The sequence below is a fragment of the Bactrocera oleae genome, chromosome 6 (assembly GCF_042242935.1).
Source record: "Bactrocera oleae isolate idBacOlea1 chromosome 6, idBacOlea1, whole genome shotgun sequence".
NCBI classification, from domain to species: Eukaryota; Metazoa; Arthropoda; class Insecta; order Diptera; family Tephritidae; genus Bactrocera; species Bactrocera oleae.
In genome coordinates this window covers 48,839,673-48,983,851 of record NC_091540.1, presented here as the reverse complement: position 1 = coordinate 48,983,851, position 144,179 = coordinate 48,839,673, and the positions used below count along the sequence as shown (strand labels likewise).

Below are 144,179 nucleotides of genomic sequence, written 5' to 3'. Positions count from 1 at the left end.
AATTGTATTTGTCTGCAATTAGTGAAAGTGTTTTTTGTTGATTAGAAGCGAAATTAAGATTATCTAATTTTGTGCAAATCGATTTTATTCTTAGAAAAGGAAGCTGTAAAATGTCGTAAAAAGTTGTGCAGTGTTGAAAGTGTTTGTTGACTTAGATGGATACATAAAACAATTATGTGTGGTGGTACCTTTGTGATAACGTACATAAAGATGCAGCACTCTTATAATTTCACTTTCCTATTGCATCACTCGTTTTGCTGCAAAAACAAAAGAAAAAAATATTACTTTAGCATTACATGAATTAAGCACTAAATAATATTTAGGTTTATAGTAATATAAAAAAAATAAAATATAAATATATTTTTCTTTAAATGTATAAAATGAGGCACTGAAATATAACTGATAATATTTTATAAACACTAAATTAAATTTAAAGATATTTTTAAAGCAAAATACTATTTATAGTGGTACCTTTCGTTGAAGAAAAATGTCAGAATACTTTATAATATTTCAAACTGTGTCTGCCGCGTATATTAATGCTCGAATCTTAAAAAAAATGTTTATACAATCTTTATAAATTCTCATATGGCATCTTAACATCGAGCTTCATTTTGTATCCAAATTTAGCGCTTACAGGACCGTTGGACTAAAGGATTTTCATTATTTTATCGATATTTTCGACAATTGGCTTTCCATAGCATTTGATTTACTCATGCAGTATTACAGCTATAGACAATCTGGCATTTCCAAAGCGTTATTGCGTAAAACTTCTAAAATACGAATTACAGATTACTACAGTCATCTATTGGAAATAATTATATTTTTTTTTACTAGAGCTAATATAACCTACAAAATCTTTGTAACTGTATGGTAACGGTGGGAAGACTTTAGCAGAGCCTTCGATGGAGTAAACCTATTTCAAACTTTTGAAACCCAAAGCTCAACTGGAATTCAGTTTAGAGTCAAAAGATGCTCAGAGCTTAATATCAGCTGATACCAGCTACATTGTTATTGACGAAAGTTTATGAGCTTCAGTTGAAGGAATTTGTCTCTTTAGTGATCATATTTGTATTTGTAACTTGTGACACTGAAGTAATCAAGAAGTCAAGTTATAAAATTCTTTTTTTTTTTGCTTTTAAAAATGCTGAGAATAACAGATACAGGTCATTTGTCCTACTTTTTATGTAAAATATTCGAGAAAAGAAAGAGACGCCTTAGAAAAGTGGAGATTTACGAGATCACAATTTTGTATTAAACACTGAAGCATTGTAAAATCGAAGTTGGTTACTTGTTGAGTATTGAAGTAGCAAAGAATGTGGCTTTCTCCACCTCTGATTTTTAAGTTCCCATAAATTTAATACAAGGGATTTATTTTATTTCCGATAATTACGCAACGTCAACATTAACTGACAACGGGAAACACTTCAGGGCAACTTGAATTCGTGAAAATAGTGTAGGATTTATTTTTATAACTGTTTATATTTCCAATGGGGAATACAAACAGAGTCGCACAACAAATATGAAAGCTTAGAATCAGCAAAATTTAGGTGAATCTAACGGCAATGAAATATTTGTTTAGTCAATATTGACATAGCAAGCGGAAAGGTGACTGCTAGCTGGTTTATCCGTCGTTGTTGCTATAAGAGAAATAACAATATAGTTACTAAGCACATATTTGTTGGCAATAGACGGAAGGACTTTTGCGTGGAATATTTATGCGGTGGATAAGTGGAGTTGCAGTCATGCAGTTTGTGGAACAATGACAATGTTAAAATTTGTATACCATATAAAAATTGGTGGTAATATGCGAAAATATACTATCTTATGCTACAGTGAATTTGAATTAGATTTGAGACATAAGGATGATACGAAAAGCTTACATAGCATTAAGTGGCTAGATAATGACATTTTGAAGACTAACAACTTACTTCCATCCCATCACAGATAAAAACTCTTCACGAAGGCATTGTATGCCTACCGTCGATCAACTGGTCATCTGCTGACAATGAGCTTGAATGCAATTAGGCTCAACAGATGCAAGCGGCTTCTTCAGTGACACGTGGTCAACGGGCAAGAAAGTATACTTTTTTACAGATGAAATAATGTTCACTGTTGAAGAAGTTTTCAATAAGCAAAACGACAAAATCTGCGCAAAACTTTTTAAAGACACAAAAACTATAATTTCTAGAATTCAATGAGGTCTCAATACATTTGTTGTAATGGTTTGGTGTGGGCTCTCTGTACACCTCTTCACTTCTGTGAAAAGAGGGTTAAAAATAGATCCAAATTGTACCAACAGATTGCTTTAGAAACCACTGTAAAGCAGTTAAGCAATACTCTCTTCGATGGAGAGAACTGAATCTTCCAGCAAAATTCTGCTCCAGCACCCAAGACAAAACCCACCCAGCGGTAGCTGAAAAGCAATATTCTTGGTTCCATAGCGGCAGATGATTGGCCGTCTGGAAGTCCAGATTTGAACCTTTGAACTATATTTTGTTTTCAGAGTTGGAGAACATGACCTGCTGAATACCTCGCAGAAATTTGTAGAGTATCAAAAAATTGTTTCGGCCTGAAGTTATGGCAGGACATAGTACATAGTATCGAAGGCTTCGGCAAATGAGCTAGCTTTTGAATAGAAAAGGATGTGTGCACAGTTTATATATATTTTATAGAGTCTCCGACATCTCCTTCTGGGTGTTACAAACTTCGTGGCAAACTAAATGCGCTGTAGTTTAAAAAGAAAATGCTCTTTGAATAGAGAATAGAGGCGAGAGAGTTTTAGTCAATAACGATGTAGCTGAGATCAGAGGTACACCATGCTATGCAAAGCCAATTGTGGAAAATATCGATGAAAGAAAGAAAATCCTTTAGTCCAACGGTCATGTAAATGCTAAGTTTGGATACAAAAAGAAGCTCGATCAACAGAGTCGTAGAATCCCGGTGTTTCTCTGGCTTTGGGCAATAGGAAAGAAATTGTGTTCCATTGGGACAACACCACGTTACCATTATCAATAGTGAGTCGCCATAACCTCCGGTAGCTTAGCGCGGGGACTGCCGCGGTAAAGCTATTGCATAGCGTTTTTAATCAACTTATGCAATTATATTTATTTATTTATTTTTTATGCAGTATTTTTTTTTTTGATATTAATTCAAGTTACACTTTTTGAGCGTGGTGACCGATAAGAAAACAAATTGTTTTCTTTTATGGAATAAATGAGAAGTTAATATTGTTTAAAATATTTATATTATCATGTAGGTTATTCAAGAATTTTTATCATTGAAACTATAGGTTTATGGTAACTGAAATAAAAAATAGAGGTTTGAGAGTTGATATTCTATAAATATTTGGAAAATACCGCGTCAATGGTGGCCCCATATTATTTTGTGGATTCTTATCGATCGTTATTCATTTTCAAATTCATTTTTTTCAAAAGAAAAGTTGTCAATCGCTCTGATTATATCAACGAAGTTAGTGTTGAAATCGCCATCCAAGATAAGTGAAAATTTACTACCATTGATAATCCGATTTAAATACATAATTTCATTTGTATTGTTCAATTCAAACGACATACTTTGCCAAAAGGTGGGGTAGCTTTTTACCAAAATAATAATAATGTTACGAATATTAAATAATTTATTTTTTATTATTTAAATTTTTATTAAATTCTATATAATTATTTTCCATTAAAAAAATTTTATCTTAAATATTATTATTTCTGAATCACCCTGCTCTTCAATTAATTTGTTCCCCATGAGATATGTGAACTGTCCCCTCGCTCAAGGCCTTCGATAGAAGCTATGAATGACATATAACTGATTATATATGGATGCGGGTACATACGGACGAGTCTCTTCCAAAAATTTTACCCCTTATGCAACTATTATATATAAGCAAAAAAGCTATTAAATATTTTATGGCAATTTATTGAATTTATTATTTCTTTATCAAAAGAGTTCCAAAAATTTTATGAAAAATGTCCTAAATGCTGTAGTAATTCTGAATCGTATTATGTTTTGTTTAAATCAAAATTCGGTTTCAACATTCGAATTTAACGCATTTATTGTTGTTTGCTGATTTCGCGATATTCTCACATTGATTGCTTAGGTGCCTGCAGATACTTCACTCTCAAAGTGCTTTCATGGCAAGGCTTAGGTCGCATTATTGTTTGCACATGCTACAAAATATATATACTCGTTACATATGAGAACTGTGCTATGATACCGTTAGCTAATAGCAATAGCGACGCACATATTGAACAAATAATTTGGGATTAGCATTCAGTAAGATATTGAAGTCTTATTGGAATGACAATTGTACTGAGGAAATGAGAAATTGTAGGCTTGGAAAGCGCTTATTATGGATATTTAAGTGGTGGAAATAGAATTTTTGAAAGAGCATATAACAGAGTGATCAAGTTTGAAATCTATTGTAGCATTACCAAGATTTTTTACTCAAATCTGACAAATTTCCATCCACCTGTAAGTACCATAAGTGAAATTTAGATCGAACTGAGTTTAAAATAAAGTTGAAATCTGTCGATTTCTGTAATGAAATCATTGAACTTAAACTCCATTAGTTCGAGCATATGGCTCAAAACTTCGAGATTATTTTATGGATAACAAGGAATCATCTACCAAGCAAATAATACAAACTTAATTTTGTGAATTTATTAAATGGAATAAGGGGAGTATCTTCTAATAAGAACTTTACATTAACTTGAGTTTCACTCTTTCGGAACATTGCGTTAGAATGTTCTGCGGTAGTAACTCTACGGTAAACCAAAAATTTATTCAAATTGATATTAGTCGAGGTTTTTCTAGATCCGTACCTACGAGTTTTTGCATTCAATTGGAGGATGAAAATCAACCCTGAATCTTAACCTAAACAAATCTAGCCTTAATACACTAAAGATGTATCATGAAAATTTTTCATGATTTAATTCAATGCAGTATTTACCATATATGAAAATCCAGAAATGACAGCCGGCATTACAAAGGTACAATTTTTGGACTGAAGAATATGCGTATATAGGCCTGTCATATTTGTCACTGCCTCAGCCTCTGTCCTTGTAGATTCCTGTTCTAGTAAATTTGAGTTCGTACTTTTATGGAAAAAAGCTTAGAGCATATTCAATACTTACTACAGCTGTCTATCTTAGCATTTTGGTACAAAAAGCCGCTACAACTAATAAATGATCAATAACTGAATAAAAGAGATGAGAAGCAGCTACAAAAATGCAAAAAAACTATTTTGCCTACCAAAAATCTTCCATAACTCGCATATAACTATGTATTTAATATCCATTTACATTGCAGAAATAAAAAACCAAGCTATCAAAGTAGTCACCCAAAACAAGTCATTTAAATTCGCATTAAGTTATAAACGCATTTAAGGGCATTCAAAAATCTCACGCAATGGAATTGAAATTTATCAACGTCGAAAAAATTAAAATCGGCTAAACTCTTCGTTAAACTCGACGTAAGACTTTGTATTTTTGCAAGACCAAAAAGCCGTACATTAAATCAGAAATAATGAGCCGTCACTAACACCAGCGCACAGTCACCAACTCAGGCAGGACGTATGATGAACATTCAGTTGCGAACGAATGGCGAATACTCTACACAAATCACTCATACGTTTGTTTTCTGTTACTCGGAACTATTTACAGATTTTTTCATAGATATTTGCTATTAGTTAAAAAATCCAATGAATATGTGCCGGCGCACATATCAGAGGCTCATATTGGCTCCGTCGCCATCACTTGCGTTAGTATCTCAGGGGGCGTAAAACATAAAGCTGGCTTCTTTAATAATAGGCTAGTGCGGCTTTTTGAAACCTAACTATTGCTTTAGAAGAGAACGACATAAATTCTAATTATATTTTGATGAGCCACGTTATTATGTGTAATCACTGGCCCAAATGATTCTCTTGGCAACATACAGGACAAGTACTATATTTCAAATTAAAATAAAATGATTTAGAAAAAATTTCTTGAAGAAAGTTCCAAACCTCTATCAACCATTTAGAGTTACTATCTAACAACTAAAATAAACCATTATGATTATGATGGTTATTTCCGAGAAACAGATCGATTTAAATTATGGATAAATCCAAACCCAGGTATTGATTGTCATTTAATAGACTTTTCTTAGATATTAAATTAGCGTAACAAATATCATAAATTGTTATATATGTATGGTACATAAAAACTCCTAGGTTGATAGAACTGTCTATAATGACTCATATCGTTCGGCAACCACCGTACTCGCCTTGATGCCATTTTGACAATGGAGGTAAAAACCGAAGCGAAGAAGGCTTGATCACAGTAGTAATTCCTCGAAAATCTCACAATGTCTTGAGAATATTTTTTTATGATTTTCCTTAGACTAGGTTTCTTCTTTATACTTTGGCAAGTTAAAATTATAACAACTAGTGCTCCTGGAATGTGGAAAGGAAAGTAAGGAAAAGATAAGTTCGGTAATCTCGCAATTTGCAAGGATCAAAGCAAATTATTAACATACATTTGGCATTAAATTAAAGTATATCCAGTATTATATTGATCGATATATACGGTGTAAGTTCAACTGTATGTAGGTATATGTGGTATAGGGGTAATATTGATCCGAATTTATCCATTTTTCGCATCAAGACAATTTATTACGAGAAAATGATTCCTTATGAGTTTCATTACGAAACCTTACAGATTCACCAATTGAACCGGAAGTATGAAAATACTTATAAATATTAGGTATATTGGAGGCTCACCTGATTTCATCTATATCGAAAGACACGCTCTCTGAATTCTATTAATATAACTCACATATTGACTGCTATATACGATATACTTGTAAAGTCAACCGGTAGTTCGAAAATCTTTATATTAGATATTGGGGGTAAGCAAAGTATTGACGCGAGTTTACACATTTTTAACACTTGGGTATATTATTATCAGAAAAAAATTCTTTCCGAATTTAAATATGACATCTCACAGTTTGACCGATATTTTGGGTGAAATTTCCGCCTTATATACTAGATTTCCCATATTCGGTATATGGCGGCTTGAAACGTTAAGATCCGATTTTGACAATGTCCTGGCTTTAGATGGCATATTTTAAGGCAATATTTGTGCAAAGTTCTATTTCGATATATTCATTAGCGCTTCATTTGTACACATTAAGTAAAAGAATCAGACGAAGCATAAAATTAAGCCAAGACATAATCAAACTTGATTATCACTAAAGAAACCGAAAAATATACTTTCATTAGTCTTACTAAATTTCGGTATCAATAATCACTGGTGGGGTGAATAGCTTCATAAATTATCAATAAGAAATACAAATATCTGTCTTCATTCTGTGCTATAAATGAAATTACGTTTTATCACCATCAAAGTGGACTTTTGCTTTCTACAACATTTATGGTAAATGTATTATATTATATGTGCTTAATGACGCCATTTAGCGTCCCTGGAGACATGACAACGATGTCTAGACAAATGTAGCTCGCGCTTCTTTTTCTCATATCAAAACTTTATAATAAATTCCATATCACAAGAACCGGACTCCCACGGTATAAAAGTGAACAAAAGTACACAACCTACATAAAAGGAAGTTAAAAACATGTCACGTGGGTGCTTTAAGCGAAACTTTGTGTGAAATATGACCGATAAATGCTCACGAGCAACGATACGCGCAATGCCTCGTACACAAGCATCCCATTTGGAAATGCGTTGCACTAGTTTATAGGACTGTTTGTAATATACCACTGTAGGCCAAACCGTTTATAACTTAAATATTTTATATGTTTATGGTGTATAAAGTGTTTTATTAAGCTACCTGATTAAACCTTCGGATCTATTTCTATACGTACTCGTATCTACGGTTTGGCAGCTTGTTAGGTATGTACGATCAAAATTTTGATAATCCATGTTAGAAAAACTTCTATATACTTTATTATTATTTCTTCGAAACTACGACTACTATTTTCAAACTTTAATGTATCAAAAATGCAGTGTTCACCATATTTATACTCTCGCAACCTGTTGCTACAGAGTATAATAGTTTTGTTCACCTAACGGTTGTTTGTATCACCTAAAACTAATCGAGTTAGATATAGGGTTATATATATATAAATGATCAGGATGAAGAGACGAGTTGAAATCCGGGTGACTGTCTGTCCGTCCGTCCGTCCGTCCGTCCGTCTGTCCGTGCAAGCTCTAACTTGAGTAAAAAATTTAGATATCTTTATGAAACTTGGTAGACATGTTTCTTGGTACCGTGAGACGGTTGGTATTGCAGATGGGCGTAATCGGACCACTGCCACGCCCACAAAACGCCATTAATCAAAAACAAATAAATTGCCATAACTAAGCTCCGCAATAAGATACAAGACTGTTATTTGGTACACAGGATCACATTAGGGAGGGGCATCTGCAGTTAGAACTTTTTTTTAAAAAGTGGGCGTGGTCCCGCCTCTAATAGGTTTAATGTGCATATCTCCTAACCCGCTAATGCTATAATAACAAAATTCACTAGGAGCAAATGTTTTTAGCACTTCTATTGACGATGTGAAAATAGTTGAAATCGAGTGGTAACTCCGCCCACTCCCCATATAACGGTACTGTTAAAAACTACTAAAAGCGCGATAAATCAAACACTAAACACGCCAGAGACATTAAATTTTATCTCTGAGATGGTATAAATTGGCTTTATAGGAACCGCGTTCAAAATTAGTCAGTGGGCGTGGCACAGCCCACTTTTAGGTGAAAACCCATATCTTGAGATCTGCTCAACCGATTTCAACCAAATTCGGCGCATAACGTTCTTTTCCTGTTTCTATGTCAAAATGGGCGAAATCGGACTACAACCACGCTTACTTCCCATGTAACACCATTTTCTATTCCATCTGATTCTTTCACTTTCCACTATGCAAATCAGGTAACAATGACTGTATCGGGATAAAACTTTGCGTGAATAATGCGATTAAAGTATGCCACCTTGTGGCCAAAAATTGTCTGAATCGAACCAAAACTGTTCAAGCCCCTAAGTACTAAATATGTGGACCCCAGTGCCTATAGTTGACCTTCTACCGAAAATATCAGTCAATCCACAAAGAAATCTCAAACGAGTATACCATTTGACTTTGCGAGAGTATAAAATGTTCGGTTACATCCGAACTTAGCCCTTCCTTACTTGTTTTGTATTAGTTTTTGGAGCAAGAAAATTTGTTGGTAGTGGCGTACACTTTGTTTTTCCAATATCCGAACAAAAAATATAGGTAGTCAAATCTGAAAATCTGGCTGGCTAGTCAGTATCAACTCTTATTCGCCATCAAACGTTCAGAATATCATTCCATAGGTTTAGTTGACAATAAAATGTGAAAAGCTTGTTTCGAATTCCAAAATTCTGAATAATATTACTAAACAAACTCACCATGCTTATTTAACCATATAGCCTCAGGCACCCAGGTTTCAAATATTCAATCCTATTCATTATACAAGTATATAACCAAAAAACTACATTTCCTACCGGGTCTTTACGCATGCGACTAAAGAAAGAAAAAATTCAACCGCGCCTGCAATTTAACTGTCAGAAATTGCAAGAAAAAAACAGAAAAAAACTGAAAAAATAAACGAAAATAATAACGGGTTGAATAAAAGCGTGAAAAATGGAGCAGACGCGAAACTGAAATATATTTCCGAGCCAGAAATGGCGTCTGGGTGGAGTTTCAGAAGCCCTGAAACCAACGAACATTTCCAAAAGTAAAAACTGTTAGACACATACATGCGGATACGTGTATTTGCATGAATACATGTGCTTATCGTTGTGTGAGGCTGTACCGTTAACAGTTTACAGTTTACAAAGTTGTCGGAAGCCGCTGGCGCGTAATGATTTTCGCTTCGCCAGCAAGAAACTTACCTTAGCAAATGCGCATTTACGAGTACGTACTAACTTATATACAATATTATTAGGGTGGGTCAAAAAGCGAAATGCTAAATATAAAAATGATTTGTTTTCGCTTGGTACTCCGAAAAATTGGTTGGTAGACCTTTAATCGGATAGAAAGATTTATAACTCGCTTCCAACTACGAACTTACAATGAAGTGCTGATACTTCCAGAGCCTTTCTTAAGGGTGTCTAGCAATCAATTTTTCGGAATACCAAGCGCAAACAAATCATTCGGTTTTTTTACCCACCCTAATATATATTTTACATATACATATATAAAATTCGAGTACAATATGTATTGGCATGTACTCTTGTGCTTGTTTAAAAAATGTTAAAAAAAGGTTCCGTTAGCAGGATATTACAGCGAGCTTTCACATACCAAATCGCTTCTGCACTTGTTGTGCAATACTCTTTAAACATATTTAACCTTTGACATGCAAATTTAACCAAGTATAGATGTATGTAAGAGGAGTTTACCAAGAGTTCAACAAATCAACGTGCTTACAAATAAAAAATAATACCATAAATAGAACTTTAAATTATAGAGGACAATTTAAAAATTTAAAACGGCCTTAATGTTATATAGCAGTATCTCTTCTATGATTTTGAATTATTAGCTTGTTCAAATAGCAGATATGTTTCAATGTTTAGAGTCTCGACATCGAAAAATGCGACATAAGTACGGCTTTAGACCTTTTGAATTGAACATTAAAGTGATTATTCTACTGAAAATTTCACTACGCCATTAATTCTGCCTTTCGTAGTCAAAAAACAATCCATACTTGGATGACTCGACTTCAAGTTATATTTACTTGCATGATTCACTACGGCCCTGAAGCTTACTTATGATTCTAACCTAACAAATTTACCTTCGATTTAGACGTGGTACCGCTCACTTTTAGGTGAAACAGTTTATCTCAACTCAGTTTGAGGGCACAATTGTCGACATCGGACTATAACTTTCCAATGCCCTAAATACCGAATGTGGGGTCCTCATTGCCTAGGGCTGACTTTTTACCGAAAATATCGGTTAACATGTAAGATATACTAATGAAATTCATCGAGCATCTATTTCTGACAAAAATATGCCCTGGTGCCAATAATCTTATAACTATTATCAAGATTTTAAAACATCCGTTTGGTTTTATATCGTATAGCTATGTACATTGGTCAACATGTAATATACCTTCACAAAATTAAGAATACGTATACGAATTGCAAGAGTAAAAAATTTAACCAAACCTATTTCTCTTTGACATGTTTATTATATTTTTAGCCATCATTAGTTATTGGCATAAGTTTCGATTGATGTAGTTAAAGATTTACAAGAGTGATTCGTAGTAAACTTCATCCTAAAGTTAATCTTTTGGCATGTAAATTAAATGTACCAATTCGCATAGAAAGGAACAATTTCAGAAGGACAGAATTTCTGAAAACAGAAAAATAATTAATAACTCTCCTCTAGTTACTTTCAGACTAACAGCACTGTAAGGCATTCATAGAAACCAACCAAAAGAGGGCTTAGAGGAAATATAGCCTTAACAAGAAAAATTAATAACTTAGCGACTTTTTTCCCTTTCCACAAACCCAAAATCAAAGCATGGTACATGTGGATTACTCTCTAGAGCAGGAGTGCTCACGCCGTAGCTCACTTGACAAACTTTGATTGGTTTGTTGTTAGTTCAGTAGAAATATCATTCTCAGAATTTTGTTGTAATTTTTAAAATCTCGCGTGTCGCAGCAAAGTATAACTACAACGACATCTGCGGTTTAAAAGCTTTTTAAAAAGTGAGTGTGGCCCTGCACCTAATAAGCTTAATGTGCATATCCCACACACAATTAGAACTACGGGTATATGAACCAAACTTGAAAATAATTATCTTTAGCACATTCTCATACAGTGTAAAAATGGGTGAAACCATACACCGGTTATGTTGAAAATTATTCAAATTGCGTTAACTCTCTCAAAATGAGTTAGAAACATTAAATTTCACAGCAAGGAAAGCACGGCAGGGCCTCATATATATATTATATATTCCATATGAGTTTTTCACTTTACAGTACATAACTCAAGCTGCAATGAAGTTATCGGCATAGAACTTCGTCGCAGAAATAGTACCTTCAAGTTTTTCTATCTCTTACTTAAAAAATGGTCGAGACCAGACCATACCTTGTCAAGCCCGCATTTAAAGTATTCTTATAAACCACGGTGAATATGAAAACAAATTTAAAACTCCTTACTTGTTTAACATAAAATTTGTTCAACTTCGAAAACTATCCTTGGCTTTGATCTTTGGAAATTTCAAAGGTATATCGGTAATGCCCGAACTAAGACCTTGCAACAATAAGCTAAACAAAAATTATGAAAATATGCACTGCTAGCCATTGTAAAAGAAATAAAAATGATATCAAAACTAAAAATAAATAAATTTTTTTCTAAAACTAGAAAGCGTAATAAACAAAATAACGCAACTATGACGTCAATACGCACGGTATAATAAATTGCAAATGCCACACCCATACAAACACACATATACAATATATACATACAAATGTAAGTGCACATAACCTGAAGTAGGTGAATATTTTTATTCTTTTTATGCATATACTACATACATAAATATGTATTATTATTTATTTATAAATAAATGCTCAGTTAGGCATAGATATAAAGTATACATATGTATGTGTATAGTCACTGCTGCGGTAGCAGGCGCACAATTAAACGCTGACCCGCCAAATTCTTGACATTGTTTATAGTAGCTACCAGACAACTCTCATGAATATACATATCCACATAATTCATCAAATATACCCTGTAGGGAAAGGCATGCTAATTAGTCAAAAATAAGAATCATCTGAAAGAAGGTAATTTTCTTGACAATTTTTATAAGTTTATTTTCAATACTTATAATGCGATATATCGTCGTTTTTCCGACTTCATTTGGGTAGTATTCAACGCTTTTTTTAAAAACGCAACCATTTTGCAAATTTTTTTTTTTGGAACCGTAGGTTATTTTACGGATTACCGATAATTTCAGACTCACGCAACTAGCAAAGATCAAAGCCGGCTAAATAGATATAGGTGTTGCCAAAACTGTATCTTAAAAAATGGAGCGAAAGAGTTCATCTTCATTGTTCGATCAAATGAAGAATGGATTACAATTTTGAAGGTTAGAAACTCCCTTAGTTTTTTTACCATATTTTACTTCCCGTTAGCGAAAATTTCACTTAAATCATACTCGAAATTTATTATATTGGGGTTATAAGGTTTAGACCAAGACCATTTTCATTTACATTGAGGGGCAAACTATTAATATAATTTTATAACTTTTAAGAAAACTTAATATCATTAATATATAACACATTTTTCCAACTTAAACGGTTTGAAGTCAGGTAAAAAGTCGGAAATCATTATATGGGCGGCAGTAGGGGCAGAGAAATGGAAGGGCTGATTGCATATTTTTTTGACATTGCTATTATGATTAGAAACCTAACTCCCACATTAGCAAATAAATGTGGTACAAAGTCAACTGAAAGTTCGATAATCTTTATATTAGGTATATGGGGGCTAAGAGAAGTGTTGACCCTATTCAAGCCATTTTTATCATAAGTATACTATATTATTAGAAAGATATCTAACACATTTACCGATATTTTGGGCCAAAAGTAAGTCATACGCACTGGGGTCCACATTTTCGGTATGTGGGCTTGAATAGTTATGGTCTGATTTTGACAATTTTTAGACTCAAGATGGCATACCTTGCGCTTTAAGTAGTTTTTAACAAAACCGTTGTAAGGGGAGAGGACGGGGTTATAATCCGATTTCATCCATTTTCACACTGTCGGCGTTCTTATAGGAATTTTCCTAACCGAACTTGGTTATTGTTGCTTTAGTTGTTTAGGAGATATGTACATTAAACTAATTAGATGGCGGGGCCACGCCCATTTTTTCAAAATTTTTAATCTACTTTTGGCCCTTGCTACTGCAATCCCCTGCACTAAATTACAGTTTTACATTTCAACTTAGTGTGAAGTTATCGCATTTTATAGCATTTCGATTAATGGCGTTTTGTGGGCGTGGCAGTGTTCCAATTACGCCCATCTACGAATTCGTCCTCATTTTTTGCCAAGAAATACGTATACCTAGTTTAATTACGATATATTAGTTTTTACTCAAGTTATCGCTTGCACAGTCACTCGGATTTGAACTCGTCTCATCATCCTGATCATTTATATATACATAACTCTATATCTAACGCGATCGTTTTTAGGTGGTACAAACAACCGTTAGGTGAATAAAACGATTAACTCTTTAGCAACATGCAAAAATATTTTTGTATAGCATTTTAATTAACTTAGAACACTGTAAGGCGGAGAACCTCCCCTTTACAATTAAGAGCTCATACTTGGAAAGATTCTCGTAGATGTGCCTAAAAACATATTTTTCAAAGTACCAAGCGAAAAAAATGTTGGTTTGTTTAGACCCACACTAATGTATAACCTTAATATTTTACAACACTTACCTTAATAAACTAGAGAAGGTTTATCTTCCAGAACATCTGTATCCATTTGCTAATTACCTCAGTCGATGAAACCTCATCTCTCAAATATATATTTTGCGTTAAGTGGAATATAGGATTTAAAGTAAAAAATATGTACGTATGATATACTCAACATGCTCCAAAGATATTGAATAGCAAGGTTAAAAATGTTGATTATTTTATTTTGTTTTATTTCTAACATGTCAAGAAGTTTGTGGAAAACTGTTTGTACTCTAAAGCTCAAAAGTAAATATAAAATTATTTTGCTTATTTTTGTAATACAAATTACTTTGCTGTTATTTCTACCTGTTTTAAGTGTGCTTTAGAAAGTTGCATGCAACACAAACTCCACGCACGCATGCACAATTACATGTAAATACATATATATATATATATATTATAAATATATGGTTGTGTGTTTCCACATCGTTTTGTTGAATTATAATTAGACAGAGTATTTAATTGGGCTATTTTAGTACAAGCGAGTGTACATGCATATACCCAAAACTAAACAAGTGCCAACAAGTGGCGTAGACGAGACGTTCACCGTGTTGCATGCTGAAAATATGCCAAGAATATGCCGCAGAAGCCAAGAATGAAGTGAAAATACAGTGATAAGTACTTGTACTTATATACTTGAATATGTCCATATGTATGGATGAGTTGTATACATATATATGTAACATATGTATATATGTAAGTATATACAATACATATATAACTTTGATTGTGAAGAAATACAAGCAGAAGGGCCAAAGTCCAAAATTATATGCTTAGTTGGGCATTCCATTGGGAGACGACTATGTACATGCCTAAGTAATCATTGTTGCTCGTAATAAAAACTAAGCAAACGTTGAAATGTTTTAGCACGTTGCATAGGTTTTTCACTTTGCTTCATATCTGGTTTTGTGTGACTTACTTAAACCCCTTTCTTCTACATACAGGAGTCTTTCGTTCATTTCTAATTCTGCTCGGCTGATTAAACATTTCGATAGGCAGGCGAGTATGCAAATGAAGTGGATTAGTGTGAAAGTATGCTAATATTGTAAATATAACCAATTGGCACGCAATCCCATGTAATTGCCTATGGAACATCATCACTTACATTTGTACATGCCCATGTTTCAGAGAGTGTGTTTAGTTAGAGGAGTAGAGCGTTTGCTAACTAAAGGACAATAAAAAATAATAATTATTACAATAATTAGTAGAAAATCATTTACATATTTTTTTTTTGTGTTATTAATTTGTATATACTTCCGTTATGAATACTCACGTAATATATGTACAAAAGTTATTTCTTTAAGGATTTCATTGCTTCTTGGAATTATGGTTATTAAAAAAATGCCCTTAATAAACTTATTAACATATTATATGATGAAACTGCAAAATATAACTGAAGCTAGTCAGTTAAAATTGTGAATAGAACTAACCATGTTTAAATAAGGAAGGATTCGGAGCACACCTAGTGTGATTGCCTAAAAAGGATTTTTGGAATTTTTTTTTTACATAATTAAAGAGTATTCATAAATAAACTTATTTTTTAGCGAGTTATTTGCTATTTTCCAAAGCGCAATAGTAATACGACATTAAATCATACCTCAAATTGAGCAATTAAGTTAACCTTAAAGTTATTATCCGCTCGGTTGTAGAGAGGAGTCAAATATAATAATTAAACATAATTGAGTATGTTTAAACACCTTGTTAGATTTGTCAATTTATATTATAATAGTATAAGCTAATTAACATATATTATACCTATATATACATTTATCTTGTAATGCTGCCAAATCCAAGAACTTCAATTAAGTTATTCTATTTAAAGGTAACATACTAGAATTTAAAACAAGTAAGGAAGAGCTAAGTTCGGGTGTAACTGAACATTTTATACTCTTGCAACTTGCAAGGAGCAAAGCAGGGAAAATACCTTCAGGTTTTAGGAAAACTTTATATTAAAAAATGTTGCGAAAAAATGCAATATTCATTATTCGACAAAATTATAAATAGATTACAATCAAATTTGGTATTTTATTAAATTATATTATAGGTCACAGACTCATTTATATTATTTTAGTTCTAATAGTTAATTAGTTTATCTTTAACGGGGTTTTTCTCAAATTATATTATTCCCATTGGCTGCAGTTTTAACTCGTCGACAAACCATCCCATCACATTGTTTATTTTATTTATGTATATGCTTCTCTGTAAAATGGCCTTTAAGTTTTGGGGGGCCTTTAAGATTTCCAAATTTTATTTTTAAATTTTAAAATACATCATCTAGCCGTTTTCTTTTAAAAAACCCAAAATCTTATTTTTAGGCGGTAACACAACACCCTTAATGCCCTTTCTTTGTCACTTTTACCTTCAGCGATCAACTTTCAGCTGTCAAAATTCAAAATTTCTTCTGAACTTCGCTAACGCTACTTCAAACAATTAACTTTTCACTTAACAGCAAGGAAAAAGCAGATTGTGATTTACGAGAATGAACTTGTTCTCGAATGCGAGACTGTGTAAAACTACGTAACTGTTAATGTTGAATGTTGGTAGAAATTAAGCTTTCAACTACTTTTAAGCTCAATGGATGGTGTTACATGTGTTGTAGCGAATGAAACGAAGTACTTACTGTGTCAATAACAGATCAAGAAAAACTGTTACTTAAATCCAAACTGCTAAGGAATGACTAACAGATATGTATTAGTCGACCTCTGAAAGATTCCGCGAATGAAGTGCAGTCTTTAACTTCATGAATGAATTTGGTGCAAAACAAATCTCCAGTCTACCAAAATTAACAAGATACTTTACTGGCTATCAAATGACTGTTCAAATTTCCACGAACAATCATGAAAATCGCACATTCATCACTATCTCATAATTTGATTGAAATAGCGCCAAATAAATCCTGCTTAATGGCGGAAATTTTGCCATAACTTCATTAGTGGAATAAAACGCTTTAATACTAATACTTTTTCTCGCATTTCAGTCAAAAATCCTTAGTAAAGTTTAGTTTACAGTTTTACGAAAACGTGCAAAGTTGCCTAGCTAGTTAACTGCTCAAAATTCACAGCATAAAGTCTTACTTCCCAACTACAAGTGCAACTAACCCCTTGCATAATCAAATATTGCTTTCCTGAACTTATGGTATATCTGTTCTATGTATGAGTAGTATGTGTGTACATTGTAACATAAAATGCTACTCTACAGCAATTGGACTTTCAACAGTAAAAACTTATTGCAAAATTTTTCACAAATGTTTATACATATTTATGTTATAAACAAACTGCGAGGGTAGTTTTACAAATCTACTGAATTTTTGTTCAAAAAATAATTAGATTTACAAGAGATAGCTCTAGGAGAGACCCATGTTGAACCCTGGATCCAAAAATTCTTTGCTAATTCTTCTACTAGCTCCGATATGAACTTCCTGATTTTTCCGGTTCATAAATTATGTAATATAGCACCAAAAAATTTTAAAATCAATCCATATTTTTCTTAGGTCTCATATACTGAATTTATCAGTCAAAATATATAGTTTGTATGAGATAATTAATAGAAATGTGATTCGTACTAAAAATAGACGAAAACGGTACATATGTTCTGCTAGACCCCTATAACTTACATAATTATTATATATATTTATATACCAATGGGTTCAAAAAATAACGTTTTCGTTTTCCAAAGTGTAGGTACGTTACATTGGGAAAAGTGTTGAAATTATAGAAAATACATTGTTTTGTTAAAGCTAACATTTATTTAGCTTGACATCTTTGATGGCAACTTACAACAAAATTTTCCACATATCCCACAGGCAGCGATTTTCAGGTATGTTGGAGTGTCCGAATGGAATCTTTAGCTGACGTTAAATGTTTTCTTGATATTTTGGCATTCATTAAATCCCAAACATTCTTTATTGGATTGGCCTCTTGTGACCTGTTGAAATCCGGTTGACTGTCTATTCGTCCGTACGTCCGGTTGTTCGTCTGCGCAAGCGATAACTTGAGTAAAAATTAAAATATATTAATGAAACTTGGTACACTTGTTTTTTGACACCCAAGCAAAAACATATAAAGTTCCATAACTAAATGCTAAATAAACCAGGGAAGGGCTTTACAGAAGCAGTTATACAAGTTGGACAATAGGAGTGGCACTGCTCACCTTTTTGATGTGTGTAGTTACTCACAAATTTCTACCAACCTCGTCTACTTCCCTTATTACAAATTTACCCTTGCGCCAAAAATGGGTAAAATCGGGTGAATACCTCCCATAGTCCCCATATACTTAGTATATGTAAATATTTTCGAACTTTCTGTTGACTTTATACTGCATCTATGTATTGGTCAATTCGTAGGAAATCTTAATGATGTACAACAAAAATCTCTATCTTATAACAGTGTATCCTCTGCTTAAAATGCATGAGATCCTCTAGTCTTCATATAACAAATACTCAAATTTTCAAATATTTGCTTGACATTTTGCCTTAAAAGTATATTATATATTGGTCAAGCTGTAAGGTTTCTTAATTTGCAATTGCCAGAGTACAAAATGTTCGATTACACCCAAACTTGGCTTGTAATCTACGTTTCTGGCTTCTTCATAATGGTCGGATCACCTCTTCACAAATATACAACTCTTATTTAAATATTTTGCAGTATATGTAAGACCTTTGGGAAGTTTTATTAGAAAGGCTGCTTCAAAACGTTTCTTATGATGGAAATTGGACATAATTGTTAATTTTCAAAAATAAATTGAAACAGTTTGCCTCAAATTGCTCACGCAAAGGAAAATTGTTGTTTTTGAACACCAGATATACAGGCAATATGAAATATTGGATCGTTCACTAAGTAATTTCGTTTTTTTAGTTGTGTGAAACATTTTATGAAATCTACCAATGACTTTATTTTATCCACATCGGCTTCAAGAAGCCTTCCAGGACGTGGTGCATCTTCAAGAATGAAATTGCCGAAACAAAATTGCTAAATATATATATATAGGTTTTGGGTCTTCTAATTGACTTTATATCGTATATAAAAGTATAAGAGATACGTAATAAAATTGGGTCAGACTAAATCCCTTAACAATTAAAAAACTCCTAAATTTCCTTTTCACCGATCGCCTGATATTATCCCTAACACACATAAGTATGTGCAGTGATGAATTCGTGTTTCAAAATCTCACTGAATTATTGAACTGATCTCGTAAAATAGAACCTACTGCGAACACACATTCTGATATGTGTATATATAATATTGAAAAAGTACTTTTACTTTATTAAATTCGCTTCAAACTTTTTCCAAACTCATCAAATACAATTCCACTGTACGAGTACAACTGCACGAATGGGGATTTAAATTTTTTGAATTTTATCACTTTCAGCCAAGGGCCAAGTTCAGCAGTTTAGTCCCCAGTATGATAACTGCTAGTACAAAAAGGCAAAAGTGAACAAATATAAAGTAAATCTGAAAAACTTCTTTAGGCTGTGCTTAATTATTTTCATAACTTCCATATTTATATATGATTGAGAGTATGTGTGTGGTATACATTTCATAGGTCAGTCAGATAGACATGATTCAATGAGTTCGAGTGTAAATTATCGATTAATAAAAAATAAAATAATCGATTAATAAAAGTTAAAGTGCTTCAAAAGTTATCATTTAATTAACCTCTTTAAAGCCGTTAGCTTTACTTGGTATACAAGTCCTATGCTATAGACTACAAGGTGCAATTCAAAAGTTTCAGGACTTTTATTAAAAAATTAATATTATTTGTTTTTTTTTTCAAAAATTTATTGGTCGCCTTCAAAATAGTCTCCTTCCGCTTGAATACAACGTTTTGCACGTTCAAGAAGTTTATCGAATGACTTTTTTAGGTCATTTGTCGGTATAGCGTTGAGGATGGCGGTAGTCGCCTTTTGGATGGCATCAACGTCAGCATAGCGGTTTCCTTTCATGGCCAAATGTAGTTTTCCGAACAAATAAAAATAGCAGGGTGCCATATCAGGCGAATAGGGTGAATGGTGGATGATATGAATGCGATTTTTGGTCAAAAAATCTGTCGTGAGTGTCGAGGTGTGAGGTCTTTTTCGTGTTGTTTCAAAGTGTGCGGGACAAATCGAGCACAAACCTTTCTGAGGCCCAAATTTTCTGTCAAAATACGATAAATCAACGCTGCGGATATTGATAATTCCGATTCCATATATTTAAGCGATGATTTCGGCTCTTTTTTAATGAATTCACGCACAATTTCCGTGTTTTTTTCGTTCACAACATCTTTTGGCCGGCCCGAACGTTCGTCGTCTTCCAAGTTCTCCCGTCCCTCTTGAAAACGTTTAAACCACTCGTGAATACGGCTACGGGATAGACAATCATCGCCATAAACTTGTTTCATCATTTGATGAGTTTTGGTAAAAGTTTTACCAAGTTTAAAACAAAACTTAATGTTGGCATTAGATAATTGTATTAAACAAGCAGATCACTCCATTGTCCATCCCACTTGGGGGGGAGAGGACCTCATATAGACGATGAGATGTGAAGATCGAGCTTTTATATATACTACACGATCGATTAGTATGGAGCGAACACGACATTGAATCAGTCTTGAATATAAAGTAATTAATTTTGATAAGAATAAATACTAAGTTACAAATAACGACATTGAATCAGTCTTGAATCCAAAGTAATTAATTTTGATAAGAATAAATACTAAGTTACAAATAAAGAACATTTTAATTAATATTATTTTTTTAATAAAATACCACTTATTGTGACATTACTATAACAGTTAGACATGTGTATTGCGACATTTTTCGTAGATAATTATAGGTATGTGTTGCAAAATCGTTGTACATTGTTTTATTCTATATTCAATAGTATTCGCAGCGCACGTTATGTAAGGAATTTTTTAGCTAATTTTTTTACACCTTCGGTTACATTATTGGCGTTTTAGTAAGGATGTAAGGAAGGTCGCCTCCCAGCGGTGTATCATGGTTAACACTAATTGACCTGCGGTCTACACGGCCTGTGAAAACTCCTAACGGACCTGACCTCGGATCGACTCGGACTATGATTCCGTCATCTGAGTAGGTAAATGGCGAGACTGCCTCTATCCCGTTAAAACACTGGCAGGCCTCGGATTAAGTTCCTCTCTTGTCATCATTAAGTTGATGTGTTAGGTGTAAGTTGAATCGTTAATCGATACCCTATAAAATGCCATAATTACGCATTAATATATGATATAAGCCTGTAATTTGGTACAGGGAATTGCAGTAGCAAAGAGCAAGGGGGCCATTTGGATTTTTTTATAAAGTGAACGTGACCCCGCCCTCTAATAGGTTTAATATATTGTTTATATTTCTCCAATCATTCAATCAAATCGGCAAATAATCCGCCATATGCATTGGTGTTCACATATTTAGTGTGTGCGTCCTTTAAAAGTTATAGTCCGATTTCGACAGTTTTTGGGCGTAACATTAAATACCTTGAGGACACTATATGTGCAAAGTTTTACATTAATAAGCTCATTGATGTTTGATCTGTATACTGCAAAGTAAAAGAATCATAAGGAATTTGAAAGTTTGTTATATGAGAAGTAGGAGTGGTTGTCAACCAATTTCGTCCATTTCTATACAAATAATTGGATAACCTCACACACCAAATTTGGTTTAAATTAGTCTAGTAGTTCCTGAGATATAGGATTTTATCTACAATGGACGTAGTCCAACTTTTACACCGGCTACCATAAAGCCCTTCTCTGCCATCCTGGTTGGGAAATTTAATGCTTGTAACTCTTTTATTCAGTGAGTTATCGCACGTTTAGTAATTTTCAACATAGTCGCTCTAAGGTGAGTGGGCGTGGTTATTATTTGATTGTACCCATTTGCACAGAATATGAAGAAATGCTGAAAATACTTAATTAATTTAAGATATCTCAGACGGACGGACGAACGGACAGACAGTCACCCGAATTTCAGCTCGTCTCTTCATCCTGATCATTTCTCACGGTATTTCTACCATAAAAACACTTCTAATAAAAATCGATCGGTACTACGGAGAGAACTTACCATTACAAAATTCGTCGAAATTTAATATAATATTATATACAAGATGACTCTTATTTAACGACATGTACATAAGCGGAAATCATTATATATTGTACAGTTTGAAAGCCGTTAATCAGATTCTGAACAAATATCATTCCATTTAATTAAGTTGTCTCATATGTATATTAATATTTAGGCTAAAATATCATCTGAGGAATATAGTTCCTCATATTCGGTAAATGGGGAAGCAACGGCGTTTTTGCCAAAAACATTATATACGTACGTGATATGTGGTATTTTTTTTAAGATTTTTATAAAAATAAAATCATTTAGTAAATTAATATGATCAACACTTCTTCGATTTTATTCTTACAGTGATGCAAAAAAAATGGAATTAGTAAATAACGTCGTACAAAGATATATACCTACACAACAGCTACATACATAAGAATCCCTATTACATACATAGATGGCAAATATTCCAAGTGTTCAAATGAGCAAATCCGTTTACATCATTACCAATATGAAATATTCATAAAGGCAAATCCAAAACGTTCGACAACGCGGGAATTACCCGCTAAGAACACACGCGTGAAGATACAAACACCGCATTAGCGTATGTACTATGTATGTACTTATATGTGCATATGAGTAAGTGAAAGGCTGGGTAATGTCGCCGAGTGCGTGACTGTCGACAGCAATCATCATATCTAGTAGAAAATCTGCACCAACGTCAATCACGCCAATGTCAACAGTTCGTCTTCAACAAGTGCAACACATTCATCATCATTACCAAAAGGAGCAACAACAACGGGCACAGCAGCCCACCGGCCCAGCAGACAACAGCACAACGATCACCCAGAAGTAAATTTAAATAATGCTAGTAACTGACATTTTAATGCATTCTACGCCGATTTAAGTGAGTTCGCGTCACCAACACAGCCACTTAAGCAAGACGCTACCCGATACACACTCAAGCATAGAAACCTATTGCCATCGGCGAAGTGGGTGCGCAAACCTCAGTGGCACTCTTAAAATATTTGAACTACACATAGAGCAGGTATCCGAGAGGAAGGGGGAAGAAAAATGTTCGATACGAAATGGTTGCCTGCCGCCTGTGGCAGTTTGGCACCCGCTCTTATACCGCCCGCACACATGTTGGTGTTGGCCTATTTTTGGGAAAATTATTCGCGTTACGTTGATAAGCACTTTTGTACATGCTCCTGCTGGGACACCATATTCAAAGGGCCCTACGAGTCGGGTGTTGCCTCGTACAAGCATCTCTACTTCAATGCCACACAAAATTCATTCAAAATGTGGCTGCTCACTGTATTCGCTGTTATTGCGCTTTATGAATGCATTAAACAGTTGATTGCGTTGATATTGCAACAACGTTGTCGCTACTCGATGTTGTTGCTCTTCTCGCTGTCGATATTTTCACACTATTATGCCTGGTGGGCGTACATAAATTACTACAACGATGACTATTACCAGCAATGGAACCATCAGCTATTTTTTACGGTAAGTCCTGTACAGCTATGCATATGTATGTGGGCGTTTGTGTGTGCAAGTGTGTGTGTGTGTGCGAGTTTATTGCAGTAAGTAATAATAATCTCTGAAGGCAATGTCTGAACCAGTTTTAAGCTCTCGGAACCACTTTGAGCGCTTCCTCTCAAATGCTAAGTAAATATGTCACTGCAGGAGCTAAATGCGTCAATTTTCACTCGATTTGAGAAAATTTAATACTTAAACGGGAAGAGCGTGAAATTTTATTTTTTTTGCATATTGTTTTAAATTTAATATATACTAACATCCTATTGGGAAGCGGTGGAGTCTTTCACCAGGAGTTGTGCTTTGGCTTTGCGAAACCGTAATCAAGCCGGTATTGTTCTATAGTTTTTTTGTCTGGTGGGGGGCGCCAGGTAAAGCCACATTTGCTAAAGCAGCTCTCATTGGCAACAGTGGTACACTAATGTACAACACAGATGCATTGCTGCGAAGATTACTATCAGACTTCGGGAAAATTGACATATTAATCCTCTGTCACTTCGACTGCATCCCTGATAACTTGGATCACAGCGCCGCGGAACCTACTCCTAACAACATCTTCTCCTAGCACATAACTCCGAGAGATATGTAGGTAAGACGGAGTCGCTGAAGAAGAGGCGCAATGAGTTTTTTTACGGTTGGATTGAAGCTCAAAGGGACGGTTGAAGGGGGAGTATTCTATCAGGAGCTCTCAATCAACTCTTGTTTCAGACTGTCAGACCACTTTAGTGTCTTTCAAGCAGAAGAGGCGACCATATGAATAGCAGCAGATGAACTTCTTCGAAGTGTGGCTTTTTTTATGGAGGTATGCATCTACTCCGCTAGTAGAGCTGATATACAGGATTTCAGCTCGCTGCATACTCACGAGCAGCAGCATCAATCTTCTCGTATATTAAACTTGGCGGAATCATCAGAAATTGTGGCCGATGAACTTGCAAGAACCCAAATTTAATCAAGATGGGAACGAGCAGGTGTTTCCCTGTCTTCGTACATTCGGGCGTTAGATCTATGGGCGTCGCACGAGCTCAGCAAGCGTAGGTCAGCAACCAAAAATTTTGGAGGACGGAAACATCGCAATAAATTTGTGGCAGGCTCTAGGCGGTCTTTTTGATCTATACCTAGGAGTTCTGAGCATCACAACAGACAAGCGGTGCATCACAGTGCAAGTGGAATTATTTGTGACCTCACGAGTAATCGGTATATTTACCTGACCTAACCTATCATACAAAATACTTTAGTGGTCGTAAACGAGGTTACTTGTCGAGAAGGAAGTCATCATGTATCAAAATTAGCTGGACTAATGAGATTAAATTGGAAGCAAAATTAACTTAATGGGGGCTTAAGTGCAGTTGCTTGGAAATAGAAATATGGTAAATTGATGTTTGTCCTGCGGCCTAAAGTATATTGTGCACATCTACGGACTCATGTAAGCCCAGCACTCTAATGAATCCCAGGATCTTGCTTGGCGCTATTGGGGCAATGTCCATCTTATTAGGTGATATAGCTCCAAGGGCCTTATTCCTGCATCTGCAGATCCCCCAGTTTGCACAAAAGTCTATACCCACGTTGAAAAGATGCTTCTTGACCAGTGAGAATACCACTAACAATTGAAATTTGTCTCCGGGCTCATAATTTGTTATAATATAATGTTTTGAGGTTATAACCCTCCATTAGCAGTTCTGCCTGGCGCATGTCTGTAGATTGCTGCAAATATCACTATTCAATTCGCTGCAAGGCAGACAAGTTTGTCAGCAAGTTCGTTCCCAGCTACGCCTTCGTTCCCGGCACCCAAATAAGTGAACTCGGTTGGAGACTGACAACCGTTCTATGCGCTCCTGTACTCATAGCGATTTAATCCTATGAGATATTGCAATCGCTTGCGGTCAAGCTTTCTTTCGTACTCCTAAATAACCAATCAATCGGACTAAAACTAGGAAACAAGTTAATTAAATATTACTTAACGTTACGTAAAAAACTTACACATTTACTTACACACGATAGTGCTAGAGAAATGCTAGGTATATTGTAATGGTAAAAGTTCATTTCTTTGATGGAAGTTAACTTTAATGAGCCGGATCGTTTGATCAATTTTGACCCATACTTTTAACTTGTAAGAAACATTTGTAGACTAAAAAGTTAATATTTTATTTTTATTGTAGTATTCAATTCCTTTGTATCCTCTACCATAAAAACCAATAAACTGAAGTAAACTAAAGTTTAACCATTTTAAAACATTTGAATAAATTTATATATAAGAATTATACATTATATATATGTTCATCTTTTTCAGATATAATATTTAGGTAATTCATGTATAGTACTATGTATAACCCATTAATCACAGAACAACAAAGCATCTATTGTTCATTGCATTCGTACCTGTTAATTGGATCATAACTGTACACACGTTCCTCTACTTATGCGCAAAGTGGCTCGTTGAATGTAAACTAATTACACATATTTTCTACATAAACGATTTTCCAAAGGCTGATACATAAGTATGGCAGGTGTACGCCATTAACTGGCAAACAAACTCCCATCTGTGCATAGTTGCATAAGTGCATTATATTTCATTTACATATTTATACGAGTATAGATAGGTATGTATACATTACTACCATGGTTACCATTTCCATAAATAAGTGCTACAAATATTAAGTACTTAATTAGACGCTTACCTCACGGTGTTCTTGTATTCGACGATATTAATTAAAGTTAATAAAATGCATAGCCAAGGTAAAGAGCCAATAAAAATGACAATGAAATTTGTTTCTAGTATATCATAAATCTCACTTATCACTTTTAAATATATATATGTTAGGTAGTTGTATTATGGCTTCGATACATAAATATTTTTTGAAATTGCGTTTTGAAAAAATTTTATATATCGGTCATTGTAGAGCTTAGAATTTTATTAGTTCTATTTTTTTTCAAATTTAGATTTTAAATGCCTAAGATTGCACCACGGTAATCAAATAAAACGATGTGTCTCACTATTATTTTTGATCGACTTTGACGTCGTATTTTCGGTTTCGGCTAATTTTGGAACAGTTTCGACGTCATATTTATAAATTCTCATCTTATTACCTAAGTAATGATGCGTTTGATGAATATAGGGACCAAGAATCTCTTTTGCGACCTCTCTTCGACGTCGTTGTTGAAAAAAACTTAGGTCTTTTGGTACGAGTCTAGCATTGACACGTCTTATATGTAAAACATTATCCAAAATGTATTCAGTCGATCCATAAGAGATATTGAGCTCCTCGGATGCCAACAAGACTATTTTCAAGCACTGTTTTTTAACGTCATTATCAAAGGTGGATGGACATCAATAATTTCTCGACCGTTACTAAATGCTTTGTGCCAAAAAAATACATGGGTTCGAGGTAAAGTAGACTCCCCAAAACACTTCTGCAACATTTTTAACTATTCCGTAGCCGCGATTCCTTTGGAATTTGGAACAAAATTAAAGCAAACTCGTTGTTAATTTTTTTCCATTGTAAAAATCGCCAGAAATTCCTGTCGCTTCGTAAACAGACAGCTGCCAAACCCACACTAATTGACATATGGATATCAAACTTCACACGAACTTTAAAAATGTGGTATCAATCTAAAAAATAAATACTATTTCGCTTACGAGATTAGTTTAAATGGACCAGTCCTAATTCAAGTTTGACGTTGAGTATATAAATGTTTAAATCTATGGTAATACATATATGGTCGTTTTTTGGGATTCACAAAATATGATCTACATTGACTACTTGAAGATAATTTTGAGCGAAGACTATGTAGAGAAATATTATATATCTCCATTTCCCCAATTTTTTATTTTATTTTATAGGCTAGGAATTTATCGCTCCATCCTCTTTATATGTACATATTTGTGATTATAGTAGATAAGTACCATATTTCCAGTGAGTCCTTTTACATTTAGATAATATAATATTTCTCAATGTAGAAAATGTATTATTATGAAGCACTTTGGTGAAATCTAGTATTTTCGCATTTTCTAACATACCCACAAAAAGTTTTTGTATCCACATACTTTTGCATAGCAGAAAAAATTGTAAAAAAAAATCCAAACTTTTTAAAAGCCAAAGCTGCACATGACCAAACCTTTGGCGGAGCTGTATAACTCACCTGACTTACAAGCTTATGAACTGCTTATGCTTTTTTAGATAGAAAGTAGAACTTCAAGATTTGACGAAAAACGGCTAACTGAGTTATATTTTTTTATTTATAAATAACTATTTTTCGACTAGAGTGTTGGTGATTTGCTACATTTATATTAAAAGTTTAAACTTCTCTGCATTACAGGTACGTATTTATTGATTCAATTTAGAATATATTTTCACTGATTTATAGGATAAATATTTAGGAAAAGTTTTCCGAAATGTTTTCGCAAACTGCTCTTTTTGAAGTTTAGCTAACTAGTGAGGTAGAATTTTTTCTCTCTGATGTCTGGCTTTCTTCCGAATTGGTCCGGTAGCTGTCTATGCGAATTTGACAAGGTACACGACAACGCTGCAGTCGTTTCATCAATGCATAATTTGAAACACCAATTCAGATTTTTCTGTCACTATTATCTGATACCAAAATACCATATATAATCTAAAGCTGAAGAACTTATATTACTTCGAACGACTTAACGTTACCTAGCGTGAGATATTTCATTATATCCTCGCTCCAGCCTCGCTTCTCTATCTGGTTCAGAATAACCGATCAGTTAAAAAATTGTTAAATGTAGAGCAGTTAATTTCCTACAAAATGAACTAGAAAATGTAAGACGGAAGACCTTCCCGTTACAATTAAGGGCTCATACTCAGAGAGAATTTTTTAGAGATGTCTAAGAACCTATCGTTTCAAAGTACTAAACGAAAAAATATTCTAGTTTGGTGTTCATTGGAAGTTCAATATTGTGCTGAACAATATACATGTGTTAATTAAAATTTCGTCTGAGTTTTTAGGCAATTAGAAGGTTGACACATTCGTTATCTGAGGACTTGAGTAGTCTTGGTTCGATTTGGGTAAATTTTCGTCATAAGTTGGCACTCCTCAAAGGCACTATAAATTGTACTGTACCGTAGGTATGTATGTTAGAATAATTATTACCTACCGAATTTAGTTGAAATTGATCAAGTAGGTCCCGAGTTATGGGTTTTCACCTAAATGTGGACGGTGTCACGCCCATCGTTCAAATTTGACAACAGCTTCTATAAAACCTTTTTGCACCATCTCGGGTATAAAATTTTATGTCTCTGCGCGATTATGTATTGTATTTATAGATTTATCGCACTTATAGTAGTTTTTAACAAAACCGTTGTTAGTGAGTGGGTGGGCTTATTAACCGAATTTAATCATTATTACGGGGTGGATAGGGTGTATGTTATTATAGTTTGAATGGTTTAGGATATATGTACATTAAACTTATTATAGATTAAACTATTTATCACCCGGTCATCCGGATTTCAACTTGACTCGTCCTCCTGATCATTTATATATTTATATATAACTCCAACTTGATTAGTTTTAGGTGATACAAACAACCGTTAGGTGAATAAAACTATTATACTCTGTAGCAAAATGTTGCAGGAGTATAACAATGCTTTCATTAACTATAATTTAATTACTCACACATTATTCCAGGTAACCGAATTGATATCTTCCTTACTGGTCATGCATCTCGCGAACACCACCAACACTGTCACATCAAAGAAAGTATTCTGCATTGTTGGCATCGCCATACTCCACATCACAGCCAGCAGTTTCGATCAGTTCTTCATGAATGTGGTGCGTGGCGAAGGTTATGCGCATCAAATAGTACGAGATATCGGCTTTATGGTGCCAGATATACTGCAATTAATCATACCATTGTGGCTCTTCCGCAAGACGCGTAAGGAATCGTACACAACACGTCCCTTTTACCGAGACCGCAATCTGCACAAAGACATTGTGGCGATGTTATTCTTCGTGCTGGCGCTCTTTGTTGTCTGTACGATTTTGTGAGATAGAATTTTCCAATATCTACAGATGATGAATAGTGAGGAGGAAGCGCGTGCAACGAGACGTATGAATCTGATGGCTCGACTATACTTCAATGTGTAAGGTAAATAATGTATACACTATACATATATACGTCTGTCTGAGTTACAGCAACAACAACGAAGTGTTGAATTGAGCTGTAAACGCTTGATGGTTGATGCTGATAAAGAGTTCTGAGGTTGCGGCGACACACTTTTTGCTGAAACTTAACGTTGGCGTGTAAGTCTAGATGTAGTTAGTATTAGCAACAAATACAAATAAAATATATTAAATACGTACTTATTTACTTACATATATATATATACATATATACATATTTACTTATACTTAGACTAGTGTAGACCAAAAAAAAAAAGTTTTCCCCTCTCTAACCTTGTGATAACTGTGTTTCTTTGATATTCTTAGATTTTAACAAATTTAATCATATTTATTTAAATTTTTTTACCGTAGTGACTATTATTTAGGTTCCCTAGGAAAAAAATTAAATAAGCTATACAATATTAGAAGAGAGAGGGGGTTTAGCTGTCATTCACACACTTACATGCATTTTGTCAAATATTTTTAAACACTGAGTTGCATTTTTTGAAATTATACTAAAACTACGCTACGTTGTGCAATACCGTCTTTTTCCACCTTGATATGACTCAACTCCGCAGAAAGCAACGTTGGTAGATTATATTTAAGTCTAGTAAAAGTAAAGTAATTGTTTTTCCAATTGATGACTTTAGTAATCGGTATCGCACGTTGTATTCACTCCCAATTTCGTGCTATAAACACTTCTTAGACGGTTTCGTAATTGCTTGACTCAGTATATTTTGAACAAGGGTGAAATATGGTCACCAGGAAAGAGAAACTACGCCAAATTTTTGAGTTTTTTTCCTATGACGCTATGGAAGTCAATTGTCGAAAATATCGATTAATGAATGTAAACCCTTTAGTCCAACCGTGATGTAAGCATTGTTTCAAGTGCCCAGAAGTTAAACATTGTAAAAAAACAGTTTGAAACAATGTATAGGTGTCACACGAGTTCCGTTTATTAACCGTTAAATAGAACCAAATAACGGCCGGTTTTTTCATAAACTTCGGTTATAAGTTCTTCGTCTTTGAAGAAGAGTTGAAGTTTCGATACTAGACGAGTTCTTATGGTACTAATATGGAGGTAGTTTTCAAAGTTCTCCACTTAGTTGTATTCATAGGACAATTTATACATTGTCTCTAACGCTCATACTGCTACTAGCGCTAAATAAAATATCAGAGTGGACCGTAGACGGACGAAGGATATAAATACATACCACATATATGTATATATATAAGATCAGAGTGAATAATATTTATTAATACCGACAACTAAAGCAGTTTAAATTGTATAAAGCGCTAGAATAGAGTTGATCCAAAGGATTGTTACGATTACATAAAGTACACCAAAAACCATCCTCAGAGAGTCAGAGAAGTCACATGAATAAATATAAAAAACTAAGAAAAAACCAAAACTTTCAAAGTGGCACTAGGTAAATAATAATATATGAAGTTAACCGAGATTTTAAGGCAGCCCTATTTAACTAATTACAATATTATGGTCTGGAAACTTCCTCTCACAGCAAGGACTGCGTCAGCTACTACAGTGAGCGAAGCCTAACTATAACTCAATATATTTAAGAAAGACACAACCTTCTGCTAAACTTATTCAAAATATTATTTCACCAGCTAGATTTAGTACATTAACAAACATGCTCTGTGCTAATATTCAGATACTCAGTTTTTAATATATTTGACAGAATGATTTTAGTTGTGTAAGATATTGGATGAACTAGCTAACAAATATAATTAACGAAATCTACAATATTAGACTTATAACATTTATATTAAGAATACTTAGTTTCAAAAATTTTATAAATTTAGAGAACAAATATTAAAATGGAGTCATATCATAGCACAACTTTGTACACCGTAGATGACACTTAAAAAGTTCATAGCCCACGTACATGTATATATATATACTCGTTATGCATTAGTAAGTACATATGTAGTATTGCATATCAATATACTTATATATGTATAGTTACTAAATGTGTTAATAATTTAAGTTTAAAACAACTAGTTTAGCAGTTATTATTTCAGTATTCCAAAAGTTGAAGCCCATAAGGCCTTTCGGGCCATTGAGAACAGAGTTGCCCAACAGGGCTCAGGGATTGTGTCATCGTTTTAATTATTGCTCTTACGAAAATCCGGTGCTTGCGTTAATAGAATCAAATAGGGCAACAGTTATGTTTAAATTAATGAGATACATCTAGACTATGTGTTATGCACCCCTGATAATGACCAAAACGTCAGGTTCCAAAACTTAAGAAAATGTGGAGTTGTAAGTGATGTTTCATTATTATACACAGATTTTATTCTACAGTTCTCTTTTGTAAAATCAAAAGTTTTTTCTTTTCCTACTCCGGATATAGAAATTAACGGAGTTTCTTTCAATACATAATAAATTTTATTATTTATAGTGGTTTATGTAGCTGCTGAAACAAGATATACATATGTGAGAGACCTCAATCTTTTGGCGGGTTCTTGGTTTTTATTTCGTAGCTATTTGCCGATTTTCCACACAGCGGTATTAAATTAAGTATTATCATGCTATTTGGTCTGGAGAGTAGGAGAGTTTGACAAGAGAATAATACGAGTCTGTACCTCGCTTTATAGCTGATAAGCGTGATGCTGAAAATGAACGCGTTGAAACATCACCAGATTTTAAGTCATCGACTTTGACTATGTTTTAAAAGAAAATACCCTTATGCTTCTAGTAGAATATTTTCTATTTTCTGTGAAATTAAGGTTCAGAGCGGAAATCTATAAAATTTCTTGACATATTATTCTTTCAGCCATTAGCCATAACCTTACAAGTATTACCCGTTTGTTGAAGTGATCTAACTAAGAAATGCTGGGTATAAAGCTAAACACATAGTGAAGTCTATCACAAGATATCAAATAAGTTTGAAGAAACTTAAAAGTAAACCACACATAAAACTTATTATAGTATCATACATTACTACATGATTTTTTGAGTTTTACTTTTTATTTAATATTTATTATTAATATGTCTAAGCTAAGACTTACTAAAGTTTTAATTCGTTTCATATTGTATGAAGAATATATCCGCTTTCACTGTTGAGAAAAACTCAAATCCTTTTACTGTTACATTTATAATTTTTGTTACTGGTTAATATTGATTTTAGTAGCAAAACTTTATTAATTTAATAACCTCAACATCGCGTTACACACAAAGAAAACCAAACAGTATTGAAAACTCTCAGATAAACCAAATAATCTAAGAATTTGTACAACCTTGAGGAATCGTGTTGATGCAAATAATACAACTCGAACTAGAATATGAAAAAGTGAAATATTTTTTAGCAATCATATCATAATTTTATACAAATAATCTACAATAAAGTGTTGAATTAATTGAAACTTCGAATAAATAAATATAAAGTTACAAAAACCAATTCAAATTTAAGCTGACCAAATTTAAGAATTGAGCACATATCGAGATATCGCTACAAACATGCATATAAAGAATATCAAAACACATATGTACATATATAATTATCAATAAACAAATAAATAGCCAAATACCATTCTAAAAGCAAGAAGACATAAAATACTTTAAAAATAAAATATAAAAGCTAATTTCTATGTTTGAGAAAGTCTGATAGACGACTATATACTGTGCATGGGTACAACTGAGTATGAAGAACAATTCTTCTTCATAATACAAATTTTTGTGGAAATTTATTTTAAGATTGAAATAAAGAGCAATCGATTCTTTTCTAAATATGTTTCGTCATAAGATTCGTCTTTTGACTCCCATAAGTTTACCTCTCTATGGTTTTTACAATTAATTTTCATATTATTGTTTTTCGCGTATATATCTTCATAACTTTGGTAAAAATCATACCCAGAAATCGTTTACCAAATTTAGTCTGCCCAAGTCTAGTGATCATCTTATATGGCGATAACAATAACAGCGAAGCGATTGGAATTGAGGAAAATCCTGCTTTACTGAGACATTTTTGTATTTCTATTGCTTTTTATCCCCAATGAATGATAAAATAATTAATATAGCTCCGACTTTTTATAGAAATTCGACAACTCTAAGGCTTCATTTGTAATATTTTTAGGGCTAAGGTTATAGTTTTCAAATAGATACCTATAGATTATTATGTCATGCATATTGTAAAAATTATAATTAAAAACTCTATCCTCACGAAAACTTGAGTGGCATTTATAATTTTTATTTTATAACAAAGGGTAGTTTTCATACCTTTCATCTTACACCAGCTACCCATTCAACCTGCAGATTACTCATAAATTTTGTTAGTATTTCACCGAATAATACAATGGTATGAAGAAATATCCTTTCGAATAATTTTTCTCAGGTTCGAAAGTAAAGGTAATATTAAAACCCGTTTTATCAAGCTTCGATAAGGAGATCTCGAGGCAATGACTTTAACTAACTGAGAAATCAACATAGTACATCCCAGAATTGACACGTCAATTGTAAAAGAAGTGTCGAGGGTGCTAGCCTCCAGAAATTCCACGTCTTGCTTTAATAAATGTTGAAAAGACTCTTTTCACACAAATTTTATTAACCATCTTCTTAAAGTATGAAAATCTTTACAATTTCTTGGAATCGATCAAATTAGATATGCGCTTTCCAGGTTTAGATTTGTAAACAGTGATACATGTCTTTCTCTTTTTAGGGGAGCGTGAGCTCTGCAAAGTCTTTAGATGGTATTCAATTCATTAACTTTCCATTTCCATTTAGCTTCCATATTTTTTTAGTATGAAACTAATTGTGGGTGATTTATGAGCACACAATAAAATCGCCATGCACCTCATACATATACTACCAAATTGCATACTAGTATGTGTATATAAACTATCTAAAAACAAAAAGATATCACAAACTTAATAATGTATGGGTAAATATATACCAACTTACTGAGAAAATAATTTAATTTTGAAACAATAATTTACAGAAAATATTAACCTTTTCATAATCAAATAAAAAACAAATAAATTGGAATGTGTGCATTGATTGAAGGCCTCATGTGAATACAGACACATATATGATATACATAACTATATACAAACTTTTAATAACAAAAAAGTTTATCAAAGGAAAATGATGGTTTAGCCTTTCGAATTTGCGTATTTAATCACAGTGGAATTTAAAGAGTGGATTTTGCTAATTTTACGATATTTTTACATTTTTTATACAAACATATTAATAAATCGTGTATAACACACACAATGAGAAATATATAATATAAATAATTTAAATTTAAATATAAATAATAAAACTTATATCTCCAAGCATATGCATATATACTATACATATACAAATATACAAAGTATATATCTGTATGTATCAATAATAATAACTGGTTATACATAGTTAAATGCATATTAGAAGAGTCTTACCATGAAATACAAAATTTATACTCATAATTTATTTACTTAGATTTACATTGACACATGATGGTTAGCTCCCTAGGATTTAGAGAATCAAAATTAGTTTATATGTGTAGTAAAAACATTATATTCAAAAATTATATTTAGAAATAACCAAAAAAGTGCATACCTTCTAGGGTACATACAAACTACATATGTGTGCAAGAAAAACAAATTTTTATGTATAATATTGTTACATAATACAAATATTATAAATAATTAGCACAATAATTGACTATGAACAATATGAAAAAACAATAAACGTTAATACATAGATACTTACATATAAAAGTTAGAAATTTTAGACATAAATTTCGAAATAAATTTGGGTTTAATTGATCTGTAGCGAACGAGTTATGTTCTTATTAAATTTATTGAATAGTAAGTATACGAAGTTTTTAATAAAATTAGCTCCTAAATAGTCGCCATATGTAGACCGATTTTTTCAAACTCTCTTTTTGTGATATTAATTATTTTTGCGATTTTTTACGTTTGGGGTTTTACGATCTTATAGTGATTAAGAATTCAGTATTCTTGATTGAATTATAAAAGTTCATAAAAAAAATACCATTGGTTAATTAGGTAAGTAAACAAGAAAAAACGTTAACTCCGGTTGCACCGAAGCTATAATACCCTTCACAGATACAAAGGTTCCTTATAATAACTTGATTCAGATCGAATTTAGTGAATCGGCAATAGAAAATAAAATTTTTTTCCATGCAGGCACTTTAATCCGATCGTTCAGTTTATATGATAGCTATATCACATAGCGATCCGATCTAAACAATTTTTTTGGAGATTCCATTGTTGCCTTAAATAATAATCCATGCCAAATTTCGGAAAGATACCTTGTCAAATGAAAGAGTTTTCCATAGAAGCTCTTGATTCCGATCGTTCAGTTTGTATGGCAGCTATATGCTATAGTCATCCGATCAAAACAATTTCTCCATTGTTACCTTAGAAAATAACTCATTCCAAATTTCGTGAAGATATTACGTCAACCCTGTTCAGAGTATAAAAAGAACTAAAAAAAAAAAAGAAAATACCTTTACTTCGGCCGCCCCGAAACTATAATACATTTCACAGGTTCATTTCTTATAGCAACTATATGACTAAAACTGAAAACTTAACCAGTGGTTTGCACCCAACGAAAAACATATTCTAGTTCCTTCTAGCCACATTATTTGACATAAAAAACTATCAAGGCGATTTAACGTTATTTAATAAGAAAAAGATATCCTTTATGAAGATTTTTATCTCGATTTTAAACAATCAGTTTGAATTGCAGCTATGATGCAGTTTTGCAAATTTTATTCGAAGATTGTAGCGTTCTCTTGGCCAATAACACTGGTAAAAAAATTTAATTTTTTTGTTTTATGAAGTTTATAAACTGTTTCGTACTAATTTGACGTCGCTGATTTTAAATCTACCCTCAGTTTCTTTCTAGCAGCTTTAGTTTTAGTGTTACAGGTACTTCATGAAATATCGTGACTCGGCTTACTTGTATTAATTTTTAGGGCAAAAAATTACTAAATTTCATAAATAAACAGCTATGTCTACATTAATAAGAACTTGTTTAAATTATCTGAAAAGTTTTTGTGCTGTTTGTGGTGACTATATGTTTAGAGAATGCGTCTGAATCTATAAAAAGGTCTATTTGTTATGGTGAAAATGAAATGCATAGAGACCGCATTATATTACCCCCCTCTCATACGAGGTTTGTTCAAAAAGTATCACTCATATTCCTTACTTATGCTGTCAAGGTCGGCCATTTTGAACAGCTGTTTTGCTTGCACGCGTTTTGGTTCGTCTTCGATTTTTGTTTATTCCAAAAAATTGATCAAAGAATTTGTATAAATTTTTGTGTACAAAGATAGGTCTGATAAAACAGGTTGTGAAAGCTCTAAAAAAGGATAGGGAATGTTTTAAATATAATATATTAGTAAAATATTTCCGAAATTGAGCACAGCAAAAATTGAAGCCGGTATTTTTAACGGTCCTCAAATCAATGAACTAATAAAGGACCACCATTTTACTGATTGTATGACAGATAAGGAGAAATCTTGTATCTTGGATTGAATTTATTTGGGTTGTGCAAAATTTCTTAGGAAATAAAAGTCTCTAGACTACATTTAACACATTGAGCACCTCATGTTACACTTACTAGAGTGAAACATGAGCATCAAGATGCACTTCCTCGTCAGCCATTTAGACCGGTTCCCAGAAACTTTAGGCGACTTAAGAACATAGTGCGCTTTCATCAGGATATTCGCACTATGAGAGAGCGAGACCAGGGTCGTTGAAATGCAAATATAATGGCTGATTACTGTTGGATAATTTAAAACAATACTGATGTTTCTACTCGAGCAAGAAAAGCACACAAAAGAGAGCACTCGGGACTATTACGCGATACCTCTTAATGTCTCCTCAAGATCATATGAATAGTAAATCCGCAAACTCACAGTTAAGGAGCACAGCGAACTCCCCTCCACGCAGTTTCTGCTGGAATGTTTGCGCATAAGCCTATGTAGATCTTGAATTACCCTGAGAAACCAAGGAAAGCCTTCGGCAATTACTTTCTGGATTTTATAGTAGAAAAAATACTACTTATTGAGAGGTTTTTAGCAGCCACTATCCTTGTACGTCTTTTTATGTCAATCACTTCAAGCGAAAATAACAATAATTCTTTTACACAAATATTTCGAATTTTGTGCCTGAACAAGTGTTTTTCCTCGGAGTTCTTTTTCATTACTTTAATGTCCTCAACCGAAAATCATAGTTTGCATGATTTAAAAGTGATGGAGTTTGGCTTGGACGACGAGCTCACAAAATATATGGGAGTTCCTCAAGCAGCCTTTCAAAACGCTTAAAAGCAGCTGAATACATTCAAAAACAAGGAAATCGGGTGCCATATGAACTGAAGCCAAAAAACGTTGAAAGACGATTATCATGTCAGAAATGCCGCTTGAACGCTAAAAAAATAAGTCGTTTTTATTCTGTATTTGGTGAGATCAAAAGGGCGTGCTTATTAGCATCCAAAACTAGGGCAGGAATCGTGGCACTCGTTAACGAGAGAACTTTTTGTATTTTTTTGTTTTCGGATCGCGGTACATTTACGAAAATTTAATTTACAGTGCGGCGATCCGGTTACTCAGCACGTTACGAAATTTTACTCCATACGATTACTCGCTTGTTAACGAGTGCCACGATTCGAGCCCAAGTGAAACGATTACTGAGCAACGCCACCGACAACAAATCATCAAATTGAAGCGAGCAATTGCCGAAAAACGCCCGAAATTTAGTCGCGAAGGCTATTGAAAACAGCGGCTGGGAAATTTATCCTCATCCGCCTTGTAGCCCAGATCTTGCCCTTTCTAACTATCATTTGTTTCGGTAGATTTAGTACACCCTCACTGGAATGCGATTCGCATCAGAAGAGGGTATCTAAAAATAAGGTTTATTTATTCTTTACAGCCAAGACGGCAATGTTCTTTTGTGATAGAATTCACAAATTGTCAGAAATATGGAAAAATGTTATAGCTACAGATGGGAAATACTTTGAATATTACTATTGTTCACGTTTTTCTCAAATAAATCTTAAAAACCCGCACGAATATACTTATAGTATATAAAATTTTTGAAGAGATTTGGCAGTGTTTAGAAGGTTCAATTAAGATCGTCCACAGCACCCTTTCGTTTAAAATCCGGTGTTCGATATCCGTGTACATACATCAAGAGCGTGCCATTTAGATGTGTTTGAACCATCACATCTTCAAAACACCTTAACCTACGCCTTATTATATTTAAATAAAAGAAAAGTATTTATTGTGTGTGTATTAATGAAAATTTATTAAAAATTAATACCTATTTCATAACAGTATGATTTATGAACTTCTAATACGTTGTTGTTACTTTATCTGTTGCAATTTTTTTACAATCCACTTTTTGTGCCTTAATACGAGTACTTAGCTGAATTTCATATTTTATATGGTCGATAATTTTTTCGTTTCAAAAATGAACTACATAGACAATTTACACAATTTCTTAAGAACCCTAGCAATTTCAGAATACAACTTTTTAAAAAATAGATTTAAGTGTAGTAATATATATATATATATTCCAAATATTTATGCGCACAATTTTCTATGTGAACCGTTTGAGTTGTTTTATAATTTTAAAAAATTTGTACAAGTAATTATATTAGTGTAGCCATTTAAATTATTTGATTCACAATTGATTTCTTTTTCCTAGACAGAACCCGAATACAAATATTCTCTTATATAACAATGAATAGAAAAAGTTTGAAAAATATATTTAAAAGAAATGAAAGAGTTCGTTTTTTCTTCTTCGTATAAAGTATCAGTATTTTTTAAAGTATGTATGAATACTTATAACGTATGTCGATGTGAAAGTTGTTTATGATTTAATGGAATGTACGCGTATTACAACAATTCAAATCAAATGCACTTTACTTAATGGGTTTCATAAGTTGCCGTTACAAATGACGGTATCAATTTTACAACACACACAGCAAATGTCAATCGAAAATAGTGGAAAAGCACAAGTTAATTATTACTTTATTACTTAAAAGACATTTCTGAAATTAAATTTCTTACTTAAAGCACAAAAGCCTTTCGTTAAAAACCAAAAACATTTATATAAAAAAATATTTCAAAAGGCTTACATATAAAAATTGTAGAGTTTCGGTACACCTTCTTTACTTTTTGCTTTCTTGTTGTTGTTTGCTTAATCATATTTTTTCACGCAAATTAAATTTAAAAAAATTATATTACTATAAAAACTTAAAATAAAAAAAAATGGACGGTATAAAATTACGTTTGAGAGATGCCTATATTTTGAAAGTTTGTTTTCCAAAAACTAACATATAAAAGTTTTTTTAAAATAATTAAGAAATACGCAATGAAAACATAAAACCAAACGACGAACTTAAAGTCAGCAAGCGAGCACAATACAAAAAATTCAGCAAAAGAATGACCACAAAAAATACAATTATTCAAACATCCAGTTGGAAGAAAAAGTAAGTGGGTCTACATGTCTGGCAATATTTGTATATGGTATATGCCTTTTGTTTTTTGTTTCATTTTGTGTAGATAAGAACACTTGACTTTTTAGGAATACCGCGACGTCTAAGACCTTTCTGCGAATTGTACCACTTCCAACTGGTATTTTCTTATTTCAAAATTGGCAGTGTGACACGCAACGTCCAATGAGTAATGTTTACACTTTAGTTCCGCTTAATTTACTGTGCTTTGTTTTTTTTTATATATATATATATATATAGTTTTTTTTGATCGCCATATGTTGATTTTCGTGTTCAGTTAAAAGAATCGCTATTCACTTAATGAATACTGCCTTCATGTCAGCCAAATTTTTTTATGAACTGCTACAACTACATAGCTTCGTTTTCAATTTTCACACGCATTTCGTTATACTTCTCTATGGCTAAACGTCTGCGTCGCCGTTTGTCATGTCATGCTTAATATAATTACATAATTATTATGGGTACAATATGTTTTACGCTACTCTAATTCATCGATTTATTTTTGAAAACCCCATTCAACAGTTCCTCCTTTTTATACGTGTAAGTTTGTGTGGGTGTGTGTGTGTGTGAGTGCGTACGCACACGTGCGTTGTATAGTTGTGATTGCAAGGTTGCAGCAGGCTGTGTAGAGTTGTAGCTACCGCGTTGACTACGTGCTCCAATTGCCTATATGCTGCATACCAAACTATATGAACCACTCTTTCCGTTTTGTCACTTGATGGCCGGTTCTCGAGTGCAAAACGGCCTCGTCTTGGTCATCGGCGTTGTTGGCGCCCTCATCTTCGTGCGTCAGATAATCGCCTTTATGGCGGTGCACGTAACGGCCTATTAAGAAGATCATGAGCAGCAACAGCAGCAGCAGTATAACCAAAATGACTAAAACGAAAGCGATGTATATAAGTAAAAGTGGTTTTTAGAGACTTAACGTGTGTCAGCACTCACAGCCTAGTACGATAGAGAATCCGCCATAGGCCTTACGCAATTTATCCTCATCGACAAGGGGCGGTGGACGCGTTTCAATTTCAATGGGCGGATGTGTAACAGGTTCCACGCCACAAAAGTCTTCCGTTAATTGAGCTGCGTAGGAAATCAGAAATAATTATTTATGAAAATTCAATCGAAATGAGTTTATTAGCAACACTTACTGCCCAGTGATTTCACATTAGCTGGTGGATTCTGTTGGAACATTAGTTTCAGCGGATAGATATCATCGAATTGCACACGTGACACACAACCCACAAAACCGTCTGTCATCGATTCATTTTTGCCTATATACATATATTGTATGTTGTTGAATTGCGCATCAGCACTTGCTTTTATATCGAAATGATATTCGACTGGCTCGTAGTTGTCCACTGTAAGCACCACCGTTGAGCCGCCATTTTTACGAGAGAACCGCACATCATGGTATTGACCCAAACCGAAATGTTTCTTGGGGAAAATAATCTCCTGACGCTCAAAACCGAAATCGAAAACACAGCGCAAAAAACCTGCAAAGGAAAATTCTGTGTTTAGCATGCGAAAATCAATAAAAAGTATTGGCTTTTCGTAAAACCCGTTACACCCACCTGAATTCGATATTTGTATCGTTAAATATTCACCAGTCAAATTTGACGAGAAACCGAGCAGAAAACCTTTGGGTATTGTTGTTGTAAATCCAACGCGTATATTTTCAGCAATCGTCGAACGGAAGGAGCCCTCAAACTCATAGCGTATAATAGAGCTGGTGCGCAAGTTGACGCCAATTTCTAAGCAGACAAATAAACATGTTAAACAAGCGCTATTTACTATAAACAAGGTAAGTTTACCATCAGCACAAATCGGTCCTTTGAATGCGCTCCAACGGCAGTCGCAGGAGTAACCATCATAACGTTCTATGCACGTGCCATTATTTAGACAGGGGCTGGACTCGCAACGGCCTACACAGTCGGCGCTCACGCCGTACAGACCACGTAAGGCATACTGTTTTAGATCCACCATTTTACCGTTAAGCAACAAAGCGCGTATGCAACCCACATAGCCGTCACGATACTCCGTCGTAGCGCCAATCACCAAATCTGATGTGAGATGTAAGGCGCGTACTGGACCTGGTGGCTCACGTACCTCCGCCTTGATGGAGCCGTCAACGACGAGACGAGCTTCCTTGCTGTTAAGGAATTTCGCAAACATTTTAATGGAATTTTAGGTAAATTAAGGTAAAAAAAAATTAAATGGTACACACCGATTGCGCTCCACGCTCACTGTGTGCCAGTGATTATCGTTCAAATGATAGCTTGTGCCCACATTTACGCCAAGTGGTCCACTGCCCGCTTGATATTGGAACTGTAGTTTGTTGCCACCGTTTATGCTTAGCTTAATATAATCAGTCGGACCAGTTGCATGGAAGAGTACAGCATTTTCTTGTGTCGTCTTAAACTCCAAATAAATATCACCCGAATGACCCATATCGAATGGCGGCAAATTAATGGTGGAATCGGCAATGCGGAATGTCACCACATTGGTGAATAGATCGTCACCTTCGCAACGCAGCGAACCCAATGTGTAACGCCCTTGTTTCTCATCGAGCGGTGTGCCAGTGTCACCGAATTTCACTGCGCGCACCGGTAAATGCTCCTTTTCACGTATGTCGCCGCCATCCTCAGTCCATTCGAGACTATTCGAATCGCAATTACACCATTTAGTTGGATCGTGACATTTGCCCAAAATGCCGCACTCACATTTACGCGAACCGGGCAGTGCGCCAGCCCAATAGTCCATAGGTTGATTGTGGCGGGAAACCCACCAAGAGAAGGGACGGAAATTGCCCGCTTCAGCTGTAAGTAGTATGTGAGAACATGTTAGTTTTAGCAACAGTTATTAGACACAAAAGCGAATACTAACAAGGCGAATTGAAGAGACGCGATGAGCGGCATGAATAGCTCAAACGCTGCCAGCAGGTGTGTGAGCGATTTAGTAGCGCCTCAATTTGCAACATATTGGCATCATACATGATATTCTGTTCAAACGAGCCTGGCTCCTGGAAGCCATCAACTGTGGTTGTGTGTTCTTGACTGTGACTGAGTGTGGTAATGACGCGACCATCGGCTATGAAAGACGAGGCGATTATAAAAATGAAGACGGTTACACTTTAAATATATTAAGAAAGCTTAATTTTTACTTACAATAGAACTCGCAAGTAACGGGGAACGGTTCCAACGGGCCACTGCCGTCAACGTCAATTTTCAAATTAACGCGCTGATTCACATGACCAACATTTTTGTAGGCCTGACACGAGAGTGGATTGTTAGCTACAGAAAATACATAATTAACAACAAACACTGCGTATAAGGTACTTCAAGAGCTTACATGTGTGACATACAGCGCCCGCATAGCCCGTGTTGGCACAGTCACAGAAGAACTCCATCGAATTCTGGTGGCAAACGCCACTGTGCTGACATGGATTAGGATTGCAACGATCAATCATTTGGCAGGCATCCACCACCACCTCATCACCGCAACACACCTCTTCGCCCTGCACCCAATCTTTGGGTAACTTATAATTGCCATCGACCAATATCAGACGCATGCAACCCACAAAGCCATTCTTATCCACACCGCCAGCGATGTAGTAAACTTTGCCTGTCGATATTTGTATTTTCTTCGTTGTGGTCATCGGACGTTGATCTATATCGAGTACCAAACGATTACGCCCAATTGTCAGCACAAACGAATGCCATTTGCCATCGTTGAATTGTTCATCGTAGTTGTCTAGTATGATGCGTGGTTTATCGCCCAGTTTCATGTCGATTTTCACCTTGCCAAATTCCAAAAATACACGCACATAACCGCCTGAAGCGAAATCATGATGCAGCATAATGCCTCTATCCTCGTAAGTGCGGAAATAGAAGGAAACATTCATTGTGCTTTGCGCTTCATAGCCCTTGATGCGCACATATGAGCCACGTGTGGTGAACGTAACCGGGTAAATGGGTGGCGAGGGGCACGCATAAACGGTGTGGTATTTTGTATAACGGTACGCATCTCCATACTCGAAACTGTCCTTCATTGCGCGCACGAAATTCGTCGAATTAATGAATATGTTTTCCATGCAGCCAGTGAAATTTTGGGTAACAATAATGCCTTCCTGAATATTGGGTACACCGCCGAGGTAGAGCTAAAAGCATTAATTAATTGTATTACATTTTTAAAAAAAAAGTAATAATATCCTAACTACTTACCGCGCGATTCAAATTCAAGCGCGTGAATTCGCCTTTAATGCGTCCACGTACTATAACACGATCCACTGAGAATATAATATCACGGCGATTGCGCGAGATCACCACATCGTGCCACACATTGTCGTCTAGCAGGCTGCCCACGGAGAGTGAAGTCATCAAACTGCTGCCCAAATCCAAATTCAATATCATTTTATTATCCTTAAGCTGCAGAGCAAAATAATCGCCCTGTGTGCCGCGTGAGTACATAAGCAGTCCATTAGCGAAGGCGGTTTTGAAACGGAAACGTATTGATTCACGTGTGGACGCCACTGGCTCATACTGCAGATCATAAGTAACTAGACCAGTGCCATTGAAGTACAGGTTCTCGGCAACTAAGGTGAGAAAAGTGGTGAAATTAAAAGGTTTGCAGATTTCCTTATTTAATTTTACGAATGCGCATATAAAATGTCTGTCGGACTCACCATAATCGCAGCCATAGAGTTCGACACGCATTGAAATACGATCGTGCCAGCGTGTTGGATTGATACGCACCCACTGGGCAATTATGGGCACCTCGAAAACATTGTAGTGTATAGAGTTGCCATCGGAGTTACCCTTGAACATCTGTGGGAGTTTATGTTTTGTGTAATAAATATAACCTCTAAATTCGCGATACAAATAACATTTAAAACAAAAACAGCATAACCGTGAAGAGCGTACATACATGCAGTGATATGTAGATTTTATTAAACTCTCACCGACAGCAATTGTTAAGAAACAACACAATTACAAATACAAGACAGATCACATACATGAAGGCAAAATATAGAAATATGAACACAAACAAAAAATAATAAATAACAAAAAAAAATACAAATACATAAAATTTGACAAAATTAAGTAAAATGAAATAAAAAAAACTTTAAATTAAATAAAAATTAATGCATAAATAGAAATAAAATCAAAAATAAAATAAAAATAAACACAAAAATAAAACAAATTCAAAATTTACTAAATAAACAGCACTAAATACTAAAAAATTAAAAATATGTGCATACTCTTTACAATAAGCGATTTTTGCGGTGGAATTTAGTGTCATAAATCACATTTAATTTATGAATTTTTAAATACTTCATTTTTTTTTTTGTATTTATTTCAGCAGGCATGAATTTTAATTACTTTCAGATTACATAAATAATGTTTTTCAAATAAATATATTATATATTTTTAGTAATACAAAAAGTTTTTTGAAACTTCGCTTTGAAAAGAAATGAAAATTTATTATTTGGTAAGTATTTAATTGTCTTCTTTTGCAAATGAAAACTTTAATGTAAACAATAAAATAATTTATGTAAATAAACGTAAAAATAATTCTTATAAATAAAAATTACTATGTGATAAACATTAAAATTATTGTGTTTTAAATTAAATACTCCAAAGCAAAGTGTTAACCTGTGATAATAACGCTCTGTAATCTCTTCATATTAAGACTGTCATAACAAATTATACTTGAATCATAAAAAAGTTTTAATAACATGATCTACAGAGAAGTGTTCTCTTACGTTTCAAGATAAATCAATGAGTTTTAGAGTTCTAGTACATTAAGTGAGGAACTTAGGATATACGTCGTTTTAAACCGGTTACAGCAACAATGAGTAACTGAACAACTGAAAGGACCCAAATTTATATACAGAAAAGAACAACCAATTCGACAGCAATCTTGATGATAGTTTCAAACATCATTTAATTCATAAACTGAAGCAAGAGAGAATTCTATAATTGTGATGATGACCAGATGACTGATTGAGAAAGAAAGTGCTATAAACTACTTTGTAGCATTTTTATTACCACATTTAAAACGTGTGGTAAGAAATAAAGGGTTTACAATGTTTTCGAGATTTCAAAGCACTTAAGACTTCCATTTTCAGCACGAACATCTTTGAAAAACGTAAAAGATCGTAACAGAATGTTAGAAACCTACTTAAATATTTATGGAAAGTTGTAAACTTCTTTTTTGGATAATTGCATTGAGTTTTGGAAAAGAGAGTAATGAAATCAAGCACTTTTGTATGAGTTATTAAAATTAAAAATTCATACACGGAAAGGATTTTTGAAAAAAATATTACACAATAAACGTAAACATTAATTCAAAAAGACACTTGAACAATTGGACAAGACAATACGATAATTCTAATTTGGTCAACTATCCACAAGCATCTACCTATACATTTTTAAATAATCGTACTTTACCTGCGGCTCATTCGATGGATTCACATACGACCGCCAGTATTCGCCATCATCCGAATACTGCACAATATACTCGGTAACAAATTCTTGTGTATGCTTTCGGCCCATTGTGGCGATTTTGCGTGTTTTGCGTGCTTCACCCAGATCGAGTGTTAGAAAGTGATTGTAAGTATTCTCGATCGGTGTCCAAGCGGAGTCGCCTTTATTGTTAAGGTGTTATTTGTTATTTACGCAGCATTTTGTGTTTTAAATGTTAATATAAATAGAAGAAAGTGTGTAGCAGCTAGTGAGGCAGTGTGATATATCTATATACTTAGGGGTATATGGGGTGCATCGAGTGAGAGTTGCATTATTTGGTTTTTTGATAAAATGCAACAATATGACGTTTTTATTGTGTTACAAATGTCATTATTTCGCAGCTGCTATTTGTTTTACTTTTTATTTTTTTTATATTTCTTTTTTTGTAACGCTACAACTCCGCTTTATACACACCATATACTTAAATAACATTGTTTATGAATTAATAGTTAAATTTATTGATAATTTGTTAAACACACACCACAAATATGCAAACCTCACTCACACCATGAAACAAAATAACTGGAAAATCTAAAAATTATTCTACAAAAATGTTTAAAGAACCAAAAAACTACACATTTTAATATTTTACTACTACAGAAATCTAATAAATAAAAAACCATAGAAAATCCAAAGCAAATAATTAGAATAAGCGCATTAGCAGCATAACTACGGATTAGCACAATATTACCGTTACATAAAAAGAGGAAATACGTGTGAGTAAAAAGTGGTGGTAAGTCCTGCTGAGTGCAACCAAGCTTACGCTTACTTACAGCGGCGTAACATATGTCAGTCTTGTGTCATATTTGGAATTGGAATGCAATTCTTCATAACTGTTCTGTCATGCATATATTCTTAACTAATAAGTTTCACTCACTTCTGTTATCTTTAATTACTTTTATGTTGTTTTTTTGAAGCCATTTACCTTTTTCATAAACCATTTTCAAAATATGTACAAATGTGGTTGTGTTGTTGACTGTTACTCTGGGGCTTACCTTAACGTTGCCACCTGGTTCTTTATAGTCGGCAAACTCCAAATCAGATATACCATAACTAATTGAATATTCGGTGACATACTCATCGCTGTGCGGTCGTCCTTGCAATGCGATGTGTGTCACATTTCTCACATAACCCAAATCGATGATAAGCCGTTGATCGAAATCGGAATTTTTCGCGGACCACGAAGTACCGGCTTTACAAACGTATATGTATACATACATATGTACATGCATGGACGTCGTGTGCATTTATTGTGAGGAAGTAAGTATAAAAAAATAAAAGAAATGGTAAACCAAAATATTAACTACAAAAATTTAAACAAACGATAAAGCTCTAAAATAGTAGATAATCTGAATAGATAAACAAATTGCGATTTCTATAAAAACTTAATAAATAAGCTAAAATGCATTAAAAAATAATATTTACACACTAGACGAAATAATAGAACAAGATGGTGACGCTATATGGTCCGACCTTATCGAAACAGCCTGTTTCTTGGCTCGTTAGATGACTTCGACTACAATAAGAGCCTCAACAAAACGTTAGAAAGTTTCAGTTTGAGAAATTAATAGTTTCGCCGATGTAAAATGGACTAAAAAAGAGTCCAAAGTAAAATTTTCTTGTAAAAGCGTTGCATGTCCCTTTAAATCCACTTATCAAACACCTCTTTTTTAGGGTTCATACTTATCGACACAGCTCATTTTTTTCATTGATATCAACACTTTATGTGGACGGTTTAATATTTATAATGATTAACAAATATTTCTCTTAAATATTTTCAGTGGGTTTGCTTCGTAAGTAAAATTTTGCAAGTCCGGTGTGAGATGGGACGCATTTGGGATATATTATATATACAAATGGAATACGGTTTCAAGAACCTGAATTCATAACGTTTCTAGTATCAGATAGGATGAGTGCCGCGAACTATAATATAATAACTATTTGCTCGTGACTTAATAGGTTACAACTCCTTGTAGAAAAATAGATTTTTTTTGCGTATACGAGTATATATCGAATGTACATGCTATATTTGAAAATGATCTCAGTTAAAAAAGTTGAAGTCGGTTCAGCAAAAAGTTTCGGAGAAATGAACGTATTTGTAAAAATATTTCAACTAAGTGTAAACTACTCCTAAAACTTTAAACGCTTTGTTCTCGAAACGCTATCTTCAGATTTATTGAAGAAAATTTCATTGAAACTGCTGGACTGATCGACTTGAAAATTTTGACTTATTCTTCTACCAGTATTCATCTAGAGTAATAATAATTTTTTTTTTTTGGATTTGCGATAGTTTTAAGCAGAAAAGTCTTCCTCACCGGCAGACACCCTTTTTCGGAGGTCTGACTACGAAAAACGTATTTTTTCTGATACAAGTGAATATAAACCCTTAAGCAAATTGAAGTTTGGCAAAGAGTAGGATATAGTTAAATGTCGGCAGTACAGCAAGGATCAATTGCTGTCTGGATTCAAATGTTACAAAATACCCTGCCAATTCAAAATCAAAAATCGTTGAAAAAGTTTGTTAACTTTACCCTACTTTCAACGGAATGGTATAAAGTCATGCACAATTAGTTAGTTACCAGTTTTGTTTACCCAGAGCAAACCAGTGTATTGATTGATTTGTAAGCGTGACACCCTCGCATTATTAGACACGTTCTGACGATTGTGCCGCACAAATAGAAACACGTGAACGCCGAAACGATGACTTAACTAAGGGGAGGCGGCACATACAAACAATCGTACAATAACAACGCTAAAATCCCTAAATATTAAAAGGCAAAAACTAATGTCGATTGAAGGCACACACAAATAGCTTAAACAAAACTACAATAGAAATGGTAACAAATGAATTATAACAAGCAGGAAGCGTAGCTAAGCAGCACGCGCTATGCAGAAAACAACAACAGCTATTGAGAGAGTCGAAAAGTGCGATACCAAATGCGAAGGCTAAAGATAACACGACCAGACGGATGAATTGTAAAGGGACAATAAATTTTAAATTGAATAGGTGACAGACTACCAAAACCAAGTAGCGGCCGGCAAGAGAAGTGCAAGAAAAAATTTAAAACTAATTGAAATGATTATCAAAATCACCCAAAATGTGCTACAACTAAACACAATAACAACTCAAAGTAAAGTTCTACAGCACGAAATGAAAAGGGTCGTGAAGCAAGCAAAGTACCCTCATAAAATGCATGCCAACTTGGGGAATAGTACAATATCATTCTTTTAAAGTTTTTTTTCTTGTTATCGCTTTGGTCTTTGGTGCAGTGCTCTTGGGAAGGACACGAAATTGCCATTGCAATATGGCACCGCATGCATACATACATACCTAAATTTGTATATGTATACATAGAACTTATATACATATATACTTGTACATACAATTTTATTTTGAAAGGTCGCACAAGTTTGAGTTGCTGACATTTTCTTTTCGGGCATTACAGGAGTGCCAAAACTAAATGGTCATGCGGCATAACAAATATGCTTGCCAGCTAGCAATTCAATGCTCAAAAGAAACACTCAAATGCTGTAAATTTTCACACAACTAGGGGAGACAAATGTACATGGTACATTCACATGCCCATTACCGTGTATTTGCCGGCGCGCAATTGCTTTCAAAAAAAGGGTAATGCGAGGAGGCGGCGACGGCACGGCGCACTGCGGTCGTTACGAATATACCAACTACAATAATAATTAAAAAAGATGGTGAAACAACAAAAAAAAACAGTTTTGGTTGCATTGAAGCGCTTAAAGTTCATTGAATATGATTTGAACCGATCGCTAACCGCAAGCCACGCAGCGGCAGGTGCAAACTGGTGTGAGCTTGAAGGACCACTAAAATATCGTATGAAAGAACCTTTTGTTATTTGTTCGATCACACAGCAAGTATTCGTTAAATTTATTTTAAGGATTTTCCGCTTTATTAAGTTTTATGAAATAAATAGTTTTCGGTTAGCACAATTATTCCGTTAAGTAGTGCAATGGTTTTGATAATTTGGTGGTGGGATAAATTTTATATACCAGTATATGAGCTGAGTCGATTTAGCCATGTCCGTCTATCCGTTGTTGTTGTTGTTGTGGTTGTTGTTGTAGCGGCAGAATTCTGCCAAGTTGACAGTCCTTGGCCAGATAAAAATCCGGGGCCGTTTCGGTTACGTAGACCCGACTGTCGTTAGAACGGTCCGTCTATCCGTCTGTCTACTTGTATTTAGTATACAGTTTTGAGAAATCAATCTGACATTTTGCTTTCTTCTTTTCTCCCTAAGAAGCTGCTCATTTGTCGGAAATGCCGATATCAGACCACCATTGGATATAGCTGCGATACAACCTTCTTAATTGACAAATAATCTTTACGAAATAGATTATTGTCCAAGACAACGCTACAATTTTCTAAAATATACAAACTGACCTATGAAAATCAAGTCCATTTATGGAAATTTTTTCATAGGATTTAAAGCTATAGGAACGGACCAGTGAAGGGTATTATAGTTTCGGTACAGCAGAACCAAACATTTTTTCCTGTGTTTTGGTATAAACTGCTAGGCTTATGAAGAGTTAATTAAAAAAAAAATTTATTAAAATCATCTTCAAATTAGATATATGTATAAACGCAACCGAAGAGGCTAAATTTAATATAGTGAGATGATATGTGGAAAACGTCAACACGAGGATGGGAATTCATTATATTAGGGATATGAGGTACATACCACGGTTTACAATAAATCCTTAAATATTAAGCGCTTAATAATTATTATAATTTTATAGTTTTTAAGAAAATTTGTTCACTTAATTTCATTAAAATATCACACATTTTGACCAACCTAAACGGTTTATAGTCAACTGGAAAGTTGGAAATCACTATACAGGGTATATGGTGGGCAGAGAAAGGTCTGGGCTTGTTGCATTAACCTTTGACATTGTTAAGGTTAACTCGAGAACATATTTCAAGCCATTTTATAAATAAATAACTCACACAGTGACCGACATATTCAGTATGAGATAGAGGTAATATTGACCCGATTTTATGCATTTTTGGCATTACTACATATTAACAGAAACAATAGATTTCTGAGTTTCATTCAGGTACCTCACATACATTCACCACTATATAAGGATAAAGTCAATCGGTTGTTTAAAAATCCTGATATTAGCTATAAGGGGGCAAATTTTCACCTGATTCATTTTAGGCACAAAGATACATTGTTATTTGATAAACAGGCCCGCACAATTTTATTAAGACAATAATTCACATATTGGCTGATACATGCGGTATAAAGTAAGCCGGAATGTCGAACTATAAAGTCGGCAACAATTAGGTGATTTCCGATGTTGACAAGAGAGCAATTTTGAGAAAAGCATCCAACTCTCATGAAAAGATCGTCTAGATCCGGACAAATGCTGGTGTTAAAGTGAGCTGTTTGCCTGCTGTTCAAAGGGTGCTAAGGAATACTCCATATTTGAAACAATTAAAACTTAAGAAAAAAACCACCACTCCACTTCCCCGAAAAGAAACACAATAACATTTTGCACCGGAGCATATGGCCTTATAATCTGTTTGGCGCTATGCTGTCTTCTTAGACGAAAACAATTAATTTGGAAGGGCAAATACAATTATTATTTCCGTGATCTGCGGAAAGAAGAACATCAGTTGTAACGTATTGGAGAACAAAATGTCGACTTAATGCACTTGGCGACTTACTCACCTGACATTAATGTAATAGAAAAGTTGTGGGGTTGTAGTATAAAAATTAACCAGACTTAGAACCTGCCTTGTGCTAACCTGAGCGCAATTTATGAAGAATATACTAATAAACGTTCTAACACCAAATCAATTAAATCAGAAAATTATCAGCTAATATAATTTATATTAAAATAAATTATTATAAAAAATATATTTTTATTCGAAAACATCAACATTGCAACAACACGTTTATGCCTAAAACTTAATTGTGGTATAAACACAAGCTTAAACTATGCCTTCCGTCTTTTATTTAAAGCTTTTCTACAGTATTCAACTATTTCAACGTCTGATGCTTTTTCCGTCGCCACCAAGAGTTGTTCAATATTTAGAAATTCAAATTTTCCAAATTCTGGCTTATAATTTTTAAATGCAATTGCTGCACAATACTTTGGTTGTAGTAAATGCTCTTCAAAGTGAAAATCATTTTCGGGCAAATCATTGCAACGTAGTGTTGTACCGGTTAACGGTGATGTCACAACATCCAACTCACGCGTAGTATCCACAGTGAAACTGATTTTTTGCAAATCGACAGTTATGCCCACCCCAAGTTCTTTAACATACGCCTCTTTAAGGCACCAATGACGCATAAACGCCTTTACTTGGTCGGCCTCATTATGCTGTGGGTGACGTATGTAGCGCCATTCACTGTCAGAGAATTTGCGCTTCATTATACGAAAGAAGTCAGCTAGATTTTTGCCTCCACTATATTCAATTTTCATAACATCAACGCCAACTCCCACTTTTGATGTGGTGTTAGTAGTAGGTGCTGCATCTGCTGCTCCCATTTCAGTTTCGCTAGAAATACCTGCAAGCAATACAAATTTCCCCTGGTGTGATACATTGAACGAGAGTTGCTTGCGGCATTTATCTTCTGCTTGTAACCAATAAGGCTTTCCACGTGCATCACGTGCAAATCGCACATCCTTATAGTCAACATCACTATGGGCACTGACGAATTTTCGCATTAACAGGCGTCCAACTAGTGACGAGAGGAAATCATCAAGAAATACGAATTTCATTAAACGCTCACATTCCTCAGACTGTATGACAGCGACAGCTTGTGCTAGTTGCGGTAGTGTTGGATGCCAGCTAGCCAAATCAATAGCCCAACGAGTACATTTATGTTGCACCATTGCATTAAGCTTTTGTAAACAATTTTATAGTAGTTTTTGTTATTTTATTTCTTTATTTTTAAAATCAGCTTAACATACAAGAATCCATCACATACGGCTTGATTCCAATTAGAAGTTGTCAAAATGTCAAATTGTGCACAAAACAAAAACTCAAAGAGCAATAAAAAAAAGAGCGAATTGAGCACATGCAGTGCTGCCAACATCAGAAGAGAAAAGCAATAAAAGTGTAAACATACCGTACTGAGGGCAGATTGTGCTAAAAAGCTACTTCGAACTTAAAAGGTATAATAGTGGCTAGCAATTTTTTCATAATTTTTAAAAATAAATCTACATAAATTTAAAAGAATATTGAAAAAATTTATTATGCACTACGAATACTTTAATATTATTTTACAAATATAAAATATTGTCTGAGTAAAATTCATAATCATAATAGAATAAAATAAATAATGTATACAACTAATAAATTAATTTTATTCAAGATAACCGAACACATACAATCTATGCACATAAAACTAAAAATAGGGCAGGCATATTCAACTCAAGCCATATTGGCCTACCATATATACGTATATAAGATGTCAATAAGTTGTTTTTAAAATAAAGAATTGCGTAAAATACTGAAAGAAATAAAACTCAAAATTTCATAAGATCACTTTTGTATGTGTTTAGCACAAACCTTAAATGTTTTATAAATTTACTTTAAATAGCAAATTCAAAAAGCCGAATTCTATCAAACTATAAATTTCATATAAAACAAAAATATTTGTTCCATTTACTACTAAAGCGAAAGTATGCTTTCATTCTCCTTTCACACAACGAAAACTTCTACTGTACTTTATGAATTGTTGTATAATACTTTTAGTACAGTAAACTTCTGAGCACACGAATTATAATAAAATATATGATAAAAATAAATTTTTTTTCTGTTTAAAACCAATTAATATATGCAAACATACACACATATGTGCGTATATGAAAAGTAAACGTAAGTATATTTAGTCTGTCCACATTAAGTTTATTGAAAGCAAATTTTACTCTACACACCATTTATTTTAGGTAAAAAGTAGTGGAATTCTTAATGAAAACAAAAGTATGTGTGAACAAAATAGAGACATACATATAGATATGTATATATCGACAAACCCCTAGCAAGGTGTCTAATAAATAATCATACATGTGTATATACATGTATAAATGATCGAATTAATCTTTGCATATATCCAAAACACACCAAGCAACATTACATCAACACTTACCATTAAGACGCGCCTTCTCCGGTCCTCTATCGTTCAAAGATGAAGTGGCCGTAAGGACAGCATGCTCCATAAGTGGTTGATTACAATCGTAATCAGAGAAGTAATCGCTATAGGAATCTGAAAACAAGCAAAATTATAAAATTTACATCAAGGAAATAAAATGTGAAATATGTAGTCTAGACCACATGCATATGTATGTTAACATGTGCATAATTTTAAAAATTTAATTTATTGTTTGTTTTGCTTATAGTTTGACCCACATTCATATACACAAGTTTCCTTTTCTGGCACTTATCCAGCTGAAGTTGTCAGTTATTGTAATTAAGTTTTCATATCTGCTATTTTTGTTTAATTAAAAGGAATTGGACCATGCTCTCATATTTCTCATCTTGAATAAAAATAGCAAGAAGAATTTAGTGTTTTTACTGCAAGTATTTTTGTTAAAATGTGTAATTTTCTTAAGCATTTACATACTCTCATGGTCGACAGCCTACATACAAGCCAGTAAACTTTTGATTTTGACAAGTAAGCAGGCACGTCATGCTATGCTCTTTTACTTTTCATTTTAACAAGTAAACAGAAACGCCATGCAATGAGCCTGTAAGTATTATTAACGTAATTTGCAATTTAGCTTATGTATATACAAATGTTGAAAACTTTGGGCATTATCCCGCTCATGAACACTTCTCAATCATATTATATACCACACACATGACTATGTGTATATATGAATGTGTCTTACTTATTGTGTATTACTTATATTTACATAAACAAGACTAGCAACACCCTACCTTCGTTTGCGAAATAAACCACCCTTTGTTGTTGAGTGGTGCTGACAATCTGGCTGTCGCCGTGCCTGTGTATACTGTTTGGTTTATTTTGTTTTCATGCAGCCTTTTCCTGGCTAAGTGCCACTAGTGAAGTAAGACTAACCAAAGTATAATGCAACAATTTTTATATGTATGTGGGACTTAAGCTTTATTTACTGTTGAATTTCACTAAACTAGTACCTATGACTTGCATAAAATAAATAATATAAACAAATATTATTTTTTATATCAAATAACATTTGTTTAAAAATATATAACTACCTAATCAAAGATTTTGAATAACCATTATTTCATATCCTATTTAGTTACATAAAGAAAATTGGTTATTCCGATTTTCATTGAAACTTCTTTTTGATGAATTTATGTATGTTTGACTATGCAGTTATTGCTTGATCAATTATGGCGTTGTCTAGGTGTTTATAAATATTCATAGTTGTTTAATCGAAGTCCCTACTAGTTTCAACGAACCATCCCAAATGTAGAATCAAAGGAACTTGTCTGGAACATTACAGTCAATTTTTTTGTAAATATGTACATAGTACATAAGTTGTCTCACACTAAGAAAGCCTGTAATACCAACATTAAGCTCACGTGTTTAACATGGTGCTGAACCTTTAACCGAAATATTTCGCATGCGCATTAACTGTCCCGGCAGTATGTCACAAAACGCCGGTGCCGATTTGTCCTTGGTAAAGCGTATAAGTACATATTGAGCAACAAAATTATTGCAATCATTACGTTCATACATGCATACATATTTATGTTCTTAATGGAATATGCTTGATAAAAAAATTTACAAGAAAATACATTTAATTTTGTTTGATATAAAATACATCTTTAGTTAAGGAAGTTTTATGAATCACCGATCATTTTTATACATAATATTATTTAAAAACCAAAACGAACCCACCAACCATGAAAGCTTGAGTATACCTTTTCTCCCCTTCCTCAAAATATGGGTGTTGCTTATATGCTCTCTGTTTTGACTACCTAGTTCGTAAGCTATCTAGCGCTGGAGCAGGCAAGTTCAGCTTTAATATGCTCTTGACGTTGATCACACGTCAACCGCGTTGAGTGAGTATGGACAAATAATTTGTTACCAACAATATATGTGAGCGTAAATAGCCAACATGTTCAATTAACCACAGCAAGAGCAGCAAATGATGAGACATCGCCATTACGATCTCAATGTGGAGTCACACCCAAAAAAAATTATAAATGTCAGTGCTATAATTTTATAATAAATATAAATTCTCCACATATTTTAGTTATTAAATTGTAAAAAAAAAACGCAGAAATAAAACAAACACTTTTTTTTATAATTCTATAATTACCTGCAGTCACACTCCGTATGTTGCAGCTTATGAAAAAAATTCCACAACAAAGCAGCGCTGCCGTCAAATCAAAAGCATTCATTATTGTATAATTTAATTTAATATACAGATTTCAGCTAGAACTCATTTAGTACATTTGTGAATGCATGAAAAATATGTTGCACTTGTTAGGCGTCCACTGGATAACCACTTTTGAATAATTTCTTTTAGCTGTTGGCAGTGAAATTTACTTCTGCTGCCCAGCGGAGCGCTAGCTCGACACACCAGCACAATTTACAGCACTCGCGTACCGATATTTTTTAGGCGTAATGAACGCAGAGTATGCGTACAATTATTTCTTCTTGTAAAAATGTACTTATACAATTTTTAAAAAAAATATTTTTTCACAATATAATACACTAAATTATAAAAACCGTCACGCCGCTGCAACTAAATAATGCTCTTTACAACTACACGTTCGAATCGAATTTGAATGCAAGAGTTTAAGATCCAAATTACTCTCTGTCTACTTTGACATTCCAATAAGAAAAAATATTATTATGAGAATAGAAAATAAAAAGAATGTTGTTGGCAGCATTGTATTACAGGGGTGCACCAGAGAATTATTGTTTTAAATGTATGTAACATTATTTTGAAATTTGTAGAAAACAACTTCAACCAAGTAAAATATTAAAATATTGGAAACCTGTTAAATACAACAATGACAATAACTTTTTGCTATAATTTTGTTTAAACAAATATTCGTAATACCTTACATATTGGTAGCATCGAAACACAGGGTTGTGTGGTGTCACACATAAATGTCAACATATTCTTTATACATCAATTTTGTTTTGTGTACCAGTTTGACAAGTATCAGCGAACTCTATAAAAACATTTGGTTTCTTTCTGAATATAAACAAATTAATTTACTTAAATGTAAAATTGTCAAATATTTAAACGTAGACTAAACATGAACAGTCTCAATATACCCACAGATTTTGGGCCCGATTCGGGCGGCCGGGTAAAAGGTTTGGTTATAGTTAAGCCCATTGTATATGGCAATATTGCACGATCCTTTGGCAAAAAGAACGAGGATGGACATACACATCAATGGAAAGTATATGTGAAACCGTATCACAATGAAGATATGTCAGTTTATGTGAAAAAAGTTCACTTTAAATTACACGAAAGTTATGCCAATCCAAATAGAATTGTAACGAAACCGCCTTATGAAATTACCGAAACCGGTTGGGGTGAATTTGAAGTAGTCATCAAAATATATTTCCACGATCCGACTGAAAGGCCGGTAACTTGTTATCATATATTGAAGCTATTCCAAAGCCCAGTGGTTGATGGTGAGCTTTCGAGCACAAATTTGGACAATAATAAACGAATGGGCGCCGCCAACGTGCATTTGGTATCCGAGTCGTATGAGGAGATCGTTTTTCAAGAGCCCACACAGCTAATGCAACATTTTCTCATGAACGTACAGCCGATAACGAGTGGATCATACACACATGATACCGACTGTAAGTGTTATAATAATTTTTATTATATTTTAAATATTACATATTTTTCTTATTTAGTTGAAACAAAGAAGGAGAAAACCTTAGAAAACATAATTGATGTAAAAGGAAAAGTAAAAAGTGAAATAAACTCACTGAAAGACAAATTGAAACTAGCTCGTGAAACCATTGCGAAGTTCAAAGCAGAACTTGCTAAAGTACAAAAGCCACCCACTTCATAAATATATAAAATGAACTTCCAAAAACAAAGATTAGACTTTGAATAAGTAGATTTGTACAATATTTGAAAATTTAAGAACTGAAGGCAACCTTATTAATAAAGAAAACACTTTCTTATTTCAATGAAAAAATGTATTTATGTTTTATTTATTGAAAAAATAAATCAATTCACAACAAATTTGTATTAATGGTTTCAAACAATGTCCATAAATTGCAATTCAGATAATAACATTACGGTATTAGGTAATGGCCGTGGTTGCGGTGAGAGTACAGTTATAGTCTGTCTATCGATATCCACATCAGTACTGAAATTATTTAAAAAAAACTCTCCAATTACGTAAATATTCAGAAAAATTTTTTTTTATATTACTTACACGCAAACAAAACCAGCCACATTAGTTCCAATCACGTCCTCATCAGTCGATTCAGCAAAACTAATCGCTAAAATATGATGTAGCAATGAGGGACTGGGAGTTACCGCCACAACTTTGGTTTTATTGTCTTCCGCTTTCATACCAATAGGCATACAGGAATCTGGCAACGGCGGAGCGCCTATTTTGTACAACTTCAAATCTTGAAATTTCACCTCAAATGAGAATGGATAGAAAGGTGTACGATGGCCGTAAAAGTATTCCTTAATACGTAGGTCGCGTTGTTCACTACGCAAACCTCGGCTTCGTTCTACTACACCACCACTTTTTGGCAGCAGAACGACCCGTACAAACGAAGGCATATCCCTCAAAAGCTCATTATACAAACGCTCCTGGTCCAATACAAAGATGGCATTGACTTCGAAAGCCTGTGCTGTGTACAATAAGTGAGCGTAACCATCACCCTTTACCCACCCACAGGTGTTTATTATCATGCCGGAATGTTTCGCTATAAATATGCACATATACATATGAATGACATCAGTGAAAACTAATATTACTTACTTCTTTTGTTTACGTTCATCGATTCCAGCGTTACTTCTGCCATTTTCGATACTGTAGCTTTATATAATACATTATTGCTACCTGGGCCTTTATGACCGAAGTGATACACTAAAGGTGCAGTCTGAGAAAATCCCTCTTCAATACTGGCAGGACGTTCAATGAGTATGGTAGCAATAGTACCTGGTATAGAAATAGAACCTTGTCCAACGTCTATATCAGCGTATAGTGGACGTCTACCTAGTCGTACAGCATAGTTAAGAAATATGCGAGATAATGTACTTTTCCCTACGTCTAAAGGCCCCACAATCATTACGATTGGTCCTCGTTCATCCTTTTCTTCAGCACTAGCACGCATTTGCTCTAAGGCAGCATGGCAGTTTAAGTATTGTACCATTGGAGTCTCCTTTGAAATGTAACTAACATCAGTTTTGCCATTTACATTTAACACGCAACCATGATAGGTAAAAATTGCCACTTTCGCACCTGTTAGAAACTCGTATTTTTTCTTTTTAACCAATTCAGTCCCAAACATTTCGGCAAAACCAGAAATAAGCTAAAATTTTCACGTTTAATACCATGAATATTATCACAATTTTATTGAACCTACCGTTACGAAAACCTTTGCATCCTTGTCTTCTATTTCAAAACGAAGTTCGGAATCTGCTTCCAATGTGAATTCTTCACCTTCTTTGGCCTCGTCAGACATTGCTCAAAATATGTTAGTGCCAAACATATAATATATAACACTAAGTCCTAAAATTGAGATTCCTTTTGCTTCAAAAATCGCGTTCCTCGCGTAAATATTGAAAAGCTGAGTTGTTTTGTTTAGATACAGCTGATTACGAATGCAGGGTTGTATTGATAGCACATTTTTGCAAAATCCAATTTGATCTGTTTGTGCGTTTACTGGGTACTATTTTTACATAAAAATTTAGTAGATAACTCAAATATTCTAATGAACATTGGGTAAATAAAGTAGCAGAAAAAATTAGTTTATTTGTTGTAATGTATTGATTTGAAATTACTTTTTGTGGAAAAACACTTAGTTTTCATTTTATAAAAACAAAAGGCAAAAGTTACCACAGCTGAACTGTATAATATATGAAAATTAAAAGTATAATTATTACATAAGTGTAATAACAATATTTACAACCTGAAAGAGCGTCATTTATGTATAAGTTAAAGGTTGAACTTTGATAACAAAAGTGCACAACTAAAAAAGTTGTGTCAAAAAAGTAAGCCTGCTTAGACACCTTAATATCAGAATTTAACATCCAACTGGGAATGCTATCGGCATTTACTATTGGGAATTACATATATTTATAAGAACTTATGAATAATAAAATATCAAACAGTAAACAAACTATTGAACAATGAGCAATATTTATATTCAGGAACCACCAACTTCGGGAAAGGTTAGCTAATTTGTATCAAGATGACCATTTAACTAAATTTAATATTATTATAGGTTCTCCTCAAGACTACTGTTGGCGACATAGATATAGAACTATGGTCTCGAGAATGTCCCAAAGCATGCCGCAACTTTATACAACTTTGTATGGAAGGATACTACAATGGCACAATTTTTCATCGCGTTGTTAAAGGTTTCATTGTACAAGGTGGTGATCCCATTGGCGATGGAACTGGTGGAGAATCTATTTACGGTCATACATTTAAAGATGAGTTTCATTCTCGTCTACGTTATGCGCGTCGTGGACTTGTTGGAATGGCGAATGCCGATAAGGATGATAATGGCTCACAGTTTTTCTTCACATTGGCCGCCACACCCGAGCTTCAAAATAAAAACACCCTTTTCGGCAAAGTAACCGGTGATACTTTGTACAATATGCTAAAACTGGAGGAGGGTTTAGTGGATCATAATGAACGTCCAATGTATCCCCAAAAGATATTGGGTACTGAAATATTAAGCAATCCCTTTGAGGATATAGTTCCACGAAAACTAGCAAAAGAGATCAAAAAAGAGAAGACTAAAAAACGTGAAAAGGGTGTCAAGTAATTAAATGAATTTCTAATAAGACGCGAACCTCTTTTTTAAAGGCTTTTCATTACAGAAATTTTGGTTTACTTTCATTTGGTGAAGAGGCGGAGGAAGATGAAGAAGAAACTAATCAGTTTGTACAAAAAAATGCGGGAAAGGCAAAATCAATGCACGATGTGGTAGATGATCCCAAACTCAGCAGAGATGCTTTACGTATCGAAGATACCAACATAAGGTCGGATGATGAGGAGATGTTAGAAGAGGAACGCAGACTAGCATGTGTCAAAAAAGAACCATTCGATAATGATGATATAGAGGAGCGTCGGCAGCGAATCAAAGATAAATTGCATCTAAAGGCAAATGAGGCTAAAAATATAATTAAGACGGAGACAATTGTAATAAAGGAGGAAGTGTCTGACTCCGATGAAGATGTTCTTTTGACACAGGAGCAGGAGCAAAAAATAAAAAGCGAATTGAAGAGGTACATATAGTGAATTATATTTAATAAGCACACATATGTACTAATATACTTAAAAACAAACCGTTGGTACTTTTTAGGAATGAAATTCGACAGGAAATTCAAAACCTGAAGAAACAATATCAAACCGAAAAACGTCAAAGAGAAAATTTGAGTGATAAAAAACCTGAAAAGAGTAAAACTGGCGAATTGAATGCTAGCGCCGCTGAAGATAATGAATTCATAAAAAGTTTTGTCGATGAAAAAGTGAAATACAGTAGCTTAAATTCAAAAATACCAAAAAAGGGTGCCAGTCGGGAGGATTTTACTTTAAGCTTATTGTCGAAATTCCGAAATAAATTGGATGCACTTAAACAGAAGCAATCTGAATCGAATGAAGCCAATGAGTCTTTAGATGATGGAACCGTAGAAAAAGAAATTCAAGGAGACGATTGGCTGGCGCACACATTGAAGTTCGAAGAAGCCATACCCATATTGGCGAAGGATGCGTCCACGAAGGGTGACGATTGGTACGACGCATATGATCCTAGAAATCCGCTTAACAAACGTAAAAGAGGAGAAGGTTCTAGAAGTGGAGGAAGTAGTAGTAAAAGTTCTAAACGACATTAGTGAAAATTTGAAATACATACATATATTTATTTTGATATCAATATATAAAAATTGGAAGTAAAAAAGGTACGTTATTATGGAATTTTATTAATCTTCTCAAAATATTTCGTTTTCTCTTTGGGATTTGGAACAATCTGAAAATAAAATATATTATTTATAATTTTGGATACGTAACGTTTTATTTTATTACTGTCTCTGCGCCAGGCTTCCAACCAGCTGGACAAACTTCTCCATGAGTGTCAGTATATTGAAATGCTTGTACCAAACGAAGTGTCTCATCTACTGAACGTCCTACCGGCAAGTCATTCATAGTAATTTGTCGCAAGATTCCACGATGATCAATGATAAATAGACCACGTAGTGTATGACCCAAATCTTCTAAATAAACTCCATAGTCTCTGCTAATTTTATGCGTCAAATCCGAGAGCAATGGAATTTTTACATATCCAAGACCGCCTTCTTTTCGTGGTGTGTTGATCCAAGCCAAATGTGTAAAATGTGAATCTACACTAATCGCAACGACTTCAGCATTTATCTTACGGAATTCATCGATGCGATCCGAAAACGCTATAATTTCGGTGGGACACACGAAGGTGCTGAAAATCAAAATGTATTCATTGCTGCAATTTGATGTATGGTGAAAATCAATTATAACTCACAAGTCAAGTGGATAAAAAAGAAGTACTAAATATTTCCCATGATATTGGGAAAGTGATAATTTGACGAATTCTCCTTTCACAACAGCTGTTCCTTCAAACGTTGGAGCTAACTTAGATACTACAAAATGTATAAATACACTATAAATATATTACAGAAAAATATATGAATACTACTTACTGACAGCCTTAGTGGTTTGCAACTTGTGGTCACCACGAGGTCCTTCAGAAGGATAAACAGAGCCACCAGCAAACGAATGGCATGAACCGCTTTCATCATATTTGCTGCCGGCTGTTAATACTGCACACAGTATAAGAATGCAAAGTTTTGACAACATTGTGCGCGGTAGCATCCAAAATCTATAAATATAAATTTTTAGAAGTATAAGCACGTATTTAAGCCACGCAAACACTTTTTAACAACTATATGGTGGTATCTAATCGAATGTGCTTGTGCGTGGACACTTATTATACTTATGTTATTGATAAAATTTTTGATTGATACCGGCTTATTTCACTTAATAACAACTTATCAGTTAAATTTGTTATTTTATACATTGAAAGAAAAACGAGAGGGAACTAGTATTTTGATGACGGAAGCAAATAAGAGAATAATAACAAAAGAAAACATTTCTCTTTATAAATAAGTTGGTAATGTTAAGTTTTATGAAATTACACATATGTGTTTGTACACTTTGTGCAAAGGTTATTGCTTTGTTTACAGATTTTTTAAATGTTTTGTATAAAACGTTTACCATATATATTGTACTGTCACTCACTTTGTAAAATGTAATGATAAAAGAAACAAGATAGAGATTAACAACAGTTCAGCCGGCAAAAAATCTAAACACAGAGTTGTATAGTTTAGTATGATATACACAAACTTTTTGAACCCCTTCTTTTATCAATTTTACTTAATATTAACATTTGTGTCTATATAATTATTAAAAGTTATACACCTCACAGTGCAATTAATTTAGGATTTATGTAAAAACTACTTAATACAGTGAAAAACGTTTGTTAACGAAAAAAAATATATATAGCTATTTCAATACACCTCTTCGCATTTAACTTGTGTTTTTATCAACAGTTTCTATCATTCTTGTTGCCTATTGTATTGTTGCTGTGGTTTAATTTTCCTTTTTTGTTTAAGGAGTGTCTGTTACGCATTTTTTATTTAGTTATTTTAATTTAAAAGAATTGTTTATAATATATTATAAACAATAATAAAAACCGGCAATCAAGTGAAATTTAAATTAACATAGAGTTGAAGTTATAACCTCGATTTTGAAAACTCTTAGAACTTTGCGAATGCCGAACGACCAAGGCAATTAATATCCCAAGCGCTTACGAGTAATTCATTCATCTAAAAATATAATCAAATTTCATAATGCAAAAAAATCGAGACTATGAAGGGGTACCTCAAGATGTTCCACCAATCGTAAGGCAACCACGAGCCACTATGTCACCAGCAGGTAATATTTTTTTTTCATAACTAAATATGAAATTTTGTGAATGAATGCTTTCTTCTTTATTGTTTTCTTACTATCAGAAGCTTGGATGAGCATTCCCATAGGCATACCTAACTGTCCAACTGGTTTAGAGTATCTAACAGCCGTGGACCAGTTGCTTATAAAGCAACAAGTGGATTTGGTTGAAGTATTTTTTGGCTGTGAAATGAAAAATAAATCGAAAATAAAAAATTCAGCAGGCGAGAATGTCTATTTAGCTGTGGAAGATACACATTGTTTGACAAGAAACTTGTGCGGTTCTTGTCGGCCGTTCGATATACAAATTCTTGACAACTTTCAGAATGAAGTGCTACATATATATAGACCGTTACGTTGCGAATCTTGTTGCTTTCCATGTTGTTTGCAGTCATTAGAAGTATCGTCGCCGCCCGGGACGGTTATTGGCAGTGTGGAACAGGAATGGTCACTATTACGGCCATTATATTTAATCAAAAATGCATATGGTGAAAATGTTTTGCGTGTGCGTGGACCGCGCTGTACTTTCAAATGCTGTGCTAATGTGGAGTTTGATGTAAGTAATTGAAAGTTATATAATCTAAAAATACACAAATATATAAAAACAAGAAAGAGCGTTAACTTCGCTTGCACCAAAGCTATAATACTGTTCATATATACAAAATGTTCCATACAAAAGCATGATTTTTAATTGTCAATTTGTATGGCAGCTATATGCTATAGTTTTTCGATCTGAACAATTTATTCGCGGATTGCAGCGTTGCCTTGGATAATAACCCATGCCAATTTGGCGAAGATATCTAGAACAATGGAAAGGTTTTCCATACAGGACACTTTCCGATCGCTCAGTTTGTATGGTAGCTATAAGCTATAGTGGTCCGATCCAAAAAATTTGTTCGGAGAATGCAGTGTTGCGTTAGAAAATAATCCGTGCCAAATTTCTTGAATATACTTGTCAATTAAAAAAGTTTTCCATGCATGGACTTAATTTAGATAGTTTAATTTTTATGGCAGCTATATGGTATAGTGATCCGATATTGGCGATTTCGAAATATGAGCAGCTTCATTGGGAAAAAAGGACGTGTGCAAAATTTCAGATCGATCTCTCATTCACTGAGCGGACTAGTTAGCGTATATACAGACAGACATACGGGCATAGCTAAAACGACTCATCTCGTCGATAATCTATCGTTATATATGTACATATATAGTATCCCATATTGTCTTCTGGGTACCCTGTTTGGAATATACAAAAAATTATTTATCTCGATAGTCTCATAATGTTTATTTATTTGTAGATTTTTGCTATGAATGGTGATAAAATTGGAAAAATTTCTAAGCAGTGGACAGGTATCAACAAAGAATTGTTTACAGATGCCGATTATTTTGGAGTTAAATTTCCAATCGAGTTAGACGTGCGAATGAAAGCAGTTATTTTGGCCGCAACTTTTCTCATTGTACATCAAACTTGCCATAATTCTTATTGCTTATCGGTTTAATGCTAAATTTTTTTACAGGACATGGTGCATTTCGAGTATTAAAAAACTGCTGAAAATGATCATTTGAGCTTAGCCAGTACAGCATATATGCTTCAACATAAAGGACTTCAAAATACGTATACTCAACGCACACATTAACATTATTTCTTCCATTAAGCGTTCACTTTTTATGCTATTCTTCATCTTAACGCTAACGAAGTACTTACAAACTCACCTGCATACAAATAAGACACCGAGAAAAGCCTTTTTTACACTATTTGACAATATATTTTTTTAGTATTTACAATTACAATCTAAATAATAAGACTAAAATTTTATTTATATTGCGAATATATCTTAAAATATTTATAATGATGCTACTTATGCAATCACTTGACAAATGATAATAAAAATTGCAATAAATCAGAAATTTTATATGTTCGTGTTTTTACTTATACAATGGTGATAGAAATTCTAAATTCACATAAAAGCAATAACATTTCGTTATATCAACTTTTAAGGAAAGACAGAATATTACATGAATTGTGAATACCCATTGACAGCATTGGTTAAAGTCGGGTGGCAACACTATTTAAAGTAAAACAACTTTTCCATATAGCAAGTGTTTTTTATCTGGATTGGAAATAAATATTACAGTAATTTTATAAGAGTTTATTATTTATTGTGCAGTTGTTATCCCTGGTTAAAACATTTTCTTTAGCTGCAAACTTGAAGTTTGTAAAATTTTTGCTTAAGTATCAAAATGATGACGAATTAACCAATACCATTTTAGGTACATAAATTGTTTGTGTCTCATTAAAAAGTGAGAGAGTTAGTCAGAGAAAGCCCTATTGATAAAAATTTGCTTCTTGGTCATTTCTTCGCACAATGTCAATGCCAATGAGTAATATAAATAAGGGCGGATATATACCACAGGGATTTGGAGCTGGATATCCACCAGGAGGAAATACTCCTAACGTGCCTCAAGCGGAAGGTTATCAACCGTCAGCACCGGGGGCATATGTAAGTAACTAACTAGCTTATTTTCTAACAAATGGGGCGTTCCCGTATGTTCATTGCAAGTGGCTTATTAAACGCATGTACCTTAATTTTTACACATATTTAAAAATAAATTATGTCAGATTAATTTGCATTGGTTTGGTAGTTATTTTGTACTAAACTTGAGTCAGTTTCAAAATAAGTAATGCAATTCTGTGAAAAGGTAGTGCATACACTCGTGTTAGAAAAAGTAACAGACGGTCATGACATGCACATGACAAAGTGGCATATTAGAAAATTAAGAAAATTTGTCTTACAAAAGCCGTTCTGCTATTATTAAGAATTTTTATTTATGGAGTTAATTCGTTTTACCTTTGAGTCTGTTCATAATAATAGCAAAATCCCTGACTTACAACTCCCACAACAGCCGGTTCTACGTTACCGGAATTGACCCGGATGACTACGGCCAAGGGCTGTTATTTCGGCATCGAGTCCAGCCCGGGCCCCGAGAAATTTTTCTGCTGCATTTGCGCTAAAAGGCTCCATCCAAACTCCACCTAGGTTAAGTGCAACACATGCAATGGATGGAGCCATCTTAAGACCCATAGGGAGTGGACCACGAATTACGTGGCTTCATGCTGCCAACGCACTACTGCGACACCTGCCTCAACGGCTGCGCAACCATGTTCGCGCACTGCGCCGCCACTCTAGTTGAGTGGCCAAAAAAGGACCTCCACGGCTCTAAGGACCTTACATAGACAGCGTGACTCCCATTCTGACCAACCCCCCCTAAAATTTTAGGCGTTTCATTAGACAGTCTGTGCTCCTTCACTCCTCCTACGACCGCGATAACTGCCAAAGTACATAGCCGCAACAAAATCCTCAAATCACTTGACGGCAACTCTTGGGGAAAAGACAAATAAACGTTGCTGGCAACATACAAGGCAATCGGCCGTCTGGTCCTAAACTATGTTTATCCAATATGGTCGCTTGGATGTAGTGCAACGCAGACGAAGAAGCTTCAGACTTGTCAAAACACTGCACTCCGGACTATAACGGGATGCCTCTTGATGTCCCCAATAGAACACATGCATAGTGAGGCCCGTATGCTTCCGGTTATGGAACATAACGAGCTCCTCTCCAAGCAGTTTCTGCTGGGGTGTTTTCGTAGAAATCTCCCCTGCAGTCGTCTGTTTGAAGCGGAACCGCCTCCTTACGTCGACAACATTAGACAGTACGCCGACCGGACTTCGGACGAAACAAACTTAAAAAAAAAGCACTGACCGCCATTCACAGTGGAGACAGCAACACTTTCACCGACTCCCTCTCAGTGAATGGCGCACTAAGAGTCAAAACACCACCCATAGCAGACGTAGAGCTCGAGTTATCTCGCGAAACCAGAGTGACCCTCGCGCAACTTCGTTCTGGATATTGTAGCAGGTTAAACTCCTACTTATCCAGAATAGACCCCGAAATTTTCTAAATATATGTCTTGCGTGCAATGAGTCTCCGAATTACACTAACCACCTCTTTGCATGCCCAACGAACCCGACTCATCTAACACCCTTTTTCCTATGGTCCGACGCCGTTGAAACAGCTCGTTTCCTGGACCTCCCGTTAGATGACCCCGATGACAACCAAACTACAACTTATCACCCAAGCGGGGACTAGGTAACCGTTACTACAACAACAACTATCTGCTTCCAAAAAAATGTATTCATATTGTAACTTTGAGATGTAGGCAAATTTCGCAAGTAATGAAGAGATGTTCGAAAGTCTGTAGTAAAAAAAAAAAACTTAATTTTCATTTCCACTTGTTATGAAGATATGCTGTTTTTGAAAAGTATGCCATAAAACTGAGAGATGTATTTAATATATACAATATTAGATTTTAAAATGTAGGATCCCAAAATAATATGAGTTTGACGTCTTCGAAGCAAAGCCCACCCTAATGTTCGTCCCTAAACCTACCTATGTACATATGTATATAGAAACAAGCGTATACGGCAGATAAGAACTAGTTTTCATAAAATTATAAACTTTTTATCTTAAATGTTGCGAGTATTTGCTGCAAGATTTACGATTATAAATATACTGAATTTTAATGAACGCCCTCAATTGTGAAGTAATTATTTGTTTTACTCTTTCACAGAGAATCACACATATATATCAATTAATGAATGTTGATTTCTTTTTTGTTTTATAAGGGTTTTGTGCCTGGACAGCCGCAAAGTGGTTATACGCCCGTACCTCAAATGCCTCCCTACGGTGAGGCTCCTCCGAATTACGGTGGTCAACAATCCCCATATGGTGGACAGCAGCCTCCTTATGGTGGACAGCAGCCGCCTTATGGTGGTCAACAGCCTCCTTATGGCGGCATGCCCCAACCACAGCCACAGTTTAATGGAGGTGGTGGCTTTCAACCAGGATCAGGATATGGTCCACAAGGTCCAATAGTTACGCAACCGGGAATGCCACCACCAGCGCAACCAATGGGACCAGCAGGTTAGTACTTACATTCATATGTTTTTTCAATAAGATTTTGGTTGAAACAATGCTCTGTTTTTCAAAAGTTGTTTTTTTACACATTTACTTTTTTATTTCAAGGGATTGTACGTTTTATATAATATCACAACATATTTTTAATTTTGCTCGTTTAACTGTTATTTAACAGTCCTAATTATTCGGCGCAATTCCCGTTGTCGTTGTCGTTTTCATTGTCGTCTGCAAGTTGTCGTTGTTATCGTCACTTCGTTTCTAACATAAATTCGTATCGTTGAAGTATATCGTAACGTCATAGTTATCGAAATTTCAAATTAATAATATTAATAAAGCCCAATAGCACCATTGTAATCTGACGTTGTTTTTTGTTGTTTTAAAGAAAATATTTGATCTATTTTGTGATACCGTTCTTATTTCGTTTAAAAACGAAAAGTCAACGGGAATAGTGCCGATTATTAGTCACATAAATCTCATTAATCTCATGATCTTTTTTTGACATGACTTTTTATGACACTTTGCAAAGAGATGCAGATGTCACTTATTTTATTTTTGCCTCATAAAGCTAATGCCAAATTTGGTGAATCTCTTTAAATGAAAAAGTTTTCCATACAAGCACTCTATCCGATCGCAAAGTTTGTATGGCAGCTATATGCTATAGTAATCCGATCATAACAATTTCTTTGGAGATTGCATCGTTGCCGTAGATAATAACCTATGCCTAATTTTGTGAAACTATATAGTCAAATAAACAATTTTTTCATACAGGACTTGATTCCGATTGTTCAGTTTGTATGGCAGCTATATGCTATAGTGGTCCGATATTGTTTATATTAAAAAAATGTTGGGAAAGAATTAATTTTTTGGACTTTTATTAAGTTATATTATGGGTGCTAAACTTATTTAGTTTTATTGCTATATTTTACTTCGCTGGTCAGCTAAAATTATAAAAAAATCATCTTCAAATGATATAAATATTATAGAAAACGTCAACCAGATTATAAGAATTCATTGTATTAGGGATATGAGATTTAGATCAAGGTTAACACCAACTTCTTACATATCCAGCGCTAAATCACATAATTTTAAGGAAAACTTGTCCACTTAATTTAATTAAAATTGCACACATTTTGACCAACTAATCGGTTTAAAATCAGCTGGAAAGTTGGAAATCACTACATATACAGGGTATATTGGGGGCAGAGAAAGATGTGGGCTTGTTGCATTAACCTTTGACATTATTAAGGTATACTCGACAACTTATTTCCAAGCACACACTGACCGACATATTAGGCATAAAGTTTGCTAGAGTGACAAAATTGCTTATATGTAGTATATGGGAGTTGGAGTAATTCGTAGAGTAATTTTACATATTTTCGTCACTAAACGATAGCATATTTTTTATTATACGTTCAGGTAATTTTGCTAAGATATCTTACATATTGACCGATATATACGGTATAAAGTCACCGGAAGTTTGAAAATCATTTATTAGGTATATGCGGGCTAGAGAAGAATTGACCCGATTTAACTCATTTTTGGCACACAGACATACTATTATAAGGAAAAGATTCTATCCGAATTTCAATTATATATCTTACACATTGACCGATATTTTCGGTAAAATATCAGCACTGGGGTTTTGTGAAAGTAGTCAAATTACGCCCATCTACAATACCGAACTTGTTATGGACCAAAGAACATGTGTACCAAATTTCATCGAAATATCTTAAGTTTTACTACAGTTACAGCTTCCACGGACAGACAGTCACCCGGATTTCAACTCGCCTCCTCATCCTGATCATTTATATCCACATATATAACCTTATATCTATCACCATTAGATTTAGGTGATACAAACAACCGTTAAGTGAACAAAACTATTATACTCTGTAGCAAAATGTTCCAAGAGTATAATAAAAATTGCAGACATGATCTGAATTTCGATTACTTTGAAATGGTATAACACGATTTTGATAACTATTGATTCTTTTGATTTCGAAATAATTTAATAGGACTTAAATAAAAATCTTGGTTTCTACTAGCCCAGTTTTGAAAATATTTCATATATGATTTAAGAAAACAATATTAGTTATTCTGACCTCACACACACACTCGAATTACATATATTTTCGGCTATCCTGTTTGTGTTCCAAATAAATACAGCCCCTCATTTCGTATAGACATTTATTGTAAAATTACTATTCCAAGTTTCTTAATATGTAATCAAATACTTTTATATGCATAGCATACATTTCATCTTCGTTGACCATTGAAGTCATTCTTGAAAGACACTCACTTGTTTCTGCTTGCGATAAGACCTCCTAAGAAATATGTGATTGTCTCGTCATGCACACAGTCAATGACCTGGTATTTGTATACTCGTACATCAAATGAAGAACCACAGTAAGGCAAATCAATAAATAAAGAAACTGTATTTTTCTGCATATTTTCAATTCGAATTTACACAAAAATACAAACTCGTGTGCTAGTCAAGCAAAGCATCGACCTACTTTGAACAGACAAAAACATAGTAAGCCTAAAATGCAATGACGGTAAAAATCCTTTCCTCGCCCACATTCCCCATGCACAATAATTAAAAATTTTTACAATTCTTGAAATTACTATTCAATATCAGTTTTAGTACAATAATTACGATTTAGTTCATCGCTCGCCTTTCACCGTAACCTCTAGCCTTTCCGAACAAATATCATATTGTATAAAATAATACATATGTGTTGTGTTTACATTGAGCGTTGTAAATTTTGCCATTTGAATACCTTCACGTCTTATCACTAAGTTCTTTAATTGAGCAAATTAAGTGATAAACGCGCACACAGTCGTCAGTCATAAGCGATTGTGATGGTTATTACGCCTTCGTCGGCTGAAAATTCGTCCACAGATATTTAGTGTGACAGCGGCGGTCCAGCAGACAATACCATGCGTTAACACATACACAAAAATAAGAAAAAAAACACAAATTTAAATGTTGAATTTGACCTTTATATTATTAAACAGTGTCAAAGCAAGTGCAGTCATCATAACAAACGCTAGTCAAACATAATGTGCGAAGCTCGAACGGTTAAAAATTTGTATGCTTCAACGATTGAGCTGCATGGTCCAGCTGCAGCTTCTCAAAAAGCGCGTAACACTGGTAACTCGAATAGTAACGGTATCGTTGACGTAGGTGCCAATGTGCTGCGTATTATTTGGCATAGTTTGTATGAGAAATACGATTATCTGCGCAGACGCAGTGGACATTTAAAAGTTATTGTTGAGCGTGAGACAAACAAACCTTTGGCGAAGAAATTTCGCCGCTCGTTACGTTTAAATAAATCAGCAAAACAAAAAGGATATGAATTTTTCATAAGCGATGAGGATAAGAGGTGAGAGCAAGTGTATTAAATAAGTATGAGCTAAAAGTTATTGCATCTAAATATAGACATGTGCACATTACAAATGCGCACACACACATCAATGCAGCCTACTTGGTAATAAACAGCGTATAAATACTTTGTAAGGATACTTATCTTATTAATTTTCAGATGCAAGTGTGATAGTTAAAACAATTATCTAAATAATGCTTATCACGGTAATACTTTTATGACGCTATAAACGAAGAACAAAGACATTTGTTATTCAAACGGTAGTCGTAGTACTTATGCCTGTATGTTGATGACTTTTAAAGATATAATATTAAAGCGTTTGTTTTCGTTTTACAATGTATACACATAAGTATGTTTGTATGTATATTTGTAGTCATTCTTGCCACTGGACATACACATACAAATATTGTATGAATAATACTGATTTTAAACCGTTGCCTGCCATTCGTTAAAATTTTTGAATTCAAAAATTAAAGTAGAAACGATAAGAAAACCTATAAAATATGAACATAAATAATCAGCGTGACCAGCTGAATCAATATAACCATGTCCAAGGGAAAGGGAAATGAAGATAATGAAGTGACAATTGATTGGGATAGCAGCTGTTAGATTTTCATACTCTTGCAACATGTTGCTAAAGAGTATAATAGATTTGTTCACCTAACGGTTGTTTGTATCACCTAAAACTAATGCAGATAGATATCGAGTTATACATATGATATACAAATGATCAAGTTGACGAGACGACTTGAAATCCGGTCTGACTGTCTGTCCGTCCGTCCGTCCGTCTGAGCAAGCTGTAATTACGGTTTTGTTAAAAATTACTTAAAGTGTTAAAATTGGAGTTTGGGCGTGGCCCCACCCACATTTAGATGAAAAATCATATCCCCGTGCATATTGACCAATTTCAACCAAATTTAACATGCTACATTGTCAAAATGGACGCAATTGGGCTACAACTACGCTTACTTCCCTTATAGCACAATTTTAAATTCTATATGATTCGTTCGCTTTCCAGTACACAAATCAACCACCAATGAATACATTCAGACAAAACTTTGCACAAATAGTGCCTTTGATTGTATACCTCAAGTCTAAAAGTTGTCAAAATCGGACCATATCTGTTCATGCCCCCACATACCGAATATGTGGACTTCAGTGGGTATGGGTGACTTTTTGCCGCAAATATCGGTCAAACTGTGATATATATTACAAAATTCGGAGGAAATGTTTTTTGATAATTGTAAAACCCTTCTGTCAAAAATAGCGTAAATAGTGCGCTTATACCTCATATGCCTAATATAAAGATTTCGCACTTCCAATTGGCTTAATACCACATATGTATATCGGCAAATGCCCTAGTTATTTTAATGAAATTGAGAAAACGTGTTTTCCTAATAACAGTGTATCTTTGTGCCTAAAATGGATAGAATGGAAGAAACGTCCGACTGACTTTACTACATATACATATATGTTCATATTTATATATTTATAAAATTGCTTCAAAATAAGTTCTCAAGTATACTTGAACAGTGACAAAAATTAATGCAATTAGCCCTTCCATTTCTCTTGATTCTCTCCATACCACCTGACTTTAAACCGTTTAGCTTGGTGAAAAAGTGTGATATTTTAATAAAATTAAGTAAACACGTTTTCCTAAAAGTTATAAAATTATCCCTAATATAATGAGTTCCAATCCTTTAGTTGACGTTTTCCACATCAACCCAATATATAATATAAAATCGAACAATGAAGTTAAAACTTTTCAATACATTTTTATACTCTCGCAACTTGTTGCTACAGAGTATAATAGTTTTGTTCACCTAACGGTTGTTTGTATCACCTAAAACTAATCGAGTTAGATATAGGGTCATATATAATCCGGGTGACTGTCTGTCCGTCCGTGCAAGCTGTAACTTGAGTAAAAATTGAGATATCTTTATGAAACTTTTTTACACATATTTCTTGGTAATGATGGTGATAATCGGATCACTGCCGAGCCCACAAAACGCCATTAATTAAAACCAAATAAATTGCCATAACTAAGCTCCACAGTAAGATACAAGACTGTTATTGGGTACAAAGGATCACATTAGGGATGGGCATCTGCGGTTAAAATTTGTTTTAAAGTGGGCGTGGTCCCGCCCCTAATAGGTTTAATGTGCATATCTATGTTTTTAGCACCTATATCGACAGTGTGAAAATGGGTGAAACTAGGTGACATCTCCGCCTCTCCCCATATAACGGTACTGTTAAAAACTACTAAAATCGCGATAAATCAAGCACTAAACAAGCCAGAGACATTAAATTTTATCTCTGGAATGGTATAAGATGATTTTATAGGAACTACGTTCAAAATTAGATAGTGGGCCTGGCACCGCCAACTTTTAGGTGAAAACCCATATCTTGGGATCTGCTTAACCGATTGCAACCAAATTCGGTGCATAACGTTCTTTTCATATTTCTATGTTATAGTGCGAAAATGAGCGAAATCGGACTACAACCACGCCTATTTCTCATATAACACCATTTTCAATTCCATCTGATTCTTTCACTTTCCACTAAGCATATCAAGCAACAATGATTATATCGCGGTAAAACTTTGCGTGAATAATACGTTTAAAGTATGCCACATTGTGACCAAAAACTGTCTAAATCGAACTAAAACTGTTCAAGCCCCTAACTACTAAATATGTGGACCCCAGTGCCTACAGTTGACCTTCTACCGAAAATATCAGTCAATCCACAAAGAAATCTCAAACGAGTATACCATTTGACTTTGCGAGAGTATAAAATGTTCGGTTACATCCGAACTTAGCCCTTCCTTACTTATTATATAAAGTTTTACCTATTGCATTTAGTCAGCTTTGATCTCTGTAAGTTGCAGGATTATAAAATGTTCGGTTCCGCCCGAACTTGGGCCTTCCTTGGTTTGCTTAATATTATCTTAAACCCAAAGCCAAAATACATGATTATTACTATAGATGAATATAGATAATGAACGAAGGACTAGTCAAAATTTTAATTTTTGCCAAAACTGCGGCTTTCCAACAAAAGGTCGTTTTTTGTGAAAAATTTACACTCATACGAGAAAGTCATGTGAAAATTTCAAGTCGATCAGTCTAGGCGTTTCGGAGTAATTCTCCTCATCAAATCCTAAAACAGAGTTTGAGAAAAACGCGTTTAAAGTTTTGAGAACCGACTATACTAAGTAAAAAAGTTCTAACAAATACGCTCATATCTCTGACACTTTTTGCCGAATCAGCTTGCACATTCGATGTACCATATATGCGATAAAAATTGATTTATTAAAATTCACAACTGGTTATAACCTTTAAGTAAGTGAGTAAGTATGGTAAGTAAATATTACACATTTTTGTTGCATCTGATCACAAATTAAATAAATAAACTTCTACTGACATTTGGGGTTTAATTAAAAATGTTTTTTATATGTATATTTAATGGCGTTTAATGGGTTAACAGATGGAATCAGACAAATATCTAATATTGAAAATAACTGTTGCACACATACTTATGACGAAAATCGAATAATAAACTACTTATAATTTAATTATTGTTGACTTTGAAATCTAACCAAGTGCTGGTACAGTTGATCGTGACATACAAACATGCATAGCATGTACATATGTATATTATAGACACTCAAGTGATCAAGTGATGTCTATTGTTGTCGCTTAATTGGCATATTTTTTTTGTATTCAAATGGTAATGCTTTCATTATACTCTTGCAACATGTTGTTACAGGGTATAATAGTTTTGTTCACCAAACGGTTGTTTGTGTCATCTAAAAATAATAGAGTTAGATATAGGGTTATATATGTATATGGTATATAAATGAGCACTATGGTGAGAGGAGTTGAAATCCGGATGTCTGTCTGTCCGTCCGTCCGCGAGAGCAATAACTTGAGTAAAAACTGAGATTTTGTTATGAAACTTGTTCCTTTGTTAAAAAAAGGAGGATAAGGTCGTAGATGGGCATTATCGGACTACTGCCACGCCTACAAAACGCCATTAATCGAAAACCTATAAAAAGCTATATACAAGAGGGCTTTATAGGAACCGGGGTCAAAATTTAACGATGAGCGTGGCACCGCCCACATTTAGGTGAAATCACATATCTCCGGACCTACTCGACCAATTTCAAACAAATTCGGTACATTACATTACCCTGACGGTCCTATGTTACATTGTGAAATGACACAATCGGACTATACCCTCGCCTACTTATAGCACAATTTCAAATTCCATATGATTCTTTCACTTTCCAGTACACAAATCAAGCACCTATGTATATATTCGAGTAAGACTTTGCACAAATAGTGCGTTTGAGGTATGCCATTTAGAGTCGAAATTGTCAAAATCAGACCATATCTGTTCAAGCCCTTTTGCCGAAAATATCCGAATATAACTGATATTCAGGAATTTGAAACATCCGGCTAACTGTGCCTCATATATATATGATAATATTTACATATTTATAAAATTGCTTGAAAATAAATTCTCAAGTATGACAGATCAAGTTTTGCCAACATTTGAAGGTGCAAGAGTATTGAAGGGTGTGAATTTGCAAGAGTATAAAATGTTCGGTAACACCTTAACTTAGCCATTCCTTACATGATTTTGTTTAGATTACATATGTACCTAAATATTTACAAACTTATCATTCTTGGTAGATTAACATTGTTATATTATTATACAATAGTACTGTTATACTACTGCATAAAATTAATCGTTTGATATAATTTGATATAGAATTCGTAAACTTGTACTTAGTTTAATTGGCGGACGTGTTAAGCACTAACAGATCAGAACAACATGTATCTTTATTTTCCAACAAAGTCTCTTGGCTAACTATATTCAATGACACCTATTGAACCTTGATGACCATGGACTCCTGTTTTGCCTTTGAAGGCTGAGAATAATCTATTCTGGGATCCAGATCCATTGGCAGGATTCAATAGATCACATTCTTGAAATCATATATTATAATCCTTCGGTTATCGCTGAGAGAACAGAGTGACTCCACGTTTATAGTATGGCGATAATGATTCCTCGATTGTTTCCCGTTGGTTAACTCTAATCGGCAGAGAGTCCGACATGCACAAGCAACGAGCTGATGAGGTTATTTGTTGTCGAGCCAGCAACTAAAAACATTGTGAATGCGCCGCTGAAGCAAATATGCACTGATTTGCATGTGATATTCTTGGGAAAATATAAATAAGCACGTAAATGCTTGTTAAATGAGAGAATGAAAGATATTCCAAAAAGTTAAGTTTAAGGTTTGCACAGGGTTGCTTAGACCGCGTTCACACACGACGACTTTTATGGCTTATTATCGGTAAATGCTCCTTTGCTGTTGCCCATTGCATTGACACAGGCGACATGGTGTAGAAAAATATTTCTTATTGAGTAATTTTTATCCTTATTCAACTTTTTCTAAAATATTTATATTATATGTGTGGTATATGCAAAAATATACGTAAAAATTAAAATTTTCGACCATAATGTATATCTTTAGTTGAAACCGTGCAACAAAGGAAAGAATTTCAAAATGAAATAGAATGCCGAATTGTGTATCAGCGAACTGTTACGAACAAGAACGACTAGTTTCAGCGACAAAACCTCTCTTGCGTGAACGCAATCTAAAACAACCCTGTGAGAAATGTGTAAACTTAACTTTTTGGAATTTCTTTAGTTTTTTTGTTAAACATGCTTATTTTTATTTTTCTAATCAGGTTATATTTTTTTAACAGGGTTTCTTTACTATTAGAGTTCCTCTTGTTCTGACCACTGGTCTAGTTCTATCCTCTTTCGTCTTGACTTAGTAAAATAGTATTGGTGGTTTGTGAAACATCCTTAATTTTATTGTAACTGTATATAACATTGTTCAAACATTTTTGGGAAATGTATCTTTAAATGAATGGAGATCCTTATATGTCCGAATGAACGATTGCCGTTGTATTTAATTGTCTTTGAAGAATATCAAAAAATTTCAAAATTGTTTTATTTTTAGGCGACTGGATGAGTATACCCGCCGGAATACCGAATTGTCCACGCGGCTTGGAGTACCTTACGATGGTCGACCAGCTTTTGGTTAAACAAAAAGTCGAATTACTCGAAGCTTTCACCGGTTTCGAAACCAATAATAAATTCTCGATAAAAAATGCGCTCGGTCAAAAAGTCTATTACGCTGTCGAAGATAATGATTGCTGCACACGTAATATGTGTGGCCCTGCACGTCCTTTTGATATGAAAGTTTTTGATAATTTCCGCAATGAAGTCATCCATATGTATCGCCCATTAGCCTGTTCGGCATGTTGTTTTCCCTGTTGCCTACAAACAATGGAAGTGTCCGCACCACCGGGCAATATAATTGGCTCCATCGAGCAAGAATGGTCCATCTGTTCGCCTTCATTTCGTATTAAAAATCATATTGGCGATACTGTGTTACGCATCGAGGGACCCGTTTGCACGTTTTCAATGTGTGGTGATGTTGAATTTAAGGTAAAATATCAAATTTGAAACTGCAATTCTTTATCTAATACATATTTGTCATTATCAATATAGGTGGTTTCTTTAACCGGTGAACCTGTGGGAAAAATTTCAAAACAGTGGTCTGGTTTGGCACGCGAAATATTCACCGATGCAGATTTCTTTGGTATTACCTTCCCGATGGACTTGGATGTGCGGATGAAGGCTGTACTTTTGGGTGCTACTTTCCTTATTGTAAGTATTCGGCCGGACCCGATTATTAGAGCATTCCAATTTCATATTTGTGTATATACAATACATATATGTTATATTATATTGAACAGCGGTATAGCGTTAAGTTTTATCGTTTGAAATTGTTAAATCGCGTGCGTCGAAGAATTTGAGGACTGAGGTAAAATTAAAAAAACAAATAATTAGTAGAAAGTGTATGAAAAGTAGTTGGCTAATAGATGTACATACATATGTATGTGTATATACCACTATATGAATAAATGTTACAAATATTAGTTGCTTGCGGACAGAGTATTAAGCTAGTGTTAAATTTATGGTATATTTATTATATATATATATTTATTTGAAACTTCACCTACTTTTAATTCATAATGAAATTTAAATATTTTTTCAGGATGCCATGTTCTTTGAAAAACAAGCAAATCGTGAAACCGACCGTCCAGGCATGTTCTAAACAATACGGCTCTTAAAAAAAAACAAGTTTATTACAATCAAAACATACACACCATTTGGTGTTATATTTGATATATTAAATTTTTTTATCTCAATAATCTATTCGAATGTAAAAAATACAAATTTTTTTGATATAATATGACGGACTAGTCACCTTTAAGCCAAAGTAAACACAAAAATGGATTGAAAAAAAATATTTTTAAACTGCAGTGAACATATGAATTTAAGAAAAAGCTTTCATCGCTTTTAAAGTTTGATATATTTATTTATATAAATTGTTGTACTAAGTCAAGAGAATTCCTTATTAAAAAATGTAATGTATGTATATACTCACTAAAATGTCATGTACAATAACTGTATAGAGTTTAGCTAGGCAAAGTACTTGAATTGTACGATTTTTTTACTGTTATTTTTATAAATGTTCCTTTGTTTTATAAATAATTGGTTATAATCAAATACGCGTTGCCTTATCGCCATAAATGTGTGTACAAATGCACATATACTATGTATGTATATGCATATATGTATATATACGTATGTATGAATCTTGTATGTATTAAATTGTTTGAATAATTGTACCAAAAACTGAAATAAAAATTTAAATAAATGTCCACTTCATCAATAAATAATTTTGTTTTTGTAATGCTACGGTTTATTGTCGACTATTTATCCTTTCTTATCGAATAATATAATTCCGCTCGGTACCCTCAGACCTCGAGTAATTAAAAAAAAATGATCAAAGTGATTTAAGGACATGTCAGAGAACGGGACGGCTTTGCACAGAAATTAAAATTTCAGAACCCTATGGCAAAATAATGGTTAAGCCCAGCCATTGCAAAGAAAAAGATTCCTAATCACTTGGAGATGACCTCTTTTGGCAGAAACATTCATGCCTTCAAATTACCATTTTTATTACCTATTTAACTTATATTAGTTTCTACAAACTCAATACTTAAAAACTAGATAAAGTATAAAGTTCGATTCAATTCGAGTCAAACATGGTCAATAATTAGAGCCTTTTAACCCACCTAGTGTAGAATTTTGAAAAATATTTTTTGAGTTACAGACTTCTAAGTGTAGTTGCTCAGTTCGTTCACCTGTATAACACCACAAATTATCCGATCACTACCATATTTCTTCGGCATGTTATGTATATAGTTATCCATACTACCAAAATTTTGGGTAAAATTAACCTTTTTTAAAACGGCACCATTTTTTTTAATATTTGATTTTTTTCAAACCGTGTGGATAATATATTCTAGTCTAATCACTGCATCAGTGGAAGTCGTTTTTTTAGTGCCATCAGAGATTGCGTTCAGGCTATGAATATGTATTATAAATAATATTAGAAGCGGGGTTAGAGCGAATTTTCAAAAGGGTTGTCTACCTTTGCGTTTTGAACAAATCAATTTTGTTTTTAACTCATGTAGATAACTAGAAAGACGATCTATAAAAGATTTGATCGAAAGCATGTTCGTTTACGAGATATCGAACCTCAAACCAGGCCACGTGCTTACTATTTACGCCACGTCATTTATCTTTAAACGCGTTTTTTCAAAAGTAGTGCTTTTTAATTTTCGGCACCATTCTTACGAAATTAAAAAAGACATTCAAGACCTTTTTTTTGGAAACAAATTGTTTTCGATTTATTTACAGCTAAAAATCTAAAAAAAAAAACAAGGTAAAAAAATTCACTTTTTTCAAATCGCTGCTATTTTGTCGGATTTGAAATATTCAAAGTCGACTACGTCGCACCGGGAGTGGTGCATTCAAAGACGCTTTAAGGGCAAAGTTTTGTTTTTCTATATCTATCAGGGGTGTTGTGGAATCCAAGCTAGATCTGCTTAGTTGTTGAAATTTAGCTTGCATTTACTTGTATGCTTGTAAGTATTTACACGCTTAATTTACAGATTTTGATATCACTGAATAAAGACACATTTGTTATGATGTAAAATTACGTTTATTATATTTACCATCCACTTAAAATATCTGCATTTTCTCCATAAACTCAATAGCTATGGCATTTTGTGTTTTGTTCTTGTGTTTTTCCCCATAAAAATGAAGATAAGTTAAATACATTAATTTCTTTACTAACATTTAAAATATATCAGCGACTATTCCCTTGCTTTGTTTATGATAACAAAAGTGATAAAATTGGTTTTCGGGATGCCCAAAACCGATACAATTTCTGTTTTGAACATCAAGCCAATAATATCTGAATTCATGACACCTACTACATCTTTTTATCGGTTTCAATTCTGATTCCGACAACTATCAGATTCTACAACATCCCTGTATATCTCGAGTATTTCCTTAAGAGATTATGGTGAGAATGTCACAAAAAATAAGAACAGTCAGTGAATTTCCGAAATAAAAAAATTCAGAAGTTCCCGTAGTTTCAAGAAACCTTGTCAGAAATAATATGTGTAAGATGTTGCGATAGTATAAAAAACATTAAACAACAGAGTCATAGTGAACTGATGAGCATTAAATCTAATATTATAGTTTGTGGCAGTGCGGCGAACAATGGAGTTAAATACTTGGTACAAAATTTCACTACAAAGTAAAATATACATTTCTTGTAATAATTGTTGAATTCTTTGGCCACTTTTGGTTTTTTAACAAAAAGTTTTGCCAATGTCTAAAGGTATTTCGGTTCGGTTACACCTGAACTTATACCATTCTTACTTGTTCTATTTAAAAACCCTTCAAAATACTATCAACTAAGACGTCAGCGTAACAGTTGATAATAGCCAATTTGCTGAGAACGAGAAAGGGGATATCTGTTTACAACAGACTGGCACACAATATAAGAGTATTATTTGAAAATCTACCGCTTGTCAGGATTAGAATTTACAATTTTCGTTAAATGATAATCTAGGTAATATTCTATCAGCTTTCATCGATAGAGCTGGATTTTTAGCCGTTCTCTACAGACGCTAACGACAAAGCACAACATGTACAAAAAGAAATAACAAATAAAAGCGAAAAAGTTAAATAAAGGCACTCTCTTGCACTCACTGGAGCTAACATCATCGTAGATGCCATACGCACTGAACCGATCAGAGACGCTAATAGAAATTACCAACAATGCGATGCATTAGTTGTAATACGAAGCAGTGTATAGTGTTTCAGCCGGAGAAAGCAGTTCGCTCTTGCATGTCTCTGGCGTGGCTAGTGTGCGCGGTTACTTGACGTCTTACTTGGGCTTGCCGCTGCTGCCTTATTACGGAAATGACATTGATGACAGTTCTGCACAAACATTACCAAATATCGGAAGCTTTGTAGCTCATCACGTCGCGTAATAGTCGCATGTGATTACTTACAACATCAATTGATTTTTCCAACAATTGTCGCAATTCTGCCAATTATGCATCATATGAATACAATTTGTGAAATAATAGTGTGACGAAACATAAATACAACCGAATTGATTAGTGAGTAATAAGTGTCACGTGGAAAGTGCTGCGGCCGCCTAAAAGCATTGAAATTTATTTCTGTAATAATATGCACATATTTTAAGTGCAAGTGTAACAAAATATATCAAGCTAATTGAGTGTAAGTGCATAGGGGCAGCGGAAATTAAATCAATTGGGCTAAGCACGCGGCTTCGAATGTGGCTGCACTATGTTCCTGATCTCGACGATTGTCCATTACGTGGTGGCGCTTTACAAAATCTTCAAAAAATTCATGTGAGTTGTGTAAACAAAAAAATTACTAAATTTTTAATTTATTATAATAATCAATATAAAAGTGTGTGTAAGGTTTTTTTCGATAAGTTTGTAAATTTCATCGCTTGATTTTGACATAGCGACACTCACCATTCACCACTTTGCCAGTCATGATTCGTTCTCATTTGCATATTACCTAATTTCATTAAGACGTTGGTGTTAGCAGTAGAAAGTTTTGCCTGTTAAATACAATATGAAAACACACAAGCATACATTGCACTAACGTTGTAAAGGAATATCGACAAAACAACGTGTGTATAATTATGGAATGTACATAAGGGTGGACCTTTTTTATGTTAAATACATATTTTATTTAAAAACTACACATAACTAATCTTCGAATCGCCAACTATCAGCACACTACGTTAGAGTGCTACTTTTTTTAAACATAAGTGTTATACCCACTAAAAATGGGGTTTTTTAATATATGTATATCAAATATAATAGAGTATATTCTCCGAAAATTTAAAGTTGATCCGGCTAATAGTTTTGGAAATATGAGTGTATTTAAGTCGGTACAGCAAAAAGTTTCGGAGATATGAACGTATTTGTAAGATTATTTTAACTTAACTTAACTAAACGATTTGTTCTGGAAACACTACCTTCAGAGTCAGTGAAGAAAATTTGTCTGAAACTGCTGGACTGATCGACTTGAAATTTTTACACAACCTTCTTCGATTCAAATAAGAAAGTGTTTGATAATAATTTCGATTTTAAAGCTACTCTGAATTGTAAATTTTTTCTCAAAAAACTTCCATTTTGTGGCCTTCCCAAATTCCATTTAAGATCTATAACGACTTACCATTATACATACATTTATGTTATATATTTTATTATACCGCTATATTTGATTTGCCATACTCGACTTTTTTTCGATTGGCATTTTTGTCCATTATATTATGGATTGCAGGTCACTAGATTCGACAAATAGGTGAAGAAGCTAAAATTTCTACTATAGTTTGACCAGTTTGATTCATATTTATTTAAATTTCTTAATGACATTGAAAGATTCATATACAAATATACTCTATTGTTATTAATTTCGGAAAAAACTTAAATATTATATTTCAAGCTTAACTATAATTTGTGTACTGTTATCTAAGCTCGGCGTTATGAACTAATTATGAATAATCCAAAAAGAATTCAATAACCTCTAAACTTTTTTACAAATAAGAATTGTACTTAAAGAGGGAAAATAGTCTTAAGTATAGAATTTGCTTCGAAAGGAACTTAAATCCACCACACACAGTAAAACGGTATACCCTTATGTATTAAATAAAAAGGTATTATTAATTACTAGCAATACTTTCTTACTATTTGTTTATTTTTCCAACAAAAGACGAACGAATGTATAAAAAAGGTGATAGAGAGGAAAACAGAATAATAACTTAAAAGCTACGAGAGCACGTGCATGCACATTTCTCAGCTAATATTTGCTTCTGGTGAACTTTTGATTAAAGGTCGAAATGTAGAGCTACATATGACATATATATGTATATATGTACACATGTATACAAGAAAAAAATATATTTTTTGACACATGTAATGACTTGTAAGTCTTTCAAATATATTAATACTTTTAGCGTGTTTAGTAAGTTATTTTATCAGTTATGGAAAGATATGAACAAAAAATAACTGTTTCCAATTGCCAACAAAAAATTACACGAAATATAAACAATTGATACTTTTGCTCCACTATTTTATTAGCTCTGCTCCATTCTCCCTATATAAGCAGCAGTTATTCTCATCTCAAATTTTACAAAGTCAATTGAGAGCACTTTTATTCTCACAACTTTTATTGCTGTTTGCTTATTGCAGCAGAGCTTTCCAGTGAATTGAGTTGCCCGTACGCATGTACTAACATATTTTGTTAGGGCTACACGGCAATGACGAAGTTACATGCTTACTCCTTGAATGCTGCTTATATTTTTCCCCTTTATAATTTCGATAGGTTTTTTTACTTTTATAAATATATTTTTATATATTTAAAGGCTCCAAGACGGTCTGATGATGAACATTATGACTTATGATTGTAAAATATTAAATATAATTCAATAAATTTATTGTAGAATTGTAAAAAATTGAATTGTTTAGGAAAAATAATGGTTGGTTGACTTTTATAAACTATCGAAGTACAATTATTTATTTTATAAATAACTAAATATCATAATGATGAAGAACGAGCAAGGCTATTTCTTTTTTGTCTTGCAAGTTTTGTTAGTTCCAACTAACGAATAAAGTTGTTCTAATAACTTTAAAGACAACGACTTGCTGGTAAAAACAAATTATTCACTCTAACGTTGCTTTCAGCACCGGTAAAAGATTCAAGATTTGAGAAAAACAAACTCACTCAAAGGAGTAAACCAGCGTAAATCTTTGCCAGAAGCGCCTCATTCATTTCACGCTCTGTTTACTTATATAATACAGCAGCAATATGCTTCTCATTTGCGCTTTTTTGTTTTCTTTTTTTTTAAGTGAGTATTTACATTTGATTATCCTTATCAGAGAACGCCGACAAGCGTGTCGTGCTATATGTATTATATATTCAGCATGGTGTATGTGTGTATATAGCTTGTATTATGTATAAAAGTTATTGCAGTGTTTTTATTAGAGCTTAGTTGACTTCGAATTGAGTGCGCATACTGATCACACAAGGTTTACCCCAACGCTGTTGTACACTTTAGTTTCGCCATTGGTCCGGTGCTATTTGGCTGTTGGATTCCTCTAATTACTCTTCATATAGTATTTGCCAATTGTTTGTCATGTGTGCCTTTAGTGAAAAAAGTATTTCCTCCAAAGAGTATATCACGAGCAAAAGTGAAACTGTGCAGTGTTCCTTATAAAAAACAAAATTTTTCCAAAAGATTTCATAATTTGTGTACCGATTTACTTACTAAAGTGCTAATCATTGAAATCGTGTACGCGTGTACCATAATACAATTAAAGTAAAATCCCCAGAAAAAGTGCTTCTAAGCGCATAAAAGCAATTCTATCCGGTTTTAAGAAATTCGCGCTGGTTTTATTTACTTGTTTCGAAACAAGTGCACTTTGAAATCAATCCATGGAAATGGTAAGCATAACATCATCATAATGAACCCATTTACGACTGATAGTGGGCGAGCGTGTTGTATTTGTTTGCCTATAATTTACATATAATTACATATGTATTTGTATGGTGATTATGTATGTATGTATATGCAACGCGGCAACAACTCGGCAGAACAAAACTACATAATTACTTTACGAATAAACATAAGCATACTTCCCTTTAATCTGGTTGGTTGGCAATTCTACATTCGGTGAGACGGCATATTGATAAAGGAAACTGGAATTGTTATACCTTGAACAAGGTATATTAATTTTCGAATGAAGTTTGTAGTATATATGTTTTAGGTAATTGTACCATATATAAATGATCAGCGTGACGAGCTGAGGTGATGGAAAACTTTTTTATTACCATCACGAATGCATGATTTAATTTCGAAAGCAATGCTACAATGTCGAACAAATTGTTTAGATCGGACCACTGTAGTATATAGCTACCATACCGATCAGAATCAAGATAAAGACCTTTTTATAACCTTTTATGCTATTAGAAATACACCTAGAGGGTGTTAAGGCGTCGGTGGAGCCTAGCTAACGTTTTCTAAGGTTTTAAAATAAAAAAGGGTTAAATAATTATCAAGGTATGTTAATTTCAAAATTTATCATATGCTCGTTGTGTGTTCGATTGTTTCAATAAAAATGTCTTAAAAAACTTGTTTGAAAAGCTACCAATCTGACAGATTACTCAAGTTACTAACCCATAGAAAGCTGGACATTTGACTTTTATTCGTAGCTTCAGAGAACACTGTACAGTATGACTACATTTTCGAGCTTTGTGAATATTTCACAAGTTTGCTTAACTAATTTTTTTAATGGAGTTGAATAATATTTTCAAAATGGGTTTTTATAATCTATATAATTTAAAACGAAAGGTCTATCTTTACTACCCAAAAAGTGCTCTCTATGAGTCAGTGTGCATACTTTATTAGCTTTACAACTATCCACGAGGCTTATTTGAAGCGTACAAAAATTGGTTTTGTGGGAGATTTATGACTCTTCTATAATTAATTGGTGAATGCAACGTTTAAAAGTACACTCAGATGGATCAAATGAGTGTTCAAATAACCAAGACTCCATCTTTCGGTTGAGTTAACCCGAATATAACTGACAGCTGGTTGCTAACCAGACATTGGAAAACGGCCATCCATCGTTTAAAACTTACGGTGTTACCTTCAAATAGTAAATTAATTCGTCTCTGAAGACATCAACTTGATTCGGAAAGTCGACGAGTTTATATTAGGTAAAATTGTTTAAATTAGAAAATGTTTTTGTGCTCTTGACAGAATACGCTATGAGGAATGTAACAACTGAGAAGGCTTACTTTTTCGAATGAAGAATATTCAACAATAATATTGGTTCTTTGGCCAAAGAAATATCCAAGAAATGAACTAAATTTCGAAAATTCTTACCGATGTGGCTACATGGCTTATATGTATACAAATATATATTAATTTCTTCTTCTTGTTTATTATTTATAATTAGATCACGAAATGTAACGTAATGATTGTGATTTCCCATAGCTTCTGTTTCCTCTCAGAAACACCAAGCAGTCAAGTTCAATGAAAAACACGCCGCAGTGTGTACAAAATTAACAAAGCAAAAGTCGGCCTGTTGGCAACGAGAAAGTGCGTTGGTGAAATAACTGAAGAAATATGCAAAAGTTGGAAAAATAACAACTCGTGGCTAATACAAGTAGTATATGAGATAGTATACATATATTTTGCAATTATTTTACATATGTACATATGTATATATATATATATGCGCCAATATATGTGTGTATATAAGTGTACTTTTATCTTTGCTTACGCGGTAGACATGCAATTGCAAATTAGCCAAGAGATCGAAAAGCGTCTGGCACGGTGAGTGTTTCTGCAAACATATGTATGTATTTACATATGTTACGTACATGTATGTATAAATGTTGGGAAACAAGTGTATGGCGCACATGGCAATTGATAATAGCCACCATAATTAGGCAGGCCATGTATGTTTTCTTCTTAAAAGCAAAACAACTAGTTGTTCTTGCATACCATATATGCACGTATTCATGTTGATATTTTAATATGCGCTATAGTGCATGTGTAGAAATATAATAAGTGAAATATTAAGAATGGATTCAAGACCACAGAAGCATTTTGATAGCATATTTGTGTATGTAAATTCAATTCCTAGGTATTAGGATGTGTACACAGCGTATTAAATATGTCAGTTGAAAGTAATCGCGTTTTATCTGTATTTCATAAAACATTTCTATTCCGTTTCCATTCTCATACATACGTACATACATCTTAATATATCAATAAACGTCTGTCTGAAATATATTGCATAAATTATGTGCATATTTATGTATTTGTTATAACTATGCGAAATTTTCTTCATACATTTTATTTTATTTTCCCATATTGACAATAGCACATTTATACACATACATACTAATATTGTATGTATATTTTTATTTATTTGAAGCAAGAAATAGCGTATGGCATACTTCTAGGCAGCATCAGTTGATATTTTACTCGTTTCTACCATTAAGGTGCCACTTAAATGAGTAATTGATTTTTTGTTTTTCATTACAAATATTTCTCTTACACTACATAATTAACCAGATCACTTGGGTAAGAGCACTTTTTAGTATATGGATATGTAATATATCAAGGAGATATACGTAAGTATTATATTATTTATGTATGGCTACATATAGATTTCGTACATGGCTGCCCCTCAGTTAGCCATAATTAGTGGCAGAAATTATATGAATTAAATTCAAATATCTCGCAATGTGTCCTCCTACCTAGGTTCTACTCTAAAGTCAACCTAATTCACATAAATTCGTAAGCATACGCCGGGGGAACCTATATACTGATATAACTAAATTTTGTTACGGAATCACTTTCAACTATTAGCGCTGTAATATAATTTTATTAAGATATCTGACGCTCTTAAAATGCGTACGGTGTTAAGCCAACTAGAGGACAATTTACGTGACGAGCTGAGTCGATTTAGTCCGTCTGTTCTTCTGTCTGTATATATGCGCATAAGTCCCTCAGTTTTTGAGATATCTATCTGGGATCATAGGCAAGTCTTTTTTTCCTCCCGTTTCGTCATTTGTCGCTTATAACATATATCTGCCAAACTAACTGAATGATCATAATCAAGTTCTTGTTTAAAAAACTTTTTTATTTGACAATACTTTGTATATATGGACGAAATTTTGTATGCGTGATGGGTATTATGGCTTCGGTGCAGCCGAAGTAAACGATTTCTTTCTTTGCATGAGTAGCAACATGTAGGAAGAATATAATAGTTTTGTTGTTTTGCACCTTAAACTAATCAAACGAAACGAGTTGAATTTCGAGTGACTGTCTGTCTGTCAATTTGTTCGTCTATCCGTACTTCGATGATTGGAAAAAAACGCTGCCATAAGCTGGCATATCTAGGGGTGATTACTTTGAAGGGGATAAAATAGATATTCATGAATAAATAAAAACTTTTTTGAGAAATACAGATTTCACGCTACTTTTTGAACAAACCTCGTACCCTATATAGTGATATGTGTGTCTTATTTAAGAACGATTTTAATATAATTTTCGCTGATGGGAAGTGAAATATAGTTATAAAACTAAGTCTATGATCTATAATACAAGTTAATAAGATTGTAATTGAATGAAATGAAATTTGATTGTAATCCATTCATTATTTTGTCGAACAATGTATGTTGAATTCTTTCGCAACATTTTTAAAATAAAGTTCTGCCAACAACTGAATGCATTTCCCCGGCATTGATCCTGGCAAGTTGCAATAGGAATCTAGCCTTCCTTACTTGATGTTTTTAAATAGCTTCAAGGACACCATAAACATACATTAGTTTTCTTTAGGAAAATGTATAACATCAAGAATTGAGAATACGAAGTTAAGAAATATTTCTCTATGTATATTTTTTAGTTTATATTTTCAGTCAATGTTCAGAAGGTATAACATCTAGAATGTTGTAAATAAATAGAAATTTGTAAATAAATAAAGCTAGTCATAAATATGATCTACCTAAAAGCTACTGAGCTCTGGCTTCTTTACTTAATTAACGCGTTCTTTGTGAATACCCTTATTATCCATTTTTGTAAATATAATATTTATTTATACACACCAATATATTCGTACATACATATAATTTGATCAGAGATTATGTGTAGTCATATGCATTTCAATTGCATTTCGCTCGTGCCTTAAAACATTTTGTTTTGTGTTTGTTTTGTGGGCCAGTGTAATTGTTTGCCGGAAATAAATAAAATTTATCTACGAGCATGTGAAAGTGTACTTGAGTGCTTTGAGAATGCCAATCGCTGAAATGCAACTGAACTGTCGTTTATTACATATTAATCAATCACGACAGCTTAGAAAATATGTATGTAGGTGCTTATGCTTTTGATATGTAAGAGATTTATTAGCAATTTTAGTGTAAGAGAAACGAGAGAAAAATTTAAAAATAGTCAAGGCTTATTAGCTTGCAGCGCCTACTGTATATTAATGTCTGTTATTCATGTAAATACATATACATATGTATATATAAGAATTTAATAACTTTATCTGCAACAATACAGTATTTCTTGATTATTTTTTAAGATATTGAAAATGATGAAAAATATGTACGAGCAAAATATTTTATATCACTCTAAAACAACAAAATTGAATATTACCTAAAATTAAAATTAAAATTTTGTTGTTGGTAGATAATTGTATGGAGAACTATATATAGAACATGTAAAAAAAATGATAGTGGTCGGATCATTTGTCTTGAGAAAATCGCGTTTAAAGACAAACTGATGGAGCTGATTGAACTGAGCGGCTACAGTTTGGTATTCAAAGGTATAGTCTATCGAAAGATGAAAAAATCGATTTTAAAAAGTTCCCTGTAAACATGCGTTATTACTAGATAAAATGTACAATATGATCATATGCCTTTCGAGAAGTATGTTAACAATTTAGAAAATTTCTGAAGCATCTTCATGAACTCATACCACGTTTCTGGATGAAGTTTTTGATTTTCAAAACTGGAAAACAATTGGAGATAAGAAACAATTTTACGATCCATGTTCAACTTAAGGCTTGACGATATTTGAAAATAGTTCAGAGCATGCTCCCATGTGTTTCAGTTAGCTCTACGTAATCTCAACTTATTTATAGCCTACCAATAGCTGTCAACTCAGTGGTAAACCACAAAATTATAAATGCTAATCCGAGGAGCTCAAGTACTTTTTTCTTTTTCACTCATTCCATTTATGAGCGCAGCTTAAATTATTTCGAAGCTAAGTTGGGGTTAAAAATTCAAAAAAAAAATATCTAAAATAAAATAAAATGAATGCAAATAAATGGAATGTGGAGGGGAACCTTTAAGTAGAGAAGAAACTTATAAAGAATTAAATTGAGAACCACTCTATATTTTTGAAATATATCGCTTAATAAATCATTTAAGCTCTCAACCATATGTTGGCTTATGAGAATTTCCGCATATTTGTTTGTGGTGTAAAAATATGGTACACAGATATTTTGAATGGATTACAATCAAAATTGGTAACATATTCACTTACTTAAAGGTCATAGACACACTTAATTTTAATACTATATTTTACTTTCCGTCAGCGAAAATTATATATAGAAATGGAATAACTGATTGAATTAATTTTTGACATTGCTCAGGTATACTTGAGAACTTATTTTCAAGCAAGTTTATAAATATACAATATAAATAAAAACGTATGTATGGAAAGTCATCCGGACGTTTTAAAATCGTGAATATCAATTATATGGTGGCTAAGGCAAGTTTCCGCCCGATTTTATCCATTCTAGGCATAAAGATACACTGTTATTAGAAGAACACGCTTTCTCAATTTTATTAAAATAATTAGCACATTTGCCGATATACATAGTATGTGGTATAAAGTCAACTGGAAGTTCGAAAATCGTTATATTAGGTACATGGGGGCTAAGGGAATTCTAATATTACGTATATCAATATATATGCGATTTAACCTATTTCGATACAAAGGTATATTATTATCCAAAAAACATTTTCCCTTTATCTAATTCGATTATTTTAAGGTGATACAAGCAACCGTTGGCTGAACAAAATTATTTTACTCTGTAGCAACATGTTGCAAGAGTATAACAAAGGAGTTATCAAAACGTTTTTTGACGCGTTTCAAGTTAAGTTCTCCTTCAACAAAGAATCGTAGCACAATTTCGTATGCTTCAGAGGACATGCTAGCCCAGGGTTGCACCACAAGTGCTGCCTGTTTATTTGAACATCTTGTATAGTTTGTTCGATTAGTTACTCTCCAATTGAATACAGCTATTGTATCATTCTTTGAACACTCAGAGCTGCTTGGAATGAGTAGAGTTTTAAGGTTAGATTAAAGATTTCTTAATAGGGTTTCGACGAAAGCCGATGTTAATTTTTTGTATTTATGGTTAAAGCTTGATATATATGATATAATATACATGTAGACATATTCATAAATACACAAACAAATAACATTTAGACACTTAACACTTGGTGTGGAATTAATATATTTGCAAAAAGTATGTGTATATTGTAATCTTTACACAAATATTATCACAATTTTAATATTGAAAAAGAAGGGCTTGATCTGATCTTTGTTATGCAATATATACATATATAACGGAACTTATGTATAAACAATAAAATTCTAGATACGCTTTGTTTATAAGTATCTAAATGACAATTTTTCTTAAATATTTTATAATGCCAAAACAAGCTAAAAATATAAAATAAATTGTATACATAAGTGTTTGGTAAGAATACAATTACGTTTTTTTTTACCACAATCACGTAGATATTAGATATCCTTAATGACCAACTACTCATCATTACACTTTGAGAGAACCCGAAAATTGTTTGCTCATCCTTAGTTGCAGTGTTTTGTTTACTGTTTTGACTGACATTACGCTGCAAGCACAAAAAAGTAATAAACAACAAATTGAATTAAATATTTGAAAACACAATTCAAAACGAAGTAATGATAAATTGCAAGAAACTACAGTGTTGACCAACAAAAACAATGACAATAAGAAATTCAATAGCACTTTTAGCAAACTAATCAGCTCACAACAAAAACACTACCAACAGCTGGTTTTTTTGACAGTCTGACATAAAGCGACGCAATACTTACCTGTAGGTAACTGTATGCTGACAGAGTATGTGTGCGATCGGACAACAGCTAATAACAACAAAAACAACGGCAGCATTAATTGCAACAATGACGAAGTTTATATGGTAACGTCGCCTTGCACTGTGGTCCAAAATAGGCTTTGAACACGAATAAGCGTTTTTGCTAAAAGCGAAAAAATTGTTAACTAAATGGATTAAAATATTGAATAATTTTGCAATTTAAGGAGCTTAAAAAGATTACTGTGGAAAACCTTCATATAAAACCCACAATAATTTGGAGACTAAAATGATTACGGTCAAAATTAATTTCGGCTGAGATTTGGTAATAGCCTCGAACTAACTCGCAAGAATTTAAAATTCAAAATAAGAGGTAAACATGTTGGCAACAAATCCAAAACTGAAGCATGAAGTTTTATATTAAATACGCCATATTTAATGGACTAATATATTTATAAACAATATCACCTATATATTGATTACTTTTAAAATGAGATGGAAATATAATGAATAAATTATTTTGATACTTCATGTTAATATGAAAACATATATCCCTAAAAGGGATTTTCATACCGAAGTGAGTTTCAAATATTATTTGACCTTTCGGATGATTAAAATCAGAGTTGAAAGAATACCAATTTTCTGAGTATGTCTCTTCCGCTTCAGGTGAGATAATTGACACCACAATTCTGTTATTTATTAGAGATAAAGAGCTTCAGACGTCCAAATTTTCTAACATTTTAACTTTATTCACACAAATGGCAGCTTTGAGTCACTGTGCAATGACTAGCAGCCCACCGAGCCAAACAGCTAGCCAGTTAGCCAGCCTGCTAGCCGATGTTGTGAATGCTGTTAGCCTCGATCTAGCGAATATAAATAAGAAATGCCGCTTGCTGCTCGGATTACTAGTTCAATGTTCTAAACGTAAAGTGCACACGCGAGTTGAATTGTGCGGAACCAAATTAAGCTGAACTTATCTGACATGCAGTTGACGAATAACTCAAACGGTTAAAGGAAAAGTGAAGATCAACGAGATATTTTTTTAAACTATAAAATAAATTTATGAACAGTATTGAGTGATTTTGTGAATTTGAAAAATAAAAATAAATAAATGATATTAGAGGGAAATTCATAAATAATGTGAAGACCCAGTGAATAAGATAAATAAATACAATTATTCAAAATATTAGTTAATTAAGACGAGTAAATCAAATCAACTCCTAATAAATCAATCCTATCGATTGCATGGAGAACTTTTAACAAGTTCCTTTTACTACTTTGTATACTAACACACATTCTTAACTAGAGGTAATCTCTTAATTGGATCATACCATGCAATCTCATCAGGATACCTTCGGCGCTGAGACGACCAAACGATATGGTCATCGCCGCACACCCACGCTGGGCAAAGCTATGCCTGTAACATCATTACTCCTACACTTTCCGCCACCTTCCATGTCTTCTATGCGTAACAGTTGCATGCGTGATGGACGTACACCGGATGAAGAGCGACCGCCAGTATTTTTCCAACTAGAACCAAGTTCTTACTCATCTAATACGAATGACAACCATGGCACCGAAAAGGACAACAGACATGACGACGCGCACTCTTCGAGTGATGAGCTCAACCTTGAAAATGAATACGACTTACTCGTTTCAGAGTGCAGCAGCAATGGTGACGATGATGCATCAGACAATGAGCACGCCATATCTATAGTGGGCAATTCAGTTTTCTATACACCCTGTATGACGTGTACAGATAGTGCGCCAGGCGATATGGGCGCACGCGCCACCGCCATCAATGAGATGTGTCGTAGGTTATGCACTGATGAGTGTCGGCTGCGTTTGAGTCTGGCCGGCTTAGAGCCGCCATCTGCGGCGGCCTTGAAGTCTCAAGAGGCTTTGGCTGAGTATGTGAAAGACACATGCCTACAGCAAAGACCACAGCTCCAGCACACTTTCTCAGAGGATACAGTATGTGCCAGTTCAATGAATGAGCAAAAGGCGGGCGGTGTAGATGAAGTGGATAGAGTAGCGACAGCTGTAGGAAGACCAATAACTCTCCCTACGAATCTAGTCACGTCCGCCACTACAGCAGATACACCTACGAATAGTATGCGACCGCCCTCATGTATTGCCATTCAACGTAAAAAATTTCTCACGGATATTTTAACAGCCAGCTCGAACGATACAGACAGTGATTCCAGTTTTGCGGACGAACAAAAAGAAAAGGCAGGAGACCATTCGAAAAAATTCATTCAGTTTATCAATAATTTAAGTAAGCCAGCACGTGATCTGGCTGATGGAACTACGACGACCAAGCCAGACGACGATTGCTACGATGGTGGTCGCACTCACTGTCAAAACGACAAAGCTACGAATGCCCCAGTCGTTGATCAACATGAGATGGCCATGCTGAAGGACTTCCGTGAGAAATTCGCGATTGCGGAAGCATTGGCAAAGACCTCAGCAATGACCTCTACGGTGCAAATGAAACAACGGCTGGCGGCGCGACAACTGGAAATTACAAACGCAAATGCGAATGCTGCCAAAGCTGCCACAGCGGCAAACAAAGACGGCTGTATGTCGCCAACGAAAAAGCACCGACATCGACGACGTGGTGAGCAACATCAAAAGCGACAACAACAAATCCAACAAAAAGGTGTGCCGCCAGCCAATTTTGCGTCAACACATAACGCATTAACGCAATCCAATAACAATAACGCGATTCATTCGATCGATGTGAACAGCCGCATTGATAACAACAACGATAAAGACAACAACTACCACGATGCAAGCGCCGAACGTTGTAGCGACTGCGTCAAAAATGTGTATAGCGAAGGCGATGAATGCGACCAAGACGATGACGACGCCGAAAATGGCAGTGACTGTGACTGTGACTGTGACTATGACAGTGACAATGACGACGATTTTGGTTTCGTCGATGCAGACAATGTGGCTACCAGAAAACAACAGCAACAACAGGAGAATATTGTAAACGATTACGAGCCACCGCGGGACTTGCTTTTGTATCTTGTGAGGTAATTGCCATGTAATTTAAGTAACTTATCACATAACCATTTAAAAAACTAGGCGTCGTTACGATAAGTGGCAATTCATACACATAGTAGTTAATGCCAGCTTTTCGGCTTTCCGGTTGATATACTATATATCTACATACAAATATGGCATTCAGCTTTTGATAGCTGCCCGGTTTCCGTTGGTTGGGTAATTAATGTAAAGAAATATTGTATATGGCTGTTTTTGAGCTGTGGCGTTACTGATCAATCAATGAGGAGATATTACTATTTTACGTTTCTTTTCTTCACATAACATTAATTTATGTATATACATATTTTATCACTATTTGAGTAATCTTAACGAGTAGAACCATTTTCGGGTGGCGGATATTTTCGAAATGTTAGATTATACCTCTATGGTAATTAAATATTGCTAAATACTCTCTACTACTTACATTTCTCTTGCTCCTGGATTTCTGAACATTTAAATAATAAGACACTTTATTGATTGTAACACTTATTACATGCAAATACAGTTTCTTTGTAAAAAAATTCAGAGATTAACCTTTTGAGAAAATAACACAATTGAGCACAAGAGTCAAGAGTCATAAGAATGTGATGTGTGTGTGATGATATAACGATTTCACATTCTCTCAGCCATTTAGAATGACAGTTGTAAATTACTGTTTCATAGATATCATTTTGGTTTATTTTTTGATAACACCGACAGCCATTTCATAGGTACCATTTTCCTCCAAGATACCACTACTACTATCAGATTCAGTATAGGTGACTTTTGAATTTCAAAATCAAAAATTAAGAGAATAAAAAAATTCATAATAAAAGAAAATCTGAAATAGTTCCAACTATTTGTTTAACTGATGGCTATTTAACCAGGACTGGCTGTTAAGCTTTTGAATACAAAGTAATTCAAAACAAGAAAAAAACTATAACATCGGCTGCACCGAAACTATCTATACAATGCCTATTACAGGTTGCCAAACACAACCGACTAACCGTTTGCATTCAAGGAAAACGTTTTGCCAATTCTTTCTATCGTATTTGCTTAATATAAATGACTTTCAAGTCGATAAAAAGTTACTTATTAAGGAAAATTTCTCTTTCATGATATATTTTCAATATTAGCTTTTAATCAGTCAGTTTGAATGGTAGCTATATGCTATAGTGGTCCGATCTGAACAATATGTTCAGATATTGCGTATTGCCTTTCTTATTTTATTAAATAAAAAAAAAAATTCCATAAAAGAACTTTATTTTATCCGATCACTTTGTACGTCAGCTATTTTCTACAGGTATATTGTCCGATATCGGTAGTTCCCACAAATGAGTAGCTTCTTAAGGAGAAAAGAACGGGTGCGAAATTTAATGTTTAATATGGTTGTGTATTTTTCACTTAACTTGACATAAATCTTGTCTTGTTTTTGTAACTCTTTAGTGAGAATCAGATCAGATGATTTTTACTCGCTAGCCTTCGTAATAACTACTACTTTATGTATATGTTATTTTTTCCGGAACAGAGATAAATAAATAAAATCATTGTCCTTAGTAAGGCCAGCCTTTTCATATATAAATACTATTATTATTCGATAAGTCTAAATTGCGAATAGTATTCTATTGCGTCAATATTTAAAAGTGTGTTGTTTTAGGTCAGAGACCTACCTCAGCATAGTTTTGATTTTGTTACTCAGCGAATAATTCATTAGATCAAGTCTACTGACCTTAATTTATTAAAGGTACAATATGTATATATTGCAAAAAAATGTATGAATTATATGTACATACATATATATGTATTTCTCAAACATTGCGATAGCGTATGATTTATTTATATTAATGAATATACTAATGTTGAACACAAGCAATAATATGTTATAAAGGTCACTTGTATGCAGTGATATTTCAATAACAAAAAATCTATTTGGTACATACACAACAACAACATTCCACAAAATATCAAATAATTGGCTTATTAAGCGCTCAAAAGTGCTCCTACTTCAGTAATAAGAGCAACAATCGTTTTAAAATGCTTGAATAAATATCCGTAAGATAAACTTTAACGCACTATATTTGTGTGTGCAAATATAAATTAATTATACAAAAAGATTAAGCCTCAAGTTCAAGGTCGACTAACAGAAATTATAAACTTCTACAACATTTCGCAGTTCACTCATAGTGGCCATATATGTGTACTCATATATCTCACTCTCGTTCTGTTTATAAAACAAATATTTCTGTATGCACATACTCGTGTATACATAGTATGTATGTGTACATACACATATGCGACAAGTACTTTAAGATACACGTTCGTATTCGCATCAAATATTTTAGATTGATCATATATCAAAGCGATTGCACACCTATCATAGTGTTATGACTAGATATAATGGGTTAATTACCGCAAGGTTGTCTTTTGACAACTATCTGCATAAATATACTCGTATATGTAATATATACTTTATTTAGATATTAAGGTAGCATTATCAATCATATTTTATTATACTTGTATGTACGGTGATAATGCTACTGACAGTAATATAAGTAGATAAAAGCAGTATTGACTTTCTTTTTGCCAAGTGTTTTTTCATTATTTTTCGCAAAACAGTGTAGCGCTATGGCTTAAGGGGGAAACCTAAGGTGATAACTTAAAAAATTAAATTTTTGGGAATTAAAAGACATGTTATATATTATTTTAAAATTTCAAGCGTGTATGTAAACATAGTATTTTAAAAATAAACGGTAAATAATTCTCGAGTTACATATAACCTGCGCTGACGAAAAGGTTCTCTACTGCTGTAGTGATTCCGTCCTTTTCCGCGGATAAAAGATAAATATGAAATTCTCTGGAAGATATTGGCAGTGCAATGGCCTACAGTGGAAAATAAAATTGACAAAATGGTATTGCTTTTTGAGAAAAACGCATTTAAAGACAAACTGAGTGAGCTGATTGAACGGAGCGGCTACATTTTTAAATGCTTTAACTTAAAAAATATTAGAGATATTTGAAATTTTAGTATGGTATTTGTTTAGGTATAGACTATAGAAATATGAAAAAAATATAAATAAATATTTTCAAAATTTCTCCTAGGCCCCTTATAAAATTGTATGTATTTTATGCTGCCTAATATGGCATTGCCATTATTAGGTGATTTGTTGCAGTTTTGGTGTATCATTACCATTTTATTGTTGTTTGGATCTGGGTTGCATTCCAAAGGAAGTAAACAGTACGCTCAGCACGTATAGAGTTTTACAAATCCAATTACACGTAAATTAAAAAGTTGTATCCTTTGTAAAAAAGTAAGTATGGTCAAAGCATTGCACAATATGATATAATAAATATTTAGGAATAAACTTTTTATGGTTTGTCGTTTATGATTCCAAACTTAGTTTTATTGAATTCATGAAAAGTTAAAATATTACTTTGCTAGATCCTTAGATTTTTTTCAAATATTGAATAAAAATATTATAGTAACCACTTGGAAAGATGACCAGAATAAAATAAAATTCAGAATAATTGGCTACCAAAGTTTGCAAACCAATGTAAATCTAAAAATATACCAAACATTTGAATTCAGTCACCTTTAAAGCACTTAATTCAATATTCTGAGCAGGGTTTATAAGTTTGCCACGAAGTTTGTAACACACAGATAGAAACGTCGGAGACCCTATGAAGTATGTAAATATATAAATGATTTGCGTAGCGAGCTAAGTCGATTTAGCCATGTCTGTCAGTCTCTCCGTCTGTCTGTATATACGCGAACTAATCTCTGAGCTTTTGAGATATGGATCTAAAACTTTGCACACATCCTTTTCTTCGCAAGCAGCTGCTCGTTTGTCGGCATTGCCGATATTTGACTCCACAGTAGGATAGATCTGATATACAAACTGAGCTATCAAAATCAAGCCTTTGTATGGAAAACTTTTTTATTTGAGAAGAAATCTTTACAAAATTTGGCATAAAAATGATCGGCCCACTATAACATAACCAACTGACCGTTCAAAATCAAGATAAAAGTCTTTTTTGCTTATATTAATTTCAATTCGACTTGAAAGTTTTGTTTATATCAAAAACCATTGGTCGAATAAATTTTTAGATTTATTTTATTGTAGTAGCTATAAGAAATACACCTGTGAAGGAGCTTCGATGCCGACGATGTTAACGTTTTTTCTTAGTGAATGCATTCTACGGTTTAGAAACAAGTTTTTTTGTGTCATTCAGTGTTTTAACTGTGGTTCACAGATATAAATTGACCATTGAGAAACATTAAAAAATAGGTTTTCAAGCCAATGTATCGAAATAAAACGACTCTTGGAATGAAAAATGTTGCTCATACGACCTGGTGGCATTTATTTTAATGAAGTATTCACTTGGTTTAATTGCTTAGAAATACATTTCATGATAACTAAAGTATTAAATCGTTATGTAGTAAATCTAGAAAACAAACTATTTAAATTTAGTTTTCCAAAATTACTCGCTTATTCAATATCAAAAAGTGTATGTTACTCATACGTCCTGTAGTTCCTTGTTCCATCAAATGGCAAAATAGAATTCTTTTAAGAAACATAAATGAATTGAATTGAAGAATGATAGTTAAATAAGACAGAGAGTTCCATTGATATTAATTCTATGTATTAATTAGTCTGAGAATCTTAATGCTGTATTTTGATTGCTTCTATAAAAGGCTGAACTTACTATACATGTTTTCTGTTATTAATTGTTCATATATTTGATATTTAGGTATCGATAATTAGTTTTTATGTACTTATGTACGACTTTTATGTTTTCGAAGTTTGTGTAATCTGTCCGTACGTGATTGAGAGCCTTTAATATATTAATGTGAATCGTTCTTAATTTCTATTCATTAGTCATTGCTGCATTAGCAGTAAATAATAATACTGAGTAAGCAATTGTAAATCTGATTTAAAAAGTGATTGACATGAATATTAGGTATACGCTTACAACAAATGAAAGCAAACATACATACATATGTTTATATATATGTATAGATACATGCATTCTGAATGTACAAAGGGCTAATTAGTCCTACAATGTTATCACTAAATGGCGTTTAATTTTTCACTGATTTGCGTATGCATTTATGAGCGGATGTAAATATGTATGTGGCAATTGCACGCGCCTAAAAGTCATTCGCACAACCCTATGAACATATGAAGCGAAACATATGGCGTGCTTATCTGTTCCATGCAACTATTTAACTCAAATGTTGTCAGTGCAAGTTCAAAAGTTCAACACGCTAACAAACCACTGCAGTCGTAAAGTTGTAATATATTTTCACGAATGTCTGTAATATTATTAATTAATTATTTCTATATTTTCAATTCTTCTCTTTTTCTAGGATCATTTGCTAAAACTGAAACTTTTTGATATTATGATACTATCAATGTCTATAGCACGTCGCACAAGTACTTTTTAATTATCAAATAATCACTATAGTATCTAAAGCAGTTATTGTGTCAGCGTGTGTTATTAATTGATTGAAAATATTTCGTGGCATACATTTAACTGATAACCACTGTTGCCAAATTAATACAGCTTTCAATAAAATGATGTTGATTTATGTTTTTGGATAAAAAATATATATATTTATTTATATATTAAGTCCAAAAAATTAGCGGCGGTAATTAGTTTGTTTGAATTGACGCAATTAATTTGTGGCTAAAAGTATTCATATAAGCACACACATACAAGTATTTATATTACAAACAAATTAACTGCAATATGGAGTTTTTGCTTAAGTCATCGCGTCTCATTGTGACGCTGCGCACATTCACGCGTCGCCGAGTTGCAGTGCCCATACCAAGGTAAGGCTAACTGGATCAATTATTTCTGAGTCATCCTTTGTGTAATTCATGCTCATATAGAATAAACATTGAAAAATACATTAAATGAAAATCTTTATGTGTTTCAACCAAAGACAAATATTTTTGATGAAAGTGACATTCCTCGTGTTAAATTAATGCAAGAGAAATGTATTTGTATATATTTTATCTGTCTCATATGCAACCGAACTTGGTACCGGGTATTTTTTACGAAACAGTCCCATTTGTAATAGGTTTCAATGTTGATAAAATCGGTATAGGGCTGCAAATAGTGACAATAAATATAAATCGGATTTGTGAATTTTTTATTCATATAATATTTTATATGTATGTATTGTATTTATATTCCTTTTTGGGAATTTTCAGTTGTTTTTTGGAAATTGCAGTTATTTTTGGTACAAAAATAATTTTATAAAATAGTTTTCATAATACAAATATATGAGTAATTGGCGTTCACACCACTTCCAGCTGCTATACTGCTATCCAATTTTTTTTGAAAAGATGATGCCTAATGACAAAATCATCTAGAAGTATATATACTTGTACATACATAGTACGCTTACAATCAGGTGGTCTCACAACCGTCTAGGAGCTTAAAGAAAAATTTTATTGAATAAACAAATAATAATAATGTACATTTAAAGAACTTAATGTGCTTTAAAAATCAGTAATTCATTTGGAAAAATCAATCTCCAGGAGTTACACTCGAAAAAATTTGTTTGACGGTGAGGAAGATTTAAAATTATTAAAAATCCAAAAACTAAAAAGAATTTATTATTACTATAAATGAGTTCAGGTAATGATCGAAGGACTGGTCAAATTTGCATTTTTGACAAAATGGCGGTTTCTCAAAAAAATGCGATTTTGTGAAAAAATTTACATTTCAGAGTGGCTGAAAAAATGTAAATTATTATCAAAAATTGTTTTGGTAGCCACCAGACAATGTAAGATGAACCTTATCTCTCATCAAAGATTCCTACCTATTTGAACGAAAATAATATATCACGTCACTATTTCGTTCGGGTTCTTTCGTTGTAAAGCCGTTCATGGATAGAATAGTACTGAAATATGTCAGTTCGTAAATGTCATAGCTATTCAATTTTTACATATTATAAGTTCAAAAGACAATGGCATTTGTTTCCAAATAATTAGAGTTAAAATAATGATTCCCATAATAAAAAATCTGCCGAAGAAATCTATTACATACCTATGTTGAAACATCCGCAAATACAAATGCAAAATAAATTGAAATAGTAATTTGAATGCAACATTGTTTGTGAAAAGGTTCTACCTCCGACCTCCAATACTTACGATCACACAAAACAACAAAAAACATTGAACAGAAGTAGAAAATGTTTAAATGCTGATAATATTCGGCTGATAAGAAAGGTTTAGCATTTTTCAACAAAAACTCTTTGGCTTTGAAATAATGTATTCAGGCATGTTACATACATACAAACAATGTACATATGTATGTAGGTACACCAAAATCTTCACAAGAACGACGCCAAAGCGTAATCAACTAAAAATTGAATTTATCCCGAGTACCATATTTCGCTAGACTGCGCTAAGCTTCATACATACATAAATAGCTACACACATATATGCACATCCGACATACATATGTATGTATGTAAATGCCATGCAGATTACTATGACTTTATTGACTTTGTTTAAATTCATGAGTAAAATTTTGGCGCGCCGCATCTTATAAATATAAATATATATGTATGATATATTGTTGTATTTGCTGTTATTACCTAGAGATAAAATGAAAATAAACAATACTGTAAATATTTATAACGAAAGAGCCAATGCGACGACGACGTACACCATCAGAACAGAAGCAAACAAATAAACGAATACAACAAAAACAACCATGTGACTGCAATAACTCTGAGTGGGTGCGAATTCGAAGAATACAATTTAACAAATATATTTGCATATATGCCAGTTGTATGTATGTATATATTTGCTTACATATACATCGGTATTTGGCTTGTAACAGTATCGGCCGTTGTGAAAAAAGAGCCACGCGCTCAGCGAGCGCAAACAGTGGTGGGTGATTTACCTATACGTGTAGTCGGATTGGGTTGCAGGGAGTCAGGGAGTCTGAGAGGTGTAGAGAAGTCATATATGCATGTAATTGAGTTCAAAATTATCGCCGACATGGATCATAATGTGTATATGTGTTAATGTGTATAAAAATATATGTACAGTGGTGAAAAAATTAATTGGAATTATTTTTTTCAGTAAACGATAGCTAACTGAATAAGTAGTTATTTCACTTACTTTATCTTTAAAGCTTAAATATTCCAATTGTCAATAATTACACTAAAATATTTAATAATAAGTTTAATTAATTTATTTTATTCAGAACTGATTTTACAAGGTTTCGAAAAAAGATTTCCTAATTTTATTGCTAATAACTGATAATGTGAATTTTCTGTCTTTCGTTAGATAAATAAGGAAGATTATGATTAAATTTTTAAAATAAATTTATGGAGCAATAATCAAAGTAAATTAATTAATACAAAATTTTCTTCAAATAAAAAAAATATATATAATATTTAAATACAAAAAATATAAAAGCAACTTAGCAACAGTAGATATGTCGGAATATGTATATACATACAGAAATGTATATTTTGTAGAGGAATACTGATCTAAATTTAGGGAAAAATTAAATTCAGATTCTTCTTAGGTCTTCAAAAGGATAAATTAAAAGTAATTCTGAAATCTAAATGTTAATATAATTTTATTGATTAAATTTTTTATATTTACAACCTAAACAGGATATACTTGTATTAAGCTTACACGAAGTTTGTATATATAATATATGCATGTATAAATAATCAGCGTAACAAGCTGTCTCGACTTTTGCACACGTCTTCATTTGTCGGAATTGCTGATTTTGGACCACTAGAGAATATAGCTGCCATACAAACTAATCGATTAAAATCAAGACCTTGTATTGAAAACTTGTTTATTTGAAATATTATCTTCACTAAATGCGGCATGAATTCCAGGACAACGCTACAATATCCGAACATATTGTTCAGATTCGACTACTATAGCGTATAAACTGACTTATCAAAATCAGGATAAAGATTTCTTTATATCCTTTTATGCTATAAGAAATGCGCTTGTGAAGAGTAATACAGCTTCAGTGTGGCCGATGTTTAAGCCTTATTTATATTAAAACTAATACATTCTATTCTTATTGACCAGTTCATAATTTTAAGAAGTAAAAAATATGTAATAAAAAAGCGGTATGTTTTCAGTCAGCTATTTTTTTACCCAATACTGTACTTATGTGTATGTATACATCTATGCAAATACATACTTAACTAAACGAGTTAGATGTGGTCCAGTACTCAGCGTCGCTGTCCGGCGGCTGACCCAGCGATTGTCCAGAGAATATGAAATACAATATGTGCGTTTACAAAAGATACAAACGTATCCTACAGCTATAGGTACATACATGCATATGCTTGTTTGGAGTACTACATTTATATATAAATCCATTTATCTGTACAACCACTCACCCTAAGTTATGAAAACAATGCAAAGAAAATGGAAATACAGCGACAAAAAAGGAGTACAAAAAATAAAACAATAAAAATAACAAAAAAGAACAGCAAAAAAACAAAACATTAAAAGAACATCAAAATAAAAATGAAAAAAAAGAAAACGAAAGAGCAGCGCTCCATTCGCTCTGTCCAGCTTGACGCTGAAGCAAACTCGAAACAAGATGTCAACCGTGTTCTCATTGTTGTTTGGCACACGTGAGAATCAAAATCGAAACGATTTCGAACCCAACAAAATAGCAGTTAAATTCTTATTGAAATACCAGTTTCTAATAAGTCACATTTTGATTCGAGTCAGTTTCATCTAAGCGGCTTTCAAGAACGGTTTGATTAAATGACTAAGAACATATTTCAATAACACAAACAACTAACTTACTACGAGTAAAGCACTGAATTTTCATTAAGAACTTGGTTCAATTTAGCTGAAAAGCACAAAAGCAAAGTATTTTTTTGAATAAATCGCGAACTTCTGAAGTATAACGTAATATTTATTGTGCGGCTTATTGAAAGTAAAAGTGCATTTCGAACAATTAAGGAACGTGTTTTCAATCTATTTGTGAAAATGGAGGAAGCTATGCATATAAAACGCGCCAATAAAATGCCCTGCAAAAATGATCGGAAGTCGTATTTGCAAAAAGTGATGTTGACTAGGTAATTTTAAAATGCAAAATAAGCAAATTATTAAGTAAATTATAATAAATTGTATTATTTATAAATAATTGTATTATTTATTTCACATAATTTTCAATTAAACGTCGTAAACATTGGCAAACATAAAAGCCTTTTATTTGATTACATTTTTATTTTAACTTTGTTTTTATTGTTTGTAAACCTGCATTCAATTGTGGTTGGGTTTTTCCCAACTCATTGACGCCACTTTGTTGAGCTGCCAAGTAGTTTGTTTGTATACGAAATCAGGTTTGCAGACATTGTACATTCATGTATTACTCATACGCCTAGCTTCTCTTCTTTTTTGCCATTAGACAATTTGTAGCCTAAGCAGATGAGAAAACCATTCGAAGCCGGCAAATTATTGCGTGGAATTACAGAAAAAAAGCTATAAACTATATATATTATACATTTTCTAATACAAAATATGTATGTACATACATATATTTTTATCTGAAGGACTTAAATTTGTCCACCATTTTTTAGTAATTTAGATATATAGTAACTGTATCAGGCAATATCAATATATAATCGATATTTAATATTTACATATATGTATATTAGAAGCCTCAATGTCATTTTAATTGAAAAAAAGTACAAAAAAATAGTATATTTAAACAAAAGTTTTAAAAAAATTTGAAATGAAGTGTGAAAAGTTAAAATAATAATTCCGTTTTTGATCATCCTTACGACGCCTTAAGAATAATAGGTGTGTTGCTTGGATGAACATTATCATCCATGCATTTGTTGAAAAAAATGTATTTAAAATATTCCAATAATGCATTTTTAGATTTTTTTTTATCGAAGCTTTGAATAAAAATTAGTAAATTAAAACCGTGTATTCTGCGTACCATTTTATTGGTTTTGTGGAAGTTATCCGCTATCAAAAGGCGATATACAAGTATTGTATTATGTTAAATTACGTTTAATTTTATTTAATGACTTATGGAGAGTTAGATGGCTTAAAATCGATTGCCTTAATGTAAAGTACTTACGACATTTTTTCAATAATTTTGAGGATGCTAAATCACCGATTATTTTGCATTTGCTGTTGCAAAAAGAACAGGGACGCACCTTTACATTTAATAAATTTATTTATATGAACGTATATGAATTTATTTTATTTTGACGATTTTTGTATTATTTTCAATTTTTCCATTTCGTTTTTAATTTTCATTCATTTTCAATAATGGAAGTCAGTCATCACAATAAATTAAATCTAATAAGTTATATGATTCCTTTAAAGTAAGATTATCCAAGTTTGTTTTAAATAAAAAAATTTCGTACTTACAAAAATTGTTATTAACATTAACAAATAATAAAATAATACTAAAGAAGAAAAAATATCATCTACTACTGACTTAAAAATTTCTTAACTATTCAACAAGGTTTTCCTGATTGCATAATCTTATAAACTAAGAATACATTAACATTTACAAATATATAAGTATGTCTAACGGTAATCCACAAATAACAAAGTATTTATATTGCAAACTTTCATTCTTTTTCAGTCTTGGTTATCATCATTTAATTTATCATTTATATTTAGCATTCACCAGCAAAATTCACTTTCATTTAAATTGGTACTTGATTCTTAAAAATAAAACTTGATTAGTAATACTTATATACTTTCTTTAGAAGAAAAGCGTTGGTTATCATGTGCGTAAGGCATAACCATAGTTTATTTATGGCAACTTTATATTTACGCAAGGCATTGTGAGTACAAACATATATATGTATGCACATATTTATATACGTTTTTGTGAATGAATTCAGTTTATGCATGTTTTAATTTCGTTCACACCAAATTATAACCGCAATACGAGTACTTCTAAAGATTACTTTGCAGATTCATGAGTTTAGTCAGAAATCAGATGAGAATAAAATCGGATCACACAATAAAAAAAGTAAACTTTGAAATAATATTCTAATTAATTAATTAATTAAATGGTGTGATGTTTTCATACCGAAAAAGAATCACTCATTTGTTGGTTAACTTACGTTCGTTTAATTTAGATTCAATCACATTTTCATATATAGTTTTGAATTACGATTTGTTCTTTTAATACTTTATATAACCCTCTTTGAGAATATTATTAATTATTAGCATCAGACTAGTCAATTCAAGTATTTTCAACGACCGATCATTCAATGTAATAGAACGTTTATACAATTTCCATCGTTTGAAGTATATTTTAGGAGTGAAGCTGTGATGTTAGAAATGCAATGGAGTTTATTGAAATCCTCTTTGCTCATTGAAATCGGCCTTTTTCATCATCCCTACTTAGTATTTATAAAGTCTTAAGTAAAATAAGAAATATTTTCATAAACTATTAACAAAAAGGCACAAGTATTCACTAAATGGAGTTATTATTCTTCGTAGAGTATTTTTGGATCTTAATTTGTATTCACACGGAATAAGATACAATATTGACATCCATAGCGTACGCTTTTCAATATTATTTGATCTGAAAGCTATAAACAAAACACATTTTCCTGTGATCTTATTCTCATATTTAATGTGTCCTTTTTTAAACTAACTTATAAACGATTTAAAACCACAGAGTACTTTTTGTAAACTATTTTAACCAAATTAATTTGTATTTTTCTGTTTTCATACTATTCTAGGATGGGCTCATTCAACTCAGCACCGAAAATCAACAATGTCGACTCGCAGGATGACAGCCTAGAGATACCGAAAGGTCTGAATACCACCGAACTGTTGAAACACGTCAAACATTTGAGGGGTATACATCAGCCACAATTGCTTTCCCGCTACTTCATCAAGCCATCTTTAACTAGTGACGTAACTGATGGAATGCGCTCATTAAAGTTAAATACAGGGGCCAAAGGTGAGTTGATGTTGAAACCATTTATTTAAGAAGAGAGTTGAGAAACATGAAAATTCGTAGGATAAATATAAATTCATCATTAGATAGTTTACTCGAAAAATGTTACTTGGAAAACGATATATGTACATTAAAGCCATTCTTCAACTTGTAACAGTCCTCCCTTCAGAGTTAGTTCACTTTCCATTCCATTCCAAAGATATAACATTTGACATTGTAAGCAGTGGATTCTTATTCCAAATAATACGTAAATATTGAACAAATATCGAAATTAAGATCTAGTACATTGTTCATATGAACTTACTAGACGAGTTAAGTCTGCTCATGTTTTGTTTTTAATGTCAAGATAAGGGAGAGTGAGTCTCTTTTGTTCTCGAGCGATAACTTTGAGGGCTACTTAATCGCCGCCAAAGTCTAACGATTCTAAAGCTTATTCGTGATTGCTCTTTCGATAATTCGTTTAAGATACTTTACAGATATAGATGTAATAGGAATTTTCCTCAAAGCTTTTTATGCTGGTATAATGTGTGTAAATATTACATAACATTCTATAACCATTTAAAACCCTATATAGAATATGCCACATTTCATTTTACAAACACTGTCGATTACGAGACTGTCCACTATATGTTCTTGATTATGAATTTAGTGATGATATTGAACATTTTGTTTTTATACGCTTTCAGATTATAACGTGGCCTCGACGTTACCCAATCATATACGCGTTTTGCAGTGGAATATTTTATCACAAAGTAAGTTCTAAACAGGATATTCAAATTGTCTTTGTCTGCCAGCCGAGTGAGACCATAAAGAATTCATGAGGCACAGATATTCATTCGCATGCATTTTTTAACATTTTTGAATTTTAAAATATTTATTTTCTTATTTTTGTATTTTTTGCTCTTTGTTTTTTTGTTGTTTTGTTTGCTATTTGTAGCGTTGGGACAGAATAATGACGGTTTCGTGCGCTGCCCAGAGGAAGCTCTGACATGGGAGAATCGCAAATTTCTGATCGTACAAGAGATACTACAATACAATCCAGATATTATTTGTTTACAGGTAATGTTTAATAAATTTTTTTTTTCAAATTATTTGCTGAACATTTTCATAAATTATTTTGTTGTGCAACAGGAAGTGGATCACTTTAAATTTCTGCAAACAATTTTGGGCACACAAAATTATGAAGGTATATTCTTTCCGAAACCCGATTCGCCATGTTTGTACATTGAGGAGAATAACGGTCCCGATGGTTGCGCCATTTTCTTTAGACGCGACAAATTTGAATTAAAGAACTTCGACACACGCATTTTGGAGGTGTGGCGCGTACAAAGCAATCAAGTGGCGATTGTCGTCAATCTCGTCGTAAAAAGTACCGGTAAAGAGTTCTGCGTATGCACAACTCATCTCAAAGCACGTCACGGTTCCTTGCTTGCGAAACTACGCAATGAGCAAGGACGCGATCTATTGCATTTCGTGAAACAATTCTGCGGTGAAATACCCGTTTTGATTTGTGGCGACTTTAATGCTGAACCCACAGAGCCTGTGTATGCGACAGTCCTAAGCGGCAAGCAATTGCAGTTGGCCAGTGCCTATGCAGACATCAAAGTCGAACGCGATGAATGTAATAATGACAACGCTAACGAGCACAAAGCCAAACCATACTCAAGTGATGATGGTCAGACGCAGTCAGCGGAGGAGGAAGAAGTGAATGCCGAGCACGTGCAATTGTGCGATGATAAAGTGATCAAATCAATACAATGTGAACCGCCCTATACCACATGGAAAATACGTGAAGATGGCGAAGAATGTCACACAATCGATTATGTGTTCTACACACCTGAGCAGTTTAAGGTGTGCATCTACTTTAACTCAACTGTCAAAATATATATTTATATTGATTGATTTTTTTTTTCTTTGATAGGTTCGCAATTGCTTGGAGTTTCCTCGAGACGATGAAGTTGGCAAAAATCGCACACCGAGCTTCCAGTATCCATCGGATCACTTCTCATTGGTGTGCGACTTCGAATTGTTAGATAAGCAATAAATATGTTTGAAGCTTGTTATGTGGCTTTACAAAAAACATAAGGAAACTTACCATTAATAAGATGCTTCAGTTTTGCTGGAGCCGCACAACTTTCACTTCATTGGCATTCACGAAATCAATTTAATAATTGTGATATTAGTTCTTAGATATATATAGTACATTAGACACACGTAGTTTCATTAACATACCAACAAACCGAGTAGAATGCAAACTGATACTTTTTTTGTAATATTGACAGCAATCAATCTAAACTAAATAGATATATAATATATGTAAATGGATATGTATGTGGAACAAATAAGCGCTGTGTTTTCATTAAGGAAAAGCCTGATGATATACATATATGTAAGTATAATAGTATACCCGAATATGCACGTGATCGTAAGTATGGTATGTGTGACCAAATGTACAAATTATGATAATAGCGACAGGTAAACCTAAAGTATGTAACAATAAAACGATCATTATCTTACAGATTGGAATCAGATGCAAATTATCGATACCTTATTCTAACTTTCCTTTTCAATATCATTCAATATTTATTTATGTCTCACAATTTCATTCCAATACCCATAACAGAATCTTACAAAAGCGTAAACTGTAAGAAATATTCGTTTTCAATGATTCAGTTGTATACAGAAGATTCTGAAAAGTTTAATGAGAATTATGTCACATTAGGAAACTTCAACAAGTTGCACAGAGTATAATAATTTTATTCAACTAACGGTTGTTTGTAATACCTGAAACAAATCGAAATAGATATATGGTGTAGTTATATACATATAAAAATTAGGATGACTGGTTGAATTAATTTCCAGATATCTGTATGCCCGCAGATAACCTTAAATATCTTGATAAAACTTGGCATATATATTCCTTGGTCCTTTGAGGAGATTTGCATTACAAACAGACAAAGGCGGACCACGAATTTAATTGAAAACAAATAAGGAAGGGCTAAGTTCGGATGTAACCGAACATTTTATACTCTCGCAAAGTCAAATGGTATACTCGTTTGAGATTTCTGTGTGGATTGACTGATATTTTCGGTAGAAGTGCCTATAGTTGCACTGGGGTCCACATATTTAGTACTTAGGGGCTTGAACAGTTTTCGTTCGATTTAGACAAGTTTTGGTCACAAGGTGGCATACTTTAAACGTATTATTCACGATTATACCCCGATACAAGTATAATCATTGTTGCTTGATATGCATAGTGGAAAGTGAAAGAATCAGATGGAATTGAAAATGGTGTTATATGGGAAATAGGCGTGGTTGTAGTCCGATTTAGCCCATTTCCGCACAATGACCTAGAAATATGAAAAAAACGTACATGCACCGAATTTGGTTGAAATCGGTTAAGCAGATCCCAAGATACGGGTTTTCACCTAAAAGTCTAGTTTTGAACGCGGTTCCTATAAAGTCAACTTATACCATCCCAGAGATAAAATTTAATGTCTCTGGCGTGTTTAGTGCTTGATTTATCACGCTTTTAGTAGTTTTTAACAGTACCGTTATATGGAAAGTGGGCGGAGTTGCCACCCGATTTCAACTATTTTCACACTGTACCACGGTACCAAGAAACATGTCTACCAAATTTTATAAAGATATCTCAATTTTTACTCAAGTTAGAGCTTTCACGGACGGACGGACGGACAGACAGTCACCCGGATTTCAACTCGTCTCTTCATCCTGATCATTTATATATATATAACCCTATATTTAACTCGATTAGTTTTAGGTGATACAAACAACCGTTAGGTGAACAAAACTATTATACTCTGTAGCAACAGGTTGCGAGAGTATAAAAATATAAAGTCCTATAACCCAATTATCAATTCGCTTCAGTAAATCACATTGCTTGAAAATGGTTTATAAATTTTCAAGAGCTTATACTCTGAAAGAAGAACCGATATAATTATTAAAACAAGTGGATATATTATATTTCCTAACAATAATGTAACCTGTGCTAACAAGGTAATAAATCGATTGAGAACTTCCCCTACGCATATGTGGCACCCCATATATTATATTAATTTTCGTTAATCTAGTATGGTTTATGCTATCTTAATCGGTCATTATGTGAGATGTATTATTCAAATTAGGTGAATATCATTTTTTTTGGCTGCAATGATGCCGAAAATGCATAAAATCGATCTTGATATTGCTCTTAACATTCTTATACCCAATGTAAAGATTTCTGTTAATACTTCTATGAACATAATATGATATGATTTCAGTAAAGAATTAAATTTTTAAAGGCGAATTAATCCAGTTCCTATATACTACATATCATAATTCTCGTTATTCTAGCAAGCTTTAATGTTTCCTCATATACGCTTTGGCTTAGTTTATATCATATACATTTGTAACTTAGTAATAAGTTTAAGTTAATAAGACATCAGATATGATTGTAACCCGTCGCAGTTCCGTTGAATAATGAATGGTCAATCCCTATACAACATTTTTATTTCATATAAATTATTTCCCCAGCTTTGATTCTTGTATATTTCGAGAAAATAAAATGTTCGATTATATCGAAACTTAGTCCATCCTTGGTGGAAGAACACCTCACACAGGACAGACTTCCAATAATCTTACTACCCCTCACTGAATGCTTAATGTACCCGAAATTAGTTAATATATTGATAAACTATTACTAATTCCATTTCTAAGTATATGTATCTCTAAGTTCTTAAACTTACGAAAATATTTTACTGATTACAAGAATTATATGAACTCAGGTCGTAATCAAATTTGATTATTGGATTAGGATAATCTTTATTTCACCTACCTGTTGTAAGCGTATTCAACAAAGGAATATATTTAATCTTACTATTAGCTAGAAACCTTAATAATTTTATTGTGTATACAATGGTTATTAAAATGGTCTAACACTACAGTTATATATAATAGTTACCAGCTGTCTTTTTGCGTTCGAAGTAAAAATGGCTTAATTCAATTGAATTGAAACTTATAATGAAGAAAAGAAATCCGGATGACATACTTAAAAATTGGATACGACTTCTTCGAAAACAACTTCAACTTCTAAAGAGCAGGCTAATATTCATATTCAAGTCATTCTGGTATACTTATCTCAATAAAAGAGGTTAAAATTTCCACATTTAGTAAAATATTTAAATAATATTAAGGTGTGAAAATTACTTGTATGTTACATGATGTTCGTATTTAAAAGGGTTATAAACTTTTTGCCTCACTTATTACATGTTCCACAGATTGTGAAGTTATCAAGGTATTATGTATATTCTAAACGTTAGTAATAGGTTAAATTAACGAGGTATTTTACCCACTTACACGACTTAGTTACTTCAATTAGGAATATAAACATGTGCACCAGATTTAAAAAAAAGTTTTGAAATTGCAAAATATATATATTGCAATATTATATTCAAATGAAAGCATGTCGATTTTGTCGAGAGTTTTTGCAGAACGTGAGGCCTTAGAGATTATGGAGAATAATAGATTCCGAAAAAACACGCACAACACTATGTAGCACCTTTAAAAAAAAATCGATATGGTAGATAGATAGATAGATAAGAAGCATAAGTAACGCGACCATAGGTTTATTATCTTACTTTTGGAACATATGAATAACAAATATAAGAATGAATAACAAAGTTTTAAGCAAAAATATAAAAATTTTATATTTAGCTAACTTTTCAATGCACTTACTAATATACTCTATATAACAAATATTATATATTTCAAGTGCTTAAAGTATTCGAGAAATGATCTTAAAAAAGCATACTAATACATATAATATATGCTGCTTTGTATTTGTAATAAAACAATTATAATAATTTGAGATTACTTAAGTTAGCTTATAATTACATATATAAAGAAATATATAATATACTTTATCAAATGAGATATTTATCGTAAAAAAAAAACAATAATCTTGAATATCACGACAGCTTATGCACCCTGGTTAATGGAGCGGTTTCCTCTATTACTTGCCATCTGGCGCATCCGCCACACCAAACGCAGAAATGAAGACATTGATCACAGTTATTATAAAAATGCCACAAATTGTGTAGTTACTGACTTTTTCAGCATGACATACTTCTTTTTTGTCTTCAATGTTGTAACGGCTGTTGAGTATCAAGCCAACGCCAACGGCTATCTGAAAGTTTGAAAAACCACAATAATCTACACTGTGTCTATAAAAGCTGAATAATAGTGCAACTTACTTGGAAGCCAATACTAAGTATCAATAATACCAAACTGGGGTAGAAATATGGATGATTTTTATAGGTCTCCACCACATAGCGCAACTGATTGGCATTTGCTGTGAGTAATGCTAAATCCATCATACCCTGTGCCAGAGTTTTCTTATGAGCATAAGCATTTACATCCACGGCAACGTACTCATCCAGAGAATCCAGATCCTCTGCAAAATTTAATATTTTCGTTTTTTTATATTGATTACTATTTGATAACAAAAATATATATAACTAGCATATCACTCCGATTGTCATCCCATTTGGGAGAAGATGACCTCATAATATATGCAAATGATGAGATGTGAACATCGAACTTTTAATATTATTTATATTCAATTCCGCACACAACCGCTTCGTAGGGAGCCAACTGGGCGAGTGAGTCAAGCTTTTAACTTTTTAAGTAATTGTTTTATACCTTGGGTTATATTATAGGCGTTTTAGTAAGGATAACTAACTTTTTTGAAAATATAATAGAGCTTTTGTTCACCGGAGAGAGTGTAGCATCCCAACGGTGAATATTTCAAATCCGTCAAGTAGTTTCAGAGCCTATTCAATTCAAACAATTAAACCTTTGCACTTTTTACTAGTATTAGTATAGATTTTATTACAGTGCGACTACACAACAAACAAACATTTTGTTTGGATTTGTATTCAACATTATACTTAGGTTAAAAATGTAAATAAGGCCTTATGACAAATGAATGCGGAATAAGTTTTTGTAAAATATTTTGCTTAATGCACAAACTAATAAAATCTAACAGAAAACAAATGACAATGAATCTTGGGTAAAACATAATTTGCGCCCAGTTTCTTTTTTTGGAGTTCGTGAGAGAATGTATTTTGCTTACAAGTATGAAAGTTTGTCAGTTCGGTTCGTTTACGAAGTATCAAGTCGTAATGTCATACTCTATCATGTTTCATATAAGAGATGCTGCTCGAAAGTATAACTAATTATCTAATACGTTTTTGTTCTAACAGGTGTCCACCAAATGTCATATTTACCTTGCCCTCTGCCATTTACGAGACTTTATGTTACCCATTTTGAACTAATATTTTAGTAATGCTATACCGGCAAAGCAGGGAAACTTTCTTTCTCTCAGTTTGAGTCTGAAGATATGAGACTTTAACTTATTTCTTTAACCTAAAAAATAGAAAATTGGTAGACTCAGATTTATTTGTTTAAGCCTAAGATATCACCTTTCAAGTTATTACACTTATGGGTTTAGTGTGTTGTGTTAACCCCCACAGTCCATAATATTAAGTGTGATTATGTCTCGGAGTATAATATTTACATGACACTACCAAAATATAATCTATTGTACCATCAATCCATACATTCGAAGACATCTTTATATGGTCTTTTATAACAGTGATTGAGTTCAGGTTACGCGAGACGTCTTTTGCAACAAAGAATACTCCTTTGAAAGGTAAAAGAAACATCACTTTTTTGCGGTTCTCTTAGGACTAATAGAAAAGAAATTAAATAATAGAACCTAATTCATTATAGAAATGTCAGTATTTTTAAATATTTAAAGCAAAATGAGCAATATGTTACAGAAATGAGAATTTGTGGTGACAGTTAAACTTATCTCGCTACTGAATTTCATTACTCAAGGAATTTTTAAGATTTAATCACAGCAATCATAGTTGGAAGTACAAAATCGATAAATGGAATAACCCACAACTTAAAGTTCGACATGTTATATTATATTATTCTTTTCATTAAATGTACTTATTACATTTCCCACTAATTGGCGCGTACTAACACTCACTCGTCAAACCAAGACTCAATAGCTTATTGTGTATTAATATTATCATTTAATTAATGCAATCAACTGGTAAAAAATAAAAGCATAAGTAGCGTGTCAATATCTAGCGCAGTTGTATTTATTCCATGATTTAACTCTTATTTGCGTAGTTCACTATTCTAACAAATATTGTTGGCCGAACAACTCAAAACTCAGTGCTTTAAAATAATTAAAGTTTTGCTATGGTGTTTTTAATAGAAATTTAAGATTTCTAGCGGTAATCTACAAATACTGACGCATTCAAATAATAATGCCATATACATATTTGTGTTGTTCCGATATATACTTAATTGAAATTTGTGTAATTACCTGGATGCCGTATTGCTCCATCTACTTGACTGCGTTCTGAACCCATGAAATCATTGCTAAGCGAGTGTTTCTCCGTGTGATCATCTTCCATATCAATAAGTTCCTGTAATTATTTTATATTTTGAATCAATTAATGGATATGTGAGATTGAATAAACATGGCGGTTATAACATGATGCAGAACTCGTTAAAAATAAAGAAAACGGTTTTATTTTCTCATATGTTTTCTTATCATTTATTTATATTATTTATTTATATTTATTTATTTTGAGAAAAAATTACTGAATTTTTAAGTATTTTTAAATAGAATATAGAAAACAGAGCAATAGAGGTTAGTGTCAAAAACTCACTCACTTTCACTCACTCATACTCAGTTAAACCCACAGCCACCGGTCAGTTTCAAAATTGCCTCCTACTTAGAAAAATAAAAAAAGTAAATAATTCAACTCAATTATATATAAATAATTTATTAAAAAACTGTAGACTGGTCTTGGTAACGTCTCTCAATCTCCATAAAATCGTGATGAAATCGTTCTCCTTGTTCCTTCGAATAAGCCCTCTTATTATCTCAAAATTTATATAATTAGAATTCAATATGTGCATATTTGGAGACATTATATATTGCGCGCTTGTTTCTTTTTTCATTGCTAATCCGGAAAATATCACAATCTATAAATTTTTTTGAGACATTCCTACAAAGATTCCACCTTTTATTTTTGCTCTGAAAGCTTTGAAAAAAAATTCTTCAAATACTAAATTAAATCATATTTGTTCTCTCTCATTTTAGTTGTAAATTCGCCGCAAATATAGTAAAACGAGTCAGCGCCTCGTTTACAACTTCCCGAAGACATTTTGTTCTGGTTTTTACAGAAAACAAAATTATGAAACACATTATTCCTCTACAATTTGCAAACACATACTGTCGTACACAACGAGCGATGCCAGCGACACTATTTCCCGTGCTGCTCCCTCTCTTTTGACAGCCCACAAAAACCGACATTAATGGGCGCGAAAAAATGGTCAAATTGATATAATTGCTTAAAAAGCAAGTATTTTTGATTTCGTCCTTTTCTATATATATTTGCTTATGCAACCAGAATATACTTATAAAATAAAACTCATTCGCAAAACAAAAATTTGTTTTTGTTGACCTGTGTTATGTGCTCCAACCTTAGGTTAGAGGTTTTACATGTGGTTTTCAGTTTGCCCAAATAACAAACATTGATTGACATTGACGAACAAATAATTCGCCAGATAGGAAAACTTCTATAAATTGTGCACAGGCAGTAAGATGAGAAACTTTTATAATGGAATTATTTTAATTGAGTGAACTTCTCTTTGCTACTGCCTACAAAATTTAAGACTCAGCTTCGATTTTCGCCCCAGGCGCAAAGCTTAGCAAAGTAAGTGATATCTTTGATTCTATACTTACAACAAAGCCATCTGAGATTGTATGACCCAAATTTTTGTACGGTCATATTAGTGGGAGAAAATTAGCAGCTTCTATCACTAAGTAAATAATTTCGTTTTATAGCTACTCGTTTCTATGTATTTATTTAAGTATGTAAAATTCTATATATATACACATGCGTCACAAAAGCGGCAGATCCATGTAAAACCAACCACTTGCGATATTATTAAATTAATTACAGTGCACTGACGGGTACAATTTGGTTAGATTTTTCGACTTTCTAATGTGTCACGTCGTGCGTATAAGAAACGTTTTGAGGCAACCTTTCTACTAATTTACTATCAAAAAAAACTGCTAAGTATTTAAATACGAGTTGTACATTTGTGAATAGATGGACTGACCATTATGGAGAAACTGGAAACGTTGATGAAAAACCAAGAAAAGGGAGGATTCACATGACATCTAAAAGAGAGGCCAAAGCTATTGTTCTTCTTTTTGAGAAGAAACCATTGTTCAGTCTAAGAAGGCTAAAAAAGTAGCTTAAAAAGTAATTAATTATATCTCTAAATACAAAACGGAAGAGACTTCAGAGATCAGACATCAAACGCAGCAGTACTGTAATCAAACCCCTAATTTCGAAAACACACATTGAGAAGAAAATGCACTGGGCGCAGGAAAACATCAACCGTGATTGGAGCAATGTAATATATACAGGTAAGTCAACTTTTATATTGTTCAACCCCTCGAGATGCGTTTGGCTAAAAAAAAGACAAAAATTTGTTCAAAGGATTGTTAAGCACCCCCAAAAGGTGCATGTTTAAGAATGCCTCTCTGCTTATGGACTTGGGGTATGAGGTGTCAAACCAATAGAGAATGTTTGGGCTTTAATAAAAGTGAAAATATTTAGAAAACATTTAAAGTCAACAAAAGATTTCATTCAACAGAATGTTGCGACAACAGTTTGTGTCTATTAGCTTATTGTATACCATATGTACGCACGTATGTTAATATAATATAATATTAGGCTTAAATATATAAAAGCAATCAATGTTCATGTTCAGCATTACATAAATGAACAAGCATTGTACACGTTTCAATTTATCGTTAAATAATTAAATTATTTGTTGTTTTCACTGGTCATATACATGTTACATATGAAAATAAGCATATATAATATTATTTTTATAAGATTTGTGCATGCAACAAATATTGAGACAAAGACAAAAATGTGTGATTCATCAGAATTCTGTTTTGAAGCGAAACGATTTTTTTTTAAATAAAGAGTTGTTTCAAAATACAAAAGAATCCAGAGAATATGCTGTATGCGTAAGCAATTTAAAGCCCAAATTGTGTCAGCGTTTTGATTGAATTGTGACACGGTGCATCGTCAGTCAACGCAGGTCTTTGAAGATTATGTCTAACTAAAACATTTGGATTCAATTCTTGTTGAGCTCTCCCAGAAATAAAAGTTATAAAACCTCGTTCTTCGATAGTACATACAGAACATTTCAGTGGCTTATAAAGTTTCTCATAAAATATCAAGTAATGATGTTTAAACAATTACTTCGTGATTTGTACTTGGATAAATTTAGCAAGGGGTTTAAAGGGTATTTTGTCCACAATGGAAATAACTTTATGAGTCATTAAATATAAGTTAATCTTTTGATAACTTACTTCTACCTTTTGAGAATACTAATAAAAGTCTTCACTTAACCCTTAGATAGCTTAATATTGAATAAGGAACTTCTATAAAAAAAATTATTTTCAGTGGAAGAACTTCACTTTTCTAAAGCATAGTCAATCTATGATACAACTTCGCATTTAAACCAAAATTATTATTAATGTAAATTTATATACACTTTTTTTATTATTCAGTTCGCTAAAAAGTATTATTCTTCTCTTCTTCGAAAAACTTATGTTGAAAATAAACGACCACTACAAATTGCTGGCTTAGGGAAGCTTGCCGCATTTTTAATTGTCTATGCTCAACTAAGCTGATAATATGAGTGAGATAATATACAATATTACATAATGTGATAAAGCTGTTCATATGTTCGAATCATTTCTAAAATCTTTTATGTATATATGTATCTATATAAAAAAAAATATTTTCATTTGGATCCGCACCTACTGGTTAAGAAATTGTTTTATTTTTGTTTTTTTGTTTTTAATTACCAACTGCGCTTTATGACAATGCGGGAACTATTAATTGGTTTCCTATAAATCTGAGTGAGTGTGTTGACATGCACATGAGATTACAATTTGCAGTATAATTGAAATAGGTGAGATTTCCCAGTATTTTAATTCCTCTGCTTCCGGTATGATAATAGGCGTGGGATCCGCAAAGCACAACATTTGACATTATTTTTGAGTAAGCAAAATGAGTACATATTTCTTAAATTTTTTTATTAATCGCCAAACGGAGTATATATATATAGACGTTTAACTATTTACAACACTATTGCATTAAAATTTTTCAGCATTTAATAAATAACAAAATATAAAAAATGTAATGGCATGCCAAAGTTTATAAATTTATTAGTTAAAGTTTACATAACCAAATACTAAATACAAAAAATTAAGTTTATAAATGTGCCAATAACTCAGTATTAATTACCGTATTTAAAGTTAACTTACAACTACGATCGCTAAATTCCAATTAAAAGCATTTATAGTTAGTGGCATGATCACCGGCAATACAAACAAACACACAAACACATACATTGTATTTATTGACTTCACACACGCACACGATAGTATTAGTCATAGTTTAAGGGAAAAATAAAATCATAAATTAACTTACCTCTTTCTTTAAGCCGGTTTTAGTGTTAAGTAAACCATTTGGCTGCTGTGCTGTGGCCATTACTATGCTTATTCTTATATATGCTATACACTCGAGCGTTGATAAAAATTGCGAAATTATGTATATGCTATGTATTATAATGGTGCTGATACACTTTTTGTATTTTTTGTAGCTTAAAATATGTTTTATGACTTGGGTATTATTATTATTAGCAAATATATATATTCTTTATATTTTCGTTTTTTATTTGTTTGTTTTATTTTTTTATGATTTTTTTATGATTTTTTCACAAAAGTTACACTAGTCAAGTGTGCAATCGCTTTTAAGGCTCCCGATGAACTGATTTTTGAACATACGCGATCAAACAACTACTGTCCATTCTCCCGTTTGCTAGCAATGAGATGCGAGAAAGAGCAACGATCAACACGCTATGGTCATATACTCATATACGAATATAAGTTTGTTTGTAGGTTCATAAAGCTTTTGCGGTGAAATCCCAGTGAAAAATAAGATAAAGAGAAACAAGAGCGCTTTCAAAGTGTATGTACTATATTCTATATGTATGGTACATACTGCATTGTCCAAGCGTTCAGCATCAGTTTTATGCAGCGCCCATAACACAAAAAAATTACTCAGAAAATTATATATGTAGTCGTACGTATATATATATATATATATATGCATTTATGCACTTCTAAGTGATAAAAACCTTAGAAGGGAAATTGGTGAAAAACCATGGTAATGGAGAAACCCCCGAAATGTATATACTGTGCATTACTTTGCACTTACACATATAGTACATACTTACCTATATTACGATTAGTCATTTTAGGAGTAAAGGAACTATGAATGAATTTACTTTGAATAACATTAATTGAAAATGCAAGGGTTTTAAAGTAAGCTCATGACGTATGAATTTTTACAAACATTTACACAAGCACGTTACCGTTATGTGCGAAATATTTTAATGAGTAGTTTCATAAAATTTATATCCCCAATTCTCATAACAAAAAGTACTGTAGTTTAGTAACACCTAACGGTTGTTTGTAACAATTTGAAATAATGCGTATCGATAGAGAATTGTTTTTATTCAAATTTTCAGAATGATAAAATTAAATTCCAAAATATCTGTCAGTCCAAAATGACCAAGATGTTAATGTTTTTATATACATACGTATTTAATTTCCTTTATTAAAATGGTTTAAAACGATGAACAAGCTTTATTAAGTTTGAAGGAATCGTCGGATATAAATAATATATATCAATGATCTGCGTGATGAACTGAGTCGATTTAGTCATGTCTGTTTGTTTGTATGTACGCGAACTAGTTCCTCAGTTTTTAAGATATCGATCTGAAACGTTCCCTTCGCCCCTAGAAATAGAATAAATCAAATAACAGCAGTCAAAAAGGCCAATTCCGAAAAGAGTTTTGCCCGTTAAAATATAGGTATATAGTATACATACATTTATAAATTTTTATAAAAACTATAGATTTTCATTTTACCTAATCATATAGGGCCGCTAGGATTAAGTCCATACGATTTTACATAAATTTAAAGCTTTGGAGATATTTTGAGTGATAAAAAACTTCGAAAAACTGGATAAAAAAGAAAAACAGGTTGCTTATGGTTGTTTGTGTCCCCTAAAAATAATCGTGTAAAATATAGGGTTATATACACATATACTTGTATATAATAAATGATCAGGATGACGAGACCAGTTGAAATCTGAGTGAATGTCTGTCTGTTCGTCCGTGCAAGCTGTAACTGAAGTAAAAATTATGATATCTTGATGAAAATTGATACACATTTTGCTCGGCACCATAAAAAGTTAGGTATTTTAGATAGGCGTAATCGATTCACTGCCACACCCACAAAACGTGATAAATCGAAAACTTATAAAATGCCACAACTAAGCTCTTAATTAAGATAAAACCCCGTAATTTGAAAAAGTTAGAGTGACTGCGCCTCCTAAAATTTTTAATGTATATATCTCCTAAATTATGCGAGATTTATGACCAGATTTGCGCAGAGTACATATTATCGACTCTTCTTTCAACAGTGTGAAAATGGATTAAATGGGATAATGGGGATATCCACTCAAATTGACAATCAATAACCAGAGACATTAAACCGTATATCCGAGATTGTACAAGGAGGTTTTATAGGAGCAGATGTAAAAATTGGAAGAAGGGCGTAAAACCCTTTATCTCGGGACCTGCTCTGCCGATTTCCACCAACCTCAGCAGGTTGTATTTCTATGACATTTGTATATTGTTGACATTTGTATACTCTCACTTAGCATATGACTCAATTTTAAATTCTTTATGATTATTTGACTTTCCAGTGCCTACAGTTGACTTTTTTCCTCATAATAGTATGACTAAATGTAAAGTGTAAAAAATATTAATAAAATTAAGTGGATGTATTTTTCTAAAATATTATATATTGGATATAGTACTGTTTAATGCCGAAAATATGTGAGTTTAGTCTACGAATTACCTTAACTCCCAAATACTACATATATGGATTTTCGTTACTCTAACAAACCTTATGCCGAACATGTCGTTCAATTTGCGAGATATATATTTATAAAATTGCTTGAAAGTATGATCTCAAGTATACCTCAGAAATGTCTAAATGAACTTAAATTCTTTGTTCCTAATATCTGTTAGCCTGTATACCATAATAATTTGCGTCTCTACCTGAAAAAAGGTGTGTTATTTTAATAAGTTTTCTTAAAACTTGTTTGGGAATATGAATGAAATTAGTCTAGACTTTGCTCCAAATCTTATATCCATAAAGTAATGAATTGCGATTCTTTTGTTGACGTTTTCGCATCAACTCATTACATTACATTTAGCTTCTTCAGTTGAGTTTATATCCCATATATATCGTTTGAAGATGATTTTAATATAATTTTAGCTGACGTAAAGTAAAATGTAGTCATTAAACTTAGTGAGAGCATAACCTAAAATACAACTTAATAAAATACCAAATTTAATTACAATACATTCACGATTTCGTCGAATAATAATTGTTGAATTTATTCGTAAAATTTTTTAATATAAAGTTTTCCTAACGCTTAAAGGTTTATTTCTCCGTCAAGTTGCAATAGTATAAAATGTTCGGTTGCACCAGAAGTGGTTTTAAAATTATTTATGATGCTAAAATGTAGTTTAATGGGTATTATCCGAACCTGGCCTACAAAACACGAAAGTTGGTGTACCCAATGGACTTCCAAGAGAGAGGTGTTAACCTTAAAAACAAATTTCGACACAGCTAATACGTTAGTTAGCTATTTAAATGCAATAAATCGAAATTTTAGCATCGATATGTAACGACATGACTTTATCATTGTACTCCGGATTTCAATCGAAAAGCTCAAAAGTCAGTTGGTAAATTTATGACATCTATATTTTGCAGGGCTGCAAATCACTACAAAAATCGTATGCCAAATTTGGTGTATGTTTTCCTTTCATTTTAAACTTGCAATGTATTCCCTCAGTTGTATAATAATTTTTGTTAAAATAAAAGCGTTTATGTACTGGATTCACACTCATTTCAAAAATATTTACAAAATAATCACTTTAAAAGTATGCCAACCTTATGGGAACACAGACGCGGTTATTTGAAGTTACAGTGTAAAGTGACATCTCATGGTGTTGCATTCAAGTAAATTTGTGGTAGCTTATCATAAGGGTTTCATTTTTAAGCACGTCGTGTATGTAACTTAATAATGTTTACTGGGTATTTTTATTTTGAACCGGACCATTTTTTTCGGTCGTTCCCGGATCGGTTTTCGCATTTTAAAATAAAAGCGTCCGTGGTTCGGTTCAAGGGCAGAATGTTCATTGAATATTTCGGAAAGGGAAGAACTATCATCAGCATCTATCTACAATTCCAAGTTGGAAGTAAGTATATACATATGTATGTATATTTATTCATGTACAAAGCTGAATTGACTTCTCAAATTTTATATAATCAGTAAATGCCAAGTTACAGTTCTGTATCTTATTGTGAAACTTAGTTGTGGCACTTTATAGCCGTGTGTTTTGAGCGTGGCAATGGTCCGAGTCCGTCCATATGAAATCCTAACTTTCTCATGGTGCCAGAAACACGTATGCAAAGTTTCATTAGAGTATCTTAATTTTTACTCAAGTTACAGCTTACACAGATGGGCGGAGAGATTCACTCCTCTCTATATCTTTTGGGTGTTACAAACAACCGTTAAGTGCGAGTATAAAAACACTTGTATATTAACTTCACTTAACTAACTACAACGAAACGGTATGGGGTATATAACATAAAAATTGAGTGGTATAGTGTCTTCAAAACAATCATGTTTAAACTCAATGATGAATCTTTAGGTTCTTACCTCTGGTTAGGGACCTTTCATTGAGTGAGAATTAATTTATTTTGATTTTGTTATGAAACTTCTTGTCCTTATATACAATTTTTAAATCTAAATAATCTAACTAAATGTATGAGTATATGTGTATGTGTGTATATTATATTGTATTGTCATGCAATATAGAGTTATTAATGTTATGTGGTATGAGTTTCTTTTCAAATGTAAAAATTTATGTCTAACTATGTTTTTGAGTGTACTCATTCGATTTACAATTTCTATAATCAAAATGCTAGATATGTATGCATCTCATTATACTCTCGCAACCTGTTGCTACAAAGTATACTAGTTTTGTTCACCTAACGGTTGTTTGTATCACCTAAAACTAATCGAGTTAGATATAGGGTTATATATAATCCGGGTGACTGTCTGTCCGTCCGTGCAAGCTGTAACTTGAGTAAAAATTGAGATATCTTTATGAAGCTTTTTTACACATATTTCTTGGTAATGATGGTGATAATCGGACCACTGCCGTGCCCACAAAACCCTATTAATTTAAACCAAATAAATTGCCATAGCTAAGCTCCACAGTAAGATACATTTTTAAGTGGACGTGGTCCCGCCCTCTGATAGGTTTAATGTGCATATATCCAACCGCTAAAGCTATAATAAGTAAATTCACTGGAAACAAATGTTTTTAGCACCTCTATCGACAGTGTGAAAATCGGTGAAACTAGGTGACATCCCCGTCCACTCCCCATATAACGGTACTGTTAAAAACTACTAAAATCGCGATAAATCAAGCACTAAACACGCCAGAGACATTAAATTTTATCTCTGGGATGGTATAAGATGATTTTATAGGAACCGCTTTAAAATTATACAGTGGCTGTGGCACCGCCCACTTTTAAGTGAAAACCCATATCCTGGGATCTGCTTAACCGATTTCAACTAAATTCGGTACATAACATTTTGCTCATATTTCTATGGGCGAAATCAGATTACAACTACGCCTATTTCCCATATAACATCATTTTAAATTCCATCTGATTTTTTCACACTCCAGTATGCAAATCAAGCAACAATGTTTGTATCGGGGTAAAACTTTGCGTGAATAATGCAATGAAAGTGTGTCACCTTGTGACCAAAAATTCTCTAAATCGAACCAAAATTGTTCAAGCCTCTAGGTACTGAATATGTGGACCCCAGTGCTTATAGTTGCCTTTTTACTGAAAATATCGGTAAATGTTAAGATATATAATTGAAATTCATATAATAAAATCATTTTATCATTTGTAATAATCATATAATATTATCTCTCGATAATAGTATGTTTTGTGTCAAAAATGGGTTGAATCCGATCAATACTTCCTTCAATATAAAATTCTGTCAAAACCTGAAGTAATTTCCCGGGCTTTGATCCTTGCAAGTTGCGAGAGTATAAAATGTTCGGTTACACCCGAACTTAGAACTTCCCTACTTGTTATGTATGTATGTTTGTTTATAATTCTATGTGCATTTTCGTTTCTTTATTATCACATGCGTATTACATTTAAATTCATATGTTTGTTTATTCGGCATTGCCCAAGATCAGCATGTTCAAAGATATTTGAACAATCATGTGTAAGTGTCTGCTTCTAAATGGAAAGCGCGCAATATAAATGCCATATTGCGTGAATGTAAAATTATGTTTTAGTCAAATTAAAACGACAACGGGAATTTTGCACAATAAAACATTATTATTTGAAAAGAAATACATTAGAAAGTTGTATATATGATATATATATTCAGATGGATTATACAAATACACACATATAAACCATTTATGGCTGAAAGGTTCAAATAAAATACGCACATTGCAGGGTTAAAGATGTTAAATTTACCGCTGCCTAAAAGCATGCAACGAAAAACTCGTCGCAACAAAATTTTTATTTGGTTTTTATGAAAAAAAGTCACGTTAGGAAATAGTAACAACCAAATATTTAACTATATTAACTAGATTTTGTATTTATTTTGTATTCACATATAAAAGTATATAACAAGTAATAATAAATATATGACTGTGTATTGATGTTTTAAATATAATAATGCATATATAAAATGATGAATTCGCAATGCCAACTGCTAATACTGTCTGATGGATGAAATGACGAAGAAGATTTCAAAGTCGGTGAACATATTTTTTGTTTACAAGTATATAAAAATACATATATATATATAAATACATACATTTTCATATTTACATATTTGTATTAAATGTATATAACTATATACTTAGCTTAGTTTCAAATAATTATAGATATATATATATGTATATAAACTACATTCATAGATATATAATTATATATATAAATTATTTTTTTATATTTGTAAAGACTATTTAATAAATAATAATTAATAAGGTACACATGGTGCATTGTGCGCTCTACTTCACTACTAGGATATTACGCATTATTTTTTTCTAAGTATTATTTTTTCTAGCTCTAACAATATTTACAATTATAAAACTTAAATTTTTAAAAACAATTAAAGAATTATAAATATTATGTATTTAACGGTTATTGGCTGGAATGTTGATCTTGCTTGCTAACGGCTGGACGGACGTTTACTTTAAAGCTGATAAACTGTGTTGTCAACTTAAAGCTTAGCAGAAGAAATCCTCTTCACATTTGTTGTAACAACAATATGGTATATTGTTGTAGCTGAGCGCATGTTCACGCTTGTAGCGTTCCTTCTTGTCGTGATGCAGCTTTTTCGGCTTGTAACGTGGAAAGACATCGACTTTACTCAGAATTTTGAAGTGCTCTTGGCCCACTTTCAAGTAACCACCATGTGGGTATAAGCTGCGGCTGATGAAGTGACTTTTATCATTCAATTTGGGATCTATATATGCATGTGTGTGGAAGAAGAGAGAAAAAGAATTTAATTAAATTTCAATCCACAAACAATATAATTGTCAATAAAAGTCTTAAGATGTCAGTAAATATTTATATTAAATATATTTAGTCGCTATGCAGGCGAAAAACAAAATGCGTGGTTTCCAAAATCTGCATTGACGCAAATTGCTGATTGCTGATTGCAAAAACAAAGAACCCCAACAACAAAACGGGTAAGAGAAGCTACTAAATTTTATTTTTAAGCTAACTGAGTATAAATGTCTACCCAAAAATATTGACTCACACGCTTACATATACATATGTACATACAAAAGTTGAATAATATGCATGTTTCTGAATTCATATACATATGTTACGTATGTGGTACTTTTTTGTTTCAAAGTGGAAGTTGAGTTGATTTTTGACCACCAGTAATTCGTTGGAATTCAGTACGTCACAGAATTTTTATGGTTTTGGACTTTTTGAAATTTTCTCCAATACAATTCTTTAAATCTCTGAGGTACCCAGGTGGTAGGCGACAAAAAAAGTTAATGCATGCTTCTTCTACTAGCTTGAAAAATCAAAGATTTCATATGAAAGCAACAACAAAGTTAATGTATGCGGTATATGAACAAAAATTACTACTAATAAACTAAAAACGCGAAATAAATGCCAGATAAATTTCATACTTCCGCCTGTAAACTGCGAACTTATATAAAACAAAGTCTTGTTAAGTCTACTTGTTATTTGCATTTGCCGTTTAATCGACAGAAACTGTAAAAATGAAATGCAATGCCAAAGTTGACTGACTTGGCGGCCTTTCCATGTCAGCCAGCCGCCACATGTAAACACAGTCACGTTGTCAATCTTGCTGCCGTTCGATTTAAACAAAATTTGTTTATATTTTTTATTTACAAAAATCTTTTTGCTTTAATAAAAGAAGACATTTTTGTGCATATCTACTGTTGGCGTTGAAACGACGTAAAGTCAACGTAAATATTTATTATTCCATATACGGACTCAAGTATATGCAAGTGAATATATGCACTTAAGTATGCGCGCAAGTGCAAGTACATCTAGTTTAACACTTAATAAAATTTTTTGCATGCCACTTGTTAACACCTTCAGTGCTATTTCAGTTGACAATAAATTAACGCGTGCCAAATTCGTGCCTTGTCACACGTATGTTGTACGTTACATTTCTTCCTACGTTTTTTACGCGCTTTTCAGTCTACAAGTAACTCAACTTGTGTACACAAATAAGTTTGTATAATATATGTACATATATGCTCAAGAACAAATGCATTTGTTCGCAAATAATTTTCATTTAATTTTATTTCATATTCAACTTACATTCATTGTGATGTATGTAATTGTGTTCATATGGTATGGGCAGTGAACGCTTCTCTCTGCCCTCATCTTGCTGGAATAGGTGCTCACACGCTTCCATGGCGAACATCTTCATCTTTTCCAGCGAACAGTAGGCATGACTTTTCGCCACCGCGCCGCAAATAAGGAGTGTGGGCAATAGTATTCGCAGCTGTAAGATAAGAGGAACATATTCATATGTTGTTATTGTTGAGTTTTTATTTCGAAATTAGATTAACGAAAATATAATGTATACATATATTTGTTTTGATATATATATATATCCCTTTTGAATTAAAAAGTTTGCTGCAAGTTACGTATACGCCATCGCGCACCAAACATTTACACTCATAGATATAAAAGACTTAAGACACGAACATCTACTTTTTTTATTTTTATTTGGTTATATAATTAGAAATTGTTGAGTGGCGGGGTTTCTATTTACTTTACACATTTATTAATGTTTCGGGAAATGCTATTTTATAATTTACATAATTAATTTATGTAAAAATAGAATACATATTATCCAGAAAAAAATAGTTTTCGAAAAGAAATGTTCGGAGATTGTGGCATTGCCTTGGATAATAACCTATACCAAATTTAGTAAAGATATATTGTCAAGTAAAAATTTTTCCATACAAGAATTTGAACTGATCGATCAGATAATATGCCAGCCATATGCTATAGTCTTCCGATATCGGCAATTCCAAGAAATAAATAGTTACTTGGCAAGAAAAGGGCTTGTGCAAAATTTCATAGCGATATCTCTAAAACTAGTTCTTCAACGTTTCCGGCTGGGGGTTATAAACTTTGTGGCAAACTTAATATACTATTAAAGTATAAAGATTGGGTTTTACACTATTCAATACTATTTATATTACGACAAACTTTTAGTGTGTCTTTTGTGCTGTAGCACAACTGTAACTTTCAGTAGCAAATTTGTTATATGATGGGCTTAATAGTACTGCAGAAAAAGGAATTCCTCCTCAACACGCATACCAACAAGCTCACTAAGCCTCATTATCAGAAATCTTATTAACATCTCTCTATGAATATCTGAATATATAACATTATAACACACCGTTTTTTAGAGTGACACTGCCGTCGGCATTTGCTTAGCATTTGTACCAGCTTTTTTCTTAATCAATCAAATCACTTGTCACATCTTATCGATGAGTTCTTTATTGAAATGGATTAATATAACTACTTTATCACTCACTACGCTAAACTATTGTTATGGAATTATAAGTGTGTTGAATATATAAATATCAGATGTAACAAAAATGATAAGGGCGATCGCGATTTAAAATTAGTCTAACAGAAACTTAATAAGCACTCAATCCGATCGAATTAAATAGCAGAAAAAATATATTTAATAATAAATATAATATAAGAAAATCTGTAAAAAAAATCGCAAGCATAAACTCATTATTTGCATTCTTTACTATTTTACAATTAATTTTGCCGGTATTTTTTTTTATCGTTTCACAATAACAACACGACAAGAGACATCAGCAACGGTGAAACTCTCGCACAGTCATCATTGTCTTAGAAACCCAATTTCACTTGTTATGAAATTCGAACATTCATACATATTGACTCACACATAGAGAGGTCAGCAGCTACATACTTACATTTGTATATATTAAATTTTTGGCAACGTGTTACAGGCCAACATAAATGCTTTTGGATTGATGACTCACGCATTTTATTTCAACTATTTCTTAAATTTCTACGCAACATGGGTATTTCAATTTAATGCTCTACAAAAATGCTCAGAAATATTATTCTTGTTTTGCCTTATTTGTCAACTTGCACATATCGAACTTATGCAACACACTGAACATACACATTAACATATGTAGCTGTGTACACACAAGCGCAACAAGATGCCGGCATTAAATTAAGATACGGAAGTATTTGCGATAAACAATGTAAGAATGAGGCGTTGCGTTCAAATTCAATATATGCCGAATTGTCGAACTGAGCGCAGAGAACATTGGGTAGAGAAGTAAAGCCGAAATAAAACGTTATTTTTAACTGCATCGTGCTACGATACAACAGCTGTGAGAAATGGAAAGTCCCAAGGCAAAGAAGAAAACAAAAAAGTACATTAAATTGCACTTTTCGAAGGTAAGAATTTATGTGTTTAGTGAAACTAAAGTAGGAAAATTATAACCTTTAGTTAACTTTGTTAGGTAGGTTGTTGTATTATTTTGTTCACCAATTTACTAGCACTGCACTACACTTACCGTTATATGCATTTTTTATTTGTTTTTTGTGAAGTTGGATAAACAATTAAAGCTTAGAAGCACGCAGATATATATATATATATTTTTTTAGACTCTTTTTTTTCAAATAAATTAAAGTTTTTACAGTTTGTTTTTTATGTTCCAACTGCCTTTTTACATATGCTGTTTTGTCACTTATTAGTCTTTTTAAAATTTGAAATTTTTCTTTCCTTGTTATTCAACACTCTTTCGAAAATATGCAAAAATAATAATTTAATAGACTCAAATTTCACTTGTTTCACACACGCAGCGCTAACCGTAATTCAAACGCTGTTTGTCTCCGGGCACTTTCTGTTCTTAATTGTGCTTGAATTCGCCGCGTTCAGCGATATGTTTCATAATTAAAATATCGAGTGCAAATGAAAGCGCTAATTTCAATTGGTTCATTTATATATTCGCGTCGACTTGACGACAGGTAATGAAAGAAAGGATCGCCGCAACACACAAACACACACAGCGATGCACAAACCGAAGCACTGGCTGACAACAACGCGAACAACGCAAGCGCACAGCATACCGTTCAACGATTCAGCGTCTGAGAGCGCAGGTATTAGTGGCGCTCAAATAAAGAGCGCGAACATTATTAATTGAGAGCAATAAATGCGATCGCTTAGTTACACATCAACTACTGTTGTGTACAATAAAAACAACAAGCGGTTTTTATTTGTGATTGATTGGGAGATAAACATAAGCAGCAAGTGACGACCGTTAAGACATGAACACACGTTCGAATTAACAACCGATTAGAAACAAAACAACAACAGCACTATAGAATTTTGGGTGGGAGTAGGAAACTATTTGACAGTTCATAAATCGAACAATGCAACATCAATTCCGTTGTTGATTATTTGCATGTTTGCAGATAAGCCAACTGTTATTTTCATATTTTTGCTTTTTGTTGCATTCTTTTTATACATATTTCGTGCACATTTACACGCACATAAAATTAAAAAAAAAAACAACGCTTTGCGTTATGCTATTAGTAGCAATTCAAGTATTCATTACAACAAGCTAAGTAATGTAAATTATTATCCGGTGCGCGTCGCTATGATTAGTAAGAAATAAACAAGTTTATTATAAATACATTTATGAATAAGCTAAAAAACAAAATTTTACTTTCCAGCAATTCCAAATGTGTCAGGCATATCCTAAAATAGAAAAAAACATATGCACTTGTATTTTTTATTATAACAAATTGTATGCCTTCGATGGAAACCAATGTTATATGAACATTTTTTCAAATATTCATTTAAGATAATATAGTCTCTGTCTTTATATAATTCCCACAGCCGAGTAAGAATCTATACCCGACCAAGGACTGTCAACTGAGGAGCGTTCCTCAGTTTTAACATTGTATTTTATATGTGTATGTGTTGAAGTAAACTGCTTGCTTTTTTTTTGAGGATGGTCTCATAATTACTTAGCCTACAAAAGAAAAACTAAAAATTTGGAAAACTGGCAATCTATTCCTCAGCCTAATAGCGTTTTTGCTTGGTACACTTGACCCAGCGATGATCAAAATCCTTTTAACCGTCTGAAAAATACGTTTACTGGAAGTCTGCAAAAAAAAGTCTACGTGGCGACGATAACTTCCCCTTAAGTTTCTACCCCTAGGCGAGAGACCTTTTTAAGGACAGAAATTCATAGTTTAATTCGATTTGACGTAGCGATGACGAAGGTGTGAGCTGGTGTATTGGCACGGAAGTGCGCGAAATAGAATTTTTTCATTTCATACTAGAACCCCTAGACAGTTTTGTCCTTCTCCAGGTAATCGATGTAAATCTCACCTTGAGAATCGCAAAAAACGTTGGCCATCACGTTTTCGGCCAATTGTACACTCTGCGTTTTCTTCGTAGCTTGTTCGGTAACGAGATGATGAACTTTTTCCCGTTGTAACCGTTATCGGTGCACCTGTGCGTGGATAATCAAAAAACGTCATGCGACATTGTTTTGATGGTCACCACCAAAAAAATAAGAGAAAAGTCAAAATATTACCGGCAGATAAGTATATCTTTTTTGCAAAATTATGAGTCTGAATCGGCTGATTCCCTCTATAATAGTGTATCGCGCGATAGTCAATTTTACCTACCGGACGGCGATGCTAAGAACCTATCAGACCTCCCTTATATAACTTTGTGGCAAATTGTCTATGACTGAAAATATCTAACTCTCAACTTATGATTTAGACTCAAGTCTAGAGTTTATCCAGTAGACAGTAAAGAAAAAAGTAAGATTGTCAACTGTAGTGAATATCTAGTAATAAGATCACTCTCCAAGCTTTCGAAATTCCTGTTTTCATAACTAGGACTAGCACGGATTTCACAAATCTCATTACTACGCCTTTTTTCATCTCTAGTTCTTCCAGTTTTGGAATACGGCTCCGTAATTCGATCTCCTTTCACCGACACCGCAATAAATGTATAGAAAAACATACAAATTAAACTCTGTAAGAGTTTGGGTTACCGTTATGGCCTCTCTGTAGGACATATCTCAATAAATGACATCTACGACCAATACAATACAATACGATCAACGTCAACAATCTGCAAGCACGTCGTTAGGTGGCTAACTTAATACTTTTCTTTAACGTTGTGAATAGCCTGATTGACGCGCCTGCCATCAACAGTTGTTTCGAATTCACTTCTTTAGGTCTCTCGTTGAGATGTAATCGTTTGCTAACAACTACAAAAACTACCAAGAACTATGTATTCAACGGACCTCACAGCCGCATTGCCAAGCTCGTCAACTCTCTGCACAACGAAGTGGACTTCTGTGGCCCGCTCAGTACCTTTTTTCCAGAAATTAAATTTGTCTATTACAATACCCCTAGAACAATAATACATTTTTAATTTTCGATTTAATTAATTATGTATCATTAGCATAAATTCATATATTAGCTGAATAACGCCGATTTTTCTTTGTATATTTAAATAAATAAATAAATAACGACTATTCATTAGTGAGGTATTTTATCGAGATTCGGGTTTAATAAAAATTTAGTAATGCGCGCTTTGAATGCATGGGCGATAGATAAAAAGGCTTTAGTGGACAACAGAACTCTTTTTTTGTGAATAAAGAGTTCTATGTTCTTTTATATACTTATGTAGTTATATGTTCAATAATAACGCAAAATAGAGTAGATTTAATTCATGGAAATGTGACTTAAAAGAAACGCGCCAAGGCATCTAAGGCGCTACTCTGCTAATTAAGCTTATAGGTAACCAATCCTTTGAAATTATGTTATTTATTTGAAATAACGGGAACATTTCTCATTGACCTCCCCCCCCCTATAACACTCTATTTGAGTCTCTTTTACAAACAACAGTCGAGCCTCACTATATTAGGGGCTTGACCAACCAACACAAACGTGTCAAATTGAAGGTGTGTTTAAAAATATCACAGCATTTGTACTTATTTGTGTCAAAAGTTGTGACATCAGAAGAATTACGTTACCAACGCATCAGCCCACTACTTCATCGATTTATCTGGACGATTGTGGCCTCCACAAACCAGTACTTTATAATTTCAGACGCATGCCATCAAAAGTTCAGTGAACTACTTGAGCTACACATGCACATGTGATGTATGCATTTGTTTGTACATATTTATAAGTTGTAGCTAATTGCATTTAACAACCAAAAAATAATAAATTATGTTTTTTAATTAACCGAACAGAGTTCTTTCTTTGTCGGGAATAAAAGACGCAATCAAGTTTTTGGTCTATGCCAAACGAGGAATGCAAAATATTGTGTGTGCATAAAATCTCATGTGTTCTTAAACATTCCAGTTTGCTACGAATTCCGGTCACTATTAACAATAAACAACAATAAAAAGCATCGCTAATGAATTGGCGGTATTTTGAGTCACCTGTGTGGTAAGAAACTCTAAATTATTCTTTCATAAAAATCTAGCGACGTGTCTGTAATCAATTTTTTTTCTGCTTTAAAATATTCGTACAGCAATTGCATATGTTTACGTGAACATACATATATGGTTGTTGTTGGCGTTAGCCAAATTTAAACTTTATAAATTAAAATTAAAGATGCCATAGCAACGGTAAAATATAAAATACGAGCACATATTATAAAAAATACACGAATCCAGTATTATATCAGAAATTAAGCGCTTTGTGGAGGAGTTCTTTAACTTAGTTCTTTTAGCTCTTATCATGAACGTTCAAGAAATTTAGGGCGGATAAATAACTATTTTCAGTTCAATCCAATTGTATCTCTACATGGAAATATATACTTATATACCATATCATTCACACTGAACTAAAATGCGATTGTTTAACAGTCATTCTACGTTGAATTTTAAGGTTATGAATACAATAATTGATCCCAAGTAGCTGAAACTATCAATAACATCGAATTTGTTTAGGAGTTCGAAGATCCAGATGAGTTGACACACAGTTCTGCTCTAATATTTTATTCAATTGAAGTTTAATCATGTTGATTGGAATAGACGTGTTCAAAGTATTACATTAGTGAGCAAACGTTTAAGAATTATTTTTTTTGTTTTAGGGGGGAAGAAGGATTTAGGGGAATGTTTAAAGAATAAAAAAAATAGAAAATTAATTGACTTTCAATAGTTTCCGTTAGTCGTGTCACCACTGACATCGGATTTCGTTCAAAAGGTCCTGACCGCATTTTTTTCTGAAATCATTAAATCAAAAATTATTTCACTCAAAAAGTCTGTTATCTTAGATAGACTATGATAGAGACTTCAAGAATCCATTTGGTTTCTTTTGCAAACATTTTCGATTATTTTCACGTTAAAAATGGTTTAAACATTTTTTTTTCGTAAGTCTATGTAGATTAGTTTTAATACTTCTGTCGTAAGCATTTCCACAATTTTTAAGAAATTAAGATTTTGAAATTTTGGAATAATTTTATAACCCTCTATTTAAATTATATTAGTTGTTTGTTGGAAAATATTAGGTGAAGTAAGAAGTTCGTTCGGTTTATATCTAAGAGATGGCGTTATTGTCCATAGTATTAGTGTTACGTGTCGCATCATGTCATACTATACGGCGCTAAAAACTTATTGATTCGCGCTAAAAGTTTGTCTTTGACAGTTTTTCGATTGATTGACTCAGTACGTTGTGAGCGCTCGTCAAAGATGGATACCAGCAGAGAGAAAATTCGCTATATTTTACAATTTTTCTTCGATCAAGGCGAAAACGCTGCCAAAGCGACTGCAAAACTTAATTTAGTTTATGGGCCCGATACTGAAAACGAACGTGTAGCACAAAAGTGATTTGCTAGGTTCCGTTCCGGTAATTTCGATGTCAAAAATGCACCACGCGTCGGGAGGCCTGTCGTCGAAAATTGCGATAAAATCATGAAAATAGTGGAAACAGACCGTCACGTGAGCACTTATTTAATTGCTGAGGAACTAAAGATAAGCCAGAAAACCGTTTGGAACCATTTTCATAACCTTGGATTCAAAAAGAAGCTCGATGTTTGGGTGCCACACGAACTAACGCAAAAAAACATGATGGACCGAATTTCCATCTGCGAATCGCTGCTGAATCGCAACAAAATCGACCCGTTTCTGAAGCAGATTGTGACTGGCGATGAAAAATGGGTGAGTGCAAACGGTCGTGGTCAAATCTCGGGGAAGCGGCCCAGACGGTGGCCAAGACCGGATTGACGGCCAGGAAGGTTTTGCTGTGTGTTTGGTGGGATGGGCAAGGAATCATCTACTGCGAGTTGCTCCACTATGGCCAAACGCTTAATTCGGTCCTCTACTGCCAACAACTGGACCGCTTGAAGGCCACACTCATTCAGAAGAGGCCATCTATGATCAACAGAGGCCGAATTGTGTTCCATCAGGACAACGCTAGGTCACACACGTCTTTGGTGACGCGCCAAAAGCTCCGGGTGCTCGGTCCTAATGCACCAACTTATAGTCCGGACCTGGCACCAAGTGATTACCATCTTTTCCTGTCCATGGTGAACGCGCTTAATGGTGAGAAGTTAGCCTCAAGAGGCCTGTGAAAATTGGCTCTCCGAGTTTTTTGCCAATTGGGACGCAGCCTTCAACGAGAGGGGTATAATGAAGTTGGCATCTCGTTGGCAACAAGTTTATGAACAAAACGGCACATATTTGACTTAAATCGGACAAATGCACACAACGTTATCATCTTTTGAAAAATCAATAAAAACCCGAACGAACTTTTTACTTTACCTAATATATTTACCTAGATATAATATCAGATATTTATTTTCACATATCATACAGCATTTCATACATCTTATCATCATCTTATGGCGTTTTGATTTGATTTAAGAAGCGAATGAATTAGTAATAACGTAAAGTTGGCTGTGGGTTTTCTAAATTTTTAAGTGCTCTTCGACAAGTCGGATATTATACTACCCCTCACACAAGTTTTGCAAATAGAATATAAATAACAACCACTAAGCTAATGTTAATATGTGTTACTGTTGCGTTTGCGTATGGGGGGAGAGGATGTGAAAGAGGCGTGTAAAAATATGCAAGGACGAAATTAAAATGCGATCAACGGGTCGAATGAGTTTTTAGTTCGATTGACGATCATTGCGCATTACATCAGCCGGTAATTCGACGAAGTGGGTGCGACTGTCGCGTGAAAGTAAATATAATTTCTCCGATTGATCAACGTAAATGTGATGACGTTGACGCTACAAATACACCCGCATATTCATATCTAACCGCTTGTGAATTTAAAAGTTGGCAATGACATGTAACGGTTTTTTAGCAATACTCAATGTAAAATCGCCGGCTCGTCACTATAAATAATGCTAACATACAAACGTCGTCGTCGAAAATATCCGTATATCGTGCACTGGTCCAACAGGTGGCGGCAACGCGATTATTATGCGATACATATGAGTGTGTATATATGTGTATCCATATCTGTACCCGTAAGAATATATATATGTATTTATGTATGCGTATACGTCTGTGTACATCTAGTCTTAGAGGAATAAATTAGTTCTGTGCATCTACATTTAGTCTTTATTAATATTTTTATAAAATTACATACTCACGTACACATATATATTTATATATGTAGGTACATACATAAAGTAATTTAAAATAGGTTGTTCTTACCGGTTGCAGATTATGTTGTTTTAGCTGGAGAGAAACAAGTTTTTTTTTGTTGCTCAAGTGATCATGCTATTCTAATTCGGTACCATAACTGTAATTTCTCAATATTTGCATATGATATTCGAAATACACACTTCAAGTAGCTTACATCAGATAACATTAATAATATATATTCAGCATTTAATTTGAATAAAAATTATAAAAATGTTCACAAAAGGTTCAAAAGGTTTTCTAGCAGCGGCAATTTTCTCAAGGTAAATGAAAGTTTTAAGTTCACATTTGATACTTCAAAAAATTTTAAGAGTTATTTCAAGAGTGTTAGCGCGGTTTTGGCATGCTCAGTTTTTGTGTGTATCAACAAGCTACAGTTATCAGACAAGCGACCAACGGTAATTTCATTTGTCAACTTTTAATGTCAAAACAATATTTTGGATGGTATCGTTGAACATACATCGGTACATGCCTGAAGTCTTTGAAAATGGTGAAAAGTGATAATACAAGTACTTGTAATAATATCAGGAAATTACCCATTGGAAAAGGTAGATAAAATAACAAAAATATAAGAAAAGAAAAATAATTTACAGACGATCTGTGGTTCGGAAGATGAAGGGGAACGGGTGCTTGAATTTTAAACGGTTTATCTCGATTTTCCGCAAAACGATGAGTGCTATGGAAAGAAATTTAAGGGCAAAGTTCGAAAGTTTCATCGTATTATGGTTTTATTTGCTTTCACAAATTATCGACCCTGGTCTATATGTGCCTCATGTAATCTTAATGAGTAAATAATTGAACACCTTTAATTTGAGTTCAAAACACCGGAATCCTACCCTCATTCAAAATATAATTTCTCCAATGATACGAAATATGCATGCAGTGGCATCTCAGGTTTTACTGATGGCATAAAAATGGCAACGATGCTTAACGATGATTTTAGCAAACGCAAAATTAATTTAGTATGACGCATTAAAAAACATCAGACCTTCGAATTCACAAAATATAAGTAGTAATGAAATTTTTGACTACAGATTATATTATGATTATTATTATTTATTTTTTAAGTACAACAAATATAATATACATATGTTTAGCTGTCTTCGATTGTCCAAGCTTTATAGAGTACGAATCGAACAAACTATACAAAACAGAGTAGCAGCACCTGCGAGGCGACCTTAACAAGAAACAACGTTATGCACCGAAGTTATAATACACTTAACAAATACAAAAGATGCCTTACGAGTGCTTGGATTGGTCAGTTGTTTGGCAGTTATTTGCTATAGCGATTCGATCTGCACAATTTCTTCGGAGATTGCACAGTTGCCTTGGACAATGACGTATGCAAAATTTCGTTAAAATATGTTCTCAAATGAAAAAGTCTTTCATACAAAAACCATAATTCTGACCGTTCAGTTTGTATGACAGCTATATGCTATAGTGGTCCGATATCAGCAGCTTCTTGGATGCATAATTTTAGATCGATTTTTCATAATACGCCAAGTATCTTAATTCTTCAATTTTAATCGTCTCTTTGACTATCTGATTCAGTTACAGTTAGCAATGTCTGAGACATCTAAACATTTCTTAAAAGTTTACCAACGCGTGCCGTGTGTAACACAAGCATATAAACAAATGAGTGCATATGTATATGTGTATGTAAGTAGGTGCGCATTTCTTAATGAATGAAATCATATGTTAATCAGACTGATTGTGTAAACGTTTTATTCATTCATGTAAAAGTTACTAATTGACAAATAGTAAACATATTTGATATGCAGAACGGCATTCATGTAAACCAATATTTAGTAAATACCATACATATGTATGTATTAATTGTAACACATAAGTGACAAATTGTAAATACATTGGGCAGGTGACCACATTATACCCAAAACCAGACTTTTTATGACAGCAAAATGGGTAAACTGAATAAATGAATGCATAAACCCTATTAATCGCTATTGTGTTCGCGTGAGTGCATTTAATGTAATATAATTAAGTTGCTCAGAAAATAGTTTCGTTAGTACTGCGCATTTTCCAAAATATAGTAAGAGTAGACACACATATATACATATGTATATTCTAATAAAGTCATTATTCAGAGACCTTATAAAAAAATATTTACAAATTTCATGTAAAATTTTTATTCATATCCGCAGATTCAGAACTATTTGTTATTTTGTTATGTTTGCATAGTTTTATAATATTACGTGATTAGCTGTGCATTTTTATAGCAGTGAGCTATTTTTTACATTTTGTCACAAGATTTTTTGCCATTGTACATACAGCCATACATACATATGTTTGTATATATGTTATTTTCTTTCACGCCGAATGCAACTGTTATAGCAAATTACGGTTAAATATAAGTATGTACATATGTATGGACGAATGGCATATAATAATAAGACACGTTTACAATAACATAACGACAATAAACAAAATTCCTTTTTCCATATTTTTTACTGGATTTTTCATCTTCCACAACAATTGTTATTCAATAAACACGTGTTTAACTGCAGTACAAATAATTTTAACTTTGGGTTGGCGCAACCTACGATATTAATAGTTATTATTAAGGATGTTTTAAATATCATGAAACATCGTATTTGTGCGCAGTTGATTAAAACA

At 33.2% G+C, this 144,179-nt stretch overlaps 12 protein-coding genes and 1 long non-coding RNA gene across 27 annotated transcripts; 7 read left to right on the top strand and 6 right to left on the bottom strand.

Annotated features, from left to right (window-relative positions):
- Positions 1–22,902: 22,902 nt before the first annotated feature.
- On the top strand, positions 22,903–35,963 carry LOC106620363 (uncharacterized). 2 transcript variants are annotated; one of them, XR_011396880.1, is made up of 3 exons: positions 22,903–24,042; positions 29,716–30,170; positions 30,223–35,963. XR_011396880.1 is itself a non-coding variant. In XM_070111267.1 (2 exons), exons 1-2 carry the CDS (start codon positions 23,608–23,610, stop codon positions 30,073–30,075), a joined length of 795 nt encoding a protein of 264 aa, XP_069967368.1. In that variant the 5' UTR covers positions 22,903–23,607; the 3' UTR covers positions 30,076–35,963. The 2 variants fall into 2 exon arrangements, 1 of the variants encoding a protein (XP_069967368.1); XM_070111267.1 differs by having other exon boundaries at positions 29,716–35,963.
- A 3,477-nt stretch (positions 35,964–39,440) lies between these two features.
- Nrx-IV (neurexin-4) lies at positions 39,441–57,984 on the bottom strand. 3 transcript variants are annotated; one of them, XM_014238850.3, is made up of 14 exons: positions 57,502–57,984; positions 55,338–55,454; positions 47,128–47,324; positions 45,360–45,501; positions 44,899–45,269; positions 44,027–44,834; positions 43,843–43,968; positions 43,562–43,765; positions 42,903–43,494; positions 42,490–42,827; positions 42,250–42,429; positions 41,827–42,171; positions 41,624–41,758; positions 39,441–41,557 (listed from the first exon to the last, which is right to left on the bottom strand). In XM_014238850.3, the coding sequence occupies exons 1-14, from the start codon at positions 57,581–57,583 to the stop codon at positions 41,367–41,369; spliced, it is 3,828 nt and encodes a 1,275-aa protein (XP_014094325.1). In that variant the 5' UTR covers positions 57,584–57,984; the 3' UTR covers positions 39,441–41,366. The 3 variants fall into 3 exon arrangements, with proteins under 3 accessions (XP_014094325.1, XP_014094324.1, XP_069968297.1); XM_014238849.3 differs by lacking the exon at positions 47,128–47,324 and adding an exon at positions 48,198–48,394 and having other exon boundaries at positions 57,502–57,983; XM_070112196.1 differs by lacking the exons at positions 55,338–55,454; positions 57,502–57,984 and adding an exon at positions 48,198–48,341.
- Positions 53,014–54,223, bottom strand: LOC106620368 (L-aminoadipate-semialdehyde dehydrogenase-phosphopantetheinyl transferase). The gene has a single exon (XM_070112197.1). It carries the CDS (start codon positions 54,076–54,078, stop codon positions 53,176–53,178), a length of 903 nt encoding a protein of 300 aa, XP_069968298.1. The 5' UTR covers positions 54,079–54,223; the 3' UTR covers positions 53,014–53,175.
- On the top strand, positions 55,445–55,749 carry LOC118680945 (uncharacterized). Its single transcript, XR_004976589.2, has 2 exons — positions 55,445–55,530; positions 55,588–55,749. It is a non-coding gene; the product is annotated as an uncharacterized lncRNA (long non-coding RNA).
- Positions 57,985–58,330: 346 nt separating the features above from the next.
- On the top strand, positions 58,331–59,359 carry Gas41 (YEATS domain-containing protein 4 Gas41). The gene is made up of 2 exons (XM_014238830.3): positions 58,331–59,012; positions 59,070–59,359. Exons 1-2 carry the CDS (start codon positions 58,454–58,456, stop codon positions 59,228–59,230), a joined length of 720 nt encoding a protein of 239 aa, XP_014094305.1. The 5' UTR covers positions 58,331–58,453; the 3' UTR covers positions 59,231–59,359.
- On the bottom strand, positions 59,339–61,010 carry cbc (crowded by cid). The gene is made up of 4 exons (XM_014238829.3): positions 60,771–61,010; positions 60,164–60,716; positions 59,603–60,107; positions 59,339–59,533 (listed from the first exon to the last, which is right to left on the bottom strand). Exons 1-4 carry the CDS (start codon positions 60,867–60,869, stop codon positions 59,422–59,424), a joined length of 1,269 nt encoding a protein of 422 aa, XP_014094304.1. The 5' UTR covers positions 60,870–61,010; the 3' UTR covers positions 59,339–59,421.
- Positions 61,011–61,345: 335 nt separating this feature from the next.
- Positions 61,346–63,418, top strand: LOC106620369 (spliceosome-associated protein CWC27 homolog). The gene is made up of 4 exons (XM_014238853.3): positions 61,346–61,578; positions 61,632–62,176; positions 62,236–62,643; positions 62,721–63,418. Exons 1-4 carry the CDS (start codon positions 61,537–61,539, stop codon positions 63,247–63,249), a joined length of 1,524 nt encoding a protein of 507 aa, XP_014094328.3. The 5' UTR covers positions 61,346–61,536; the 3' UTR covers positions 63,250–63,418.
- Positions 63,250–64,734, bottom strand: Prx4 (Peroxiredoxin 4). 4 transcript variants are annotated; one of them, XM_014238858.3, is made up of 5 exons: positions 64,661–64,734; positions 64,087–64,265; positions 63,909–64,026; positions 63,440–63,845; positions 63,250–63,383 (listed from the first exon to the last, which is right to left on the bottom strand). In XM_014238858.3, the coding sequence occupies exons 2-5, from the start codon at positions 64,256–64,258 to the stop codon at positions 63,324–63,326; spliced, it is 756 nt and encodes a 251-aa protein (XP_014094333.1). In that variant the 5' UTR covers positions 64,259–64,265; positions 64,661–64,734; the 3' UTR covers positions 63,250–63,323. The 4 variants fall into 4 exon arrangements, with proteins under 4 accessions (XP_014094333.1, XP_014094332.1, XP_014094329.1 ...); XM_014238857.3 differs by having other exon boundaries at positions 64,582–64,674; XM_014238854.3 differs by lacking the exon at positions 64,661–64,734 and adding an exon at positions 64,411–64,540.
- A 295-nt stretch (positions 64,735–65,029) lies between these two features.
- LOC106620371 (phospholipid scramblase 2) lies at positions 65,030–67,305 on the top strand. The gene is made up of 4 exons (XM_014238860.3): positions 65,030–65,380; positions 65,458–65,948; positions 66,691–66,849; positions 66,910–67,305. The coding sequence occupies exons 1-4, from the start codon at positions 65,296–65,298 to the stop codon at positions 66,931–66,933; spliced, it is 759 nt and encodes a 252-aa protein (XP_014094335.1). The 5' UTR covers positions 65,030–65,295; the 3' UTR covers positions 66,934–67,305.
- A 149-nt stretch (positions 67,306–67,454) lies between these two features.
- Positions 67,455–81,580, top strand: LOC106620357 (phospholipid scramblase 1). 3 transcript variants are annotated; one of them, XM_014238834.3, is made up of 6 exons: positions 67,455–67,604; positions 67,664–67,893; positions 70,077–70,374; positions 79,789–80,279; positions 80,343–80,501; positions 80,893–81,580. In XM_014238834.3, the coding sequence occupies exons 2-6, from the start codon at positions 67,759–67,761 to the stop codon at positions 80,950–80,952; spliced, it is 1,143 nt and encodes a 380-aa protein (XP_014094309.1). In that variant the 5' UTR covers positions 67,455–67,604; positions 67,664–67,758; the 3' UTR covers positions 80,953–81,580. The 3 variants fall into 3 exon arrangements, with proteins under 3 accessions (XP_014094309.1, XP_014094311.2, XP_014094310.1); XM_014238836.3 differs by lacking the exons at positions 67,455–67,604; positions 67,664–67,893; positions 70,077–70,374 and adding an exon at positions 73,272–73,754 and having other exon boundaries at positions 79,802–80,279; XM_014238835.3 differs by lacking the exons at positions 67,455–67,604; positions 67,664–67,893; positions 70,077–70,374 and adding an exon at positions 73,602–73,754.
- Positions 81,581–84,097: 2,517 nt separating this feature from the next.
- cu (NADP/NADPH phosphatase nocturnin) lies at positions 84,098–113,305 on the top strand. Of its 7 annotated transcripts, XM_070111008.1 has the most exons (7): positions 103,715–103,834; positions 109,750–109,827; positions 110,740–110,963; positions 111,647–111,712; positions 111,898–112,019; positions 112,092–112,811; positions 112,882–113,305. In XM_070111008.1, the coding sequence occupies exons 1-7, from the start codon at positions 103,752–103,754 to the stop codon at positions 113,002–113,004; spliced, it is 1,416 nt and encodes a 471-aa protein (XP_069967109.1). In that variant the 5' UTR covers positions 103,715–103,751; the 3' UTR covers positions 113,005–113,305. The 7 variants fall into 7 exon arrangements, with proteins under 7 accessions (XP_014094317.1, XP_014094318.1, XP_036218756.1 ...); XM_014238842.3 differs by lacking the exons at positions 103,715–103,834; positions 109,750–109,827 and adding an exon at positions 84,098–84,643; XM_014238843.3 differs by lacking the exons at positions 103,715–103,834; positions 109,750–109,827 and adding an exon at positions 87,293–87,752.
- Positions 113,306–116,639: 3,334 nt separating this feature from the next.
- Positions 116,640–123,926, bottom strand: NijA (Ninjurin A). The gene is made up of 4 exons (XM_014238845.3): positions 123,575–123,926; positions 119,362–119,464; positions 117,212–117,411; positions 116,640–117,144 (listed from the first exon to the last, which is right to left on the bottom strand). The coding sequence occupies exons 1-4, from the start codon at positions 123,632–123,634 to the stop codon at positions 116,971–116,973; spliced, it is 537 nt and encodes a 178-aa protein (XP_014094320.1). The 5' UTR covers positions 123,635–123,926; the 3' UTR covers positions 116,640–116,970.
- A 5,774-nt stretch (positions 123,927–129,700) lies between these two features.
- Positions 129,701–134,884, bottom strand: Ilp8 (Insulin-like peptide 8). Its single transcript, XM_014238847.3, has 3 exons — positions 134,421–134,884; positions 132,154–132,340; positions 129,701–130,807 (listed from the first exon to the last, which is right to left on the bottom strand). Exons 1-3 carry the CDS (start codon positions 134,430–134,432, stop codon positions 130,569–130,571), a joined length of 438 nt encoding a protein of 145 aa, XP_014094322.1. The 5' UTR covers positions 134,433–134,884; the 3' UTR covers positions 129,701–130,568.
- Positions 134,885–144,179: the final 9,295 nt, after the last annotated feature.

Excerpts from the sequence above, each read along its gene's own strand:
- LOC106620363 (XM_070111267.1), top strand. The coding sequence starts at position 23,608 with ATGTTCGATACGAAATGGTTGCCTGCCGCCTGTGGCAGTTTGGCACCC. Across the intron at positions 24,043-29,715 it reads ACCATCAGCTATTTTTTACG|GTAACCGAATTGATATCTTC; the intron begins GTAAGTCCTGTA and ends ACATTATTCCAG.
- LOC106620368 (XM_070112197.1), bottom strand. The coding sequence starts at position 54,078 with ATGGTGCAACATAAATGTACTCGTTGGGCTATTGATTTGGCTAGCTGG.
- Nrx-IV (XM_014238850.3), bottom strand. The coding sequence starts at position 57,583 with ATGAATGCTTTTGATTTGACGGCAGCGCTGCTTTGTTGTGGAATTTTT. Across the intron at positions 55,455-57,501 it reads CATACGGAGTGTGACTGCAG|ATTCCTATAGCGATTACTTC; the intron begins GTAATTATAGAA and ends GCTTGTTTTCAG. Across the intron at positions 43,969-44,026 it reads GGGCGCTGTATGTCACACAT|CTAACAATCCACTCTCGTGT; the intron begins GTAAGCTCTTGA and ends TATTTTCTGTAG.
- Gas41 (XM_014238830.3), top strand. The coding sequence starts at position 58,454 with ATGAACAGTCTCAATATACCCACAGATTTTGGGCCCGATTCGGGCGGC. Across the intron at positions 59,013-59,069 it reads ATACACACATGATACCGACT|TTGAAACAAAGAAGGAGAAA; the intron begins GTAAGTGTTATA and ends TTTCTTATTTAG.
- cbc (XM_014238829.3), bottom strand. The coding sequence starts at position 60,869 with ATGTCTGACGAGGCCAAAGAAGGTGAAGAATTCACATTGGAAGCAGAT. Across the intron at positions 60,108-60,163 it reads GATGAACGTAAACAAAAGAA|CGAAACATTCCGGCATGATA; the intron begins GTAAGTAATATT and ends GCATATTTATAG. Across the intron at positions 59,534-59,602 it reads GTGGCTGGTTTTGTTTGCGT|TACTGATGTGGATATCGATA; the intron begins GTAAGTAATATA and ends AAATAATTTCAG.
- LOC106620369 (XM_014238853.3), top strand. The coding sequence starts at position 61,537 with ATGAGCAATATTTATATTCAGGAACCACCAACTTCGGGAAAG. Across the intron at positions 62,177-62,235 it reads AAACGTGAAAAGGGTGTCAA|AAATTTTGGTTTACTTTCAT; the intron begins GTAATTAAATGA and ends TTTTCATTACAG. Across the intron at positions 62,644-62,720 it reads ATAAAAAGCGAATTGAAGAG|GAATGAAATTCGACAGGAAA; the intron begins GTACATATAGTG and ends GGTACTTTTTAG.
- Prx4 (XM_014238854.3), bottom strand. The coding sequence starts at position 64,463 with ATGTATAAAATAACAAATTTAACTGATAAGTTGTTATTAAGTGAAATA. Across the intron at positions 64,266-64,410 it reads TTATTAAGTGAAATAAGCCG|ATTTTGGATGCTACCGCGCA; the intron begins GTATCAATCAAA and ends TTATATTTATAG. Across the intron at positions 63,384-63,439 it reads GGAAGCCTGGCGCAGAGACA|ATTGTTCCAAATCCCAAAGA; the intron begins GTAATAAAATAA and ends TTTTATTTTCAG.
- LOC106620371 (XM_014238860.3), top strand. The coding sequence starts at position 65,296 with ATGCAAAAAAATCGAGACTATGAAGGGGTACCTCAAGATGTTCCACCA. Across the intron at positions 65,381-65,457 it reads AGCCACTATGTCACCAGCAG|AAGCTTGGATGAGCATTCCC; the intron begins GTAATATTTTTT and ends TCTTACTATCAG. Across the intron at positions 66,850-66,909 it reads TGGCCGCAACTTTTCTCATT|GACATGGTGCATTTCGAGTA; the intron begins GTACATCAAACT and ends ATTTTTTTACAG.
- LOC106620357 (XM_014238834.3), top strand. The coding sequence starts at position 67,759 with ATGTCAATGCCAATGAGTAATATAAATAAGGGCGGATATATACCACAG. Across the intron at positions 70,375-79,788 it reads GCAACCAATGGGACCAGCAG|GCGACTGGATGAGTATACCC; the intron begins GTTAGTACTTAC and ends TTTTATTTTTAG. Across the intron at positions 80,502-80,892 it reads TGGGTGCTACTTTCCTTATT|GATGCCATGTTCTTTGAAAA; the intron begins GTAAGTATTCGG and ends ATATTTTTTCAG.
- cu (XM_014238839.3), top strand. The coding sequence starts at position 96,303 with ATGCAATCTCATCAGGATACCTTCGGCGCTGAGACGACCAAACGATAT. Across the intron at positions 98,012-110,739 it reads TTGCTTTTGTATCTTGTGAG|GATGGGCTCATTCAACTCAG; the intron begins GTAATTGCCATG and ends ATACTATTCTAG. Across the intron at positions 111,713-111,897 it reads GTGGAATATTTTATCACAAA|CGTTGGGACAGAATAATGAC; the intron begins GTAAGTTCTAAA and ends TGCTATTTGTAG.
- NijA (XM_014238845.3), bottom strand. The coding sequence starts at position 123,634 with ATGGCCACAGCACAGCAGCCAAATGGTTTACTTAACACTAAAACCGGC. Across the intron at positions 119,465-123,574 it reads AAACCGGCTTAAAGAAAGAG|GAACTTATTGATATGGAAGA; the intron begins GTAAGTTAATTT and ends AAATAATTACAG. Across the intron at positions 117,412-119,361 it reads TGGAGCAATACGGCATCCAG|AGGATCTGGATTCTCTGGAT; the intron begins GTAATTACACAA and ends TAAATTTTGCAG.
- Ilp8 (XM_014238847.3), bottom strand. Across the intron at positions 130,808-132,153 it reads TTACATACATCACAATGAAT|ATCCCAAATTGAATGATAAA; the intron begins GTAAGTTGAATA and ends ATGCATATATAG.